The sequence below is a fragment of the Rhinolophus sinicus genome, chromosome 14 (assembly GCF_057876585.1).
Source record: "Rhinolophus sinicus isolate RSI-liver-muscle chromosome 14, RSI-T2T, whole genome shotgun sequence".
NCBI classification, from domain to species: domain Eukaryota; kingdom Metazoa; phylum Chordata; class Mammalia; order Chiroptera; family Rhinolophidae; genus Rhinolophus; species Rhinolophus sinicus.
Window position 1 is genome coordinate 43627828 of NC_142514.1, and position 121896 is coordinate 43749723.

The 121896-nt window shown below is 37.7% G+C and overlaps 1 protein-coding gene across 1 annotated transcript; it reads right to left on the minus strand.

Moving 5' to 3' along the window:
- Positions 1 to 18930: 18930 nt before the first annotated feature.
- LOC148755687 (uncharacterized) lies at positions 18931 to 115983 on the minus strand. The gene is given in 6 exon segments (XM_088789776.1): positions 18931 to 20235; positions 111307 to 111535; positions 113140 to 113234; positions 115141 to 115181; positions 115183 to 115294; positions 115757 to 115983. Coding segments are annotated over 6 exon segments (867 nt in total). The 3' UTR covers positions 18931 to 20072.
- Between the last annotated feature and the right edge of the window lie 5913 nt (positions 115984 to 121896).

A 121896-nucleotide genomic window follows, 5' to 3' on the forward strand; every position in this document is an offset into this window, starting at 1 on the left:
TAAGGACAAAGAAAAGAAAGAGATGGCAAGGGACTGCAGAGGAAGGATTGGTATTACATTGATAGAAAAACTAGAATATTCTGTTATATCTATGATATTGTGAAAGTACACAAGGAGAAGTACTAGAAAGTGGCATGGAGAAATTAAAGCATAGATTTGAAAATGGCATGTACCTATGGGCAACTTTCTTATAATACTTTTGTCATTTTAAAGAAAACTGTTGAGGTAGTTATAAAACTCCCTTTTAGTATATATTCTTTTAAAGAAGGGGAATAAGAGGTTCCAATTTCCAGGCATAAACAAACTAATCATCGGGATGTAATGTACAGCATAAGGAATATAGTCCATAATATTGTGATAGCGTGGTACAGTGACAGATAGTTGCTGGACTTATGGTGATCACACTTTAGGTATATAAATATTGTATAACTATTGTGTACATCTGAAACTACTATAATATTGTATGCTAGCTACATTTTAATAAAAATCTTTAAAAAAAGAATCAAAGGAATGAACTTTAATTAAACAAAAAAAGGAAAAAAACATATACACACATATCCTTTGTATTGAAAAGTAAGAGCTATAGCCACAGGTACCATGCCACACAGAAAGGTGTCTTTAATTTGGATACTGTTTTTCTCCTGCACCACTCCACACTTACACTCTACAGTGACCCTAAGAGCAATATCTCGTTCGGTCCTCTAAGCTGTAAGCTCCTTGAAGACAAACACTTGGTCTCTTCATCTTGGGAATCATCACACCTGTCAAATATATGATGAATTGTATTAAAAGGGAAGAAATAGAATTGAATGTATACCATTAGAAGAATCTAAATGGGAAACATATTTTTTTGGGAAAAAAAAAAAAAGGACATATGGCCCAACATAAATAGTCATTTGTTACTTGACAGGGAAAAATTATGCATTAAATTTGTATTTTTTATTGGGGGCAGAACTCGAATATCCAAGACATATGAAAATAAAGATATAGATCACCTTAATGAATGTACATAATTGTACTGAGTCAATTACAAAAAACAAAAAACTGCGTTCCAGAAATGCAAAACAGTAACAACTATTTTATTATTAGTAAACCAGAGCATCCAAGGTCACAACATAAATTAAAATCGGGTCTTTCATATAATAATAATGTAAATATAATTCACTTCCATTTAATCCCATCCTTCCAGAAATGTGAAATGCTCTCTAGAACTGCTGTTTTTCTACTTTAATGAGAAAGTGTGTGATTTGTTCTGCTGCTCTCTCTCCATCCCCACCCCCAGCACTGTGTCACCCAACCCCTTCTCTCAGCTGGCAAGCACAGGCCCCAGATGCTAAGCTGTGGAAGATATTTTATCTACTGCATCTGGTTCCTTAGCAGATTCGACAGGCCTCTGTGCTGGCAGCTTTAGAAATGCCTTTGGGCTTGTCACATGGTGAAAACTCCCAACTGGCTGTCTGAATTGCCAACCATGCTTTGGCTCACTGGACAGAAGGAAGAAATAGCACTTTTTGTTCCCCTACTGATAACTTCTCATGTATGTAATCAATGGATTCTGATCTGAAAAATATATTCCCATAGGGCAGCCTAGACTTGGGGTTGAATTTCATCTTCTTGATACAGACTTGTAAGTTGTAAATGACTGACTTTTGTTTCCTTGGCCAGAGAGGAAATCCCCAGCAATTTGGGTGTCAGCATCCCTATTCTGAAATTAAATTAAGAAACATCAGCATTTTAGAATTGGAAGAAAAATCAAGAGTCAGCTAATCCATCCCCTTAATTTATCTGATGAAGGAACTCAGGCTCTGAAAGCAGAAAAGGTTTGGCCAAGGTACATAGCAAGCAGGACAAAGTGAAAGCTGGGGGTAGAGAAGCATGAAAGCAAATGAGAGCAGGAAGTTTGCTTGTAGATGGAAGACTAGAGAAAACCCTTGGAGATGATGTGACAGTGTGTAGCAGAGGAATGAGCCTAGCAAACAGGGGGATCCAATCCCTGTCACAATGCAGGTCCTGCCGCGTCCAAGCTATGTGACCTTAAGCAAGCTATCTAACCTCTAGGCCCAAGCTCCTTCATCTGAAAATAAAGAGTTATTCACAGATCCTAACTTGTTTGGTTGTTTTCAGTATTAAATGAGATAATGTGTAATGTATCTGACAAGGATTAGGCATATGCTCACTTTTTTAAATAAATTATTATTGAGAGTTTGCCATGTGATCGACATTATACTAAATATTTGATATCTAGTGATTATTATTAGTGGAACATGTAGCCAGTAAATGAGGACAGGCTTGTAAAACTAGGACAAGAGACCGAATCTTCTGAGTGGTTTCCTGTTGAGATGCAGGTAGGCAGTGAGCATTCTCACACATCCACGCTGTGGACTGCTGCCACGTTGTTCCAATTCTCTCAGCTGCAGTGAGCTCTGGCTTCCAGCAGGGGACATCCACAGCCCAGACAAGGGAAAGTGGGACTGCTCAGCCTTACAGATGATGAATGAAAATGATAAAGCACAGAGACATAAGCCTGAGATTGGCCTGTAAGGATACTCATCCCATAAAGACAAAAGTTCTGAAAGGGATGACTCCCACATTGCTCTTGAGCACTGAGTTTATGGAAATATCTGAATTTCAACTTCTCTTAATCTTTTATTTACAAACTGAGGCCCGGAGAAAGTTCCGTTTATGCGAATAGGGCATAATTCCCTTTTGCCCAGAAGATCCAAAAAGTCAGGTCTTAACGACTCAGTTCACACAAGGTCATCCAGGAAAGACAGGTCCCGAGAAATACTATAGGGCCTAAGATACATATTGGCTGGTGTCTAGACCATAGAGTTTGTTTATGATCTGCTCAGGAGCCAGAGGGATGATGACTAGAAGGTAATTGTGTGTTGGGGCAGTGGTGTGCTGATACGTATTTAACAATCAGCTCTCTGGAAAAAAATGTGTACATGTGCATATATACCAGGGGTGCCAAAAAAATGTACACAAGTGGACACTTTGGTCAACGTTGCTCAAGCAGTAGCTCGCTGTAATCAGAGGTGTCTGGATGCTGATGGTAACCACTTTGAGCACCTCTTGTAATTGCAGAAGTCAATCATGACTTGTATTCATCTTTTGTTATCAGTATATATTAAGTATTACAATTTTAATAGTTTTTTCCTTTCTTAAAATGTGTATACATTTTTGACACCATATATATGTGTGTGTGTGTGTATGTTTTGTATACATTTTACTGATATACAGGATGTGTAGCACATATTTACATATCATAAAATATATAATAATTTTTATTATAAATCTTATAGCCATTTGATTCTCACAGAATACTTTAGTTGATTTTTGTTGAATGCTTTTATTCACAGCCAACCTATTTTTGCAATTCAATCATGATTGGGCAAAATCAGACTGCAAATAAATGCTTGATAACTATCTGGTTCAGCAAAGAAGTCACCTCATTGGTGAATGAATGTGGTGGTGACATAAGTGTTGGTTGATGTTTTCATTTATGTTAACAAAGAGAACAAAAGTGAGACAAAGATGTAAACTTTATTTGTTTGTTAATGGCATGAGCTAAATCTTTGCTAAATCCTCTAATAGTGTTTGAATATTCAAAAAAATATCCCCTCAGTTATTTGCGTTGTTTACAATGCAATAGACACAGAACACTTTTAAGTTTAATCTGCCCCATTAACCTATTAATGCAAGTCTAGAAAAATCAATAAAACAATAAATCAAGCCTTGACTTATAGAATTTGCCAATTTCCATGGTATAAATACTCTCACAGTGAATTATTTCAAGCTATCAAACTAATGCCACTGAACACAGAGTTAGGAAGAGATGCACATCTGTATACCATTATATAGGGTGTCTATCATACATTGTAATATATATATATATATATATATATATATATCCTTAATTGAGGATATAAAATATAGTAAAATAATTAGGAAGTGATGAATTTTAAGTTTTTATCTTTTTATTCATATAATGCAGAAAATAACATCTATTTTGTATAAACTTATTTTTAACAGTGAGTCTGTTTTATATAGTATTTAGTGCATAATAGCACTTAACAAATAAATAATCATTATACAGGAAAGAGAAAGCCAAGAGCCAGAGAGGCATTTTGAAAACTACTAGCTCTAACATGTTTTAAAATTTTTTGAATAATTATCAAATGTAAGGCTCCATGCTAAAAGCTTTACGTGGATTAAATCATATAATCCTCACAATGATTATAAAGGGTGTGTATTACTTTCCTGAAGATGAGAGTCTCTGTTTAACAGAGAAGACTCAGAGAAGTAAAGGGACTTGCTCAAGTTCACCCAGCTAGCAAAAGGTAGGGATAGAGTGAAAAAACAGTCTAGCTTTTTAAGAATTGTGCAATAAAGTAGCGGCAGCACCAAAATGTTAGCCTGAAAAAATAATTTAAAAAGGCAGGTAAGTGGTCTTAGAAGAAGCCTGAACTTGAAAGTGAAATCTAGGCTTGGCTATGCTGTGTGAATTTTAACAAATATTTTACACTTCTGTAAATTTGCTACATAATAGAGGCTGTGGAATGTGCTTCATTCCATTTTGAATCTGGGAGACTAGAGGCAGAATGGGTTGCTAAAGAAAATGGTGTGATCTGGTTTTGCCAAACTCTGGCTTCCAGAAATAATGCTTTGGAATCAACCACTGTGTCCAATCCTCACTCATCCTACCTCCCACCCACTGTCTTTGTATTCTTCATCCTAGGGGGAAGTTCTCAAATTAGAACAAAAAGACAAAGATGCTAAATTCTTCGTTGTTCAATTTAAAGATCTATGGCCCAGGTGTAAGATCAAGAAAATCAATCCATTTCCCTTGACTACTTGAAGGTTCCTCAGTTAGAGAGACATGTGGGCAGGAGTTCACTTAGGGAGAATGCTCCATCTTTGGGAGCAAATATCCTATGGCTGCCGGTGCTAGGGAGTAGCACAAAGCCATGTAAGGGCCTTCTGGGGTAGCTCTTTCTGTTTGAGAAAGTACTGTGTATCAGATAGAAGATAAATGGTTCTTCCCATTGTGGTTTGATGAAGATGGCCTGCTTACAATATCTAGATCATTGCTTATTGTCTAGGAGAATGTCAACCTCCCAGTCTGTCCATCCCATGGGTACAACCTTCTCCATCCATTTTCAATGGTCAAGAGTATTCATAAACCTCTGGACTATTGTGCGGGACCCTGAACATAGAAGGATGACCTTTCCCAAGGCCAAGTAGGACTAGACATGAGCAACTCGAGCTCTACTAGGAGCTTAGATGTTGGTAGCACATGTCTCCCACACCGCGGTCTAGCCCTACCTCTACCTTTTATCTAGCAGTCTATTCACTGATACCATATGTATCCCTTCAGATGTCTTCAATCCCATGAGCACTCTGAACATACTTCTATACAGCACTTCTTTCTTTATGTGATTTCTTCCCCAATAGATTGTGGGCTACTTCAGAGGATTATCTGTGTCTTACTTCATATTATATCGGTAGGACTCAGCACAGTCCCTGGAATATAGAAGATGCTTTAAAAATATGTGTAGAATGCATGAGTAAACTTTATAGCATAGGGATTATTAATAGTATACTCTTAACAAATGAAGTTGAAGCCTCAAGAAGATGTGAATTGACAAAGAGTGGCTAGTCAGAGTTTTAAAATGTTACAAATGGTAAAACATATGATTCTCATTCCAGTACTCATGTTTCTATATTCTGTTAACTTGTTGAGGTTGGTTAAATTGCTCTTATTAATACTCTTATTTTTACATCACAAGTTTCTCAACACTGAAATATCACAGATTATTATTTTTATTAAAATATAGTTGACATACAATATTACATTAGTTTCAGGGGTACAGCATAGTGATTCTACATGTATATACCTTACAATGTGATCACCATAACTGTAGAAACCATTTGTTACCGTACAAAGTTATCACAATATTATTGAGTATATTCCCTGTGCTGTACATTACATCCCTGTAACTTATTTATTTTATAACTAGAAGTTTGTACCTCCTATTTCCCTTCACCTTTTTCACCTATACATCTGCTCACTCCCCTCTGGAAACCATCAGTTTTTTTTTTCTCTGTATCTATGGGTCCATTTTTTTTTTTTTTTTGGTTTGGCTTTTATTTGTTTTGTTTTTTAGATTCCACATATAAATGAAATCATATAGTATTTATCTTGCTCTGACTTATTTCACTTAGCATAATATCCCCTAAGTATTGATGTTGTTGCAAATGGAAAGATTTCATTGTATTTTTTATTGCTGAGTAATATTCCATTTTATGTGTATACTACATAAGAATTCATACAACTAAACATCAAAAAACAAACAATATGATTAAAAATTGGGTAGTAAACCTAAATAGACATTTTTCTCCAAAGAGGACAAACAGCTGGCCCACAAACAAATGAAAAGCTGCTCAACATCACTAATCACCAGGGAAATGCAAATTGAAACTACAATTAAATATTGCCTTGTACCTGTCAGAATGGCTATTATGATAGGATTTTTTTTTAAATGTTTAGGCTGAACCCCAGAATTTTTAGACAAAAATTCTGTAAACCAGATGGAGAAAGCTACTCAGTGAAACGGGATACAAAGATTTCAACTGGGTTTTCATCCTCTGCCAAAACCATGTGTGGGTTGTTTGAGGATAAATGGAGTTGGGGTGGGTAGGCAGGGCTTGTGCACACACACATTTGTGTGTGTGTTTGTGCACCTTGGGTTATTAGGAAAAGAATGTACAGGGTGTGGTAGTTGGTGCTTCCATTCTTCTAACCCTGTGAAAAAATATTTTCATAAAGATAAAATGCTTTAGTTATAGGCCTTGATGTTCAACAAACAGGCCCATCCATTTCGGTTTTAATCAATTCATGTGTATGGTGAATCTAGGCTCATGTTCCTAGAGTTACAGATGAACTTGAGAGTTCATTTACCATGTCTTTATGTGTCCAAAATGGTTGACATTTAAATTCTTCTGGACAGAGCAGAAGAACTATTATGTTATAGTACTTCCAAGGATGAGTTCATGAAAAATAATGGTTTCCCCAAATTTCTTGCAGCTCAGTATTTATACCATGCCAGGTAACTCTTTTATTTGTTAAGATGCCAGCTGAAGGGCCTATACAGCAGAAAGTGGCATGGAAGAGAAATTGGAATTTGTCTAGTGTTTAGAGATACTGCTGCATAACCCAGGTTAGTGCTTTAGTCAGCTATATTATGACTTTGACCAAGACGTTTCCAGTCTTTGAGCCAAAAAATTAATACTTAGATGAAAATGATAAGAATAATAGCTAACATTTACTGAGTACCTATTTGATCTTGGCATTATGCTAGACATTCTACATTTTATTTAATCCTCATCCCACGCCTATGAAGTGATTACTATTCTCACTATTTTGTAGGTGAAGGAACTGAAGTGTATAGAGCTTAAACTACTTACCCAAAGTCACACAATAATTTACAAAGATGGGCTTTGTCTCCAGACTTCTCTGACTGCACATCTCCAGTGCTCTTACCACATTTCCATAATAGTGTAGAAAGTTAGACTTCAGATTCTAGACAACATGTTGAAGTGTATTGAAGAGGAAATCCATAGACATTGAAACAGGAAACCTGGAATTAACTATATGCGTGGCTTAGAAAATTAAATCAATTAGAGTCTTAATTTTCTTATGTATAGAAAGTTTAATGATGTACATCTCATAAGGATGCAGGAGTAAATGAGAAGGGTGAATGTCTAGCATATAATTTTCCATAATATATAATTTCTTTTTATAATGTAAGTTCCAAATATTGCATTTAAGCATATTTCTTCTGGTTCTTTTTTAAATAGAACTAGGGAACAAAAGGTATTCGAAAACTATGATTATTCTCCCTACAGCCTCTGGTCTTTGCCTTTTGTCCCCTCTTTGGTTGTGTATACACGTACCTCTGTAATCTAGTTCCTGGGCCTTCACATATTTTTTGTCCTTATCTGTATATGATGTTGTGGAATTTCTCTAAGGAAGAAATTCTGTGTGTCATTTTGATTGTGAGACTATAAGCTCCAGGGTAATGGTCTAGAAAGTAGAGATACAAGGGTAGGGAAAAACAGTTGCTCTCCTCAATAACCTAAGAATTTTGGGGTACTCCAGATGAGAAAGGTGAACAGAAAAAGAAGGGATACAGAAGTGCATGTGAAAAAAATGGTGAAGATATGGAGAAAGCCAAAATTTTAGAAGCAGAGCTTAAGGGTAAAATATAGCCATTGAAAAATTCTCAGTCATTGGGTCAGGCTGAACGACCGTAAAAATAGATATATCTTCTTCTATTTCAGGATGATGGAGTAGGCAAACATTTGGTTTTATCTCTCTTGAAACATCCCACTGAGATTAAAATACAAACGTCCAAAAAGAAACACACCCAGTTTAGCAAAGCAAAATGGGACATGATATTTCAATAAATTTCTGAAAAGAGAAAACTTGGGAGAAGTTTGGTGAATACAGAAAATGGAGATGCTGCTGCTTAGAATTTAGTATGCTGGGACTATCAATGAAGCGTGTAGCTAGACTGGCCAGGTGATCAACGATCATATTTTTACTTTCTGGCATATCAGGAGATTTTGTTTCTCCATTGTGGTTAAATTTGGGTCACTGACAGGGTTCTGACCCAGAGAATGTGAGCAAAAGTAATGTTTGCATTTCCAGCCTGGCCCTGTAGTGCCTTGATCAATCCCTATGGACACTTTTTGCTTGCCCACTGTCTGAGTTCAGACAATTCCCCAGAGGATTCCAGATCTAGTTGTACAATACAAAGGAAACCTATATGTGTTACCCAGACCCTCCTGTTTATATATCAGTGGGCAACCAAGGGCCAAAAGATAAGAAGAACCAGTGACATAATAAAAGGCCAATCAGAATGAGTAATGTGCTAATTAACATATTAAGGTAAATTTGACGATGATATTTATTTAACATTGATTTAACAAATATTTAATGAATACCTACTACGTGCCAGGCACTTCTAGATGGTGAGGATACATTGGTGGAAAACACAAAGTACCCATCCTTATGGAGCATAATTTTCAATAGCTCAGGTAAAAGAAAGAAAAAAAAAATAAATATGATCATTTCCTATAGAGGTAAATTCTCTGAAAAACAAAACAAAACAGGGTAAGGATACAGCAATCCACTGAAAGAGGGCTACTTGTGATTAGGGAAAGTATTACTGAATAGGTGATTAATAAGATGCAAGTTTAATGATGAGAAGGAGCTAGCCACGCAAAGATCTTGGTACATGCATTTTGGGAGAGAGGTTAAAAAGTGCAAAGTTCATGGTGTAAGAAAGAGCTTGGTGTGTTCAAGAAACAGACAAAAGATCACTATAGTTGGAGCATGATAAAGGAGGAGGAGTTAGAAGAAGGACAGGATTTTTGGACATTCCTCCAAGCCCCCCACATAAGGTGCATCTTGTTTTATTAGAGCATCTCAATAAAATCAGCAATTGGCCACCGATTTAATTTCAGAAAATCTGGGGTCCAAGCCTGGGAAGTATCCTCAAAAACAAATCTTACACTTTACAGATGAAGAAACAGAGAGCCAGGAAGGGGTGAAAAATTGTGTGTGGTCGTTCAGCCTGCTAGGAACAGAATGTGGTAGTACCTTTCGAAGTAGTACTTAGGTCTCCAGCAGACAGTCGCCAGCTCTGGTTTCCACACTCAGCTAATCGTGAGTTGGAGAACTAGATAAATGACTAGATATACAAATCCCGGTCTAGCAGATGCTGATTCAAAAGCTTTGGCATGAAATCCAGGAATCTATAATTTGAAAAAAGTTTCAGATGGTTCTTCTCATGAGGTACGTTAAAATAGCAAGACACAGTTGAGAGAACCATGATCTGGCACTCAGAGAACCTAGATTCTCATTCCAACTCCTCCATTGGCTGAGCATGTGACAATGTCTCTAAGCCTATGTTTCTTCATATCAATAATAGAGATAATGCCAGCCCCACCTATCTTATGGTATTTGTAGTAGAACCATTGCCCTCTCCCATTATCTTATACATTTTATGAAGAGTTTAGCAAAAAAAAATAGTTATACCTATGGTAAGAGTTTTTATACAGTATACATGCTTTCATTTTGATCCTCACTGTTTTTCCTCACTGTTCATTATTCAGATGAACAAAGCCGACTCAGTTCCCAATGTAAACCCTGTTTCTTCTCTCTGTTTCCTATTCCCTTTGTGCCACATTTTATGGCTTCATTTCATATGACTTTATCAGCTATTTAGCTGATACTTTTAAATAAAACTTGTTCTTCAGAAGTACTTATTTGTCAATGAAGATACTACTTGAGGTACTGTTCAGGCACAGAAATGCTAGACATGGACAATTATTTCACCCTACATTAACAGAAGATTCAAAATAAAATCTCAGGTTTACAATTTGACTCTTTAAAAGGAAATTTTGTTTTCCTTAAAGGGAAATAATTTTAGAAGGGGTTGCCTTTCCTCTCCCCTGTTCTTTTCCAAATTTCCCTCCAGGATATATGAAATACTGTTTAAGAGCTAAACTTTTCCCCGTTGCATCATAGATTCCAGCAAAACTTCAGGCTGGTAAGAGTGGTGCAAAGCAAAATCAGCACAAATGATGCTGACCAATCTAGTTCTATTATCCAAACAAAGTGAAAAGTGAAAAGGGCAAAAAAGTTAACCTGGTTTTAGACTATGTAGGTCTCTTAGTTTAAGGCAAAAATGCCAATTGTTTTCATTACCTATGCCAACCCAAATTAGATGACAGCAGCTGCTTCAGGGCTCTTCTGAAAAAAATCTTGAGGCTGATACAAGCTTTGCACTAAAGAGGATCCTGAGTGGTGTGAAATATTGACCACGGAACAAGGAGGAGGGTGAGGTTGTGATATGCAAAGGATTTGCCCTGTCTGGAGTAGAAAGAGGGCTGTGTTAGACAAGAAGAAATCACATGGGTCAGGAACAAGAAAGTCTTCTCTCTCTTTTTTTTTTTTTTTTTTTGATTGAGATGTAATTGACATATAACATTACAGTAGTTTCAGATGTACATTATGATCCAACACTTGTATATATTTTGAAATGATCACAATAAGTCTAGTTAATATTCATCACCATACATAGTTATAAATTTTCTCATGAGGAAAGATTTTAAGATCTACTCAACATTCAAGTATACAATACAGTATTATTAACTATAGTCACCATGCTGTACATTATATCCCCATGACTTTTTTATTTTATACCTGGAGTTTGTACTTTTTGACCCCCTTTACTCATTTTGTCCACCCTCTACATCCTGCCCCTGGCAACCACCAATCTGTTCTCTGTATCTGTGTTTGGTTGTTTTATGATACTGAGATCATACAGTATTTGTCTGTCTCTGTCTGACTTATTTCACTTAGCATAATGCCCTCAAGTTCCACCCATGTTGTTGTAAATGGCAAGATTTTGTTCTTTTTTTTATGGCTGAATAGTATTCAACTGTATATATGTACCACAATTTCTTTATCCAGGCATCCATCATTGGATACTTAAGCTGTTTCCATATCTTGGCAATTTTCAATAATGCTGTAATGAATATGTAGATGCATATATATTTTCAAATTAGTGGATTTTTTTTCCTTTGGATAATTGCCCAAAAGTGGAATTGCTGGATTATATAGTAGATATATTTTTAATTTTTTTGAGGAACCTCCACATACTATTTTTCATAGTGGCTGCACCAATTTACATTTTCATCAACAGTGAACAAAGATTTTCTTTGCTCCACTTTGTTGTCAAAATTTATTTCTTGTCTTTTTGATAATGTAGTCATTCTAACAGGTATGAGGTAATACCTTATTGTTTTGATTTGCATGCTCATGATGATTGGTGATATTGAGCATTTTTTAATGTACCTGTTGACCATCTGTATGTCTTCTTTGAAAAAAATATCTGTTCAGATACTTTGCCCATTTTTAAATTGGATTTTTTTGTTTGTTTGCTATTGAGTGTATGAGTTCTTTATATATTTTGGAAATTAACCCCTTATCAGATATATGATTTACAAATGTTTGCTCCCATTCAGTAGGTTGTCTTTTCATTTTGTTGACGGTTTCATTGCTGCACCGAAGCTTTTTAGTTTGATGTAGTCCCACTTGTTCACCTTTGCCTCTGGAATCAGATCCAAAAACATTTTTACATTTGCTTTTGGAATCAGATCCAAAAAAAACATCGCCAAGACTAATGTCAAGGAGCTTAACACCTATGTTTTTCTAAGGAGTTTTATGATTTCAGGTCTTAAGTTTTTAATCCATTTTGAGTTAATTTTTGTGTATGGTGTAAGATAGCACTCTAGTTCCATTTTTTTGTATGTGGTTGTCCAGTTTTTCCACCACCATTTATTGAAGAGACTGTGCATATTCTTGGCTCGATTGTCATATATTAATTGATCATGTATGTGCTGATTTATATCTGGGCTCTCTATTCTGTTCCACTGAGCTATGTATCTGTTTTTATGCCAATACCATAGTGTTTTGCCTACTGTAACTTTGTAATATAGTTTGAAATCAAGGAGCATTATACCTCCAGCTTTGTTCTTTCTCAAGATTGCTTTGGCTATTCAGGGTCTTTTGTGGTCCCATACAAATTTTAGGATTATTTGTTCTATTTCTGTGAAAATGCCATTGGAATTTTGATAGGGATTACATTGAATCTGTTGTAGATTGCTTTAGATTGATAAATATGTAAACAATATTTATTCTTCCATTCCATGAGCACAGAATATCTTTCCATGTATTCGTGTCTTCTTCAATTTCTTTCATCAATATATTATAGTTTTCAGTGTACAAGTCGTTCATTTCCTTGGAAACTTTTATTCCTTGGTATTTTATTATTTTGATGTAATTGTAAATGAAATTGTTTTCTTAATTTGTCTTTTTGATAGTTTGTTATTAGTGTATAGAAACGTAACAGATTTTTGAATACTGATTTTGTATCCTGAAACTTTACTGAATTTGTTTATTAGTTCTAACAGTTTTTCGGTGAAATCTTTAGGGTTTTTATATCATCTGCAAATAGGAGCAGTTTTATTTCTCCCTTTCCAATTTATTCTTTTCCTAATTGCTCTGGCTAGGATTTCCAATACTATGTTGAGTACAAGTGGCAAAAGTGGCCATCCTTGTCCTTTTCCTGATCTTAGAGGAACAGCCTCCAGCTTTTCACCATTGGGTGTTAAATGTGGGCCTGTCATATATGGCCTTTAATATGTTAAGGTACATTTCCTTTATACCCACTTTGTTGAGACTTTTCATCATAAATGAATGTTGAATCAGAAGGTCTTAATTCTTGGCTTTTTCTGATAATTACTAACTTTATGATCCCCGTTAGATAAAAAACTTCATCTCCTCACAGCTAACAGTGAGGTATCTAGTGCTATCTCCCTGGGTAAATAAATGAACAGTGGATGTTAGATTTGCGGTGATTTTTAATATAAGATTGGCCTTTCATTTTACTTTATACTTTTATGATTATTGGTAAAAGTGAGTTTTTTCTTCAAAGGTTGTTTCTTAATTAACCTCTAAGACCTGGCCCTTTATCTACTTGAGGACAGAGACCTTAGTTAAAATGTGGGGCATGTTCTGGCTTTCTCTTCTACCACAATGTGCATCCCTATTAAATGGGGTCCAGACTTCTCTGGCCAATATTGTTCACGTTGTCTACTTTAATAACTCAGGGCGTTTTTGTTTTCCCTGATGAACACTTACATGACATACCTCTCTCGAATAATGTACTTGTCTGCCACCTTTACATTGCCACCTAAGAAAACAAATCCAAATATAATTATGTCACTATAAGGATAACCTTTAATGAACTTTAGTTTTAAGTAAATTATATATTTTCATACTTTGGAAATTTCATTCTGATTTTTCACATATTGTTGTACTACATCCTACAAATGACTGTTCACCTTACGCTCTTCCATGCTACAATATAGGACATGGTTCTCAGTTGAGCATTTGTGGTCATTCTAGTCAATCTTGCTGGTGCATTGTGCTCCTTGAGATGCACACAATGGAAGGTCTGTCTCCTGGACATCTGGAATTATCTTAAATTTGATATTTAAGTCAGAAATGCAAAAAGCTACCATAAATGACAAAAAGAAAAGTATCTCTGAAGTCACTTGTTGATATTCCTTACTTTTGAGTTTATAACTCTCAATTCCACCCCCAGCTGTATGATTATAACCATAAAAATCGTTTAGCCTTCTTTCTCAGCTTTCCATATCTACAGTACAACTCCTTAAGTATCCGGGTATCACTGCTTTACGTGAAGACCCAGGTAACTGTCATCCCATTTTGCATTTACATATACCCATCTATCCTTCTCCGTCTAATGCACAAAAAAATCAATATCTATCCTAGGGCCCAGGATAGAATAATTGTTACAACAATTTCCTCATGTAAAAGCTCCTGCAGAAATTGACATTAAAAATATACCCAGTGTGTGGCTGCTATTCTCTTGGGACTGTAACTCACTCTCAAGTCAATTAGTATGTGGCCAGGAGGAAAAGAGGTCATCTAAATCATTCGGCTACAGGCTTTAACGGGTGTAAAAAGCACTATATTCACTCAGAACAAGGCGGCATTTCCGATGGGCAGGAAAGGGAGAGTTAACACCCATCTAGTTCCACCCAACTAGTGCAGGCTAAAGATTAAGGCATCTTTTTATTGCTTTTTTGTTCTTCTTTCAATTTGTGTTCTTACTCATTTATCATACATTATTCATGTGCTTGATCAAAATGTCACTGGGAATCCTCCCTTGCTAGCATACCGTATCAATGTGGACTCTGTCTGCTTTCCAGAGTTCCTTAATGCCTTGTGGAGTCTTCTCAGATGCAAGTCTTTCTTTCAAGTTGGGCCCCCATGTGTGTAGCATTACTTTCTCTGGCCGCATGTAATTCATTCAGAGACTTACACCGGCTAAGAGCCACATATGGGAGTCCAGATTTACAAAGTTTTTTTTATTTTGTGCCTCACCAGCCCAGAGGAAACAATTTTCTGTTTGAATTTTGACTGTTTACCCTGCTTGCATAGTCCACAAGAGACGGTTGATTGAGAAACCACATTCAACAAGAGGCCCATCCGGCAGCTTACTGAGCCAGTCAACTACAGTCTTCCACAGCCTCTCCGTTGCCCTGGCTTCGAGTGCCATTCAAACGCTCCTTGTCTATTCCCTGGGAGGCCTTAGCCATTGTTTATGCATTCTGCTGCCCTGGGCTCAGCTGATGTCTGACTTCTCTACCTCGAGAGGACTTTTTCTGTCTCCCTATTTTCCCAGCTGTTCCTTCTAAATGTGTGACTTAGGAAAATAATTTTCTCTCTCTGAGCTTCCCTTCTTTTTCCAGCTGTAAAATTGAAAGATTGGATTAAATAAGGACTCTTACATCTCAAATAGAACTCAAGACCACACTCTAACCTCATAGTCATACCCTCCCCCAAGTGTTCTGAATGGCAGGAAATGACACCCAGCATTTGGACCAGAGCTGGGGTTGGACATCACTTGCAATGAGTTACCTCCTATTTCTACCCTGTTTCCCTGAAAATAAGACCTAGCCAGACAATCAGCCTTAATGCATCTTTTGGAGCAAAAATTAATATAAGACCTGGTATTATATTGTATTATATTATATTATATTATATTATATTATATTATATTATATTATATTAATTAGACCTGGTCTTATATTATAGTAAAATAAGACCGGGTCTTATATTAATTTTTGCTCCAAAAGATGCATTAGAGGGGATTGTCCGGATAGGTTCTATTTTCAGGGAAACAACGGTAGCTTCCAAATTATCTCCATCTTCATCTCTGCTCAGAACCTTGACATCCTTCTCTTTATCACAATTCCTTGCCAGGAGAGGAAAAAGAAGATGGGAATTGTTTTGAAAGGAGATGGGCAATTTAAAGCACATCTGGAATGGAATGCCTTGCCAAGGAGCTCCAAGCAGAAAGAGGTTAGCAATTCTGAGCACAAGGAAGGCACACATACTTTTTCTGTAATTGAAATCTGACCTTTCTTTCTCTGCTATATTTCCTACCTAGGCCATCCTGAAATATGTATTTCTTCTCTGTTCTATGCCCTTATGAGGCTTTTTATTCCTCCCAAAATAAGGTACCAGATTATAGGACCATCTACAAGATTACAAGTTGTCTTGGAGTTGGAATGGGAGCAACTCGTTCTGTCAAAGGTATTTACATTCATCATTTATCATGAGCGTCAGGGTAGTTACAAAACTGTGATGCACAAGACTGTGATGTCCCTGGTCTAAAATTAACAAACTAATTGAGCAAATGTGACCAAGTTGAACAGCATGGGTAAGGGGTGCAATTAAAGAAATAATAAGCTAGAGAGGTGCTTGAGAAGTAGAACATGGCCATCAAATTGCAAGGGGGTGGAGGGATTAGCAATAAATCAAGAGCTTTGGATCAAGTAAAATGGGGACAATGGAAAGCACAGGCAAACTCCTAGCTCCGCAGCAAAGGCAAGACTCACTTCAATTAGGCACCGTGAGCATTGTGAGTCCGGGCACGCCCTATTTTTCTTAAGATTCTAATTGAGACCCACATCCTAGCTCCGAAGACACTTTTACTTGAAAATCCTCATGTAGGTTAAAATAATTCATTAGACTTCAGTTAGTCATTGACCTACAAATGCATTTACATGGTAATTGTTCCTGGTCCACTTAACTTAATCATTTGGTTGTATCTCTATGCTTCAGAAGAGTGCACCCAGTGGGTTATGACTTTTGCAATCGTTTTGGGTTTTTTTTTAACCCTTTTTGCTGTATAATTGACATACAATAAACTGCACATATTTAAAGTGTATAATTGATATTGATTGATATATGTATTCAACTATGAAACCCTTGCAACAATCGAGATAGTGAATATAACCTTCACTTCCTAAAGTTTCATCTTGTCCCTTAGTAATCCTTCCCTCCTGCCCTTCCCTGATCCTTATCCCTAGCAACTCTTGATCTGCTTTCTGCCACTGTCAATTAATTTCTATTTTCTAGATGTTCATATAAATAAAATCATATGGGGTTTTTTTTGGGGGGGTCTGGGTTCTTTCAGCATAATTATTTTGAGTTACATCTATGTTGTTACATGGGTTAATTGTTTTGTGTTAGTTCCTTTTTATTGCTGAGCAGTATTTCATTATATAGATATTTATTGCCATTTATTTATCATTTTACTATTTTATGGGTATTTGGGTTATTTTCAGTTTGGGGAAATTAAAAAGATAGCTGCTACAAACATTTGTGTACAGGTCTTTGTATGGATTAATGTTTCCTTTTCTCTTAAATAATTGTCCATAAGTAAAATGGCTTGATAATATGGTGAGTATATGTTCAACTGTTTAGAAACTTTCAAACAATTTTCCAAAGTGGTTGTATGATTTGATTTTACATTCCTAGCAGCAGTGTGTGAGAGTTCTAGTTTCTCCATAGCATCACTAACACCTGGTATCCTTGCCATAGTTCTTGACAAGAGAAAAAAATGTCAAAGATGCTATCCATTCACTAATTGGCTACCTGCTATGTGACAGGCAAAGTGACTGATTGATGTGACTTCCTATAAAATAGGGAGAATCAATTTTGTGAATTGGCAAAGCAAATTTGCCTCCTGCGAACATAGGAAAAAGAAACAAAACATGGAAGGAGAACCAACTCTGTGTGGTGAACACACAATGCAATACATAGATGATGTATTATAGAAATGTACACTTGAAACCTTTATCATTTTACTAACTAATGTCACCCCAATAAATTTAATAAAAAAAAAGAAACAAAACAGTGCAGCGAGGGACAGGATTTGGGTCTTTGGACTCAAGAATCATCTTTCTATGGTACATTTGATTTTCAAAATAGCTGCAATGAGGGAAGAAAAGCAAAAACTTTTAAATAGATCACCTAGATTCACTTTAAAGTCAGTTAGGGCAGGCCTGTAATATGTCATGTATTTTAGATGCCTACATGAATATTATCTGCCTTAAAGCTCACAATAAGTTTATGAGACTAGGGCTTGCTTTATTGAATTGTTCATGTAGACAGGGAAAGAGAGGATCCCGGAGACGAAAGGACCTGTCCCCCGTCTTACACAGCTAGAAAGAAGACATGCAGGCACATAAATAATTCAAGTGTTTGAGGTATTTTTTCTGCATTACAGATTTGGGATGAGTTTACAATTCAGGTTTCCTGTATGTTTCCTTTATAACTATCTGCTTCATTTCCCCATGTATAGAATAAAAATTGATAAGCATTAAAACAACTATGAAGACTTTATAGTGTGCCTACCAAGTAGGATATGTCATGGATCCAGTGGAGGGGGAAAGGGGTTGACAACTCACTAGTCTGTTTCCTCAATGACAACTCACTAGCCTTTCCCCTGTTTCTTGCTGTCTTACAGATCCTGCTCTTTTTTAGAGAAGTTGAAAATTACAGGAACTTGATTTTCCAGGATTCCTTGCTACCGGTGCATGAAATATCACACAATATTGACCAATGGATCTAAAGAAAAAAGATGCCTCCTTAATATAATGAGATGCGGAAGAAGAAATCACTCTATTTGCTGGACATGACTATGTCTTTAAGCAACATATGTGACAATCAGTCTGCAACCCCTACCAGAGAAGTTGTGATCACATGGAGGATGGAGCAGAAAGGTACACAGTACAATGATGAGCAGTGTTGACCCATTTTATTTACCAACTTGAATGTGCCTATCATGGACTGAATGTTTATCTCCTCCAAAATTCATATGTTGAAGCCCTAATCCTCAGTGTGGTAGCATCTGGAGATGGGGCTTTTGGAAAGTAATTAGGCTTAGCTGAGGTCATGAGGGTGGGACCCCTACGATGGGATTAGTATCCTCATAAGAAGAGAGTCACCAGAGATTTTTCTTTCTCTGCCAGTGAGGACACCGTGACAAGGCAGCCATGTGTAAGCAAGGAGGGGAGACGTCACCAGAAACTGAACCTGCTGGTACCTTGGCCTTGGACTTTCCAGCCTCCAGAACTGTGAGAAATCAATGTCTGTTGTTTCACCACGTAATCTATAGTATTTTGTTATGGCAGCCAGAGCTATCCTAATGCAGACTTCTTATAATTTGAGATACATTTTCTTACTGTTTAATTCACTTTTAGTTGGCCTCTGTTCATTGTGCTAAAGCATCTTAATTGATTCAGTTTTAAAGTACAGGTCAGGCAGCAGTACCTTCAAATAAGCAATCCCATTTAATCTGCAAGACAAGGTCCATAAGATAATTATTATAATGCTCATTTTTGAAAACAAGGAAACAAGGTCAGAGAGGTTTTATGACCTACCCAACTTTACAGAGATAACAAGTGGTGAAGAGTTAAAAGCAAAACTGCTTGAATCTAGATAGAGTCCATGCCTTTTTTATTACACTATGACAACTCATTGGAGAGACTATGGTTTAAAAGCAAACTTATTTAGAAAATATATTAACTGGATTAATTATGAAGACAGCAACACGCTGGCTATTTTATTAAGGTGACACAGTTCAACTATATTTATATTTGTGTGTGTGTGTGTGTGTGTGTGTGTGTGTGTGGAGAGTGAGAGAGTGTCTTTCAAAATAGTAATATTGAAAATGTCCAGATCATGACATCTTTTTCAGTTATATTTTAAAAAACTATATCTTTAGTGCCTGGCAAATGTCAGACACACAGCTAGGCTCTGTGACATACACAAATTTGGACTACAAAGAAGTAAAAGACATGATTCTTGCCCACAATATTTGGGTTGGAGAGAGTCAGTAACAAAATATGATAGCTGCCTCAGTAACAGTATTATATTAAATGTTATCACAAGGTGTTTTGTAATTCTTTATTTTTACATTGTGTTTAAAATTTCAAAAATGTTACCACACACTATTATTTATAGTAAAATGAATAGTAAATGATAAGGTTTCATTTCTGTGTATGAGGAGGGCAAGTGTACAGCAGGAGGAGGGAGACAGCAGAGTGGATCAGCCAGAAGGATGCTCCGGGTGCTGGTCAGAATCATTCATGCTGGCACCTGTGAGTCCCTCCCCGGGGGTTTCACTGAGGACCCTGGGCCTGGCTAGAACTGATGTAGCAGGCTGTGATGTCCAGAAGTCTGGCGGAAACTTTAAAGAACAGAGGTTCACTCTGAAATAAATAGAAGAAATCAGCATGTGGTAACCTAATTCTTCCCAATATAGCAGGTTCTTGGTTGAAAATAACAAAACAAATTTTAAAAGGAAATTTTCGTACCAAACCAACCAGTTCAAAACAGTGATGTGTATCAGACCGCAAAAAATTCTTCCCCCAATGGAAGCTGTAAAAACCCTCTCCACCTGAGTCATTTAGAAGTAGCCTGCTTAAAATAATTAGAAATTTACTCCAGGGAACAATCCATTAGTGGCCAAGGATGTACAAGATGAATTTATAGGTCCCTTAAAGTCCTACTTTCCATAGCACAACTTTCCGGGCATTAGGTTTTTATTGTTGCCTTCATTTAAAAAATATTATTAGTTTTATTTTCTTCAATGCACTGTCATTCGCTGGTTGAATATTAATATAGAAACTACATTCTATAATGAAAATAGATTTCTTCAGGGCCATAATGGAACACTAATCTCTCTGGTGTGTTACAGGTCTTTTATTTCTGGGGAGGGGAGAGAAGGGGTTTCCAGCATCTTCGTTAACCCCCTTTAAGGAGTCTTAAGGGACTAGAGAGATGGCTTGCCGGCTCCAGTCACCCATTTATTGACCAGGTCTGGCTCATCTGGTTTCTCTATGTTCTAACACAGTTTTTCTCCCAGACTGAAGGAAAACATGACTTTTGTAGAGAGCGCATGCCCTTTTGCACGATGTTCAGGTAGTTTGGAATGATGCCAACTTCAGTACGCTCAAAAACTAACTACAAAAGTATTCTCCTATTAAAAAGTAAGATTCAAACCAAACCAGGGCTAGACAAACAATCTGGAACCTCTAGGGGAAGCCTGGGAAATTCCTCAACTACAAAATTCCTCTAACTCAGTATAAGTAACTGTGCGGACTCTGAGTTGTGACGATCAGCAGAGACAGATGAAAGGTCCTATGGAAATGTTCTTCTAAAAGCAACTTTAGTGTTCACCAGCTAGTAACTGTTATTTTGTTCGCCACATACAATTTCCCCACTCTGTTCTTACTGTCCTTTCCCACTTTCACTTTTATCTTTATTGAGTCATCCTTTATTGACCCACATCAGGCAGCAGGCACTGTGCTAAACTTCAGGACTACAAAGATGGGTAGTGTACATTCCCTTTCCTCACAGAACTCTTTTTTTCATGTTTGTACTTGTTAGGTACAGGTTAAGGGGCTGTATCAAAAGACTCCAAAAGACAGTGGTGTTTGTAATATAGGAGGTTTTGTTGTTTGTTTGTTTGTTTGTTTGTTTTCATTCAACAGTTTAGTCATAAGTGGTCCAGGGTTGCTGGGGACAGACTGCCCTACAAAGTCATACAGAAATACAGGTTTTCTCTAACTCTGAGTTTGCCAGGAAGTTTTCTTTCTCATTAGAGTTTGACATAACTAAGGAAAAAGCCACAAAAGGCAGGCAATCTTCTTGTAGGAGGAGATACATAAGTTACACGTTTCCCAGCCTCCTATACTAGGAAATGAGGCAGCTTCAGTAGTAGGCCATGTGACCTTAAAATTCAAAGGATTCCCTTCCCAAATGCAAAGGGGAAAGAATGAATATTGGGAGAATTAGCATCTTTGCCATAAAGACCAAGTGGAAAAGGCACTAAAAACAAACAAACAAAACAACCCAGAGGACCTGAATAATTTGCTTGGTCACAAAGGAAGGTCACTTGGTCCTTGGTTTCTTCATTTGTAAGTGGGGAGTTGAAAAAGATATCTCTGTAGTTTCTTTCTACCTCAGTGTTGAATGAATCACTTTTCCATGCCCACATCTTTACTTCTGACCTCAATTTTCATAATTCGAAAAGGAGCACTTGAACTTCAATTTGCTTAACAACCATAAGCAGTGCTAGCTTTCGTTTCTTTTCTAATTATTTACTTTTTTAAAATGGAAAATGAAGTGTTGTTGCTTTTATCTTGATAAATTGTAAAGTGCCTCTTCCACCATTCTCCTTGCCTTCAGCCTTCTCTTGTATTATCAGATGAACTGGTTGTTCCTAAAAAATGGGTCACTTCAGGGAATGTTCTTTGAGAAAAATTTGAAGAGAGGCAAATTATGGGATTTTAAAAATAATAATTAGATGTTATTTTCTTATTTTACTTGTTATAGAAGTATTAAGTAAATCCTCATGAAAAAGGAAAGGGACAAAAAGAAATGCACTAGAGATGGAGTCTCTGAGAGGATGTTCATTGACTGGATGGAAAAGGAATCAGAGAGAAATCTGGAAAAAGAAAACATAACCCTACTCAAAAAAGTCTATTGTGATTGTTACATTAAATTTAGAGAACTATTTAAATTTACATCAAACTAATCTATGTGCCATAGACCTGTTCCTTAAAAAACAAAAACATAACAAAAGAGTAGATTATTTCTTCTACTTATTTTTTATAACACCTTTACTGGGATAAAATTCACATACTATAAAATTCAACCTTTTTAAAAATTTAATTTATTTGACCAAAAACAAAAACAAAACCAGTTCACCCATTTCTCCTCCCCTCTATCCCCCACCTCTGGCAACCATCAATGTGTTCTCTATATTTATGAGCTTATTTGTTTTTTTAAAAAATTTTGTAGATCTCACATATAAGAGAGAGTGTATGGTATTTGTCTTTTTCTGTCTGATTTATTTGACTTAGTATAATGCCCTTGAGGTCCACCCATGTTGTTGCAAATGGCAATATTTTATTCTTTTTTATGGCTTTATAGTGTTCCACTGTGTGTGTGTGTGTGTCTGTACAGCAAAATTTCTTTATCCATTCATTTATGGATGGACACTTAGGTTGTTTCCACATCTTGGCTATTTTAAATAATGCTGCAATGAACATGGGGGTACATATATATTTTCAAGTTATGTTTTGCTTTCTTCAGGTAAATGCCCAGAAATGGAATTGCTGGATCAAATGGTAGTTCTCTTTTTAATTATTTAGGAATCTTCATATTATTTTCACAGTGATTGCACCAATTTACATTCCCACCAACCGTGCACAAGGGTTTCCTCTTCTCAATATCCTTGCCAACATCTGTTATGTGCTGACTTTTTGATAATAGCCATTCTGACTGGTGTGAGATGGTATGTCATTGTTGCGTTGAATTGCATCTCCCTGATGATCAGTGATGTTGAGCATCTTTTCATGTGTCTGTTGGCCATATGTATGTCTTCTTTGGAGAAATGTGTTTTCAGGTCCTCTGCCCACTTTTTGATTGGATTGTTCATTTTTTTGTTACTGAATTGTATAAGTTGAATTGTATAAATACTCAAGATATCTTAGTATTTTGAATACCAACCCCTTATTGGATATATCATTTACAAATATATTCTCCCATTCAGTAGGGTGTCTTTTTGTATTATTGATGGTTTTCTTCATTGTGCAGAAGATTTTTAGTCTGATGAAGTCTCATTTTTTTTATTTTTGCTTTCGTTTTTCTTGTGCAAGGGGACATATGCAAAGAGATATGTCAAATAGACTGATGCCAAATAGTTTACTACCTATGTTTTCTTCTAAGAGTTTTGTGGTTTCAGGCCTTACATTTAAGTCTTTAATTCATTTGAGTTTATTTTTGTATATGGTGGAAGAGTAATCCAGTTTCTTTTCTTTTCTTCTTCTTCTTTTTTCTTTTTGCATGTATCGGTCCAATTTTCCAACATCACTTTTTGAAGAGATTGCCATTTTTCCATTGTATATCCTTGCATGCTTTATCATAGATTAGTTGACCATATAAGCAAAGGTTTATTTCTGGGCCCTCTATTCTGTTCCAATGATATATGTCTGTTTTTATGCCAGTACCATGCTTGTTTTAATTACTATAGCTTTGTAGCATAGTTTGAAATTAGAGAGTGGTATACCCCCAACTTTGTTCTTCTTTCTCAGGATTGCTGTCATTATTCACAGACCTTTGTCCATTGTATTTTAGGATTATTTATTCTAGTTCTGAGAAGAATGTCATTGGCATTTTGATGGACATTGCATTGAATCTGTAAATTGCTTTGGGTAATATGGTCATTTTAATGACACAAATCCTTCCAATCCTTGAGCACAGTGTATCCTTTCATTTATTTGTGTCCTCTTCATTTTCTTCAGTGTTTTATAGTTCCACCCCTTGGTTAAATTTATTTCAAGGTATTTTATTCTTTTTGATGTAGTTGTAAATGGATTGTTTTCCTAATTTCTCCTGATTGTTCATTATTAGTGTATAAGAACGTGATGGATTTCTGTATATTAATTTTGTATCCTGCTATTTTACTGAATTTTTAAAATTAATTCTGTTAATTTTGGGTGGATTCTATGGGGTTTTCTACATGTAGTATCAGGTCATTTGCAAATAGTGACAGTTTTACTTTTTCCTTCCCATTTTGGATGCCTTTTATTTCTTTTACTTGTCTGACTGCTGTGACTAGGACTTCGAACGCTATGTTGAATGATAGTGGTGAGAGCGGGCATCCTTGTTTTCTTCCTGACCTTAGAGCAAAAGCTTTCAGCTTTCCACCATTGAGTATAATGTTAGCTGTTGGATTGTCATATATATCCTTTATTACGCTGAGGTATGTTCCCTCTATTCCCACTTTGCTGAGAGGTTTTATCACAAATAGATGTTGAATTTTGTCAAATGCTTTTGATGCGTCTTTTGAGATAACCGTATATTTTCATCTTTGTTTCATTGATGTGCTGAATCACATTGTTTTGCAGATGTTATAATAGCTGATTTATAGTCTTTAATAGCTCCAACGTCTAGGTGTTTCCAGAGATAACTTCTATTGACTTAATTTCCCCCCTATATATGGGCTATATTTTCCTGTTTTTTTCGCATATTTCATAAATTTTTGTTAAAACTGGATATTTAAGTAATGTGGCAACTCTGGAAAACAGATTTCGTCCTCCTCATCGTTGTTTTTATTGCCACTGCTGATTATTTGTTTGCTTAATGACTTTTCTAACTCTGTAAACTTGGTAAACTTTGCCATGTGTGATTACTGATGTTTCTTCTTGATTAGCTTAGTGATCAACTAATTATTAGATAGAGATTTCCTTAAATGCTTGAAACTGGTAAGTATCACAGCCTTGGCTGAGGGACTGTATGCATTCAAGGCTCTGGAGAGAAATTACGTTTCTGCCTATGCAAAGCCTTAAAGTCAGCCATAGGTGAGCAAGTATGGCCTTCTGTGGTCTTTCATGGACATGTGGGATTCGAGGTTCTCAGAAATATGTCAGAGCTTTTTAAAGAACCCAATGGATATCTCATTCTCCAATTTCTTTTTTTTGTCAGCCTCCTGTTAGCCACACCTGGTATTATCAACTTGGGCAACTACAATGTTAAGCAGTTACCACTGATTATTTTTGACAAACATCCTGGAGATAGGTCTGTTAACATAAAGCAAGCCCTGAGTCAGGTCAAATAAAAATGAACTCTGAGAAATAATCTTTTCAGGGAGTTGCCAGATAGACTAAATAGTGACTATTCACTGGAGATGGGGTTTTGAGGAAGTTTGGACTCTGCCAATGCTGGTAGACTGTCACTTTCCAAGCTACTATTGTTGCAAGGCTGTTTGTTTTGAAGGCTATTGTGGAGGTGAGGAGACTGAAATAAGATTAGGAAAGTTAAAAGTACCACAGATCTTGCTATTATCATGATACAGAGATTTTCTTGAAGTAATAGTCTTCATATTGTTAATTTCCAGAGCACAGAAAAAGTTATTTTAACAATTTTTGCAAGTGTTCTCATTGCTTATTTAAAGGAGCATATTTTGGGAAGTCTTACTCCACTATTCTATAAATGTTACTTTATCTCACTTACTTTTGAAATATATCTCTTACTTCATTGCCCTGGTATCAACTCAGTGCTTAGATTTGGACCAAGTGCCTATTTGGTTCTTTCAGGGTTGAAATACTTTGAAATAATACACTTTATACTTGAATTCAGCTTACATTTTTTTGGGCCTAAACTGGGTAATTAGTGAAACAGGAGACTCTCTGAAGACATACAAGTTCTGACAATTAAGTTCGTGAACTCATCCTAGAAAAAATGCTACATACCATACTTCCCCCAAAATAAGACCTAATCAGACAATCGGCTCTCATGCGTCTTTTGGAGCAAAAATTAATATAAGACCCAGTCTTATTCTACTATAATATAAGACCGGATCTTAATATAATATAATGTAAGACCGGGTCTTATATTAATTTTTGCTTCAAAAGACACATTTGAGCTGATTGTCCAGCTAGGTCTTATTTTTGGGGAAACACGATCTTCACCAACACCAGTGCTTAGTCCACCCTTCAAAGCAATCTTGGAACTCTTTTTCTGGAATGGCCATCAGAGCTGTTGTTGTATTACTCTTGATGTCCTGAATGTAATCAAGATGTCTTCCTTTCAATATATCCTTTGTCTTTGGGTGAAGAAAGAAGTCAGTGGGGACCAGATCAGGTGAGTAAGGAGGGTGTTCCAATACAGTTATTTGTTTACTAGCTAAAAACTCCCTCACACACCGTGTTGTGTGAGCTGGTGCATTGTCATGATGCAAGAGCCATAAATTGTTGGTAAAAAGATCAGGTCGTCTAACTTTTTCACACAGCCTTTTCAGCACTTCCAAATAGTAACCTTGGTTAACTGTTTGTCCAGTTGGTACAAATTCATAATGAATAATCCTTCTGATATCAAAAAAGGTTAGCAACATTGTTGCAACAAGTTTACAAACATAATTGTCAGACCTCACATTTAGGAGAATAGAACACTAACAGTAATTTCTTTAAATCCTGTTTTTCTTAACACTCTCTGTCATCCATAAATAACACTTGAGTCTTTTTTTAAATTAAAGTTTATTGGGGTGACAATGGATAGTAAAGCTACATGGCTTCAGATGTACAATTCTGTAATACATCATCTATATATTGTATTGTGTGTTGACCACCCAGAGTCAGTTTTCCTTACATCACCGTATATTTGATCCCATTTACTCTCATCTATCACCTCCCTTCCCTGTTACCCTCTGGTAACCACTAAACTATTGTCTGTATCTATGAGTTTTTGTTTCTTTGTTTGTCTTGATCCTTTGTTGTTTTCAGTTTTATAGTCCACGTATCAGTGAAATCATAGGGTTCTTGACTTTTTCTGTCTGACTTATTTCACTTAGCATAATAATCTCAAGATCTGTCCATGTTGTCATGAATGGCAGTATTTCATCTTTAATTATGAAAGAATAGTATTCCATTGTGTATATATACCACATCTTCTCTATCCAATCATCTTTAGAAGGACATTTTGGTTGTTGAGTCTTTTCAAAATGGCTTTTCTGCGGTCCATTGCTACTGAGTAGCCAGTTTGCAAATTTCCTGAGTTATGGTGTCTGGGATGGAATGACCTTCTCAATTGAAGAAAGTCCAAGTTCAACCCTAGTCTTCCTCCTCTTCACCATCCAGGATAGTACAACATAAACTTAAGGTATGAGGTTCCTCAAAGGACAAGGGGCTCCAGTTATTTCCAAGTTGATATCACTGTCTGTAATTGTATATCTAATTTATATTTTTTCCATATTCTAAACTTTCTATTTTTCTTTCAACAATTATTTATTCAACATTTACCACGTACTACACATTTGGGTTGGTTACTAATGATAAAAAAAATAATAATAAATTCATATTCCCTTCTCCCAACATGAGTTAGTATATATACCCTGGTCCCCTATGGTTCTGCCAGTAGCTTGTCCTATAATCTTGTGGAAACCCTTTTCCCTCTGATCCTCTTTACATTCCTCAACTTTTACATGGCAGACTTATATTTGGGTATATTTAAGATCTTTTTACCCCCTGGATATATTATTACATATTACCCTTTTATCCTCATTTCCTCCTCTACTCCAAAAGTTTAAGGGGAAAAAAAAGGAGTATATGGTCAATCTTATTTTATTTATACTACCATTTATTAAATACTACGTTCCAGAAACTAGGTCAAGCATTTTATATGGGGTATCTCATTAAACATATATATGAGATTTTACATACCTAGCCTTTATACACTAGATGATATTATTTTTCTATTTTATTAGAATAAACCAAAGATTACAATGTTTGAACTACTTATCCAAGATGACATAGCTAGTAAGTGGTTAAGCTAATATTTGAACTCACAAAGTCTAATTCCAGAGTCTGTGGCATTACTCATTATAGAATATTGCATTTCCATGAAAAAAAAAATGAAGAACACAATCATTGCAGTAGTTTTTCTTCTCAATGAATTACAACAAAGCATGCAGATCTTTAGTAGCCAAAAAGTCTATGCTTTTAGTGTTTTGTGTAACAAAGCCACTTTACCTTCAATAGATGTGAAATCCAAAATATGAGAGCAAATATCTAATATACAAGGCCTGAAATCCCTCTGGTTTTCCTGTCCTTCATATTTCAGTACACCACCTATGAAATATGATGTGCAGGTCATTATTTCTCTTCTATTTCACAAATATTGGAGGGTGGTGGGCAATCACATCTGCTCTCATTGTCTCTCCCCCAAAATGGGTTTGAACAAGAAGAGAACAGATATTAGAAGGTAAATCGTAAGTGTCATCCTTAGAAATGGAGACATTAATAACGCTTTCTTTCCATAGGTCCCTAGTAGAACTGAATTGGAGAAGTGAGGAGTTACCTGAGGCCAGAGAAAGCAACACTTACCACATTAACCCAAACCCAGATATTGAAACCCTGAAAAGAATTGATTCTGCAAAGAAGACTAAGTATGTTTATCTTACTGGAAGTACAGACATGGAGGTAAAGAATCGTGAACTGATATAAAAACCCAGTCTTAATCATCAGAATGCCAGGGAGTTCAGGAGAGAGTGAAATTGAACCATATTATCTCTTCAATGCAATGACTTCAATGTAACTCAACGGATGTCAGGCTCTCACCTGATGTGGTATCTTCACAGTCAGATCTATTTCTCCTCCTTCCTTGAAAGAATCACATAGATAGAGAGCCACAGCTTGAGAGTAGAACTAAAAGAAGAAACATCCTCCTCCAATGTGTTCGATTGCCACTAGTTTTCTAGTTTTTTAAAGTTCAGTTCAAATCCCATCTTCTCTATAAATCTTCCAATGATCAATCAAATAACATTCTCTTCTTTGAATCTGTGTAACACTGATGCTGATGGGCTATTTTAATATACTTTATTCCAGTATTAATCACAAGATCTGGTAGACAGCAAGAAAGAAAAAGGAACTAAATATATTCTGTAAAAAGTAGTCTCTTAAAATAAAGGCAACAATAAATCCATTTTAAGGCCTAAAAAATTGAAAGAATTTGTCTCCCACAGACCTGCCCTAAAAGAAATGCTAAAAGATGTTTATCAGGCTGAAACGAAATAATACTAGGTGGATGTCCTAAACTTTAGGAAGAAAAGATAAGCAAAATATTTTAAATTGCTATAAAAAAGAATTTGTTATTTATAATAATAATAATAATGTGGTTTATAGTATATGTAGAAGTGAAATATATGATAAGCATACAAATGGTAGGACAAGATTGGAAATAAGTGACATTATACTATTGAAGTTCTTAAGTTAATTAGGAGTATAATATTATTTGAACATAGGGAGAGGTAACTTAAAATTTCATAATACAATATCTAGAGCAATAACTTAAAAACATACACAAAGAAGTATAGATAAGTGGCAAAAAAAAAAAGACTCATCGCAGGAAACTGTATACATGTTCCCAGAGCATCTTTCATACAGCTTATGGGAGCCAGGCTGAGCAATATGAAGCATATCCTCCAAAAATCAGAATCTATGTACTAATTGCTGCTTCTGATCATGAAGGTTTAGACACAGAGGCAGAATGCACCCCTTTCCCCCTGTGCTCTTCAGCTGGAGGCAGAGGGATTTGCAACAAAGTTGACAGAACTTGCACTTCCTGATTTCAAAATTTACTACAAAACTGCAGTAATCAAAACAGTGTAGTATTAGCACGAAAATAGACATGTAGCCCAATGGAATAGAATAGAGAGCCCAGAAATAAACCCTTGCATATATGGTCTAATTATTTTTGACAAGGATGCCAAGACCCTTCAATGGGGAAATGACATTCTCTTTAAGACATGATGCTAGGAAAACTGAGTATTCACATGCAAAGATGAAGATGGACCATTACCTAAAATCACATACAAAATTAATGGATCAAAGACAAACGTATGAACTAAAAATATAAAACTCTTAGAAGAAAATATAGGACAAAAGCTTCATGACATTGTATTTGGCAGTGCTTTCTGGGACAGGACAACAAAGATACAGGCAACAAAAGAAAAAATAGACAAATTGGACTTCATGAAAATTTAAAATATATTGCATCAATGTACACTATCAACAGAGTGAAAAGGTAACCTGTGGAATGGGAGAAAATATTTGAAAATCATATATCTGAGAAGGGATTGATATCCACAATACATAGAGAATTTTTAAAACTCAATATCACTAACAATGACAAAAAAGTCCGATTCTAAAATGGGCAAAGGACTTGAATAGACATTTCTTCAAAAAAGATATACAAATGGTCAATAAGCACATGAAAAGATGCTCAGTATCACTAGCCATCAGGGAAACAAATAAAAACCACAATGAGGATACCACCTCACACTCATTAGGATAGCTACTATTCAAAACGAAAAACAAAACAAAACAAAAAACCCCTAAAAACAGAAACTAATATGTGTTGGTGAGGATATGGAGAAACTGGAACCCTTGCATACTTGTGGGAATGTAAAATGCAGCAGCTGCTATGAAAAACAGTATGAGGGTTCCTCAAAAAATTAGTATAATTGCCATATGATCTAGCAAGTCCACTTCTGGGTACAGATGAGCCTCAAATTACAATGGGGTTACAGCCTGATAAGCCCATTGTAAGTTGAAACTATGGTAAATCAAAAATATATTTAATACACCTAACCTACTAAATATTATAGCTTAGTGTAGCTGGTCTCTACTGAATGTGTCTTGCTTTTATACCATTATAAAGTTGAAAAATCCTAGGCAGAGCCATTGTAAATTGGAGACCATCTGTATATACCCAATAGAGTTAAAAGCAGGTTCTGAAAGAGATATTTGTACATCCTTCTTACGGATTGAATGTTTGAATCCCCCAGCATTCATATGTTGAAGTCCTACCCCCTCCTGCCCCAATGTGATGGTATTTGGAAGTGGGGTCTTTGGGATGCAGTTAGGTTTAGATGAGCTCATGGTGCCCTCATGACAGGATTAATTCATAAGAAGAGGGCGAGACAAGGGAATTCTCTCTGTACTACACCAAGGAAACTCCATGTGAACATATAGCAAGGAGGCTGTCTACCAGCTAGGAAGAGGGCTCCCACCAGGAATCAGAATCTATAAGCACCTTGACCTCAGACTTTCTAGCCTCCATACTGTAAGGAGTACATTTTTGTTGTTTCAGCCCCCCGGTGGTATTTTGTCATAGCAGCCCAAGATGACTAAGACACCATATTTATAGCAGCATTATTCACAATAGCAAAAACTTGGAAGAAACCCAAGTGTCCACTGGCAGGTGATTAGATAAGCAAAACGTATGTACATCAATAAAATATTATTCATCCGTAAAAAGGAAGGAAATTCTGACATGTTACAACATGAATGAGACTTGAGGACATTTTCTAAGTGAAATGAGCTAGTCACAAAAAGAATTAGTACCACAGATGGTTTCCAAGGGAATAGGGAAAGGGAATAGAGAGTTATTGTTTAATGAGTACAGAGTTTCAGTTTGGCAAGATGAACAGTTCTGGAGATAGAGTGGTGATTGTTGCTCAACAATATGAATGTAAATACCACTGAACTGAATTGAACACTTACAAATGGTTAAGGTGATATGTTTTATGCGATATGTATTTTACCATAATAAGAAAATTGATTGAAAAAGGTTATGTGCTATACTTAAATGGAATACTGCCCGACATCTTCCAGGACTGTCTGCTTTCTGCTTCCCCATCAGCCCTCTTCTTTCATATATGGAGGAATATAATGTGAATTTTTAGCACTGTATCTTCTCAACTTCTTTCTCAGGACTAATCTTCATGTTTGAGGGCAGGGAAGGAGCTCACCCTTCAGCCTACTTCACTGACTCTTCTCAATCTGCCTTTGGCCACCATGTTTTGATTTACAGTTTAACTTTATTATCCTTATTGTTGGGTGCTGCTGATGATTTATTTGGCTATTTTTAAATAGTTTTTTGTTTGTTTGTTTGTTTTGTAGTTATTTTTTATCCCATTAAAAAAAATTTATTCTGGGAGAAAAAAATCCTGATCTAGCTTCGTTCTACCTTCTTAATCTTGACATTTCCCTTATTATTTAGTTTAAAATGTTCTCATTGTAATGAAACCTGATTTCTCTCGGCTACATTCTTCACGTGCCTTAAAGGCATGTGTATTATGATTTTTTTTATTAATTAAGTCTTTAGATAGGCAGTTAATTAGTGAAAAAATATTGTGCTTAGATTCTTGGGTCTGAAATTTAGGGACATCACTTAAATTCTCTGGATTTTTTAAATATATAAGTAATTAAGAAATACGTGTTTCCTTTTAATATGTATATATTTTTTGAGAGAGAATCAAGTGAGATGTTGTAAATGCTTTGTAGATTCTCAAACACCCTACAGATTACAAGAATTACTATGGTGATGATAAGATGATGGTGATGCTAATGATGATGAATTAGTTTTCAGCGATTGGGAAGTGAGAAAGCTCATGGGATAACATCATGGCTTGTTGACATTTATGGTGACAGTTGTGACCCCATGGATTTCAATGGGTGGGGGTAATCTTAAGTGTTGAGGGACTTTCTCTCATTATGGTGGCAAGGTCTGGTAAGACATAAGACACCAGTAAGAAACACAAGATGCCTGTGTTTGCAAAAAGCTAACCCAAAGTCCATTTTCAATTAAATTATCCTCAGTCACATTCAATTACCAAATTCAATTGGGTTATTCGGTATGGAGAGAAGAAAAATGCAGCATCACTTGTTATTTTTAGTGACAGTTGAGAAACTGAATACAAAACATCATGTTATTTTCTCCTACTTTTTGTTTCTGTGAGTTGATTTTCACAGATGAAAAGAAACACTGCTCTCTGTCACACAGGTTATATTTTCCCAAGTTTCTAGGCTCCTACTGGAGTATGGTTCCATTCATCTTCCATGACATTCTAACTTGACTACTTCTCTGATAGCAATAACTGGAGTACTCAGTAAAATATAGAAGACAATCTTTTGGGGAAAATTAAGACTATTTTTCTAGCATTGTTGAAAATTCAAAGGAAAGTGGGTGACTGTCACCTTCTGAAATACTATAGCAGATAAAACTTTCCAGTTACACTTCCAACTTATTACTTGTCCCCTTACTTAGTATCTTTAGCAAACTTCAGTTTCCTCATCTATAAAATGGAAATATAATAGAGCTCATCACATAGGGTAATTATGACTATTCAGTGTGTCAATATTTCTAAATAACTTAACAAGAGTGTGGTGCCTAGTAAGCATTCAGCCAATATGTGGGTTAGAATTACCCACTTATTCTGCTGTATCAGAGGATATTTAGAAGTACTGATAATAATGAAATAGTAATGATGGTAATTAGGCTTCATTTGATGTTCTACTCATTCTTTCTACAAACATCATGTTGAGTGAATTCTAAGTGTCAAGCATGAGCTTAGTCCTTAAGGAAATGAAAATGGAATTATTCTTCCTCCTCTGTCCACCTGCCACTACCACTTTCAAGGTACATCAGTTCTTATGCTAAGTATTCTTAGATTCTATTCTTCTCCTTTTCAATCCCTATACCAACTTGCATTCTTTATATCTTTGTATCTTTCCTGGGGTGTTTCCAAATCTCTTAAATGGTCTCCTTGATTATTATCTAACCCCTTCTAACACACCCTACACTCTGATGCATGAGAGATCATTCTAAAAGTTGTCTTGTTCTGTCAGTCTCCTACTTTTGTTTTTGATTGCTCTACCTCATCTAGGATGAAGTACAAATTCTTAATGTGGCATCTTTATCTGTTTAGCGTCTATCTGCTGACTCTGTCTCCAGGCTAATTTCTGACAACATTTTCTTACTTACATGAATCTTCCCGTGTGAGTGCTACTGAAATCCTTAAGCCTTTTGAAGTGTGTTTCGTACTCTTATTTCCCAGTGTTTATTAGGACTAGTCCACTTGCTTGGAAAACCCTTCCTTGAGCACAGTTCATCTTCAGAATTAATTTGCTTTTTCTCCTACATGCCCTTGTCACCATAGAGTAAGCATAGATCACTTTGTATTGGGTCTTTATTTTTAAGCTTCCCAGGCTAGATTGCAAACCATTTGAAGTTTGTCACTTTGCCTAATACACAGAAGGTGGTAAGAAAAACTTTGTTAAAAGAACTAACAAGTAAACAAATGTAATCTTCAGACAATAGAGTATGCAGTGTCTGTATACGATATATTAACGTTAAATGTGAGAAAGTAAAGGAGAGTAAACTTCAAGTGCAGAACTTATTTTAGAAAAGTTAGTTTTATAAAACAAACTTGTATACAATGTTACATGTCCATTATATCTCAGTAAAATTGGAGTGGGGGTAGAAAAGCTAGTCTCAGCAATGGCAAAACTGAGAGTAAAGTTAGAAAGCCTCTGATTCTGGACTATAGTAATGGAGAATTCTTTCAACTTGGTTTCGACACTCTTTTTAGAACCCATCTTTTTTTCCTCATCTTCCCTGACTTGAGTATCACATTACTTGGATTCAAACAGTATGATAAACCTGTTACTACTAAAAAAAGAAATTGCATGTAAGACCATAATTTATAAAATTCTGTTGGACAAATATTACTAACAATAGTCAAAATAATAGAAATATGAAGCTACTCTATTTCTGGTATTAATAGTAGATAGCTACCCTAATATGAAAATATCACTAGGTGACAGATAGATTGATGTATAATAGAGAAATTGACAGATATATAATAGAAATTATTTTCTTTGGCAGATAAGTAATAGGCTTAAAATAAAATCATAATTTATTAGATAATTTTGGTAAGATTCTCTGCTCACTGCCAAGTTGTTCATAAATTCCTACCAGAATCAATTACTTAATATACTACTTTATATCAACTGCACACTTTTTCTAAATATAATCTTTCAAAAACAGGGAAGTTCAAGATCTTGTCAACTGTGGCTCACATATATAGCCAATAATAGTTTCCTAAATTTGTACCTGGGATCAACATGTGACAAAGTGCTTTAACTTTAGATATCATTTGATTTTCACAGGGGTAGGTACCTTGCCTCATCAACCTGGGAAGTCTCAATGTCTATAGTTAACTGTTGGCTGAAATGTTTTGTTAAAGTGGGTTACAATAATCCATTTGTTTTGCTGTATCAAAGGATATTTCCACCAATTACTCTACATTTCCTAATCTATATCTCCAAACTCTTATACATGCTAGATATTATCCTGATAAAATATACATATTTAACAAGTATTTGGTTGATTAATGTCTATTTCTTCTGACTCCAATTAACAGGGCTAGTGTTGTATAATTTCTCCTTTAACAAAGTCTCTGAATTATCAGCTTTGTACCAGCAGCAAGGTATATTAACCTTCTCTCACTTGTAAAATGGTTAAATATATAGTATATAATACACAGTTAGTCATGTTAAGATTTAATGAGTTAATGCATGAGAAATTCTGAGCACAGTGTTAATTAAAATTAAGTAAAAGATAAGAATTGTATTATTTATAGTAACCAAGTTATTGAAGCAACCTAAGTGTTCATTGATAGATGAATGGATAAAGAAGATGTTATGCATATATATCATGGAATATTACTCAGTCAGAAAATAAGAATGAAATCTTGCCATTTGCAAAAACATGGATGGATCTAGAGAGTATTATGCTAAGTGAAAAAAGTCAGACAGAGAAAGACGAATACCAAATAATTTTACTTGTATGTGGAATCTAAAAATAACTACATGAACAAACTAAATAAAATAGAAACAAACTAATTGATACAAAGGAAAAACTGATAGTCATCAGATAGGAAGGGGTTTGGGGGATTGGCGAAAAACGTGAAAGGGATTAAGAAATACAAATCGATAGTTAAAAAGTAGTCACAGGGATGTAAAGTACAGCATAAACCATATAGTCACTAATATGCTTTGTATGTGCCAGATGGTTTATAGGGGTGATCACTCCGTAAGGTACATAAATGTCTAGTGACTGTGTTGTAAACCTGAAACTAATAATATTGTATATCGACTATAATTAAAAAATAAGTTTATAAAAGAAAAAGAAAGAAATAGTAACTGCTGTTTTCTTTCATCAAATAGGCTAGTTCTAATCATTTTAGTAGTTTTGCTTTTTACTTAAGGAAAATTATATAAATGAAAAAAGTATATATTTCAAAGTTAAAGGTAATAGGGAGAGTCTACTGATTTTGCTACATAGCCTTTTTTTATTAGTTTCTGGGGTACAAAACAATGTAATAGTTAGACATTTATACCCCTCACAAAGTGATAACACCCTTCCCCCAATCTACTACCCCCCTGACATCGCAAACAGCCATTACTTTACCACGGTCTCTATTCCTTATGCTGTGCTCCACTTCTTGTGACTATTATATATATATAATTATAGTTGACATTCATTATTATTCAGCTTCAGCTTCAGGTGTACAGTGCAGTGATCAGGCATCTACACCGTCCCTGAAGTGGTCTCCCTAATAACACAAATGTCCATCGGATACCCTACAAAATCTTTACAACGTTTTTTATTATATTCCCCAAACTGTCATCTGTATCCCTGTGGCAATCTTGTGGTTACTAATTGTGCTTTCTAATCCCCTTACCTTCTCCGTTGTCCCCACCCCCTCCTCCCATCTAGCAACCATCAGCTTTTTAAGTTTGTCTTCAAAGGGTCTACCTATTGACCTGGCAGCTCAATCAGCAAAAGGCATAATTAGGTGTGGAGAGATCCAAAGGCCAGCACATGGGCTGTAGGGTGGTTCTCAGGAGGAAGGATGAAGTACCATCTCTATGTGTTTTGTGGTCATTTTGTCAATCACATTTTTGTCTTCAGAGCCACTTGTATAGTGTTTACTAAGAGTTGTGAAAGAGAAAAAATAAAACACAGAACTTGTAGTCAGGGTAATTTAGGTACATATATCCAAGTTTCTTACCATATTATCTGTTTTATTTCCGGCAAGATACTGAATGTTGTTGGTCTACAAAATGGAGATAATAACACAGTTGAAATTCATGAAGATTCGTTACATAAAATATACACTAAAGTATACACAGCCTCTTGCACACAGTGGCTGCCCCCCCACACACACACACACATACACTGTGTTAGTCCCTTCCCTTTCTCAAACTAATCCTCATGGATTTCCTTCCTCTCATCCTTCCACACCTATAAAATTGCCTTTTACCTCCAATAATATGACTCACGGTAGCTCAGCCTCATTACCTGGTTCCAACACCTCTATTGTGTTATTTGTGTGTAATAAAAGAGAAAACTAAATCACATGCTTAAAAAAAAAACAACTGGCAAAGATGGGGAACTTTGTAGTCAGATACATTTGTGTTCAAATCCTGGCACCACCACTACCAGCTGTGGATTCCTAAGAAAATTATTTCACATGGTAAATGTCAGTTTCATCATCTTTAAAAGGGATTTATATAAACCTACTTTCTCATGTTGTTGAAAAAATTGGAAATAATGCATGTAAAGACCTGGAATAGGGGCGGCCGGATGGCTCAGTTGGTTAGAGCGCGAGCTCTCAACAACAATGTTGCTGGTTCAATTCCCTCCATGGGATGATGGGCTGTGCCCCCTACAACTAAGATTGAAAACGGAGACAGGACTTGGAGCTGAGCTGCACCCTCCACAACTAGATTGAAGGACAATGACTTGGAGCTGACGGGCCCTGAAGAAACACACTGTTCCCCAAAATTCCCCAGTCAAATCTTTAAAAAAAGAACCAGGAATAAAGCAGACCCTGTAACAGCTGTCTCTGACCTTCTTACTTGCTCTGTTTCCCTATGATTGATAGATTTATAGATAGATATCAAAATAGTACATGCTTGAGTCGCAAAATAGATGTGAAGATCGACTCAGGAGTGGAGGGCAGCTTGGACTCGTTGATGAAGGGATCAAAGCAGGATGGAGTTTTGACTTAAAGCCGTGTGCAGTGATGGATCAAGTCTGTTGGTGTAGTGGGGTAGTCTGGAGCTTTGGTGATGTATTAAAACAGCTATAAAAGTGCAGTTTTTCAACATGGAATTGTTTAGCCAGTGTTCACATTAACCAAAAAGTAGTGGTGCGTACATAGCTACTATTAATTGGATTAGATGCAATGTAGCCATCAAGTCTTGATTCATTATACAGGTAAGACAAATGGCTTAGAAAGACAGACAGACAGATGTGATACAAAATGAGTAGATGTCGACCAACAAATATTTTAACCCCAAAATGTGGATGTCTTGTTTGTAAGCCATTCATTCATACATTAAACAAATATTTCTAGGATGCTTGTTTTGTGTTAAACTCTAAAATGGGCTATGAGGCCCCCAAAATGATGAAGATAAAAGTCCTTTCCCTAAAGGATCCCAAAGCCATGTCATGGTGTGAGGTTGTAAACAGATAGGTCTAGGACAAAGAGGGGAGTATAATGCTTGAGTCATGTCCGGGTGTTTTTGGAAGTACAGTGGAATTCCTGATTTATCCTTGGAGGGTTGTAGAGGATTTCAGAACTAAATGTTGAATATTAGTAGAGCTAAGGACCACAGTTAAGAGTTAAGGAAGCCAAACAGAGAGAAATCATTCTAGGCAGAGATACCATGAGCAAAATCAAAGTAGCATGTAATATGTGTGCATAGAAAATGTTTGTTGTGAGAATATAAATGTAAAGAGTCATAGGTACAGAAGTAGATATACTGGGCAATCTTGGAGTGGTTTATAGATCAGGTAAAGGATCTTGGGAACTATAGGAATACTCAGAGGTTTTCAAGCTAGTTTTCCATTTTAGAAAGATCCTTTTGGTGATGGATATGTAAGAAATGCATTTGAGGAAGAATACAATATTGGTGCAGGTTAGACATGATAAAAGAAGACTTTGGCAGCGAAAGTTGGAATGCATAGAAAGATTCTGCTCCATGAGAGATTTAGATAACATAATATGGGGAAATTTAGTGATTTATTAGATTTTAGGATTAAGAGCAACACAGAAATGTACACTAGTAGTTTCTAGCTTTAGTGACCAACCACTTTTATAAATGCTTATTCTATGTCTGTCTATTCTACTATGTCATCAGCTTCATGACAGCAGGAACTCAATCTGCTCATCCCTCCCGATATTTACACAATTTTGCACTGTTCCTAGTACATATGGATGCTCAATAAATATTTGTTGAATATTTGTTGAGTAATAGAAAATGCTGGATAATGAGATGGTGTAAAGAGAGGAAGTTGATAAACTCCATACTGGACATGTTGAGTTGGAAATTCCTATGGAACATGTAGGTGGAGATAAATAGCAGGTGTGTTCACGTGTGTGCGATCAGCAAGGAGAATCAGGTCAGGAATCACTGAGATTCTCTAATGAGTAGGTACCTTTTAAACAGGTGGATCTCTGGTTTACTGATGATCAGTTGAATGTATTTCCTGGTTGGTCAATTGATTTTTTTCACTTGATTCATTTCTGAACAGAAACATTCCTTAAGTACTTGTGCTAACTAAGATTTTCAACTGTATTGCATTAGAGTCCTGCTCTATAACAACAACAATAAAAACTACACAATCTGAGCAATAAGTCTGAGTTCCAAAGGTTTGGAGATGAATTTTAATTTACCTTAGGAAGGCTCTAAGTTAATATTGAAAGAGAAGAAAAACAATATCCTCCCCATGTAGGTATGGAATAACACGTTGATAAGCAAAATAACTGAAGTGGAAACTGACCAAGACTGATGATTTCATGGTAAATCTTAATTTCAGTTGTACCCAGGAAATCTTGGAAGTAGAGGTATTCAAAGCCTCAGCAACCTGACAAATAATACCCGACCGTATTGCCAAATCCTGACATTAGGACAATGAGCACGCAGAATCAGAGGTGAGCTAAGTCTAAGGTCACCATCCAAGAAGTTTCATCTGCAGCACTAACTCCACTCTACTGGCAGTGGCTGTAATTGATTGGTGATATCTGCCATGGGCGTAGGAAAGGGATTGTTTGTACTTGGTTCCTGTATTTGCCATCACTGATGTAGACAAAAGCCATATGAATAAAGAAAGAAGAAAATAAATCACTAAACTTCAGAAAGGATCTTAAAAGTCATTTGATGGTGGAATTTACAATATACAAGCCAGGTGAACGCCCCCTGAGTCCTCCACAGCTGGATGTACTACTCTTAAATAGTGATGTCAGCTTTGGAGATTTACACCATTAGAAAGTTCTTCTTTGAACTGAGGGGAAAGCAGGCCTATATTGTCTCGAGTTCTGTTTTTGATGATACAGAGTAAGCTTAATCTTTAATATGAAGTAATATCCATAAGAATCAGCCTAGAGTTGACTGAATTATCTGTCTTTTCCCTCTTTAAAAAAAGAAGGAAAATAATTATTTAATCAAAATGATGCTATGTTGACTAAGTAATCAGGTGCCAGAGAGTCTTATGTCCTACTTCCTAGTTGGTCAATGTGTGTATTTTCTGGGACAGTTCCCTGTTTTCAGAGACCTCTATTTAAAGCAGTCCTGGGGTTTCCTTTGGTTGTTCATTTAAAGGGTGTTTACCAGTTCACATTCATTGAGACCTGCTATGAGCTCAGTATTGGACTTAGTTGTTAAAGACCTGTATTTTATTGTCCCTTACTTCATGAAGCTTTTCATGTACCAAGCAATGGCACCACCTGCTCTTCCTTTATTTAGTACTTTTCTAATCAAAAGCCCAGTTTTTACAGGTAGAAGTTTCCCATATTACAAGGCTTAAGAGAGCTGTCCTCAAACAAGAGCCAGAAGAATTGTCTTATTCCTACTTACAGTCAATGAATTCATTCAAGTGTATAGCCAGGTTCTCTTTTCCTACTCATTTTCCTTTAGTTTCAAAAAGAAATCCATAGAACTCTTGATAAGGTAGCAACCATAGGCATTTCCTTATTGAAGAGAAGCCACATTCTACATCACATGTCCCAACTCTCTCCTGACCGCTCCTAATGGGCTGAGGGGTGGCCATCTAACCCAGAGAAAGACAACAGATAAGCTGCACCATAGCCTATAACATACACTGGTACAAAAGCTCTGACCAAAAGAGAATGGTGATTTCATACACCAAATTGATGCCTTTGGGAATGTGAACTATAGATATGAAGAGACGGTTGTTCAGTTGATTCTGATAGAAGAGAAAAAATAGACACAGGGGAAGAACTGCGTCATATCAGTGGCAAGGAGCCTCAAAGTAAGAATGAATTGATGCCTGCCTTTAAAGGGAGAACTACTGAAGAGCCTCTTGAGTTACTAGAGGTGTCATCTGACTACTGGAGTTATTCTGTCTTAAAGATGGCCCATCTTTACAAGGCTCGGACATATGATTGATATACCTATTATATATATTCCATTTGTATACTTACACACAAAATGCATCTACATTTACACCAACTTTTGAAACAAGTGAGTGAGTCTATTTCCCATTTGGCCACAGAAAAATTTATCTAAGGCACGTTTACGCTCAGTTTGTCTAAGGCAGGTTTACTCAAGCATGATGGGGAGTAACTCATCATGCAGTGTATTGTGAAATTCCAGTAAAAGAAGATCCACACATGCAGCACCATGCCCTAAGGAGTGACAGTGACAAATTTCTGTGCCCAAAGGAGAAGAATAAAAACTGTGATCCATCTCATATAAAGAACATCTGAAGGCTCTTGACATGATAAGCTTAAGAAAATAAAAAGCGTATGAACTATGGCAGCTAAGTTCAAATATGTGAAGAGTAAATTATAAAAAAGGGGCCTCAGACTTGTTCTATATGTGCAAAAATTGCAGAACTAAGATTAATGTGTGGAGGCAGACAAAGATGGATTTTGTTTAAATATAAGTATTGTGACATTACAACCTATTCCAGTATAGTGACCTACCACAATCTGCCCCCCAAATCTCCCCAAAAAGAAATGGACTAGACGTTTGAGTTAGTAAGTTCTCCACCACCACCAGGCTTTTAAAGCGTCTGGGTGCCTATTTCTCTCTCATACAGCTGAAGTTTTTTCTGCACAAATGAAAATTTGAAAGAGATAAGTGACAAGGTTGCTTCCAATCCATCACTCTGTATCAAATGGCTTCTAGTTTTTAAAACTGAGAATTGAGCTCAGGAAGAGATCTTCAGTTTCAAAGCTCAGGTAAAATAAAAGCAGTGATTCTATCAGAAAAGTTGGACACCAACAGTAATCAATAGACAAGAAAAACAAGTACCACCTAAAATAATAATAATAATAATAATAATAACTCACAATTTGTCTCTAAGGCTATGATCTGTGCAGCTGTTTATAATTTTAACAAATCTCCAGAGATTAAGAGGTCTACCTTAGGGTCAAGAAATTGCCAAAAACAAAAAAGCTTTCTTGATTGTCACCTTTAGTAGAGATGGAAGGGTACTGGGTTTTAGCTATAAAATTTGTTTGTTTTTTTCCTAATTCATAATAGTAATATTCCAAACACCAGTATGTTCAATAGATTAAAAACAATCCAGCTGGTAGCTTTATGAAACAAGAAAGCATTAGATTAGAAAAAAACAACTTTAGTTGTAGAAGTTGTGGGCTGATTTTAATGTAATCATTCTGTTAATGATTAAAAACTATTAACTCTATTAAGAAAAATGGTTATTGAAAATATAGAACTCAAGAATTTTTATTTGGGTAGAACGTAGTAAAGAATAGAAAAAAAAAGAGATTAGCAGGACCTATGCAATAAAGGTCCTTATTGGCTACTTAAAGATGTTTAGAACTTACCCTGTGGATTTCCACCCCCTCTTCATCTCCCAGTGGACACAATAAGTCTGTATTCTAGTAGCAAGATAGATATTTGGCTCTGCCTCTTTCCATGTTTTGTGGCAGCCATTGAAGGGTCTTGGTAACAGAGAAAAATACCAATATTTAAGGACCATAAGTAAATTCTCAGCATTCACTAGCACTCATTCCTTTCCCCCACCTCCTGTACATTCTCCCCCTCCTTCTTCCCCAGTCAATCCACTGTCTTCAAGAGATATTGTAATTTAAATGTCGTAATAGTGGTCTTTAGGACTATGAATGCATATTGTGGCTTTCTTTCCCTTTCACTCCACTTGTAATTAGACGTGGCCATGTGACTTTCTTTGACCAATGAATTTGAACGCAAGTAATGTATGTATCACTTTTGGGTTAGAATATTTGTTTGCTACTACTAAACCCGCAGAACTCTCTTTTCTTTCTGTCACAGTAACATCAAGTTTCCCATTCAGCCTGGGTAGTGAATAAGAACAATGAGGACACAGAGGGAAACCTCTAGCTGACCCACATTGCACATGCAGCATGAGTAAGGGGAATGAAAAACCAAAAAACTGTCTTGTTGTATCCAACAGAAAGTTTGGAGGGTTTTGTTTGTTTGTTTGTTTGTTTCCATGGAAGCATGATGCAAAAATCCTGGCTGATAAACAATTGTAGATGTTAAAACTTGTTTCATTGGTGAACATTGTCAAGTGTGAAAAACATTTAGGTAGGCTAATGAGGGAAGGGATCTCCCTCCCAACCACCAATGCATCACCCGGATAATTGAAAACTGTGGACTTAGAAGGAAAATTGGATAAAATCTTATGGCGGTGTTTGTCTCAGATGAAAAGAGAGTGTTTGAACCCCACGTAAATGTAAACATTAAAAAGGGACCTTCAGCAAGTTGGTGACAACAACACTAGTCCACTGGGCTGGAAAAACACTTGTTTGGATGAGTGACATGGGATGTGGTTGTTTCTGGATTCTAAAGCTAAAAGAAACTGAGACAGAGTTTCAACAGCTTACAATGACAGGAAATTTCCCAAGTACTTATTGGTAGAGAAGTATTTTTTTTAATGATAAAAATCTAGACTGTTCCATCTAAGTGTAGTAATGGAGAAGCAAGCTTTCAGTGTCCAACACCCTCTCCAATGTGAATGCTGGCAAGTTAATTTTGAGAGGAACAAAATATTATATTAAAAAATTAGTTTGGAGTACTTTTTGTGTAAAGCAACTGATTTCAACAAAGATGAAGAAAATGTTTATGGATTTATAGTTAAATGTTTGTGGATTTATGATTTGATAGAGCTCCCACAGAGATCAAGGCAAGGCAGAGGATTCAACAAGCCAATTACATAGATTATTGAACCTCCTCAAGTATTGACACATTAATGTCAATAATTCCCATCACTTTAAAAAGGAACTGACAAGGCAGAAGCTGTTCAAAGCTATGGAAATAGCACTAGAGAGGGATTTAAAAAGTTTAAGTGTTTGTTCTAGGTCTGACACAGATTAACTGTGACCGTGGGCATATCACTAACCCTCATCGATGCTGTTTCCTCAATTATAAAAAGAATGGGTTGGATCCAGACAATCTCATAAATTCTTTTAACTTCTGAGTGCTGTGGTTCTCTGACCCTTTGATTTGGGGTTTATTCCCCAATCTGACATTAACTAGCCTGAACAAGTCATTTAGTATTTCTGGACTTCATTTGTCTCCTGAGAATAATAATAGCTTATCTGCCTGAAGGAAGGGGCTGGAACACATTATCTCTCAAACTCCCTTCCAGCCCTAACATATTTTTATATGAAATAAATATTTCGGGAGCTCATTATTATGTCTGTTAATGTTCCTACTAGTAGTGTTGATAGGAGCCATATGAATTTTAGAAGACTGAAAGGGAAGAGAAGTAAGAAAGAGAAGGGAAGAAAGAAGAGTAACAGAAGAAGAAAGACAAGATTATGGACAAATGAGTATGGTCAATGAGAGGAACTGGCACTGACCTTTGCTTTGTCTGTTGTTTCAGATACTTTTAGTTACAAATCAAAATAAAACAACAGTAAAAACAGTAATGACCAAAATAAACTGGTTAAAAATAAAGAGAACGTATTGCCTTGTGAATCCTACAAGTTTAGAAATATGGCAGCTTCAGGCATGGTTTGAACCAGAGGTTAATGATGTGATTGGAACTCCAATCATTTCTCTAAAATTCTTTTGGTTCTCCCTCTCCATGGGTTGAATTTATTTTCACACTAGTTTCCCTCATGCAGGCAAAAATGGCTGCCGTTGTTTCAGGCTTTATGTACACATATTATGCTATTCACAGGAAGAGAGAATACTTTTGTCCCTGCAGTCCAAGGAAAGGGGTACCATAATTACTCTGACCAGCTTAGCTCTCATTTCCAGCCATGACCCAATCTCTACAGTTTGAAGAGTTAAAGGAGTAGATTGTTTCTTTTACACAAATTCATATAATCCTTGGAGCTACGATAGAATCAACTTCCTCAAAATGCCAGGGCTGTACAAACAGGAAATGGAGAATACTGGGAAGGGAAAAGGAGGAAATAGAAACTGGAAGAAAACCAAAAAGTCTCAATGGCTCATTGAAAAAGTGCCATTGCATGGGATTTAGAATCTAATTGCCTTGGGTCTTGTTGCTACATCTGCCCCTGGTGTACAAGACTCAGATACCTTCTTAAAATGGGGGCAGCAAAAGTTACTAGAATGGAGGCTTCATGAAGGCAAGAACTTTGTTTTGCTCACCACTAATATTTTCAGTGCCTAGAACATTAACATGCACAGGGAAGCCCTGAATAAATATGAATTAAATGAATGGATAGTACTTACCTCTTAAGGTTTTCTAAATGTATAAAGTAGATAGTGTGTATGAAGCACTTGGCACAATGCCTAAAATATAGTAAGTTCCCAAGAAATGGTGGCCAGTGGCAGCAACAGGGGTTGTGACAGAAGAAATAGTAGTAGTAGAGCAAGGAGCAGTCTTAGAAGAATTGATTATACTCTCAAAGAAGGTTAAAATGTAGAAAAGATGCAAAGCTCAAAAAATACAAGAAAACTTTCTATCATAGACATGAAGATTTACTCGAAGACTTTTCTTTAAAATAAATCTATATTATTCTTGAGTTTAAAAATAATTCACGTGTCAGAAAGAAATGGCAATTTCTAGAAATGACTAGCATTAATTAATAGAAGTTTTGGCTTGGACATAGAGTACTAGGCAAGGCATTTGGAGTTACTACAGAAGAAAAAAAATAAGAGCTGACGTTTATTGAATTTTAACTATGTCAGGCACTGCCCTAAGACATTAAATATAAAAAGACTTTTTTTATGTGTATACATAAGAAACCTAATGCAGTGGTACTATTACTTTTCCCATTATACTGGTAAGGAAAGTGAGATGCAAAGAGATCATGTGACTTGGCCAAGGTTACACCACAGGGAACTGGCAGAGCCCAGAATTTGTTCTTAACCGCTGAGATCTACTTTCTCTCTATTCTATGGGTCATCCATGAGGAGCAATGCCACTCTAAGGGATTTACACATCATTGTCTGAAAACAATGGCTGGCCTTGGGAAGTTTTAGAAAAGAGGAAAAATATAAAATTTCCATTAAAGTAAGTAAATCTTCAATATTCACAAGCATTCTTTCTTTCTTTCTTTTTTTGTAAAGTAAAAGAAAATAGCTTATTCTCTTCACTGAAGGCACAAAGGTAAATTGAACTCAGCATAACTGAACTCAAAAATTGATAGCTGACAGTCACATGAAAGTGATATTCTTTCACAACAAACATAGCAAGTCCCAGAAGAATACACACAACATGGATGGATCTTCAGATTATCATGCTAAGCAAAATAAGTCAGTCATTAAAAGTCAAGAGCCATATGACTTCACTCATACGTTGGATATGAAACTGAAAGCAACAAAGGAACAAGACAAACAAAGAAACAAAAGCTCATAGACACAGGCCACAATTTAGTAGTTATCAGAGGGTAAGAGGAAGGTGGAAAGGGGTGAAATATATGGTGATAGAAGGAGAACTGACTCTGGGTGGTGAACATACGATGCAACACTCGTAGATGGCTGATGTATTATAGAAGTGTACACTTGAAACCTATATAATTTTACTAATCAATGTTACCAAAATAAGTAAATAAATAAATAAATACACATATCTCCACATCATCATGGATTTCTCAACCAATATATCATGTATTTGGAGACAATCATGTGTTTTACATCTAAGCTTAACCTGTATTAGAAATACTATAGTAGAATATAGGATTCTGTACCTTTCAAGGATGGTGACAAATTTTGGTTTCTTTACTCCTTGGTCTACAGACTGTCTTCTCACTACCCCCTCTCTCTATGGCACCTATTGGTAGAGACAATTGGGAGGTAATATAATTAACTTGATTAATTAAGTTTGCTTATCCTGAACTCTACAAATGTCAGTGGTATGAAAAGAACATGGATTTGGGAGGTGGATAGACTTCAGTTTAAATATCAGTTCTACCACTTTTTCACTGTGTGGGTACATGGATCAGTGCAATACGTTCTGGGAGGTGATCCTAACATTTCCTCCTTTCGTCCCTCCAGCCCTTATCTTATACAAAAATTCATCGTGTGGTAACTCATCAAACTATATGATCTTGAATTGAAAATGTTTTTCTTTCTTGACCGAGGCTAGCCATGGACTGAAGGGCCATCACTTCTATTGACAATATAAGGGGATGCATTGTCCTTTTGAAGGAATGGTTTGCTCCTTTGGAATAATGCCCTGACTTGGTGTATCTTAATCTAAGACCCTGCATAGAGGTAGTGATATAAAGGGCCTGTAAATATCAACAGTAGCAATTTCCTCTAATGCAGCATATTGCTGCTTGCCAAGTGACTCTGTCCAAAGGCTCATTACAGATAGACCAACTGATTTAAACAAAACAGGCAGGTCTCCCTCAACTCAAACTTATTTCAAAACCTGAAGCAAAAGTATAACAGCAAAGGTTCTGAATGAGTCTAGCTGAGTATGAGAGATTTAGTTTTCTTCGATTATTTGGTCTGTCTCCAGGAATAATTTTATAGTACAATATCGTAAGATACTAGAGAGATAATTTTCCTGCTATAGCAATAATTATCCCCAAGCTCAGCACCATTATCTCAAAAACCTAACATAATATCTTGCACATAGTATGTCCTCAATAAATACTTATCAATGATTGAATGAATAAATGAATATCCTTGGTTGCCTGGTTTATGTAAGTCAGAAACTTTGGGTTAAAAAGAGCTAGTTGTGAAAAATGTTACAGTACTTCGAACAAATACTTAAGTCCTACCTCATTACTTCATTTCTTCTTCCATATCAAGTGGTTCACCAAGCCCCAAAATTCTTGTTTTCCTAACTATTTACATTTTCCCCTGAATTCTGGACCTTATCATCTCGTGCCTACTCTCCTCAACTTATTCTCCTTCACCCATGTCTTTCCTCCTCGGTACACACCCGCCATAGGGCTGCCAGAGTCATCTGATCACATTTCTTTCTCCACTTCAAAACTTTCAGTGGCTCCCAAAAAGGAAGTTTAGACACTTGATGGATTCAAATACAAAGAGGTCTGCCTTTCACACGATGTTACTTCTTCTAAGAGCCACCCCATTATATAAGCTCACTCTGCTCAGTGGTGCAAGGAAGGGAATATCCCCCTTCACCACCTCCCACCCTCTCCCAACACATACTCCTGTTTTTCATCATTGTATCAGGTATGACCAGGATCTTTCTCTCAACTTAGACTGTAGTTCTATCAATTACTGTGCTTCCCTGAAAATAAGGCCTAGCCGGACCATCAGCTCTAATGCATATTTTGGAGCAAAAATTAATATAAACCCAGTATTGTATCATATCGTATCATATCATATCATATCATATCATATCATATCATATCATATCATATCATATCATATTACATTATATTATGACTCGGTCTTATAGTAAATAAGGCTGGGTCTTATATTAATTTTTGCTTCAAAAGACGCAGTAGAGCTTATGGTCTGGCTGGGTCTTATTTTCAGGGAAACATGGTGAAAGGGAAACCCAAATATCATTTCAAATTTGCCCCAGAAACTTCACATATGGAGCAGAGCTGAGGTGACTGATTCCACTTTATATTTTGCTTTCAGCAAAATGGTACACTCTGAGCTTTAAGCACTGAGGACCCATCAAGACCCCAAATGCATTTTCTCGGGCACCTTTTCCCTTACATTTTTCTAACCTCTTACTATCATGGGGGAAATTTAATCCATATGTTTCTGGTTCATTTATATTTAACTCATCAAAATATTGTGCTGTAAGAGTGATTTGATGTCAAAGAAATCTTGTGGGCCTCATTTATACACGTCTTTTCTTTGAACCAGGAAGTTAAGCTTTGCCAAAAAAAGCAGAAATCAACTCTTTAAAGGCTCCTTCTTTTTCTAAAGTGAAACTTTATAACTTCTTACAATGTGAGAACCTCTGAACCCAAAACATCAGGGTTTTATTGCTTAGACATCAGTGTGACCTCTAATCCTTTCTTTCTTTTTCTCTTCACCCTTGCCAGACTATGTGCCGCCATTCGTAAAGAAATATTTGAGAAACAAAGAGTTAATTAGGGAAATGGGAGTAGAGCAGGGAAAAAAAATAAAAAAGCGACATGAAATTTCAGAATCCTGAAATTCAAATCAAGTAATTGACTATGGAAGACCACATATCACCTGGGATAAACGCATTTCCTTCCGACTTACTGAGCTCACAGGAATAAGTGAAAAATATGTGGCTTACCCTGAAGACTTCAATTCAGTCTGTTGTAATTGGGATCTCTTTACTGGTTGCCCTATGTCAGTGGTATCCGGTAGCACATACAGCATTAATGGGAACATGCTCCATATGTGCTATCCAATGCACTGGGTATGCATAGCTATAGGGCACTTAAAATGTGACTACTGTAATCGAAAAACTGAATTTTTGATTTTATTGAGTTTAACCAAATTAAATTTAAGTAGCTACTTTTGGCAAGTGGCTACCATATTGGATTGTGCAGCTCTAGAGTCCACAGTGATGAAAGAGCCATAGCATCCCCTGTGTTCTAGCTAACTCTTAATATGTATAGGGTCTTTATGACTCAGCATGAATAAATTCTTAGTATTAAATAATTAACCAATAGGACTTTATTAATAAGGGTGGAGCAACCCATTGAATCAATAATATATATCAAAATCCAATAACAGTAACCAATCTATAGTTTGAACAGTTTTTGTTCAACAATAGAATATTATTTTAGAAAATATTTCTATCTATTGTATAGTAAACAATTAGACCTAGATAGCTTTACGATAACAGTGACTAGCATGGAAAGAAAATATGCTTCTTTGGGAGTCAGTGCCCATGAAATGGCCTGTATTGCAGTTCTGTGTTGTGTTCCTTTAATCAGTTTCAAAGTATTGATGAGAGATAGATGACACTTTGGTAGAATGTGAACTTTAAGATGTAATAGTCCATGTTCTCACAGATGCTTGAAGATAACTTGAAAGGTTCATGACCATTTCTAATAGCTGAAAGAATACCATGTCTTAAAGATGGCTAAGGTCTGTATTGTTAAGCTTCAATTTTCAAAACAGCTTAAAGCTAAAAAGGGGAATAATAAAGCAAAATATTGGTGGCCTATTTCAGATAACAAAACTTTTCTTAGGGATCTACAAGCAGGAGAGAATGGGGCATATTGCTGTGGCCAGTAGCAAGAGTGAAAACCGAAAATAAAAAAAAAGTCTTTATTTTCAACTTCAAAATTTTTTTACACCTATCACTGAGTTAAGAACTCTTGGGCAATTTAATCCTCCACAGGGAACCTCTCATACTCCATTTAAAAAATTAGCCTGCTTTTCTCTCAACACATTATAATTCTGGCCAAATTGTAGAAAATATGCTGACTGTTTTTGGCTCATAAATATTTGGAAAGATCTCAGAATTATTCATTAGGAAAAGTAAAAGTTATTTGAAATGCTTTGAGATGTTGAAGAAAAATTATAATTACGTCTGAGTCACTGGGGTTCATGAGTCACCCACCTTCTGACTAGATCCCAATTAATTAACTAATTAATTAAATAACTCTGTCTCGAGCTCTTGTCTTATGCAAAGCATGTGATAGAAGCAGCTTTTGTTAAATATCTCCCAACTTTATTCATTCATCCATCTATCAATGCAACAGCAAATTTTGAGACTTTGAGCCTTGTGTTCTGCGATGCTATGCCAAAGAAGAGATCCTCTGTGTACTCAAGGGACTCAATCACTCGTCTCACTAGATTAAAAAATCTGGACTACTCACTCTAAATGTTACTACTTGGTTCTGTCAAAAACGTCAATTAGGCAACGTTCTTTATGGCATATGCTTTGGCAATACCTCCTGTCAATTACCACGATTCAGTTTTTATTCCTTTCTCAGTCAACAATGGCAATGGAGGTGAGATCATGGCAGTGCTCGGCTGTGCTGTTTCGCTTTCCCCCTGGGTGTCACCATGAGGGAGGCTTTGAATGAACAAAGTTTCAAAGAGGTCATATATGTATTGTACTCTGCGTACGGTTTGCTGGATGTTTTCCAAATGGCATGTCTCATGACACTGTTTGGTAAACAGAAATTCTTTGAAATTATACTAGAAAATAATAGTGACTACTTCCTGTAGATCCCTACTTGTTGATAAGAATGTTTTAGTTTCTATTTTGTCTATCTCTCTAGGTAGTAGATTTTGGACATTTTCTGGTCAAGTCTGCTATTGGATAGGAGCTTGCTTTCATGAAGTGTTAATAACGTGCCAGACACAGTTCTAAGTGTTTTACCTGTGTTTGTTTTCTTCATTCAGTCTCATAAAATTCCTATGAATTTTGTTATTCACATTGATACATGTTGTTATTCTCATTTTACAGAAAAAGGAAACCGAGTCTAAGAGAGGTTAACTGGCCCAAATTCACACAGCACGCAACGAAGGGAGCCAGAGCATATTCTCGATGCATGTCCTGCTGTATCCTAAACTCATGCTTTCGACCTCTCCTCTCTCCTGTTATATCTTAAGCTCAATAGAAAGTCTTTTCAGTAGAAAATTATTAAGGTAATATACTTTTTCAGACAACTTATCCAGAGAAGCCATTTCAAGGAAATCTGTATTTCTGGAAAAAAATACTAAGTTGTATCAGAATATGATAAATATTTTGCTAAAATGCCAGCATGAATGTTTTGGAGAACTGTAAATAAGATGACTTTTGGAGAACTCTTACGTTGTTATAATGCTAAAGCAGAAACATACACTGAGGATTAATATATTATTATTAATGATCACCAGAGAAGGTGGGCATTGATAAAGTGACTAGCTAAAAAAAAGTTAATAAAAATAACTAATATTTACTAGCTGTTTTACATATATATGGTACTTTGTCACCGTTATCTGGGGAGCACAGAAAGGAACTCAAGGCCAGTCACTTAGAATGGCAGCATCAGGAATCAAACACAGTTCTGTCTAGCTTTAGAATACGTGTTCCCAACATTCTGCTGGACCACCGTGAGATCACATATGGGAATGCCTTATAGGCGGACAAGAACTGTAGGAAAATCAGAGTTGTTGGGCTGCAAACCTATGTGCCTCATTTCCTGAGTAATAGCCAACTGGGTACTTCAGAATGCAATGTGGATGTGTCCTCAGCAGAATTCATCACCTAACTGGTGCCTACGATCACTGCTCCTAGATGGAAAAGGAATAAAAAATATGCAGCCAAAGAGTGAGTTCCTGACTCAGCAAAGAATAAATACCTGTTTGACAGACCCTTAACTTCTTTACAGCACCGAAACATGATACTGGAGAGAAGGAAAAAAAAAAAAAAAAACTTAAGGAGATTAGGAGAAAGATCAACCTGATTTAGCATCACCATTTGTATTCCCAGTAAAGATCTTAAGGCCTGAGCCACACATCAGAAGGTCCAAGGGTCCTCATCATCTATGGCTTGAAGTTTAATGCGATTGCCAAGAACCAACTGGCATCAGTAACTGTTATCTACAAAACCGATGGAAAGTGCGTACTAAGGGGCATTCATCCATTCAGCAGGACCATAATTTTATGAAAAGTAGTTAGCATTGGCAGGTGAGCCATAATATATCTGACCTTCAATCATGAATCAAACAGCAGGTAGAAAAACCACTGGACAATATATCTCCTGCCACCAGGTTGCCCATAAACTACAGCACACTTCCCCGGGCAATCACAGATGGATAAAACAGCGTGCTGTTTATATCATCTCTGAATCTCTGGGTTGGACTGAAAAAAAGCTTTGGTAATCTTTCCACCCAAAAAAAGCTTTGCTCCTTGGGCTTCCTGACATGTCAGCAGCTGTATTAATGCCACAGCTGCAGACCAACATCTGAAACCACGGAGTGCCTTAAAATATAGAAGGCAGCATTGAACAGAAACAGCTTCTCCAAAGCTTTATATAAAATGGTCCAAGTTTAATGATCCAAAGAGAGAGACTGATTTGTTTCTTACTATATCAAAGGCAAAGAGATGGTTTATAACTTTTAAGTTCTGTGCCCTCATTCATCAAAGCTACACATCGCCGTACCAGAGTTCATAATTTCAAAAGACAGGCTTCATTTCTTTATCAAAAGTTTGTTGGCTAGGTACTATGTGCAGGGGCTGATGATACAAAGACAAATAAGACTACTCAGATCCAGCCATTTAAATGTTTCCCGGCAAGAAAATGAATATATGTATTAAAGAGTTGTCCATTTGAGTTTTAAGTGTGGGTAGCATATTGGGAGACCTAAAATGAGTGCTTTTTTGGGAGTGTGATGACAGAAAAAAATCTTCACAGAGGAGGTAGAGTTTATCTGAGTGTTGCAAAATGTGTATCGGATTATCTAGTAGAAAAGCGAGACATGAAAGTCATCCCATCGGAGGAAGCTATGTGAGCAAGGGCAGACACATAGCATGTTAGAAAAGCTGTCAGCAGTTGGTATAGCTGTAAAGACACGGTAACATGGGGGAATGTGAGATAATACTGAAAGGAGGCTGGAGTTGGATCATGGAGAGGTTAGGCTAATGAATGTAACTATGATTCTCAGGAGAGCCACATGAAATTACCGATAACTGGCCTCACGCTAGGAGATTATGATTTGCTAAATCTAGGGTGTGAGCAGATAACCTGTAGTTTGAACAACATCCCCCCACTGCACCACCACCCACTACTACTGATACAGCCAGTGTTTGAAGAGTTGTTTCAGTAAGGAAGAAACATGATATTATACGTACTTTAGAAAGATCATTCCAGTAGTACACTCGAATATGAATTTGAAGGGTAAGGATTAATACCAAAGAGAGCCTCTGAAATAGTCATTATATTGCCACGCTTGAGGCATGTGAAACTGATGCTCAGAGATGTTAAGTGACTTCTCCAGATCAGTATAGCTGGTAATGGAGGCAGAATTTGCAACCAGATCTTTCTGATTTTAAAATCTGAGCTCTTTCATTATACTATGATGTGCTTTATTCTACTGTTGCAGGAATGGTGTTTAAAATGGCTAAGTCTTAGCTCAAGGGATTAGAAGCAAAAGAAATCAACTCTGTCCAGATGATGCTCCCGAGAACAAGTACCTGTGAACACAGGGCACAGACACACACGCCAGTTGGAAGGCCTTTGCTGATTAGAATTCCATTCCCCAACCTTCCTGGTATTCAAGTGCAGCATACCTGAAAATCATTTAATTGGCATCATATACCAGCAGATAATAGAAAAGTGGCACATACGTTAAGTATATTGTCCTCTTCTGGTTACACTATGATATAAAATATGAATCAAGTAAACAATAGCTACCACTAGAAATAACTAACAGTTTAGCCTTTTATCACACTAGGCTCTCAGTTTGGATGATCTCGTGTAACTATCAAAAGAAATGAAGTATATAATATTAACCCTATTTTTTGTTTTTTACTCTTATTTTTAATTTTTCCAGCTTTATTGAGATATAAATGACAAATAGAAATTGTATATATTTAAAGTGTATACTGTGATGATTTGATGTACATATATATACACTGTGAAATGATTGCTACAATCAAGCCAATTAATACATCCATCACCTCACATAGTTACCATTTTTAGTGCGTGGTGAAAACACTTAAAATCTACTGTCTTAGCAAATTCCAAGTCCACAACACAGTATTATTAACTATAGTCACCATGCTGTAGATTAGATTCCCCAGAACTTATTCATCTTGTAACTGAAAGTTTGTACTCTTTGAACACCATCTCCACATTTCCTGACCCCCGCAGCCCTTGGCAATCACTTTTGTAGTCTCTTCTGAGCGTTTGACTTTTTTAGATTCTACGTATAAGTGAGATTATACAGTATTTGTCTGTGTATGCCTCATTTCACTTAGCATAATGTCTTCCAGATTCATCTGTGTTGTAACAAATGACAGGATGTACTTTAATATATACAATATATGTAATATATACATATCACATTTTTTAACCTATTCATCTGTCAGTGGACACTTAGGTTGTTTTCAGATATTGCCAGTTGTGAATAATGCTTTAACAAATATGGGAGTGCAGATATCTCTTTGAGATACTGATTTTATTTCGTTTGGCTATATACCCAGAAGTGGTATTGCTAAATCATACAGCTATTTTTCAGTTCAAGAAAGTGAAGCCCAGGAAGGTTCAGCAACTTGCTCAAGACAACATAGCAACAGTTAGAAGCAAACCTTAGCCTGTCTGTCTCTAAAGCCTCTTCTCTTTCCATTTTCTCCAATCATTCCATTTTACAGCAGTCTAGTTGTGGGCCATTGCCTACCTAGCCCAGATTGTAGAGTCTCTGCCATTTGCATGACCGCTTCATGACTATAAGTGTCAGATTATTTATATTCAAATATTATTTGTAGGTTTTACATTTGTCACACATTGGGACACTTTTCTGTTAATTCTACCTTATTTTTCTACTAATACTAAGAGTGAAGTAAGGGCAGCAGCACACACACCTATAACACTATATAACAGATAGAGCCCTAGCAGCATGTGGGGACGAAACTAACTACATGAAGGTCTTTATTGGAAGGGTTTACCTTTTGCAAATCCAGACCAGTTTTCCTTGGCCAATAATTCCTAGAATCAAAATTATAACTTCCCCAAAGTCAGAGACATCTAACATATTTTGCCATTGGTGTCAACTGTGTCTGATTCCTTCATTCAACAAGTATTGAACACCTGTCATGACCACACTCTGGAAGTGACACAGTGAACAAATCACAGAAGCTGCTGCTAAGGAGTTTCAGTCTAGTAACTGCATGGCCCAGGTTTAACTGCAAGAAGGCAACCAGTCATACCATATTGTGGGTAAAGTTAAGAAGGGCATGGGGAACAGATATTTGCCATCTGTATCCCAGGTTACAGGCTCGTTGAGGAGAGAGAACTAATGTGGCTTGATTTTATATCCCTAGCTCAACAGAGCCAGGCACACAGAAGTTACTCAGTAAATGCTTGTGGAATGAATGAATAGCCCAGAGAGATCCATGTATGTTTTAGTCCAGATAATTCTGTGCTACCAACCAACATACCACTTTTCATGAGATCTGGCTCAAGAGGAACTTTGAGTCAGTGTGTGGGGCCTCCTAGAAGGAAAGTAACCCGAGCTATGTATGCAATTGGTTCATCTTTACGTGAAAGCCCCTATACTTTCAACATCCCAGTGGCCTTGTTCTCAAAGACAGACACAAAACCCTCCCTGGGACAGGAGACACATATTCAGAAGCTTGTGAGTACCCTTCAAAACAGAAATGTTCTTTTCTTTACTCAATCTGCCTCTATAGATCATCTGCCAAACACGTGCTGTGCACTGAGCAACCCAGTAGTGACCAGGACTATTTGCCCTTGATTCTTTAGAAAGCTAGTGGGGGAAAAAAATCATAATAGTTAATACCACATTTCCCTGAAAAGAAGACTGGGTTTTATATTAATTTTTGCTCCAAAAGACACATTAGGGCTATGTTCAGGGAATGTCATCCTGAAAAATCATGCTAAGGCTTATTTTCGGGCTAGGTCTTGTTTTCGGGGAAACACAGTATGCATTGAGTGCTGAGCTTCTGTACTCCATTAAACCTCTAAGGAACCCCATCAGATAGATGGTATTACCTTACTAAAACCCAAAGTCGAACCAAGTAAATTTAAAGATCTAATGGTCTTTAGTAAGTGACTCATGAATCAGTCAGCACCCCATCTACCAACTAGACTAGACCACTGGCGGGGTTGTAGAAAATTGATTTTATAGGAAGAAAGGTGGGGCAAGGGAACTATTAACAAAAGAAATATTTTTTTCTATTAAATTCTGGTTTTAGACTGGGGTATCTTCCTTTAGGGGGAAGGAAATGGCAAGGGTTTTTATCATACAGATTTCCTCTTCTCTCTACAAGGGATGGAGAGGGCCTACTTGACAGATTACCTTACTGGTGCTTGACCAGAAAATTCCAGACTGGTTGACTAAGATTGCATTTTGGGGAGAGGTTGAAACTGCAATTAGATCAGATATTAAATCTAGGTTTATTGTCATGGGCTTTTAGCACCAGTGACACCATTTTGGACCTGTGGTTCTCTCTTTAACAATATATACAATGTTAGTGGTGAGAAACCCCAATAAGATTGAAAAATTTGTTCAAGGTCATACAGAGCCTCTATATAGCAAACCCAGGATCAAAATTTATAGAAATTTAACACCATAATCCATGTGCTTAACCAGAATCATATAGCCTCTCACTAATAATTCCATGATACCTCTGGGCACATGAGTTTGAGGCCAGCAGAGCCACATTGTCAAAAGCCAGGCTGCTTGGATTCAAATCAAGCCTTGCCTCTGTTACTTGACCACATATTTAGTCCATATCTCTGTTTCTTTATTCATAAACACAGATAATAATAGTAACTACTTGAGACCATTGTTGAGGATATTTTTGAGTTAAATGAGATACTCAAAATATAAAGATGTTCACTTAATAAGTGCTGTATAAATGCTAATCCTGGTCATTAGGGCAATTATTTTTTACTCCTCTGAAACTTTAGTTGCTGGCTCTGTTTGTTGGAGTGAAAATCAGAAGATAAAGGGTTTTGTTTTTTTCTTGCACATTTAGTGGACTGAATTATCAATCTTCCTAAATCTGACAGTTACATCAGACTCAGTCATGGGCTCATGCATAGAAGTAGCTAGGGAAGAGAGGAAATTGAGTGTTATCACCACCATTTATGCCTTAAACCTGCCTTTCCCACCCTGGAACCAGTTAAAAACAAATCTCTGACTAAATCTACTCCACCTTTGGTTTTCTCTCTCAGTAACATGGACATAAAGCAGAGAGTATACCCAGGCAGATACATATGTTCAGAGGAAAGGTCAAAGTTTATTAAGCATGTCACCAGCTCAAGTATTTTTACAGAAAACCTGAGCATATTCAATTCATACTAGGGCTTCTAAAATTCCCAGAAACATCCTATCATTCTTTTAAAAATTCTAATTTAGCTTATTTATAGATCACTGCTCAAGATGATTTTTTTAAATTCTTGGCCTTTTTTTCGTTTCATGATGTGATACACTAAGTTTTCACATATCGGTGGAAATAAATGATAGTAGTAAACAACCTGAAGCAGGTACCAGCAAAACAAATGGACAAATTTCATTCAGCTGAGTAGAGACTTTTGAGTGTAGGTAAAACTAGTAGAATCTTTAGAACCTTCAGACTGAGGTTTTAAATCATGAATACTGACAAGAAAAATGTATAAAAGTACACATGTGCCCATGCATGTGTGTGTATTCATGCTTCTGCATTCATGTGTAGGCATACATATGCAATCATGTATACATGTGTAGATACATCCACAGACTGGTCCAGACTTGGTGAGAGCCATCTGTGTATGTGGAAGAGGATGAGGAGTCAAACCATATAGTAGTGCTTGTCAGGTCCTCAGATCATCTGAATTAGTGAATTAGATGAGATTTCTTGGGAACAATAATCACACCTGCTTTTGTTGGGCATTTATGAGGCTACTATTGACTGTAGGTATATAAATGGCTTACAATCCTCTTTAAAGCTCTATGAGATAGTCATTAAACTTCCCATTTTACAGATGAAGAAAATAAATCTGAGAAAAGTTGAAGACAGAATTTATGGAGGTTTCCATGGTTTTAAAGCCTCACTCTTTCTACAGAATCCCACGACTGGGGGCCGTCTCTTTTTCCTTCACAATGATATCAGTTGTGGTGCTTAGAAATTTCTCTGGCAATAGGCTTTTGCAGGTCTAACATGTAGGAGAAAAAATATTTGTCTTTAAATTAGGTGTATGATATCTTACAAACAACAGCTAAAGACTTAAAACGTGTATACATTTTGAAAAGTCAGCAGGTTTCCATGGAAGTTCACAAAACGGAAGTTGAAAAACACAGTGTGTGATGGGGCAGCTGCCTCCCAACAACGACTTTCTGGTAAACTTCGCCATTCCTGCTTTCCTTACATATGCCAAGTGCCTAGACACCCAACAGGGGATAGGACTTATCACCTATTCCAGAATTGTATTAGATTCTTCTCATATATTATCTCACTTAATCTTTCTAAAAGCTCTGTGAATTCTTACCCTGACTAATCAGAAAAAGAAAGTGAGACTGTAAGAAGGGATATGACTCGCCCAAGGTGCTGTAGCTGATTGGTGTTAGATCATGGATTTAAGTCTGGCACAGTCAGATTCCAAGGCACATCTTCTATCCACTGAATCAATGGAGGATTCACATTACCAAGGATTTGCATGTTTCTTCAATATAATTGGGTTTTAGCTGAATTGGCACTTTCCATTACTGGATTGGACAAGATTTAAAAAATACTGGACAGTTTTTTCCTCCTGATGAGTGAGTAAAAGTATAAGGAGGAGGTTTAAATTAGTTGTAGACAAAATCACCTTATCTGCACATCTGAGTTGAATGTGTTAATCTTCTGCTCTGCAAAGCAAGCCAAGAGAGGTTTGAAAAACAAAATTATAGAACAAACAAGAATGTAACTGGATTTTAGAACTGAAATCCAGGATTCAAGTACTTCTAAGATTCTCTCTCTCTCTCTCTCCTTCTCTCTCTCTCTCTCTCTCATATAAATAGGTAGAAAATACACACACACACACACACACACAAGTACACATACACAAGTATATATGTATATATATTCTTACTTGCCTTCTAATGTGTCAGCTGTAGTAACTTCTACTAAAGAAGCCTTTCTCATATGATTCCATTTATATTAAATGTCTAGAAGAGATCAAATCATAGAGACAGAAAGTAGATTGGTGGTTTATAGGGGCTGGGGGAATGTGGGAAAGAGAAGGGCCTGCTAATGAGGACAGGGTTGCATTTGGGGGTGATAAAAATATGATAGAATTAGTGATGATGATTGCATAACTCTGAATATACTAAAACCCACTGAATTATACACTGTCAAATAGTGAAATTTATGGTATATGAGTTATATTTCAAACAAACAAACACTGGCTTTCTTCCCAGATTAAGGTAATGGCCTCTGGCAAATTCCAGGTACCCTATATTGTAGCTCTCACCACCAGAGGCTGACTTTTTCCCATATCCAGTTCAAACACACAGAACAAAGCACATCCAAAGGGAGGAAAAGTTATTACTGGTCAAGTTTAGATCAGGAACCCGTTCCTAGAACTGTCAGCTTGGAGCAGAGGGACAGAATCATATAATGCAGAGCTGACGGTGGGGTCTCACTTCTGTGGATGGAACTACTCTAGGAGAACAGGGAATCATTGCAGACCAATCAGCTACCAAAGAGATGTCTAATGTATTAGACTTTGCTGAAGATGTTTATCTATGATAATATACATATAGGTTTAAATGTGCACAAGATCTTAGACCATAATCCCATGTACCCATATGTTAGAGAATCAGCCTATGGATACTGTCTGAGCACTGTACTAGACACATCAGTTTGAGAATTCCACCTCTGATGAATTCTGTGTCACCAGACAAGTCACATCGATCCACACGGTCGATTTTTTTTCTGTATCTTTATTTCTCTTATTAAAAATTATTCCAGATTTATTTTTCTGATTTTTATTTCTGCAAATGTAATAACACTGTCTTTACCATTGGGTCATTACTTATCATTGGGTAAGTAAAAAGATGTATGCGAAGTGCTTAGCACAGAGCCTAAACATAGAGCCTATGCACATAGTAGGTGCCTTATAAATGTTAGGGAAGCAATGGTGCAATCAATTGGTGCAAACAATGGTGAAGCAATTGGTATAGCCAATTCCAAAATAGTGATTATATATGGACACTCAGTGGAGAAGAAAAAAGAATAACAGGAGTTAGTTTTTCTCACTTGTGTTCCTGACCAGTTGGTTAATTCAGACAGACTTACAGCCACTGCCATTTGTAGCATCTGCAGCAGCACACTCTAAGGGTGTTACAAATAGCCATAATCTGTCACAATTTCACAGTTTGCAAAATATTTCTACATAGACTCTCTGTTTTGCTCGAATCCCTTCTCCATCTAGAGAAATTCTGTTTATGCTTCAAGACCAAACTCATGTGGCACTCCCTCCCTGAGATCTTTGGTGACTTTGCCACTACCCCAAGCAGAATTAACCATCCCCTCCGCTGCTTTCCTATAGGAATATAGTCATACCATCTTGCATAGTGTTGAACACATCAATAGATTTTGTGCATCATTCCCCATGAGACTGTAGCTTCTATGACAGTAGGCAGAACCCAGCACAGCCTCTAATAAATGGTGGATGTTTAGGAACTATTTGGTTGAATGTAACAATAAGAAATGCATGAAGGAACAAGGCCTGGCACCCGGTAACAGCACACAAATATTTGTTAGGTTCAATTAAATTGGGCTATCACAAAGGACATATGAATTAGCTAGGGCTGGAAATTTATTCTCATTTACAAATAATAAAAAAGTCAGAGAGAGATTAAATGACTTGCACAAATAAACATATTAATAAAATAATAAATCTGAGTACAGCAAGGAAATGTGCCTTCTGATTTTTTGTTTAGTGCCTTTTCCATTCCACCATGCTGTATCAAAAAAGAGAGAAGAGTTCAACAACAAAATGAAAACATAGAATCAGATTAAATAAATGTTGATTGATTTGGTCCTTTCCTTGTGTCATTTATCATCAAATGAGCCCAACTGGCTGCTTTTAGAATTACCACTCCTTTCATAGCCTTGACTCTTCTGGCCTGTCCACCTTAAAGACGGTAGAATATATTAGGTGAGGATGGGTATTTCTTGTACAAAACCTCACAGCTTTAAGGAGAAAGGCTGTCCTGGATTCATGCTGGTCATTCTGTGGATATTGTAACTTGACCAAGGTGAGCGGCAAATCAGAACAGGCCAAGGAAAAGAGCCCTTATCTCCATTCTCCTAAGACAGTGCTCTCTCTGATGAACATACAACAATAGCCACTGTGAGCTGACAGATGCATATGTATAACTACATGGCTTTTGTAAGGATTAAAGAAGAAATAGTCTGAAATGTAAACACAACTTCAAATGCAATAAATTCCATTTTACTTCTTACCTATATGATTGGTACAGATGTCTACACATATACTGATCTTAAAATACTTTGTTTCAAGTTGCAGTCCTCCAGGTTTGATCAAGTTTGCACATACTCTTTGGCCTATAGATTTATAATATAGTTGAGGGCTAACTTCCAACTATTTGTCCAGATTTCTAATATTTTGGAAAATGCTTTCTGATCTTGGCATCCATTTTCTATCATAAAGCTGACATTTTTCACTTGGAATTGTTTTTATTAAATATTTTCAGAGAATTAACAAAGAACATGTCCCACCATGTTGCTTGTAACTACACTGTCTCACTAATCATTACCATTCCCGTGTGACAATGAGAAACTGACAAATATGAAAACTATGTCCCCATTTGACTGATGACTAACTGAAGGAAAAGAAATGAAAACCATTACAGACACCACTATGCATAGGTGTTTCAATATAACTATGTTATCTAATTTGCATACTACAATAAGATAAATATAATTATCCTTATTTGACTAATGAGAAACTCAGTTTCACAGAATCTAAATGACTTCCATACCTCATACATCCAAAAAGTTACAGCCTGTGGATTTTTCAACTATATCACAATGAGAACTTGTTTTATAATGTAAGACAAGCAACAGAGATGATCACAACATAAGAATCCCACCATAATGAATCTATTCTCTAGTCTCCAGTTAATCTCTTGGTACAATTTTCCAGTATTTTACTATCAGAGAACTTTATGAACAATAATAATTCATCAAATTGTTTGCCCTATGCCATTTATTCACTCACTCAACATTCATTGAGTGCCTCTCTATGCGAGAGCATTATAGGAAAAGACAGTTTTTTTTAAATGAAAAGTCAACGTGCAATGAAAAGGAAATCTTTTGATATGACTACATTGTCAGCAGCTGTCAGAAATGCTAGGCAAAAACTGTATCCTAGCCCATTCCCTCTTAAAAATGTATGCCAGAATATTTACTCTGACAGAGCCCATATTATCATTGTTGACAAGACAAACTTGATAGTAAAGCAAAAATGAACCATTTTAAAGACAAATGTATAATGTATTTCTAAAAGAAAAAAATATGCCTCAAACTTCATTAGTGATACTAACTTGGCAACTTATTGCCAAATGTCAACTTAAAATGTATTCACTCATTCATCCCTTCCTCCAAATAACCATCATTCAGTTATTTAACTGCTAATAACAATAATTGCTAACCATTTCTGAAGTTTTCCATGCACCAGACATTGTTCTAAATGCTTAAATATATTACCTCGTGGAATTCTCACCAGTCTCTCAGATAATTACTAATATAATTCGCATTTTAGAGATAATATAAGGGCTAAGTAACTTATCTAAGATCACACATTGGCAAAAAGGAGGCAGTTTGGCTCCAGAGTGCTCTAAACCACTATACTACCCTGTCTTTGGAAGGTTTATTAATATCTGCTTTACATCAGACACTATGCTAAATTAAATGGAAACCACAATGAAGAGGACAGCCACATGGTTCCTGTCTTCAGGAAGCTGCTGTTCAGCAGGGAAGAATCTACAAGCATTCGCACAATGCGACAATTGTTACAACAGAGGAAATACAAGATATAGTACCGGTACATATATCAGGGAAATTGCTGTGAGAGAAGATCTAGGGGAGCACAGGTGATTGTTATACCAGTAATATGCTAGTCTTCAACATGACATAAATACAGGTAGATACTAGCTGAGCGAAACAAGTCAGACAGAAAAAGCAGAGAACCATGTGATTTCACTGATATGTGGTATATAAACCAAAAACAACAAAAGAACAAGACAAATGAGAAACAGAAACTCATAGACACAGACAATAGTTTAGTGGTTACCAGAGGGTAAGGGGGGAAGGGGGTGGGAGATGAGGGTAAGGGGGATTGAATATATGGTGATGGAAGGAGAACTGACTCTGGGTGATGAGCACACAATGGGATTAATAGATGATGTAATACAGAATTGTACACCTGAAATCTATGTAATTTTACTAACAATTGTCACCCCAATAAATTTAATAAAATAAATAATAATAATAAAAAAAGAAACAACAAACAAACAAAAAAGAAAATTACTTAAGCCCATACTCAGTGGTACTTAAGTACCACTGTCTGTCTTCCATAGCAGGTGGAAAGAGTGTTTTCTAACATTAGCAAGACCCAGTGATGGATTATTGTTCCTCTTAACCTTGATGTGGTTTGGTTGGACCACCAGGCTTGAGAACTCTCTGAAATATGGTGGCTTTTTTATACTATAGATTTGTGGTCTTTGCTGGAGTCCATAAAGGAGGGTAGTGTCAGTGTTCCTTTGATGATTTCAAAGATCGAATTCTTTACCAGGAGTGTTGGTCCTTCTTCTTTGGGAAAGAAGGTGATAGTATATGTATGCCAAGCACTGTGATTCTCATCAGAGATGCCAATACAGCTCCACACTAGGTCACTCATGTGTCTCCATCTTTAATGCTTCTAACTGTGAACATGAAGCCTGCCTCCTGTACATAAATCCATGATGAAAAAGACCATATGCTGTTATATATCAACATAAATTTTCCAAACAAATGTTCATATTTTTTCCGACACAAGGCTTCTGTTCCTCCATCCAAGTAAGGAAATAATATTTTTATACAGGCATACGGTAATAAGACCTAGTTACCTTCAAAATCTTACACTTGTAGTTCACTGCCAACTGTTTCCTGCTCTACCACCAACAGGTGCTCCAGCATAAACCATTTGGGTAAGGAGACATGCACCTAAAATGCTGTGAGCTGCTGATCTCAAAAAACAACTCTTCTTTTAGAAGAAATAACAGCTTCTCATAAATATCCAGCCCTTTAATGATATGCTGGAAAGGTTGTGACAGAAGACCTGTGTACTTGATGAATTATGTAAAATAGCAAATAGCTTCAAACTCAGTTTATTGCTCAGCTCTGTCTCAAGTTGGACCTAACTGAAACACATGGAAGCAAATGTAGCCAAATTTGAAACATAACATCAGAGTCATACCCTGTTTCCCCGAAAATAAGACCTAGCTGGACAATCAGCTCTAATGCATCTTTTGGAGCAAAAATTAATATAAGACCCAGTATTATATTATATTATATTATATTATATTATATTATATTATATTATATTATATTATACCTGGTCTTATAGTAAAATAAGACTGGGTCGTATATTAATTTTTGCTCCAAAAGACGCATTAGAACGGATTGTCCAACTAGGTCTTATTTTCGGGGAAACACGGTATTCTCATGACTCTCAGATTATTCCATGAATTCAAGGGGAAGCTACAGAGGTAGCAAAAGCAATCTTGCTGACTTTAGAAGCCATGAGTTCTAGACATTTACCAGTCATGTGAGCCTTGAGTAAATCAGTTAGCCTTTTTGATCCTCAATTTTTTCATCTTTAGAATGGGAATGGTAATAGTGCCTCAACTGGTTTTATGAGTCCTAAGTAATTTCTTCTTTATGTAATATCTCATCTCAGAAGTTAACTCTTAGAAATAACAGCTTCTTATTATCATCTTAAATAGATGATATTTGATGAGGGTTTAAGGACAAAGGACTCTCATCCATTGTAGGTACAAGAGTTTTTTTAATTTATTTTATATGTATGAAAGTACTTCTATACATGTCTAAGTGCTCTGGAAGGAGTGTGTCAAGTTTTGATGGACAGAATGGAGTTTAAAAATTTTAAATTGTATATCTTTTGCATATGCGTTCCTTTTCAATGAGCGAAATGTCAGTCTTATTGTGCTGTAATGGAGATAATGCTGTAATGGAGAAAATGTTTTGAACCTGTGTACAAAACAGGGTTGGGAAAAGAAAGGCACAAGATGGTTTCCCAATATTTACGAGAGGGAAGAGATTCCTATTTTATGGGCTGAAGCATGAAAAAAGAAAGAAGAATATTGTTTCCTATAATTGCTTACCTAGATGTTCATTGTAGCATTATTTATAGTGGCTGAGACATGGAAACAACCAAAATATCCTTCGATAGGTGATTGGATAAAGAAGATGTGGTCTATATACACAGTGGAATACTACTCAGAATACTACTTGGAAAAGACAAAATACTACCATTTACGACAACGTGGATGGATCTTGAAATTATTATGCTTAGCGAAACAAGTCAGACAGAAGAAGTCAAGAACCATATGACTTCACTCACATATGGGTTACAAAACTTAAAGCAACAAAGGAACAAGACAAACAAACAAAGAAACAAAAATCATAGACACCGACAACAGTTAATGGTTACCAGAAGGAAAGGGGAGGGCAGGAAAAGGGTGGCAGAAGAGGGAAAAGGGAATCAAATACAAGGTGATGGAAGGAAAATTGACTCTGGGTGGTGAATATACAATGCAATATATAGATGATGTATTACAGAAATGTACACTTGAAACCTATATAATTTTATAAACAAATGTCACCCCAATAAATTTAATTAAAAAAAAAGAAAGCCTATTTTCTTAACCACTTCGTTACCCCTGGACTATAATAGCTGAGGTGTGACACCAAAATTTCTGCCATTTCTAAAATGTAACTATGCCTCTCAGGTCATATACTATACATGTTAATTATGCTTAACTATATTTATATAGTGCTTCACATGTAAAATGAAAAAGGGTGCCTTTCAGTTTCTGGAAATATGGTGGAATAAAAAAGCCAAAACCACTGTCTCTACAGAATACGTCATTACTCCCTGAGAGAGGGAGCAGAGAGTGCTTTGAGTTGCTTAGTCTGGCAATAATGTGTAGAAAGAATTGGAGTAGGGTAAAACAGGTTACTCTGAAAAATATTTAAAAGAAAAATAAACTGCTTCTAACTGCTTACTAGCAAAATATACAATACTCTACTTTAGATCCTTTAGTGAGAGAGTCATGTGGGTCAGTCTACATATTGGCTGGTGAGTGTATTATTCCTGCCAAGTCATCCAGTCGAGATGGGAACACTAATGTATTTGAGCAGAAGTGTGTCTATATGCCTTTAATGAAACAGCCACATGCTGCTCCAATAAGTAACATAACAAAGAAAGCATAATTAATGCCAAGACCTACTTTAGAACTTTTGAAAAGGACCACGGAGTATGTTCTTCAACTTTCTTTTTCGGTGGTATTTCATTTGTTCTGATGATCTTCTATATGATTCTAGTACAACACATGTTCTTCCGATTAAGTGTGAATTCTGTGATGTTTTATATTAGCCTGGTAGTCTCGGGTTTCCTTCTTCTCTGTAATGGATTTTGACTAGAGGTTTTAGAGCATACCTATAGTCCCTTGTACATAGATTCCCCTTCTCTACATAAGACATTCTGCGGAGGGGTCTCTTATCAAAGGGCTGAGGGAACCAGGTATAACTGACATTCCCTGGCCAAATACCATGTTTAATAAATCACTATCATTTTAAGGCTAACTTTCAGCTTTGTAAACCTGATTTTCCCAGAGTTGGTAACACTATTTTTGTGAAATAAAATATATTGTACTATAAATGTAACACATACAGAACATTCAGAAATATATAAAAGTAGGAAGACGGAAATCTTTTAATCGACTACCCCAAAATCACTACTGTTAACATTTTTGTACTTTCTTTACGGTAGTGATTTTATGTATACTTTTTCAATATAATACAGCCATGAATATATTACATGTGCTATTTTGTGTTAATATGATAATGTAAGCATATTCCTACACTATTATGAACTTGTTTAAACAAAATAAAATTCAGTGACTACAATAATGGGGCCTATTATAACCCAAATATTTTCAGAGTTAGGTTGTTTCTAACATTTTGCTATGATAATAAATGCAAATGTTACCAATATAGAACTTAGATATACCTGCTGTTATTAGTTGCTTATGTATCTTTTGAAAAATGTCTATCGACATAGAAGCATATATGTATGTGTATTTAATATAAATGGGCTGATGATAGCCATATTCTGCACCCAGTTATAAAAAAATAAAAGTGAGCATTATAATTTTCATAGGAAGCCTATTTTGTGGGTAGGAGCACAGATCCTAGAGCCAGGTTGCCTGAACTGAATTCTGACTGCAACACATAATAGGTTTTGCAACGTTAACATATTATTTAATCTATCTGCACCTCGGTTTTCTTATCTATAAAATAAGGATAATAATAGGATCTACTGCATAAAATTGTTATGAATAAAAATGGCTTACAGGAAGCATTATTCAGGTCTCTGTTAACTATTTAATTTCATTTTTTAAACATTAGTAGTATATTACATAATATGGTATCACAGTTTTTTTATTCATGGACATTTACATTGCTATCAGTCATAGTCTATTTCATATAAAAAGTGAAATAAACATCCTTGTAAATATACCTTTTACACATATGCGGACATATCCATTGCATCTGTATTTAAAATTTCTAAAAATGAAATTGCTGAGTCAAAAGGCATGCATGTATTTTAAAATTGGATGGGGATTGCCACCTGTCCTCCACTATAATCACATGAATTTTAGTTTTACATAACTGAGTAACTGTCTCCCTACTCTGGCCAACACTGGTTTACTCGAGCTTTTCATTCCTCGTTAATTCAATAGGTGAAATAAGTTATCTTGCTTTAATTTTCATGCCCCTAATAATGACTGTGATTAAACATCTACTCATAGATTTTTAAGGCCATTTTTTTTTAATCTAGGAACTGCAGAATCATGTCTTTGATCATTTTAAAAATTTTAACTGTTCTGTTTTTATTTGTGAGAGTAGGCTATAGAGCTATTAGTGCATTGTCTTATGTGTTCAAAAACTTCATCATTTAATAATTGTATTTTAATTTGTTTATAATAGTTATTTCTATGCATAATTTATTTTTTTATCTACATGGAGTCAGAGTCATCTCTCATTTTTTAATAATTGGAATATCAAAATAGCCTTCTCCATGCTAAGGTTACTGTATGTTACTGAGTCACCTAAGATTATTAAATAAAAATGTTACCCATTTTATCTTCTAGTACTTTTATGTTTTTGTATGTATATATATTATATATATATATATATATATATATATATATATATATATATATCAAGAATTCATTTTCGTAAAATAATTAATGTAGAAATTTAAATATATATTTTCCCAAAATTCTTTTTTATTAGGGTGTTGAATTGCTAACCTTATCAATTTTAAAAAAATCACATTTGGAATCTTTCTGAATTCACTATTATTTTTCATTATTCTGTTACTGTTCCTGACTAAAGTGTTTTCAAGATTAGAAAGCCTTCTACCTCTGACAAGATTTTTAAAAATCACTTCTGTTTTCTTTTGCACTTATTATTTTATTTTTAAAAATTACATTCAGCTCTTTAACCCAAAGGAAATTTATTTTGAAAGATGTGAGCTTTCCAAGGCCTTCCTCTTATTAATGTGCTGGTCTTATTTTTACTCCTCTAGAGACAAAGGGTACCAAACCTATCAAATATTTTTCTTCCTCAGACTTCTTAACATATTTATTAGGGATTCTTAAGTTTCTTGTGCAAGATCAATTCTTAGTCTTTATTCCCAAACTTGACACAATATCTTTTCTACCTGTTATAAGACATGTTATAATCATAGGTCATCTAAATAAGGAAGGTATTTGGGTAACCAAGATGGAGAGGCAAGTCTCCAGAGCATCTGTGCTTATAGAGCTATTCTGCTTAGAATCCTGGTTGAGGACATTGTGAGAAAATTATTCTTTCTACATGCACCAAAAATTTTAATATAAAACAATCAATTAATATATATTTAAATAAACATTAATGTTGATTGAGATGTAAAATGTCTTACTATTCTATTGCATTAATTTTTAATTTTATAAATATACAAATATCCTTTGTTTATATTTACTTATATTGTTTTATTACATTCCAATAAAATTATATTAATACACGGATCAAGCCTCAGGGTTACTCATCTACAAAGGACGCATTTATTCCACAAAGCATGATTGTTGTGCTCCAGAAATATTGCTCAAGAAATACTGCTTTTCAATCAAAGGAATAATCAAATCCTAGATTCTAGGACTACAATCTTTTTTACGTCTCTTTAAATAAGAGATTCCATTCCCAAGAGAGGGGATGGGGGGATGGAATAACACAGGTATATTTTTACTCTTTGTCTCTGTTTTCCTTGGCTTTATGCAATCCAATTCCCTTTAATTATATCACTGTCCTTGAGGGAGTCAATTTACAGTTCAAGTGACTATATGTGTGAACTCCTTTGGTGGTAATCTAGTTGGATGGGCCTTGCAAAGAAATGTACCTAACACCTGGCCTGCAGAAGTCACCCATTCACTCACTGGTTCACTTAATCATTCATTCATTCAAGAAGTTCTTGTTAAATATCAACTGTATCAGAAACTGTGCTCAGTGTTGGAGATGATCCCAGCCTAGGGAAGGAAGCAGCAAATAAGCAGGCAATTACAATACAAAATGTTAAAAGGCAAATCAGGATGAAGCAAGTGAAGAGGGCAGAGGGAGGGATATCAATGCTAAGACCAGAGGAATGAGTGAGACTTAGTGAGGTAACTGTGTGTGGTGGGAAGTGAGGATATTGTGATAATAGTCTTCCAAGCACCAGTGGAGGCCAAAGAACAATAAATATTTATCTCTTTATTTTTCAAGCTAACCATTCAACTATCATAGATCCTCACAACTATTTGCAATTCATGTTTCAGTCTGCCTTACGTCTAGAAATTATTATTCTGTACTCATTACGTATTTGTTTGCTTTACCAAAATCACTCTCAGGAGAAGAAAGAGGACCTAAAGGAAGTGCTGGATGCTAAAAGAGCATTTACTCCTTACAGAACTTCTGATATAAAGACAGCATTATTATCCTTACTTTACAGCTGACTAAATAACACCCAGAAAGCCAAAGACCAAACAGTTAGTAAATGACAAAGCCAACATATGAATACAGGTCTGTCTGGTCAATTACAAAATCCCATGATTTTCTTGCATGCCATAATGATTTTTTGTGATTTTAGATTGTGACCTGGTGCCTTATCCCAGATTCTAGGGACACTTATTATAATCTCCTTTATTTCATTTGGTAGATAAATGAAGATAAGAAACTAAGGAACAGTGTTCTTTTATGTTACAGCTTAGCAGCTCAATTTATACAGAATGAAATGTTGTTGAGAAAATGGGAAAAGAAAAGTTTTCCTAAAATTTACAATAATTCTTTAAAATTTTTTAAAAAGACTTCGTATGTGTCTTCTGTGGAATTTATCATTTTTTCCTGACAAATTATTCCCTAAAAGTGATTCAAACATGAGGTAAACCTTCTGTAAGTCTGAATTTCTGCCTTCATCAATTTGAGTTGGATTTAGCTTCTGTGAAAGAAACCCGACTACAGTAACTTATTTCAATGGTAGGAGGTTTTCTTTTTTTCTACTAATAAGATATCTGGAGGCAGTCCAAGGGTGATACAGTGGTCAAGGAAGTCAGTGAGAACTAAGAATCTTTCTAGCTTCCATGATTGCAAGACAGCTACTGAACTGTTGGACATTGAAGCTAAATTCCAGGCAGAAGTACAGCGCCACCTGAATCTTTCCCCTCTTATCAGGAGAATAATAACTTTACCAGAAAACCCACTTTAAGGACTTCCATGCATGTCACAATGGCCATCAAAAGCTACAAGACAGCCTGGGAAGTCCAGCTTTTCAACTGAGCAAAGTGTAATTAGATTCTCATGATTAGGAAGAGAGAATAGGTGTGACAAACTCTGAAATCAGCACTGAGAACATCAGCTCTACAATTCCAGGAATGTAATGATCTAAAAACAAATCTCAGTGATAAAAAATTTGCTGCCCTTATCCAAACAGGCATTATGAAATCTATTAGAAGTGAAGAAGAAAAGACATTTACCTGAAGAAGGAACAGCAGGGTTAATTAAGAGTGTAAGTTATTATAACACTGTTAGAGTTTGTTTGTTTTTAATGAAGTCATAAAAGACATTCTAATTAGAGGGAAGAGCCTGGATCCACACTCTGTTTCTTCCTAGCTATGTGATACTGGAACATTCATGTAATCTCCCCTCTCAGGCAAGGGCAGTTTCATTGCCTATAAAATAATACTAAATCAGTACAAGTTGATTTAAGTATCATTTAAGCCAGCATTTATTATTGATTTAAGCCAGCATTTCATGGAAACATGGAAAGGAAACGTGATAGGCCAATAAACCAATGAAGGATGTTCATTCTCATCAGTGAGCAAGTTAATGCAAATTGAAACCACAGTGAAACATAACTTTGTACCTATAAACTGGCTAAAATTAAAATCTGACAATATCAATTGTTGACGATGATGTAGAGTAGGACTTGGCAAACTCCAGCCCATGGGCCAAATCTAGCCTGCCACTTGCTTTTGTACAGCTCATGAACCAAGAATGCTTTTTACATTTTGTAATGAAAAGTATAAAAAAAAAAAGACTATGTTTTATGGAGAACAGTTGTTCAAGTTTATCACTTCATGCTAAATCCTTAAATATCTACTACTTGGCACTTTACATAAAAAGTTTGCTGACCCCTGATATGGAGCGTGGGAACTGTCCTACACTGCTGGTAGGAGTGAAAATGGCACAACCAGCTCAGAAAACAACTTGTTTATCTAATAAGACGAACAGTAGAAACTCTAGGACTTAGCTGTACCCTAAAGAAACTCTTGCGCACTGGAACAGCTTTGTTTATAACTGGGGAAAAAATGGAACAAACCCAACCAGCCACCAACAATAGTATGGAAGAATAAAGCAGCATAGAATCAATCCACAATGCATACTGCTACTGACAGCACCATGTTTGAATCTCATAATGTACTACCTCAAAATACAAGTTCTAGAGTAGCTCCATCCAACAGAAATATAATGTAAGACACATATTGAATTTTAAAATTTCTAGTAGTCATATTAAAAACATAGAAAAACAGATGAAATTTATTTTAATACTACATTTCATTCAACCTAATGTATCCAGTTATTATTTCAACAGGTAGTTAGTATAAAAAAATATTGATATTTATGACATTATTTTTAGTACTAAATCCTCAAAATGTGGTGTGCATATTTTATGGACAGAACATCTCAATTTGGACTAGCCACTTTTCCAGGGGTCAGTAGCCATGTGTGGCCAGGGGCTGTCATATCGAACAGCACAGTATGAGAAAATGCAAACAGTATAATTTTACATTCTATCTTCAAAGTAAACACAACTCAATGTCATGTTACTTATGGATACATAATATCTGGTAAAACTACAAAGAAAAATAAGGAAGTGATAAACCTAAGGTCCAGATGGCTGTGACGTGTGGGGGAGGGTGGAAGAGGGGTTCTGAGATGCTCAGAGGTGCTGATAATGTTCTATTTTGCAAGAAGGTAGTTGCATAGATGCTTGCTTTTTTGTTAATTAAATATATGTTATAATTATTATTTTGAAACTCTTTGATCTTTTGTTAAAAATTTAAAAATAAACCCCTGCATCAGTTGCCTCCTTCACAGAGAAGTTGTAGTATGACTGCTTGTGCAAAAACTTTTTGAACAGTAGAAGAGAATGTAAATAGAGACAAGTTAGTATCTATTATTGTTTCTTATAACTTTATAATTGGAAAGTCCATATGTGCAGAATTTGCCACAAGGTAGGGACTTTAAATAGAGAGAACTGAGCAATACAAGAGAATGTAAACTGTTAGTCGATACCCACAAAACAGAAGAGGAGAAATGGAAAAAATCAATGAGGAAGAAAGAAATCTGCATAAGTGGCAACAGAGACATGTGGAAGTCTTGAAGGGTGACCAGCTGTTGCATCTCTAAGATTTGTCAGAAAAGACTTGTGGGGGAAAATCAATTGACAGGAAGCTGTCACGGAGGGCTGGGGAGATTTGGGGATGTGATATCCTCAGGGGTGGGATGGCAAGCAGTAAACTATACTGGGAAAGAGCCCCGGGCAGATGCGGTGCTTGAAGTGGGTCCTAGTCTGCTGCACAGACTGTCTACACACGAGTTGCGATTGGCAGCAGGAGCTCGGGCTTGGCAGAGTCAAGGCGGCTTCTTTTTCTGGCTCTGCCACTCTCCCATCTTACCATCTTCAGTAACTGGCTTGAGGCAGAAGAGATGAGCTCTCTGCAATGTGTTTCTTTCTCTTCTAAGTTGAGGTAACAAGAAATCCAGATCGTGCATGGCCCTGTGACAGGAGCAGAGAGCTGTACGGATACCAGGAGGGCCCCTTTCATGACCTGTCTCTCATAATCTGTGTGGGAAAGGTGGAGGAGCACTAGTCAGGAACTAGGACCTGCCCAGGTCTTCCCAAACAATCTGCCAAAGAAGTATTCACAAGTGGTAGAAAATGCTGTGCCGTTGGAAGATCACATATTCATATAGCTACTAACCCTGCAGAAACTGTGTTCTATTTCATTCAGGCTGCAGTCTGAGGGAACACTAGCAGCCACGCTAAAAAGAAAAGAAATAAAAATACTTGATGCTCACTAATTAAATGCACATGATAAAGAGTTCTTGAAAATCTGTGCAAAGGTGCGTGCAGATAGGGGTTAAGGATTCCTTGGGGATATTCAGTCAGGTCATCTGCAAAGCAACTGACACCGCAGTTTCGCACTAAGCCCTCCTTCTCCGAGCTCGTATCTGCCATGTCTTGGTGTCCTTCACAGAGGCTAGGAAAGTGAGGAGATTGAGGTAGTCACTCAGCAAAAGAGAGTTGATAAAATCCCTACATAAGCGTAAGTAAATGTACACTGTCACCTGTCATATTTGATAAGCCTCACTGTGTGACACCAGGAAGTTGCTTTGGATGCATGATTTCACTCACACTTTAGAACATGTCTCAGAGAGAGAAACCTCTTTCTCCATTTCATAGATGAGGAGACTGAGGCTCAGAGAGGAGTGGCTTGCCCCCAATAAGATGCTGAGCTAGACCTGAACTCTTTTTAAACTATCAGATTTCAAAGTTCATGTTTGTCCCACTGCATCATGCTATCTACTAAATTTATTGAATATGAACTTAGTACAGATGCTTTACATGGACTGAATTAAATCCTTACAGCCACCCTGAAAGAAATGTACTTGTTATCTTGTCCTTATTTTATTAGAAAGATAATGAGAATGAGGGGGTTTGTTTTTAAAAGCTAGTTCTCCGTAGAGAAAAAGACAATTATTTAATATTAATGCACTTATTGAAGCTTTACAACATGGCAGGAAATATTCTAAGCACTTTAACATGCATTTATGCATTTACCCTCAGAACAACTTTTTAAATAGGTACGGTTATTATTTCCACTTTTCAATTGGTGAATGAGGAACACAGGGAGGTTAAGTAACTTATCCAACATCATTTAACTACTGAAGAATAGAACAGGAAATCACATTTGAAGAGTTTAACTCTATTAGCCGAAGTCCAAACTATGACACCACACCCAATATGTGCCAAACACTTCCAAGTGAGGAAATGACCCCTGATGCCTGAACTGGAGAAACAGACCCTAATTAATTGATCCTGTCTTTACCTACTTCCATACATACTGTCATTCCTAATCCCACCTATGGATGGTAAAAAGATGCAGGGGAATTGAGAGAGAAGAATGGTAAACGAGGACCATGAGTTTGATTTCTCTGTGTCTTTTCTTCCCAGATGACTGATCTAAGACACACATGGCAATGCTAATTCTGATGAATGAAATGTAAGAGAAGGTCTGTTGGGATTGCTTCTGGCAAAGGATTCTGCACTCTCTATAGAAAGTCACTTTTCCTCTGTATGTTGTTATATCTGGATGTGATGTATGGGACCATAGTAGACATCACATTACCAGCCCTCAGGATGGTAGAGCCAAGAGATAGAAAGAATCTGGATATTGATGACATGGTTGAACAGCTGAAATGAGAAATGGGGGCAGGGGGCGGGGCTGTCATACCTCAGGACATCTCTTATGGGAAATAATAATTGTCATTATTGTCTAAGCTATATTGAGAAGGGTTGCCTTACAGCCCAAAACATCCTGACTAAAACACAGACCATTCGCAAATGGTAGAATCTGGAATGATAAATTAGGTAGCAAGCTCATGATTAATGTATAGTTGGAGCAATTGCCTTGGGCAATAGGCATCTCCCTATCATGGAAGTGTGTGAGCAGGGACCAGGTTACTACTTGCAGAGGAAACAATCAATACAGGAGATTTAACTAAATTATTTTCAAGGCTTCTTCCAACTCTGTTATCATTCTTCCATAAGCAACATCAATAAAATTCCCAAGTTTTTCTTTGTTTGTTTGTTTTTTAGGTGTACAATTCTGTATTACATCATCTATAAATCCCATTGTGTGTTCACCACCCAGAGTCAGTTCTCCTTCCATCACCATATAGTTGATCCCCCTTTACCCTCATCTCCCACCCCCCACCCCCCTTACCCTCCGGTAACCACTAAACTATTGTCTGTGTCTATGAGTTTTTGTTTCTCATTTGTTTGTCTTATAATTTTGTTGTTTTTGGTTTATATACCACATGTCAGTGAAATCATATGGTTCTCTGCTTTTTCTTTTTCTTTTTTTTTCAGTTTTTTTTTTTAATTATTATTTTATTAGTTTCAGGTTTTTCTGTCTGACTTATTTCGCTTAGCATTATACTCTCAAGATCCATCCACGTTGTCACAAATGTTCCTATATCATCCTTTCTTACTGCCGACTAGTATTCCATTGCATATATATACAACTTCTTTATCCATTCATCTATTGAAGGACATTTTGGTTGTTTCCATGTCTTGGCCACTGTAAACAAAGCTGCAATGAACATTGGAGCACATGCGTCTTTATGTATAAATGTTTTCAGATTTTTAGGGTAGATACCCAGGAGAGGGATTGCTGGGTCATATGGTAATTCTATTCGTAATTTTATGAGGAAACTCCAGACTGCCTTCCATAACGGCTGCACCAGTCTGCATTCCCACCAACAGTGTATGAGGGTTCCTTTTTCTCCACAGCCTCTCCAACACTTGTTACTATTTGTCTTGTTGGTGATAGCCATTCTGACTGGGGTGAAGTGATATCTCATTGTGGTTTTTATTTGCATTTCTCTGATGATTAGTGATGTTGAGCATTTTTTCATATGTCTATTTGCCATTCGTATGTCCTCTTTGGAGAAATGTCTCTTCAGGTCCTCTGCCCATTTTTCAATTGGGTTGTTTTTTTGTTGTTGAGTTTCATGAGTTCCTTGTATATTTTGGAGATTAGCCCCTTATCAGAGGCACTGTTTGCAAAAATCTTCTCCCAGTCAGTTGGTTGCCTCTTTATTTTGTTGATGGTTTCTTTTGCTGTGCAGAAGTTTTAAGTTTCATATAGTCCCATTGGTTTATTTTAGCTTTTACTTCCATTGCCTTTGGAGTCAAATTCATAAAATGCTCTTTGAACCCAAGGTCCCTAAGTTTAGTACCTATGTTTTCTTCTATGCAGTTTATTGTGTCAGGTCTTATGCTTAAGTCTTTGATCCATTTTGAATTAATTTTGGTACATGGTAACAGATAGCAGTCCAGTTTCATTCTTTTGCACATAGCTATCCAATTCTCCCAGCACCATTTATTGAAGAGGCTGTCTTTTCTCCATTATATGTTTTTAGCTTCTTTGTCAAAAATTGTCTGTCCGTATTTATGTGGTTTTATTTCTGTGTTCTCAATTCTATTCCATTGGTCTATGTGTCTGTTTTTCTGCCAATACCATTCTGTTTTTCTGCCAATACCACGCAGGGCTTGTCATATATGACCTTTAATTACTGTAGCCCTGTAGTACAAGCTAACGTCAGGGAGTGTGATACCTCCAGTATTGTTTTTTGCTTAAGATTGCTTTGGCCATTCGGGGACTTTTGTGGTTCCAAACAAATCTGATGATTTTTTAATTCTACTTCTTTTAAAAATGCCATTGGAATTTTGATGGGGATTGCATTAAATCTGTATATTGCTTTGGGTAATATGGCCATTTTAACTATGTTGATTCTTCCAATCCATGAGCTCGGAATGTCTTTTCATTTCTTTGTGTCTTCTTCAATTTCTTTCAAAAATGTCTTATAGTTTTCAGCATATAGGTCCTTCACATCCTTGGTTAAGTTTATTCCTAGGTATTTTATTTTTTTTTGCTGCAATTGCAAAAGGAGTTGTTTTTTGTATTTCTTTTTCTGAGATTTCATTGTTAGTATATAGGAATGCAATGGACTTTTGTACGTTTATTTTGTAGCCAGCAACTTTACTGTATTCGTTGATTATTTCTAATAGCTTTTTGGTGGAGTCTTTAGGGTTTTCTATATATAGCATCATGTCATCTGCAAAGAGTGATAATTTAACTTCTTCATTTCCAATTTGGATGCCTTTTATTTCTTTCTCTTGCCTGATTTTCAACTATGTTGAAAAGCAGAGGTGATAGGGGACAGCCCTGTGATGTTCCTGAACATAGAGCAAAGGGCTTCACTTTTTCACCATTAATTATGAGATTAGCTGAGGGCTTGTCATAGATGGCCTTTATTATGTTAAGGTATTTTCCTTCTATACCTATTTTATTAAGTATTTTAATCATAAATGGATGTTGTATCTTGTCAAATGCTTTTTCTGCATCAATTGATATAATCATATGATTTTTGTCCTTTATTTTGTTTATGTGATGTATCACATTGATGGGTTTCCGGATGTTGAACCATCCTAGTGCCCCAGGGATGAACCCCACTTGGTTGTGATGAATAATCTTTTTAATGCATTGTTGTATTCGATTTGCTAGAATTGTGTTTAGGATTTTTGCATTTGTATTCATCAGAGATATTGGTCTGCAGTGTTCTTTTTTTGTGTTGTCCTTACTAGGTTTTGGTATCAGGGTAGTGTTAGCCTCATAAAATGAGTTAGGGAGTACTGTCTCTTCTTCAATTTTTTGGAAGAGTTTGAGCAGGATTGGTATTAGATTCTCATTGAAGGTTTGGTAGAATTCACTAGTGAAGCCATCTGGTCCCGGACTTTTTCTTTTTGGAAGGTTTTAGATGACTGATTCAATTTCGTTACCGGTGATCAGTCTGTTTAGATTTTCCAGTTCTTCATGGTTCAGCCTTGGAAGGCTATATGTTTCTAAGAACTTGTCCATTTCTTCTAGGTTATTAAATTTAGTGGCATATAGTCCTTCATAGTATTCTTGGATGATCCTTTGTATTTCTGTGGTGTCTGTGATAACTTCCCCTTTTTCATCTCTGATTTTGTTAATTACTGTCTTCTCTCTTTCTATCTTAGTGAGTCTAGCCAAGGGTTTGTCAATTTTGTTAATCTTTTCAAAGAACCAGCTCTTTGTCACATTAATTTTTCTATTGTCTTTTTGTTCTCTATTTCATTAAGTTCTGCTCTGATTTTTGTTATTTCCTTTCTTCTGCTGACCTTGAGTTTCATTTGTTCTTCTTTTTCTAGTTCTTTAAGGTATAACATGAGGTTATTTATTTGGGATTTTTCTTGTTTCTTGAGATAGGCCTGTAATGAGATAAATTTCCCTCTTAAAACTAGGGTCTGATTAAGGTTATTCTCTTAAAACTGCTTTCGCTGCATCCCAAAAATTTTGGTAGGATGTATTTTCATTGTCATTTGTTTCTATGTATCTTTTGATCTCTCTTCTAACTTCTTCTTTGACCCAGTTGTTCTTTAAAAGTATGTTGTTTAATCTCCATATATTTGTGTTTTTTCCCACTTTCTTTTTGCAGTTGATATCCAATTTCAAAGCCTTGTGATCAGAGAATATGCTTGGTATGATTTCAATCTTCTTAAATTTGTTGAGACTGATTTTATGTCCCAATATATGGTCTATCCTTGAGAATGTTCCGTGTACACTAGAAAAGAATGTATAGTCTGATGTTTTAGGATGAAGTGCTCTATAAATGTCAATTATGTCCATTTCATCTAATGTGTCATTTAGGGCTGCTATTTCTTTATTTATTTTCTGTTTGGATGATCTATCCATAGCTGTCAATGATGTATTTAAGTCCCCTAGTATAATTGTGTTTTGGTCAATTTCTCCCTTTAGTTCTGTTAGTAGTTGCTTGGTATATTTTGGTGCTCCTTGATTGGGGGCATAAATATTGATGACTGTTATGTCTTCTTGTTGTACAGTCCCCTTCATCATTATGAAATGTCCATCTTTGTCTCTTGTTATCTTTTCCACCTTGAAGTCTGTTTCATATGATATCATTATGGCTACACCTGATTTTCTCTGGGTACCATTTGCTTGGAGTGTCAATTTCTACCCTTTCACTTTGAGTCTATGCTTGTCCTTGTAGCTGAGATGTGTCTCTTGGAGACAGCATATGGTTGGGTTTAGTTTTTTGATCCAATCTGCTACTCTGTGCCTTTTTCTTGGTGAGTTCAGTCCAGTTACATTTAGGGTGATTATTGATATGTGAGGATTTCCTGTCATTCTATCTTTAGTTTTCTGATAAAGCTGTGTCTCCATTGTTTCTTTGCCTTTTTGTTGTTGTCTATTATTTCTATGTGGTTGTGTTCTATGATGTTTCCCTCTGTTTCTTCTTTTATTACAGTATATTTATATATATATATATATATATATATATATATATATATATATATATATATATATGCTGTAATAAAATTTTGAGAATCAGAAAACAAAATTGCTTGCCACTACATTTTTAATTTAAAAAGCTTTGTTAGACGTGATTTGAAAAAATAATGGGCAATAATGATAGTAAATGAAAAGCCTCAGAGCGTAAAAAATATTCCTGTAAAATTCAAATGTGCATAGTCATAACATCACCCAGGTGTACAGTTGGAGGAAGGCTGCATTTTGACAAGAGAAATTTAATTAAGTGTTTTTGTCTGGAAAATATCCTGCAAAATAATACTTGTACTATGCCATTCCACCTTGCATTTTTGGGAAGTACATGATAAATAAATGTTTAAAGTTTTGCATGATTTATGTCATAATATCGATAAACACTTTTCACTCTTATTTAAGTTTAAGTCCAGAAACACTCATTCCATTCAATTAAACAAACGTGCATGCATAATGCAATGGTGAATCTAAACTGAATTGAGCTCCTTTAATCTGAAAACATGCCTCTTATTTTCCCAGTTAATGCTGTAGTATTTTTCTGAAATAAAAAATCGAGACTAATTTATAAATTTTAATGTAAAACCATATCTGGAAGCTTTTTGTTTATGTTTTCCCTAAACATCCATTTTCATTTTTCAGAGAAGTATGATTCTCCCAACGCATTATCTTGCCTAAGGATGTAATTTATAAGTTTATCAGTAATTGTTCTAATTTTCCGTTATAGTTTCCTCCTCAGGATGCAGCTGTATGCAATGGCATCAATTCTTCCATGACCTCAAAGCGTCCTTCCAAACTTTCAGACTACCCCTCCTACAAAATGGTAGCTAGAAAAGCAGAAATCGCTCTCTGAAGAAAATTGAAGCTATTATTATCAAATCATACAGTGACGTGAAAATGGATACAGAACTGTTTATTCTTCCTTCATACACAGCTACATTAAATGGATTTTAGGCACGGCCGTGCACTATGACTGAGTCACAGAATATGAGTAGAAGCGCTGGGCACTATTTCTAGGCTTGACCCATGAACCTTCCTGTACACAATTCTCCATATTTGTTTTCCTTTCTTTGGACATGATCTAATGTACATGAAGCCCAAGGGCCAAAAATGAGAGACTGAAAAAGGAAAGAAACGCTGATTTGTTAACCACTACTAGGAAGAAAGACACAGGCCATTCTAGAACACTGTTTTTGGAATTTACCTGAACAAAAAATAAACTTTGCTCACATTTTGAGCGTCTGCACATTTATTTATAAGAGCGGCTAGCATTACATGAGCTTGTACCGAAACTGGTAACTGGAAACGGCTTGCTGCCTTTACAGGCACCTAGAATATGTGACATTGGATTGGTGCTTGGATGAAGGAGATTGCAAATTGTAAAGCTGAAGATCTGTGTTACATAATGGCAAAATACTTGGTAAAACGATTGCTCTGAATTGTTGGAAATTTTGAAAACAGGCTATGTGCCAACTAACCCTGACTTCAGGGAAATATAGTTCAAACAAATATACTGTGTATTAGCTATAATTGGTAGTTTTTAGCAAGGCATTATGAGATAAGAGATCAAGCAAGGATTAACTGGCTTTCAACTGTACATTTGAGTAGAGAAATAAAACAAAGTTATGGGTTTTAAGAAGGCTTAGTAATCGAGGTGCAATAAGATTCCTTCGTTGGACAAGGGTCTTAGTCCTGAGATAAAGATAACTCAAGATAACACTGCCCCAGCTGAATATTTTCCTTCAGTTTACCTCAAATTAGCAATTAAGTGGGAAAAGAAACATAACAGTAATGAAACAAATAAATAAAGCAGTCCTGAGAATTATACACTGAGACAACTTTTTTATGAATTTACTGGCACATTTGAAATGCCTGCAAGCATACAGATCAGAAACATACCATATTTTGAGGGAATTGTCACTGAAACAACAAATCCAGAATAAAAAAACCCTTTGACTTTTTCACTTCAAATTGATTCTTGATGTTCAGTGTTGCACAAGTAAGAAGAACACTGTAAAAACTGGACACTATCACATAGGTCATTTTCTCCAAATTACACCCACTTCAGATGTAGCTTTGGAGAGGAACAAACAAGGAAGAATTTGCCAGAAAGAAAGCAGGGAGAGAGAGAGAGAAAGAGAGAGAGAGAGATCAATAAGCATGAAAAACAATATACAAAGAGGAAAATTAGGGTCTGATTAAGGTAATTCTCTAATAGTAAAAGCAGAAATTCTTACACTGCCTGGACTGTAGGATTTTATTATTTCATTGCTCCAGAAAAGTGATTTCAATGTGTCTCTCATTCTCTACTGATCCAGATGAGAATTTCTATTATGGTTATCCAACCCCTGCTCCTTAGTTATGTAAACTGAGACATGTAAAAATCAGATATCTTTTGGTTTACAGGTTGTCAGATAATTAGGAACTCACCAAGGCCAAACAGATAGCCTAGATATCGTGAACTTTGAATTGGGTGCAATAATTGGATGTTTTTGCTTATCTTCTTTGAAAAGGGATTGATTTTGTTCTCTATTTGGGAACAAGGGTGAATCTGTTTTGTGACCAGTTCGGTTGTCTGGTGGCAGAGACAAGATACGTGTTTACTAAACCCATTTCCTCCTCTTGGAGAACCCATTACAGAATACCTGCTGGACTCCTTTGCATTTGGATGTAATTGGAGTATAGCCAATGTAATATACACAGCACTAATGTGAATCAACTTTAGGACTGGACTATAGAAACCTCCTGTGTGCATTCTCCATAGTTTTTCTCTTCTTCTGTCAGGTTAAGTAAGAAAAGCATGACAACCTTGAAAACCACAGGTTGAAAATGGTGGGCCTAAAAAATAGAAACACTTTGCTCCTTGAATTATTACTTTAAGAAATACCCATTGTAGTCTTTACACACATAAAAACAAATAATAAAAATAAAATATAAATGCATAATTAAACAAATTATAATTTAAAAAACTATAGTTCTGTGTTCTTACCTGTGATTCTATGTTCTTATACATGTTTAAGTGTACTTACAATCTTCTTGCTTTACCTTAGCTAGTTTATATACATAACTGCCAGACATATGAAACATAAAAATGTAATATGTGATGTGTAGTTATGTCAAAATTGCCTCCTGATAAATGTATAGATTTAATCTAGTTTGTTTTCCATAGATTATCTCACATTAACACATGCAATTAAACAAATGACTGAGTTGCTGTTTATGTCTGATGCCAGGATAGTACTGGAGATAAAGCACTGAATAAGACAGAAATCTTGTCTTGAAGAAGCTTAGAGACCAATGGAATTCAGAAAAATAAAAAATAATAATAAAATCTGAAAAATGCTACTGTGAAGTGAGTAGGAACAACATCAGAATAAGTGCGAGATGGTAGAAGAGCTTCAGAGGGAAATGACTACACCTGAGCATCAAGAATGAGTAGAACGGGGGCGGCCAGAAGGCTTGTTGGTTAGAGCGGGAGCTCTTAACGACAAGGTTGCCAGTTCAATCGCCGCATGGAGTGGTGGGCTGCGCCCCCTGCAACTGAAGATTGAAAACAGCGACTGGACTTGGAGCTGAGCTGCGCCCTCCAATATTCCCCAATTAAAAACAACAAACAAAAAAAGAGTTTAGAAGAGAAAAAAAATGAGTAGGAGTTATCCAAGCAAGGTTAATGGAGAGTAGGAGGGAGACAGTAGGTGTAAACACCTGTAAATATAACAGAAAATTAGATCATGACATATTTTATGCCTTATTAAAGAGTTGTGATAATTTCTAAAGACAGAAAGACACCATTTATAGGTTAAAATCAGAAAAGTAACAATATTGAATTTGTACTTTAGGGAAAAAAATCACTTAAACTTTTTGGATTAAAATGTTAAGTCTGAATTCTGGATACAAGAGGATGTTAAAAATTCCATGTGGGAGAATATGCATCTAAACTAACATAAGAGTAGAGGGTAAAAAGGAAAGCAGCGATATTCAAGAGTTGTAAGGAAGAACTATCAATGGGACAAGGTTGTTGTGTGTATAACTGATGGGTATGCTCAGGGTGGAAAGTAATTAAGCTATTCTTTCTGGCATGATGTGACTCATTGAGTTAGAGAAAACAAGAAGTGGAAATGTTTTTGGGATAAAGACAAGCTAAGTTTGGGGTATACTATGGAAGTATGTATTAGCACTCTGGAAGAGCTTCTGGAATTATTTTACAGTTGCTCTGTGTGGGGACAGAGCCCCAAAGCGCAATTTCCAGGCTCTCGGCCTCATATGGAGCTGTGCTGGCTCGGGTGGTAGATGGCCGTCAGCTGTGGCTGGTTGGCTGTCAGCTGTAGCCATTGAGCCATTGCCAACTAATATAACTTCCGCGGCTACAGAGGAGGAGAGTTGAGGAGAGCCGAGGAGAGTGGAGGAGAGTCGTCGGTCGGTTGGCAGAAAAACGGACAGCAGGTCGCACGTCCGGTGAACTCAGCCTCCAGTGAGACCATAGTGGTATGACTCCCCTACCTATGGTCCATGGGTGTTCCTTTTTGGCCTCACCATATCCTGTATTCTTGTGTGGGGAGCAGGAGCAGGGACCCCGCAGGCCTCCCTGCATGACACTATGGAACTTAGAAATTGATCTTGATTGAAAATAACTATGAACCAGAATTGAGTACACCAAGGGTATAGAAAACAACAAAAACTTTCACAGTATATTATCCTGTAATGTAATATCTGTGACATCCTCAAAATCAATGTTACAAATGATGCAACTAAGATGATGTACTGTTAAATTTAATACTTTAATTCTCATTCCTCTGAGCTTAATTCCATGAAAATGTCAAAGTTGAAAAAATACATTTTTTTTAAAAAGGAACGATATGCATTTCTAACAGTTTACAGTTGTGGACCACTTGAGGCATTAAATATTCTCAGTAAGCAAATTTACTGTTATCACTCCTGAAATTTCTGTGTTTCAAGTCCACACTGTTTTCTCTCAACTTGGTACTTCGTGTTCTCTTGAACTCAAGTTCTAGATGATCTGTTAAAACTGTGATGCAGAGTTGTTTATTTTTATGTATAATAACCTCAAAGGAAAATCCATGGAAGTGAAAGAATTACTAAAATTAACAAAGTCACTGATTACATGTAGTAACTGTGGTAGTGGCACAGTATGTCTGTTTACAAAAGGTTCATATTAAATGACAATAAGGGAAAGGAGAAAATTGTGAAGTTTTCATTGTACAAATGCTAACAAGTCTACTTTGATTTGAAATCCAGTAATAAAAATATGTAGATATAGTTCAACATATTTTTAAATTAGATATCATTAAAGTAACTGTCCATGCACAGCGCAAGTATTACTTATACAAAAAGCCTAATGCATTAATCAATTTCTGATATAACACACAAATCTATTTAATGTAATTTTGAAGCCATGTAATAGTCTAAAGACAAATTAGACTAGGGCTAATATAACATTTGTGACTGCGTTCAAACCGTCAGAGAGTTCAGATAGATCTATGCTGACTCCCCCATTGTCTGGTTTCTCTTCCCAAACCAGGGGAAAGATTTCACCATTAAGATTTATTTTATGTGGCTCTAAAGTATTTCACTACATATTTACTGCTGTGGTTCTCATTATTATACGTTTATTATTATCAACATATGCTTTTGCAAGTACTGCATTTTTATGTTTGGGAATTCTCTATGTACATAACTAATGACGTTTCTCAGGTATATTATTCACAGGAATTTCTGTCCTTACTGAATGGCAAGAGATACCTATAGGAAAGATAGAAACATGTTTATTGGTATCATTCGTAGAGTTGCCTCCAAAGAATGTCAGAGTAAGGTTAGTCCATGTTGTATAGGCTACAGGAAAGCCTTTGACTGCATAGATCATGGAAAACTATCAGTTGCTCTGAAAGAAACGGACGGCCCTCAGCATTTCATCGTCCTGACGCGTAACCTGGACTGTGGGCGGGAAGCCACTGTCAGGACAGAATATGGAAACAGAATGGTTTCCGACAGGTAAAAGTGTCAGACAAGGGTGCATTTTATCTCCCTGTTTGTTTAATCTGTACACAGAACATATTGTATGAAAAAGCAGGCTAGACTCAGAGGAAGGAGGAGGGCAAATTGATAGAAGAAATATCAATAACTTAAGACTGGCAGAAAGTAGCAATGATTTGAAACAACTTCTGATGAAAGTGGAAAAAAAAGAAAAAAATGCCAAAGCAGGACTGCATTTAAACATGAAGAAGACAAAAAAATCATGATTACAGAAGAAATACACAACTTTAACATAGACACGAAGACATTGAAATTATTAAAGGTTTTGCTTGCCTGGTTTCATTTATCAATTCAAATGGAGACTGCAGCTAAGAAATCAAGAGAAGTCTGAGGCTTGGAGGAGAGCAATGGAAGAATTGAGCGAGACCACTAAGAGCAAGGAGGTGCCATTAGAAACCAAAGCTAAGATCATCCACACCCTTGTATTCCCAACTAGTATGTATGGACGCAGAAGCGGGACTGTGAAGACAGGAAAATAAATAATTCACTCTAAATACGGTGTAGGAGAAGAGCTCAATGGATATCCTGAACCACCAGGAAGATGAACAAGTGAGTCCTACAGAAAACTAGGCCCGAAACATCACTGAGGCAAAAATGACAAAACTGCAGGCGTCCTACATGGAGCACATCATGAGAAGGCAGGGTTCTTTGGAAAAGACAGCCATGCTGGGAAAAATAGAAGGCAGCAGGAAAAGAGGAGGACCAAATATGAGATGGATTGACTCCATGAAAAAAGCCAGAGGAGTGCGTCTCCAGGAGCCCAGCAGGGCTGTTGAGGAGAGAACACGCATTCACAGGGATGCCAGCAGTCAGAGCTGACTCAATGGCATTTAACACACACAGAGTTGCTGGGAAATTGCGATTTTCAGTAAGTCCAATTTTTCAAAATAATAGAATGTAAGCTCACACTGTATTTGTGCAATTGCAGGATTCTAGAAAATTCCTGAAATAATGTATACTTTTAGAAACAAGTATACATTATATTAGAAACAAGTATATAATGAAAATTATAAATATTTAAAGAGTTTTAAATTAAAAATAAAAGTTAGAAAGCTGTATGTCAGACTCTGTACTTTGTTTATATCTGATTTCACTTTTAGGTACATTAACTGAAATGTATTATTTTTCAAAGCTACAATCATCAATATTGTTTCATTATTATTTTAGACTACTCAATTTGTTTCCAGTTTTTTCCATGTTTGTGTGATCCAACCTGAACTATACCATAAGGTTTCTAAATGACCACATTAAATGTAGAACAATAGCTCATCAGTTTTTGTGTCGTAACTATACATTTTGCATTTTTGAGATAGCTTGATCTCCTGTGATGATGTTAAACTCAGAAGTTAGAATAATGTTCAAATAGCCCTATAATAAATTCATAAATTACTATTGGACATTTCCCTAATAATGTTTCTCTTACCAATGTTACAAACATGCATATTATTTTGTGTATCCATCATTATTTGCTACTTAAGCTATAAACTGATAGTTTCTACAGGTCTTCTCTCAAACTTGAATCTGTATAATAAAAATGTAAGAAATCAATACAGAATCAAAAGACAGGGCCAAGTGCTAACCATGTTGGCTGATTTGGTTGTGAATGTTCTTATTTGCTGAGCCTCATTTGTCTGGACTTAGTGAAATAGAATATCAGCATGAAGATTTCTTCCAATTCTAAAGTCTCTATTTTTTTTTCAGCTGGAACTCTCCATACATTTTTTTTAATCTGTTAATTTATGGACACATTCATTATTTTTATAATTATGATTGTTATTCTTTATTTTCTCAGTTTTATCTTTCATGAGATGATGCATATCAATATTATTTTAGATGAGAATACATACCATGTTTCCCTGAAAATAAGATCGAGTCTTATATTAATTTTTGCTCCAAAAGACGCATTAGTTCTTATGATCAGGGGATGTCATCCTGAAAAATCATGCTAGGGCTTGTTTTCTGGTTAGGTCTTATTTTCGGGGAAACACGATATTATTCTATACTGTATAAGTTATGTAATTATTTTACTTCTATATAAATTTACCTGTATGAGAAGCTGTATGAGAGAGAGGGAATCTCCAACCAAATTAGACATGTGCTAAAGGAGCTTCCACAGTAGCAAAAATAGATATGGAAACACAGCACACGGAATAAAATATATTTATGTTGAGTATGATGCTAGTCTACAGCATCCACTATAATTGTACTGATAACACAGAAAACTGAGTTCAAATATGACTGAAATTGCTGAAACTGTTTTACAGAGGAGAAGGTAACTTTTGAGCTGCAACTTGTTGATAAACTTCTAACATGCAGGATTCTTTGGGACAGTATTTTAATGAGAGAAAATGACTATGTTCAACCTTCACTTGGTCTTCCATTGCCAAAAATATTGTGACAAACCTCCTAAGTGCAAAGTCACTAATGACTTTATATATTTTTGATAATGTCAAAACATTGATAAGTGTGCGATTGTTTATTAAGATCTGACAAGCCACACCTAAGTGAACTAAGTTGTCACAATTTTCAATGTAGGCAAATACAATGAATTTACCTGGGAAAGGTAAGCATGAATGGTTAGAATTGTAAGAAACCAGAGAAATCACCAGGTTTAAAATTCTATTCTTTACTAAGTAAATCTCCACACCCTTGACACTTCAGTCTTGTATCCTTACTCTTCTCACCTTGAATATTTTTTCCACTAAACGTAATTGTTCGAGGTCACCATGCAGTTTTCTGACAATTTCATGCTGCTTTATGACTCCGTATCTCTAACAAACTAACTCTTTAGAATATAGTAGTAACATGGAGGCAGAGGCTCTCAGGAAAAATCATAAAATTTTACCAGGCATATTTTGAGCATCATACCCATAAATGTCACCCAATGGACTAAATTTGTCACAGAGAGTGTGATTGTCTTCTCTAACTTCCTCTTAAATACTGTTCTCACCCATCATGGCAAACGTTTATGAAAAGTGGGGGGAAATTTCTTTTACTGACCACTATATTAAATAGTAGAGAGCTTTGTTTATTTTATTTATTTATTTTTTTCCAGGAACCATTCCAGGAAAGTAATGTCTCCTTCTCCTCCCTAGAGAAGATTTGTTTTCCTTCCAGCATAAATATAAGGCCTCTTTTTCTCATTTGCAGGGAGAACAGATAAGTCAGCAGCAGGTCTAGGTAAGACCAGCATTGCCTAATTCCTGAGTTCTTCTGTGACGCACCCCACTTCATGTGCAGGTACCATCAGTCTCTCACTGTGTCTCTGTGCGGAGATCCAGGCTTTAAAAAACAATGTCAGATATTGCTCTGGCTACTGCTTTTATCAGAGTTATAACTGGTCTTTGTCTCTGACACAGGGTTCCCATATTTTCTCAGTACAGTTGACCCTTAAACAACACAGGTTTGAACTGTGCATGTCCACCTATATGCAGATTTTTTTTTCAGTAAATATACTGGAAACTTTTTTAGAGATTTCCTTACTACCATGAAGCTATCACATCAATTACACTAGGCAATCATTAAGCAATCATATTGCTGCTTTTTTGTTATTGGTTCATGAATTGCTATACTTGTAAATAAATATGAATTTCTTTTTCACAATTGTTTTTATTTTTCATGTCTTGTGTTTGTAATAGTTATAACATATATAGTGTTTTGTGTCATATAAGACAATATTGATGTAGGTATTGGCAGACAATTCCTCCTCTAAACAGGTGATGTAGACCTGTAGTATCAATAAATATATACTGTACATAAATGAATTTTCTCTTCCTTATGATTTTCTTAATATTTTCTTCTTTGGAGGGGTCATATTGGGGAACAGGGTGTTTTTCCAGGATGTCAAATCATTGTTTTGTGTGTTTTTTATTTTTCAATCTAGTTGTGGAGGGCACAGCTCACTGGCCCATGTGGTAATCAAACTGGAGAACTTGGTGTTAGGAGCACCGCACTCTAACCATGGAGCAAGCCAGCATTTTATTTTCTTCTGCTTACTTTATTGTAATACAGTGTATAATACATGTAACAAATAAAATATGTGTTAATTGACTGTTTATGCTATCAGTAAAGCTACTAGTTAACAGGAGGCTATAAGTGGTAAACTTCTAGAGGAGTCAACAGTTATACATGGATTTTTGGCTGCACGGGGGATCGGCACTCCCACTCCCCACATTGGTCGAGAGTCAATTGTATACATATATATCATTCAGACAGCCTCACATGTTAACTTGCAAGTAAGACAAAATCTCAGACCCTTCAGTTTTTGAGTTGATACCTCCCTTCAGGATGCTTTCCAGATCCTTCCAGGTGTGATCTTTAAACCCTCTGGGATTGTCTCTCTTCATTCTCTCATCTATTTTAGTTGTTGTTGTTAGTATACTCACACTGAACCTCTTTCCCAATAGTAAGCTGCTGGAAGACAGAATTATATTGATGTTGAGCAACGCATCCTTTCTCTTGTCCTGTACACATTTTCTGGCCCTTAGGAAACATTCAATAAATGTTGAGTTTTCTTAATATAAATTGAACTTGACTTCAAAGTGTTTTTAGAAGTCTGAAATTTTCTCCTACTATGTTTTTTCCTTATTTTCACTTTTCTTTGAGTTCTAAGCATTTCAATGTTATATTTCTTTACATCGAGTACTTTTTCCCCAATACATTAAAAACTGGAAGAGCAAGGAGTTTTGCATTTAGTAACATTTGTTTCGGAAGATGAATGTCTGGCACATATGTTCTTGTTTTAAATAAAAGTTAATGGTTTTTCATCCTAATCAATGTTTTCTGATATGTAGCTGTAATGTGGACCTGACTTTTATCATTTTTTAAATTATCTAAACAGGTTATATTTTCTAATTTTTGTATTGTATGCATTGTTTACATAGTTTTAAACAATCTGAATAAAAATCCTCTTATAAACCAATCTGTTTGTATGAAAGGGATTGAATTCAATCATTTATGACAATTCTTACTGACTTCAAATGCAAGTTGCATTTACTTCCCCAAAGTAAGCATATGTCCCTATTTAAACAATGCCATCCACTTTTGTAATTGTAAAATGAGAAATCTTTAAAGCCAATTCCAAAAAGTTCCTCTAGCCATTTTGAACTTGCTCCCAAAAATGAGAAAGCCAATTCTCTTCTTCTCCCCTTTTCCTGCCTCCGTAGAGCCATGCTCCCTGGCCCATTATGAGCCCAGTGGGCCATTTGCTCTCACAGACCACGCTGCTGCCGCCCAATGGGGGCCCAGGTAGCACAGCAGCCGCCCAGCACAAGATGGCTGCCGGGCCACTCAGGGCAGCACACGGCAGCCCCGGAAACACACAGTAGCACAATGATGGCTGTGGCCGCACGGGTTGCCGGCCACTCATGGCTGGCGCACGGTAGCACTCAGCAGCCGCTCAGCTGCATTACGCAGCGACACACACTGGCTGCTGGGCCACTCGTGGCAGCACATGGTAGCTCACAGCTCCCCGGCAGCTCACGCAGCTCACTGGCCCTGTGGGAATCGAACCGGCGGCCTCCTCATTAGGAGCCGGAGCTCCAACCACTGAGCCACAGGCCCGCCCGGATACTTGGGTACTTTTTTTTTAACTTTTATCACAATAGAACAAGTAGAAAATGAGAACATAGGGCGCATATTTAAATGAGCGACCTCTGTTGTCTTTATATCCTCTACTGTTGTGAATCTAATGATAAAACAGGATCACTGAGATGATTGTGAAAGCATTCTGTAAATGTAAATCATTATGGAAATATGTTTACTGAGAGCAACAATAATAAATTGGTACAAACTCACATAGCTTACTGGCCACTGTGGGAATCGAACCGGCAACCTCAACATTAGGAGCACAGAGCTCCAACCAGCTGAGCCACAGGCCAGCCCGGATAGTTGGGCTTTTGTATTTGGGCCCTTGTATTTAACTTTTATCAGGAAAGAACAAGTGAAAATGAGTACATAAGGTGCATATTTAAGTGTGCAACCTCTGTTGTCTTTATGTCCTCTACTGGTTATGAATCTAATGATAAAATAAGATCACTGAGAAATGATCACTTGGTACATTCCTAAGCAAAGAGTCAAGCGATCCATCAAATTAGGGATGGAAGGCAATTCCCCATAGTCCACAGTCATTCGCCAGGGCTGTCCTTGGGGTGAGGGACGACCTTGACCTCACCCCATCTCCCATGGAGGACTCAGCAAGCGTTTCCTCCTGGGACAAGTCCCGCATCCAGGCTGCCTGAGCAAGCACTTCCCAGCCCACAGGGCCGCAATGACCTTCGCTTTCTCTGGCCTATGCTGATTGGGGTACCATCCACATCTTTCCACCCCTCCACAGGGGTCCAGCTCTCCGGCAGCTGCTCCTCCTGGTCTTCCTGAGACTGAGTGTTCATACGCACAAACTGCTCCACTGCCTTCGGAGAGCTTTGGCTGGCACCATACCCTGCTCGCTACACCCTGTGTCACGCCGGGGTGTCATGCGGGTTCTCTAGTCCCGCACCCCCGCACAAGAACGCAGGACATGGTGAGGCCAAAAAGAAACACCCACAGAGCCATAGATAGGGGAGTCATACCACTATCTTCTCGCTGGTGGCTGGGTTGGAGGCACAGGAAGCAGGAGCCACACTATCCGCAACCTGCTGTCCACCTCTCTGTAATCTGCAACCCGCACTCCGCCCTGCTAACTGCAGTTGGCGCTTGCCAGCCACCATCTTCTTGCTAGCGCCCATTTTCTGTTAGCATAGCCAATGGCTCACTGCTTACAGTTGACGGTCAACTAGCCACAGCTGATGGCCATCCAATCACAGTTGATGGCCATTTACTATCTGAGCCAGCTCCTTTCCATGTGAGGCCAAGAGCCTGGAAACTACTCTCCTGGCTCTGTCCCCACAGAGGGTCTCTTTCATTTTGGGGTGAGCTGGTCCTGAGGACTCCCTGTTTTCCATGTCTTGAGATATACCCAGTCTCCAGGATGGAAGGGATGAAAGGTTACATCTGTGGGAGCTGGTAGTCCCTGATTTCCATAGGCCATGAAGGCCTTCATGGCCGTTATTTGGAGGACACATTTAACTTGCTCTAGCTCATGGAGGTTGAGTGGTCCCTGTTCCAGGGTCTAGGAAATTGGCAATCTATACATTAACTTGAATGCACTCAATTTTAACTTCTCTTTTGGAACTAGGCATATATACAGTAAAGCTACTGGAAGGAGCCTTACCCAATACTTTAGAGTTTCCTGACATTAATTGAGTAAAGTTCTCTGAAGGGTCTGATTAGCCCTTTCCACCTTCCCTGATGCTTGAAATCTCCAAGCTGAGTACAATACCCATTTGACTCTTGAGGCTTTGGTAACACCTTTTGTAATCTGAGAGAGAAATGCTGGGCCACTGTTCACTCTGTAAAGATTTTGGGAGCCCAAACTAGGAATCATTTCCTTCAATAGGGCCTTTGTCACTTCTATTGGTGTCTCATTCCTGGTGAGGAAGGCTTCTACACAACCAGAGAGGTGTCAACTAGTGCTAGGAGGTATCTGAAGTTACCTGGTGCTCTAGGCATGACAGTGAAGTTCACTTGCCAGTCCTCCCCAGGCTATGTTCCCCTCATTTGATTGTGCCTCATCCCTGAAATTGTGGGGCCAAGTGTTGGCCTATTGGCATTACAGGCTGGGCAAGCTTTTATAACCTGGTCAATTAGAGCTCATAAACCTGCAATTGCCATGGTGTGTATTAGCCAATTATATAAAGCTTCCTTCCCCTAATGGGGTCTCTGTATGCAGCCCTGATTGCATATAGAGCTGTAGTTTTAGCAAAGAAGTATTGCCCATATTGGTTGGTTAGCCACCCACAACTGATAAGGTCCCATTTGAAGCCCCATCTTTTTACCTTATTGAATTCCACCTCTGTATGTATTGGGGAATAATTTGATGGGTTAGGCTTTCCAGGTAAAAGGGGCAATTACTGAATAACTTGGTTTTGAGCAGCTCTTTTGACCGCCTTATTATTTCCTTTTATTACTTTAGCATTTCTCTTTTGGTGTCCCTTACAGTGGCTAACAGTGACCTGTTGGGGAAGCTGAACAGCTTGTAAGAGTTTGAGTATAATAAGACCATGTCTAACCTGTCCCCCCTGCCCCTGCAGTTAACATGCCTTTCTCCTTCCAGATGGTCCCATGGGCATGTAGAACGGAGAAAAGCATACCGGGATGTCCAGGGTCTTTCCTTTTCCCAATTCTAGGGCCTAGTGAAGGCTATTAACTCAGCCTTTTGCGTGGCGGTCCCAGGGGGCAGGGCCTCTGCTTTTATCATTTCATTTAAGGTGACAGTTGCTAGTCTTTCATCTGTTTAGTTTGGCAAACCTTTCTTCTTCCATATTTGGGAGGGGTTCACTTTTTAGGTCTGCCCTGATGAAGTATGTTGCATTTGTATTTTCTATGCAGTTATGTTCCAGATCCCCCAGCTCAATTGGGAATAGAGTGGCTGGGTTTAAAATGTGGCGTGTTTTTATGGTGACAACTGGGTTGTTTAGGAGCATGGCCTGGATTGATCTCCCAGGCGACAACCATTCTGTCCCCTTGGAGTTTATCAGAGATTGAACCTGGTGTGAGGCCCAGATGGCTACAGGTTGTCCAAAAGTCAAATTTTCTCTCTAAGAGAGTGACTGTAGTAGCAACCACTCTAAGGCAAGGAGGCCATCCTTTGGCTCTTTGATCTAATTGTTTAGAAAAATAAGCAATTACCCAGATCAGAGGTCTAAGCTTTGGAGTTAAGACCCCAAGTGCTATCTCTCATGTACATACAATAGAAATCAAGTCCTTGTTAAATCCAGGGGACCCAAGGCTGGGATTGAGTCAGCTGTCACTTGAGTCCCTGAAAAGCCCTTTCACATTCTGAGCTCCATTCAAATGAGTCATCATTCTTCCCTTTCAGGCCTTCATTGAGAGACTTGGCTATGAACCCAAAATTAGGGATCCAAATAGAATCTGGGCATCCCCAAGAACCGTCTAAGTTACCTTCTTACGGGGGGAGAATCGCGGCTTGCAGATAGCCTCTCAAGATACTTTTTATTCTGTTTCATTTTTAAAGGAACCATTCTTTATATGTCATCAAAAATTTAAACCACTATATGTATTTTTTAAACCACTATTTAAAGGGAACAGGACTTTATTGGGGAACAGTATTTCCAGGACTTTTTTATTGGGGAACAGTGGTGTGTTTTTCCCAGGACTCATCAGCTCCACCCAAGTCAAGTTGTTGTCCTTTCAACCTTAGTTGTGGAGGGCGCAGCTCAGCTACAGGTCCAGTCACCGGGAGTGGAACCCAGCACCCTGGTGGCTGAGAGCCCGAGCTCCAACCAATGGAGCCATCCGGGACCTCAGTGGCAGCTCAGCTCAAAAATGTAAGTCTTTGGTTTATATATCCATGAAACTTAAAATCTAGCTAAGAAGAGGATACTGACATCTAAGAAACAATTTGCAAACAACAAAAGACATAATTGTATATAAATAAGGGGTAAATGAGAGAAAGTGATGGAAGAATGTACGTACTGTATGTTTGACATTCCTCCTTTGGTGTTTGTCTGTCAAATTATCCCTCCTTTGCCAAGCATAAAGATGTGGGCAGGAAATGATCCAGAATGGACTATCCACGTTCTCATTGTATTCATTTTGAATGATGTCAGCTGAAGCAGTCATTCTCTGGATCTGTGTATTGACGAGCCATAACACCAAGTTTATCTGTTGAGGTTTGGTTCAGAAATAGCTATTGTGCTCTCACTAGAAGAACTGTTCAGTAACATCTCTGATCCCAGTCAATCTCTGTGGAAGCCACTTAGTCATAGAAGGGATCCTCTGTTCCTATATGTATCAGCAAAGCACACTCAAGGTAAAATAATTTAAGGAGGACTCAATAGAGAGACTGTTTTCAAATGGTGTAGGGACATCACAAAGAATAGTGAAATCCCCTGCAGCTGTTATCTGCTCTTGGGCCAACAGGATGAGAGGAAAGTAACAACCAAACACTGAAAGTCACAGAGCAAGGGCCACCTAGGAGGAACTGTGACCTTGAATCAAGAGCGTCAGCCTTCCCTAGAAAACCTGCTAAAAGAGAACCTGGAGAATAAACCTCCTGATTTCACTGTTCTCCCTAATTCCTTGAAGAAGCCAATGAGAAGCCAGAGAGCAGGAAAGGCTGATAGCATCGTCCATTTCAGATCAGCCTCCAAAGGCAGAGGGCAGGGTAGAGAAAGGCGAGGAATTAATTAGGAGGGGAAAAGAAACATTATCTAGGACACTACAGAACAGTGGTTTTCAAAGTGGAAGAACTTTATCTAAATTAGGGGACACAAGAAGATTTCCGAGAGGTATCTAGAAAGGACAGCTTCAAGACAATCAAGTTCTAGATCCTGGAGTTACATTTGTGTTCTTTCCTAACATTGATCTGCCTGAGAAATGTGCCTTTGGTTGAGGCTACTTCTTTAGGCCCTCCCCTTTCACAAATGCCCTATGAACCATTTAAAAAATGGGGAGGACATATCTTACCCATCTTGAAAGATATACCTCATATCCATATTGATGCATTATCATGAACTATGAAAACCTTTGAAGAGAAAAACAAAGGTATGACTTGAAATGTTGATGTCTGTGAACCCTCATCAAAATTTACAATGTATTTAATTTATTGTGATCAATTCTGTATTAGTAAATTTGCAATGGTTACTCAATCCAGAGCCTTTTTTTTTTTAATTAACATTTAGAGCAATAGTTGCCAACAGTGGCTGCACGTCATAACTGCTTAGAGAGATTTTAAAATATCTTAATGCCAATGCTTCACTAAAAACTAATTAAGAAAGAATCTCTAGGGGTAGGAACTATACATAAGCAATCTTTAAAGCTCCCTGGGTGATTCAAAATGCAGAAAAAAGTGAGAACCATTGAATTAGAGACTTACGCATAGAGAACTAGAAACCATTGATCACAGGAAATTGCATTTTTAAAAAGTTATGTGCCCATTTCATTTAAGAAAAATATTGCATGGTGTTCAACAGACACTTAAATCTAAAAGTATAGTGCACAGGAATCCTCTATTACATAAGATACCTATAGAGAAAGTAGAATGAAAAAATCTAAATAAACAAGTTCAAGGAACAATGTAAAATTTCCAACATTACAGAACTTTTTAAAAAATGGATAATGGCATTTATCAAACCTTTGTTGTGTTGGGCTAAGGTGGCCTCACTTTCAGCAGACTATGCTTCTGATGAAGCCAATAGGAAAGCTGGATAAAACACAAACGGAAATTCTCTTGAGTATCATCAGAAAACTAAGGTAATACCTAAATGTGCGTGCTAAACCAATAAAGCTCTAGAACAAAATTTGCAAGAATATATTCATGATGTTGGTGGGCAAAACTTCCTTATGCAAGATACAAAAGGTACTAATCATAAAGGGAAATAATTAGAAATTGGCTACATTCAAATTAATAACTTTTATATAAAAAAGATACCACTAATAGAGTAAAATGAAAGCCAAAGAGTGAAAGAGGATATTTGCGGTACGCATATCAAACAAAGCACTTAAACAGAGAACATATTAAGAACACCTCCAAATCAGTCAGAAAAAGACAAACTCAATAGAAAAATGGGTAGAAACTTGAATACATACTTCACAAAAAAAGGATATCTAAATGACCAAAATATTTGTAAAAGTGCTCAAACTTCATACCCATCAGAATAGGTGAAATGAAAAAGACAGACTACCACATGATGTGAAGCAACTAAAATCATCATGCACTTCTAGTAAAAATATAATTTGATACAAACACCATGGAAAAATGTTTAGCGGTACCCAATACATCTGACTACATGATCCTATGACCCAATGATTCCAGTGTTAGGTATATACCCAACATAAATGTTTACATACTTCACAAAAAAGGCATGCACGAAAATATTTATAGCAGCACTGCTTGTAGTAGCCAAAAATTGGAAAGAATCCAAATGTTCATCAAGAGCATCATAAATAAATAAATTGTGGTATATTCCTGCCATGGAATAAAGTACGAGAATGAAGTTTTGCTACACCCAACATTAAGTCTCACAAAGATAATGCTGAGTGAAAGCCATACTTAAAAAGAATACCTACTGAATAATTCCATTTATATAAAGTTCTAAAATAAGAAAACTAATCTAGGATGCTAAAATCCCAGTAATGGTTACCTTTGGGGCGGGGCAATGACTTTGGAAGGAGCAAAGGAGAACTTCTTGATCTGTTTGTCTGTTTGCTCGTTACATGGGTGGCTTAACTCTGAAAACCAGTGAGATGTACACTTAAAATTTGTGTGCATTTTTGAATGGATGCAGATTCTTCACTAAAAAGTGGTTTTTAAAAAAATCAGTATGATATTTTGATGTTATTAGTATCTTTAAAAGATAAAATAATTGCTTTATTTTAAATAGTATTTATTTATAGCACATTGTAAATAAATAACCTTTGCAACTATTTACACTTTTGGTGAAAATTTTAGATGTTAACTTAAAAAATCTGTATGGGAATATATCATTTTTTCTTCAAAGTCTTCTAGTAGATATCTGAGAATAAATTTTGATGACCTCTACTATAATGTGTGAAACTCAGTAGACGAGGGAGACTATTACTCTGGTGCTGTTTCAATAAGGGATTATGGACCTGTATATCTTTCCCAATATAGGGCTCAAGTTAGCCAAATATTGCAGCATATTTACAAAGTAGGTGAAATTCTCTAGGTGATGAAAAGTTTTTAGCTAATGTAATGGTTGTGTCACGTCAACAGGGCTCTGGGTTGTCAAACATCTACCATCAGAGCCGTGGGTCAGACAGAGGCAAAAATCTATCCTTGGATCAGCAGTCTTGTTCTCCCAGTTCCTCCAATGTGTTAGCAGTAGAAAAAGGGGCTATGGCAATAAGAAGTCAAGGAATCAACTTTTACACCAATCATTTCTTGCTTTCTAGGAAATTGTTCCCTGTTAGGTAGGTGAGGCAATATCTTCAGTCCCAGCGTTGGGTATATTTGGAGGTAGGGCTAATGACTTTTCATTTTTCCGCTTCTAGAATTTTCCAAGTGTACCTCTTGGATCAAGCCTCTCTGCTTCTTCTCCCCTCTTCCTGTGTTTCAAAATCTTCAAGGAACTCTCCACATAAAATATCAGTTACTGTCCAGTTTTATATATGTCTCTGTGCTGACATCATGCATTCCTTCAACCTCAAAATCTCTTCAACTTCCTTTCCCTACTTCCTTCAACTGCTATTATGATCTCATCAACCTCTCCTGCTTCTTGCTTCATCCATTGTACCTTTTACATATGTTCAGTGCCCTTGCTCCCGTGAATTCTTCCCTTTTAACTACAAATCATGTCTTCATTCTTCCTCAAAATATCTCCCCTATCTCTCTTACCCCTGAGTACCAAATTTTGTTGTCAATCTATCTGAAAGAATAGTTTGGTCTTAGAAACATCTCTTCCACTCCGATCATTCACTATGTAAACTCATACTCTCTGAATCCTGCCCTTAATTCCATGGATACGCTCATGAGAAAGTGGATAATGATCTTCTAATGGGCAAATCCAATAATCTATTTCAGTCCTCATCTTCTTTGACTCACTCATGCCATTTTCCTCTGCAGACCAGTCTCTTATCAGGACTATGTTTTCTTTGATACTGTGGAACTTTACTGGCCCATTTCTCTCTCTCATCAACTCTTTGTGTCTTTGTTGCTTCCTCTTGTTATCCAGCCTTGTAAAAGGAATCTTCCTTAGGCACTGTGATGAGAATGCCTCTCACTGTATGCTGAATTCTTTCTGCTTGTCATCTCATTCATTCCCATGGTGTTGGCCTTACATGAACTCCAAATATATGCCGCCAATGAGAACTTAAAGGGGGCCCTTGGGTAGTATCTGTTGACTCCTAAATAATTTATTTATTCACTCAACAAGATGATGTTTCCATGGTGTTTTGTGTGTTTACATGTTTGGCATTAAGCTGGAATGTTTTCAATTTAAGGTACCAAAGGGCAGAGGCCATGCATATCTAGCTAACTTTCCATTCTTTAGTAATGATAATGTTAGCGATTTGAAACCTTTATTTTTCTTAGCTCTTTAAGTCTCACCATCACATCTCAGGTGGTCATTTTCCATGATTATCTCAGCTTTTCACCAGTGACCCAGTTGCTGGATGTAATGGTGACATATGTGAGACCAGTCAGAAAGAAACGATGCACCTCAAGCAGTGTATGAATCAGTAAGTTCACATTTTAGAAATAGTTTTAGCAGTTGGGGGAATTATCCTGAGCTAGTTGGGATTGTTATCTCTCAGTGGAAAGAAGGAGTCATATGAGGGTGAGGTGGGGCAGAATGAAATCAGTGGAGAAGAGGCAGCAATTAGGCTAACTCAACAGCAACATGGGAAAGGTTGAAACTGAATGTGGTTAAGAGCCAGGAAATTCCTGGGAAACCACATAAGCCAAACCTCTCATTTCATAGATAAGGGGCCCAGAGAGGTTATTATTTAGTCAGAGTTACACAAGTAAGTCAACAGCAGAACCACACCAGGACTCCATACTTCCAGTTCCAAGTCCATGCTGCCTCCAGATGCTTCCAGGACACCATCTGATGGTCTCTCGCTCTTGGCACTTTTTGACTCAGGATTCCCTAAATGCACGATCAACCAACATTTTAGCTACACTTTCACAGAAAATCAAAGGGCAACAACTTTTCAAGAGCTAAGTTGCTCATATAGTATGTAGATTTTTTTCTTCAGCCAGAGTCTTAACATCATCCTACATGACATGATACACGTGTTGACTCAGCTATCTTCCCAGCCTTGTGGTTCCTTGACCTTATCTTCCAGTCTACACATCAGTCCACTCTCTGGACCACAGTCTAGATATTGCCACTACCAGTAACTGTTGTGTCAGTAAAATTCCACTCTCTAATTTCTATCTCCAATGCTTCCACATCTCACACTAGTTACGTCTGTTCTATAGAATTTCCAGTCCCATCATACCTCCCTACCCTCCCAAACTTCTCATGGCTTTGATTTTCTCACCCAGCTTGAACCCCATAGTTAGTAATTCCAACTATATCCTTGCCAACATCTTTGAGTCCCTCACCCCCATGATCTTTGAGTGTTGGGTACAATAATTCTTAATACTCACTTCACCCCATCACACCCATTTTCTCTGTACCTGACCTGCTGAGCTCAGTTGAAGAAAATAAAGTTTTAACAATTAGCCACTGGTGATTTGTCATTTCTACCTTCACTTGGGCCTTCATTACAGCTCATCAATCTTTTTATTCTCCATCTTTCTTACTTTCCATATCAGTGACATCAGAGTTCTCAAATTTGCTATTTCATTGGACTTGCATGACTCTCAAAGATGACCGTATCTCCCAGGACACCAAAAAATGACCCATGACATAAACTCCATCAACTGTCACCTTCCTACACCCTAAATACATCGTCATCTACCTTATCTTTTTTAACCTTCTCTCAAAACATATGGAGGTATTTAGATACAAGTGCTTATACTTTCTTCATTCCATCCACATCCTCTTTCCCTACTTATTGCATGGAGACACTACAAATAACTATTTTACTGGGAGAACCTAAGCCTTCCTCTTTCCCTCTTTTTATTTTCTAATTGAATGTCTTGGTCTAGCCTTCTCTAAGTTTTAGACACACACTCAAACACAGATACACACACACACATGAATTTAAGACATTTGTGTAAGCCAGTAAAATTACTGTCTTTATTTAGTGATGGATCATTTTTATAGAGCTCAGGGAAAAATAAATGTTGGTGCATGTTAGGTTTGTGCACTGCATTTCCTATACAATCTCCTAGGGGGCAATTCATACAGCTCCACCAGTAATAAAATGCTGATTCTCAGCTGTTAACAGCACATAGTTAACCTACTGACATCATATGAAGTGGGAGTTTTCCAAAATCCCAATCACTTTTATTTCCAAAATTTCTAAATCAACAAGTCAGCTTTGGGGTCACATTTTAAGGCATGTCTGATACCTATGAGGTCCAGGTATGTTTCCCAGAACTTATTTTAAGTAAGCAGCAACTGCATGCATGAAATTTCCCTCATGAACACCATTTCCACTGGGAGAAATTACTTAGCCATCTGCACATCAGAAAAATGGACACTTTGATGGCCCAGGATCCTGGCAGGAAACATACTCTATATTTCACATAGGAAAGTTGAGAGAAAATACAAAGGTATGGTCTATCTCAGTATTTGTCCCTCCTTATCAAATATACATAAGTGTTCATTTGAGTGCTTCTTGACTATATTTAGGTTGCACCTCTAATGTCATTAAACAATAGACCCATAAAATAGTGGAAGGAGATATTACCTACTTTGGCTAAATCTCAGCATTTTCAGTTTAGATAGTTCCAAACCCCAGGCTGATGGCCATTGCAATATTCTTTCATAAATCTGGAGAAGACACACACTCAGATTTTCTAACGGAGTGGCGTCATCAAAATGGCAGTGTGAGGTGAGCCTCTGTAAATCTCCCCTGCAATTTACAACAAATCGAACAACTATAACTCCACAAAGGACTCCATGCATAGCAGACAGGCAAGACGAAGAGCCCCACTACTGAATTCACCTAAAGGCGGGCAAATCGCGTGAGCGGGGGGAGGAGGGAAGGGAGAAGTGCGGAGATAGCCCCTCGGGCGCAGGACGCAGACCTAGCTCAGTGCTCCAGGCTCGCTGCATCCCGGAACTACCGCAGCTGCGGGAGAGGGAAGAACTCGGACTGCTAGGGCTCTGCTTATGGCCCACAGGGCTGAGGGGGCAGCATATAACACGGCTGAACCCAACGCTCACGGCAGAGACCTCCGAGAAAAGACTGAGGGAAGAAGGCTGAAAACGGTGGTTTAAGCCCTCACTGCCGAACAGAGAACGGAGCCTTAGGCACTGAGACTAGCCGCCCACCCCTACCCTCCTAGAGCTCGCCCCGCCCCTAACTGCCCGGTGCTAGAAGCAGAACAGTAGTGGTGTCAGATCAAAAGAACAGATAACTGTGGTCCTCAGACACAGATTCGCAGCCCAACAGGTTCTGCCAAAAGGGGAGGGAGCTGTGAAAGCAGGACCGGCTGTGGTGGTGGTCACTGCCATTGCTCTGGACCACCTCTCACAACTCACCCCGCCCCTATCCCCACCTATCTGGGTGGATCCCTGCAGGAGTAAATAGAACTGCTGAAACACTCGGGCTATGAATCTAGTGCAGGAAGAGCTTTGGAACTTCAAAAGCTCCCCGCATACCCACACGGACATTGCTCCCTGTAACCAAGGCAAACTGTTAACAGAGGAGAAGCCCATTTCCCAGGGAATCTCCCCATTGTGTGAGAAGCTAGAATAGTGCAGAGAAAACATAGCACTACCGTGTGAGAGAAAAAAAAAAAAAAGGCTGCAGTCGGAGAAAAAATAAAATATTCTACCAAGTACTGGAAAACAAAAGAAAGACCTCTTCCTATCAACCTGTTGCAGAAACCATTCCTGTAGATGTCTAGGAAGAGAAATAGTAAATCAGTAATTGCCATGAATAACCAAGGCAACAAGACAGCTCAGAAAGAAAGTGAAAAGTCTCCAGAAAAGGAACTTAAAGATATGGAAATATGTGACTTAAATGACAGAGAATTCAAGATTGCAGTTCTGAAAAAACTCAACGAGATGCAAGAAAACACAGATAGGCAGTTAAATGCACTCAGAAACACAATCAAAGAACAGCATGAGCATTTTACAAAAGAGATTGAAATTTTAAAAAAGAACCAAATAGAATTTCTGGAGATTAAGAACTCAACAGAAGAAATTAAGAATGAAATAACCAGCTTAGGTAGTAGAGTTGGCCAGATGGAGGAAAGAATCAGTGACATCGAAGATAGAAACCTGGAAATGACACAGATGGAAGAAGAAAGAGACTTGAGACTTAAAAGAAATGAAAGAATCTACAAGAACTTTCTGACTCCATCAGAAAGAGCAATATAAGAATAATGAGCATACCAGAAGGAGCAGAAAGAGAGAAGGGAACAGAGAATATATTCAAACAAATTGTCAATGTGAACTTCCCAAACTTGTGGACAGAACTTGACCCTCGAATCCAAGAAGCAAATAGAACACCTAATTACCTGAATCCCAACAGGCCTTCTCCAAGGCACATTGTATTGAAGCTGTCTAAAACCAACGACGAAGAAACAATCTGAAATAAAAGAAGAAACAGAGGGAAACATCAAAGAATACCACCACACAGAAATAATAAACAACAACAAAAAGGCAAAGAAACAATGGAGACACAGCCTTACCAGAAAACTAAAGACAGAATGACAGGAAATCCTCACATATCGATAATCACCCTAAATGTAAATGGACTGAACTCACCAAGAAAAAGTCACAGAGTAGCAGATTGGATCAAAATACTAAACCCAACCATATGCTGTCTCCAAGAGACACATCTCAGCTACAAGGACAAGCATAGACTCAAAGTGAAAGGGTGGAAATTGACACTCTAAGCAAATGGTACCCAGAGAAAATCAGGTGTAGCCATAATGATATCAGATGAAACAGACTTCAGGGTGAAAAAGATAGCAAGAGACAAAGATGGACATTTCACAATGGTAAAGGGGACTATACAACAAGAAGACATAACAGTCATCAATATTTATGCCCCCAATCAGGGAGCACGGAAATATTCCAAGCAACTACTAATAGAACTAAAGGGAGAAATTGACCAAAACACAATTATATTAGGGGACTTAAATACATTGTTGACAGCTATGGATAGATCATCCAAACAGAAAATAAATAAAGAAACAGCAGCCCTAAATGGCACATTAGATGAAATGGACATAATTAACATTTATAGAGCACTTCATCCTAAAACATCAGACTATACATTCTTTTCTAGTGTACATGGAACATTTTCAAGGATAGACCATATATTGGGACATAAAATCAGCCTCAGCAAATTCAAGAAGATTGAAATCATACCAAGCATATTCTCTGATCACAAGGCTTTGAAATTGGATATCAACTGCAAAAAGAAAGTGGGAAAAAACACAAATACACGGAGACTAAACAACATACTTTTAAAGAATGACTGGGTCAAAGAAGAAATTAGAGGAGAGATCAATAGATACATAGAAACAAATGACAGTGAAAACACATCCTACCAAAATTTTTGGGATGCAGCGAAAGCAGTTTTAAAGGGAAATTTATATCATTACAGGCCTATCTCAAGAAACAAGAAAAATCCCAAATAAATAACCTCATGTTACACCTTAAAGAACTAGAAAAAGAAGAACAAATGAAACCCAAGGTCAGCAGAAGAAAGGAAATAACAAAAATCAGAGCAGAACTAAATGAAATAGAGAACAAAAAGACAATAGAAAAAATTAATGTGACAAACAGCTGGTTCTTTGAAAAGATTAACAAAATTGACAAACCCTTGGCTAGACTCACTAACATAAAAAGAGAGAAGACACTAATTAACAAAATCAGAAATGAAAAAGGGGAAGTTATCACGGACACCACAGAAATACAAAGAATCATCCAAGAATACTGTGAAGGACTATATGCCACCAAATTCAATAACCTAGAAGAAATGGACAAGTTCTTAGAAACATATAGCCTTCCAAGGCTGAACCATGAAGAACTGGAAAATCTAAACAGACCGATCACCAGTAACGAAATTGAATCAGTCATCCAAAACCTTCCCAAAAGCAAAAGTCCAGGACCAGATGGCTTCACTAGTGAATTCTACCAAACCTTCAAAAAGGATCTAATACCAATCCTGCTCAAACTCTTCCAAAAAATTGAAGAAGAGACAGTACTCCCTAACTCATTTTATAAAGCCAACATTACCCTGATAACAAAACCTGGTAAGGACAGCACAAAAAAAGAAAACTACAGACCAATATCTCTGATGAATACCGATGCAAAAATCCTAAATAAAATTCTAGCACATCAAATACAACAATGCATTAAAAAGATTATTCATCACAACCAAGTGGGGATCATCCCCGGGACACAAGGATGGTTCAACATCTGGAAACCCATCAATGTGATACATCACATAAACAAAATAAGGACAAAAATCATATGATTATATCAATTGATGCAGAAAAAGCATTTGACAAGATACAACATCCATTTATGATTAAAATACTTAATAAAATAGGTATAGAAGGAAAATACCTTAACATAATAAAGGCCATATATGACAAGCCCTCAGCTAATCTCATAATTAATGGAGAAAAACTGAAGCCCTTTGCTCTACGTTCAGGAACACGACAGGGCTGTCCCCTATCACCTCTGCTTTTCAACATAGTGTTGGAAGTCCTCGCCAGAGCAATCAGGGAAGAGAAAGAAATAAAAGGCATCCAAATTGAAGAAGTTAAATTATCACTCTTTGCAGATGACATGATGCTATATATAGAAAACCCTAAAGACTCCACCAAAAGCTATTAGAAACAATCAATGAATACAGTAAAGTTGCTGGCTACAAAATCAACGTACAAAAGTCCATTGCTTTCCTATATACTAACAATGAAATCTCAGAAAAAGAAATACAAAAAACAATTCCTTTTGTTATTGCAGCAAAAAGAATAAAATACCTAGGAATAAACTTAACCAAGGACGTGAAAGACCTATATGCTGAGAACTATAAGACATTTTTGAAAGAAATTGAAGAAGACACAAAGAAATGGAAAGACATTCCGTGCTCATGGATTGGAAGAATCAACATAGTTAAAATGGCCATATTACCAAAGCAATATACAGATTTGATGCAATCCCCATCAAAACCCCAATGACATATTTTAAAGAAATAGAACAAAAAATCATCAGATTTGTTTGGAACCACAAAAGACCCCGATAGCCAAAGCAATCTTAAGGAAAAAGAACAATAATGGAGGTATCACACTTCCTGACTTTGGCTTGTACTACAGGGCTACAATAATCAAAACAGCATGGTATTGGCAGAAAAACAGACACATAGACCAATGGAATAGAATTGAGAACCTAGAAATAAAACCACATAAATATGGACAGATAATTTTTGACAAAGAAGCTAAAAACACAATGGAGCAAAGACAGCCTCTTCAATAAATGGTGCTGGGAGAATTGGATAGCCACGTGCAAAAGAATGAAACTGGACTGCTATTTGTCACCATGTACCAAAGTTAATTAAAAATGGATCAAAGACTTAAGCATAAGACCTGACACAATAAACTGCATAGAAGAAAACATAGGTACTAAACTTATGGACCTTGGGTTCAAAGAGCATTTTATGAACTTGACTCCAAAGGAAATGGAAGTAAAAGCTAAAATAAACGAATGGGACTATATGAAACTTCTGCACAGCAAAAGAAACCATTGACAAAATAAAGAGGCCACCAACTGAATGAGAGAAGATTTTTGCAAACAGTGCCTCCGATAAGGGGCTAGTATCCAGAATATACAAGGAACTCATGCAACTCAACAACAAAGAAACAAACAACCCAATTGAAAAATGGGCAGAGGACTTGAAGAGACATTTCTCCAAAGAGGACATACAAATGGCAAATAGACATATGAAAAAATGCTCAACATCACTAATCGTCAGAGAAATGCAAATCAAAACCACAATGAGATATCACCTCACCCCAGTCAGAATGGCTTTCATCAACAAGACAAATAGTAACAAATGTTGGAGAGGCTGTGGAGAAAAAGGAACCCTCATACACTGTTGGTGGGAATGCAGACTGGTGCAGCCATTATGGAAGGCGGTGTGGAGGTTTCTCAAAGAATTACGAATAGAATTGCCATATGACCCAGCAATCCCTCTCCTGGGTAACTACCCCAAAAATCTGAAAACATTTAGAGATAAAGACACGTGTGCTCCAATGTTCATTGCAGCTTTGTTTATGGTGGCCAAGACATGGAAACAACCAAAATGTCCTTCGATAGATGAATGGATAAAGAAGTTGTGGTATATATACACAATGGAATACTCTTCGGCGGTAAGAAAAGATGATATAGGAACATTTGTGACATGGATGGATCTTGAGAGAGTAATGCTGAGCGAAACAAGTCAGACAGAAAAAGCAGAGAACCATGTGATTTCACTGATATGTGGTATATAAACCAAAAACAACAAAAGAACAAGACAAACAAATGAGAAACAGAAACTCATAGACACAGACAATAGTTTAGTGGTTGCCAGAGGGTAAGGGGGGCAGGGGTGGGGGGTGGGAGATGAGGGTAAGGGGGATCGAATATATGGTGATGGAAGGAGAACTGACTCTGGGTGATGAACACACATTGGGATTTATAGATGATGTAATACAGAATTGTACACCTGAAATCTATGTAATTTTACTAACAATTGTCACCCCAATAAATTTAATAAAATAAAATTTAAAAAAAAAAAAGAGAGAAGCCCACTTAAGCCTCCTGGCAAAAAATGACGTTTTCTTCACCAGGCTGGACGCCATACATACTCGGGGAGCTGTGGGAGCCCTCACCCTCCAGGACTGTGTGAACCAGCCCTTCTTGCCACAGGAACAGGCAGTGCGGGCCTTACCTCTGGGGGTAAAAACACACCCCAAATGGGCATCTTCACTACTATTCTGTTCCTAACTTCCTCTTAAGCACAGCTATTGTTTTCAGAGTGAATGTCAACCTGTCTTCTGTTGTTTTCCTTGCTGACCCCCTTTTTACAGACCCACCTGTACAGCAGGTATCTGTCAGGCTACAGGAAAGGCCTTGGGAAGCCCCAGGCACAGACGTAAGCCCAGCAGCGCTGCAGCTTCTCAGGACTGGCTTCACGGCCTGGCCCACTCCTAGACACTAACAGGCGAAACTGCGGGGACGAGATCGCAGGGGCCACAGCTGTGCTGAGAGAATCGCCACTTCCTGTTAACTGTCCGCCTTATGCCCATTGCTCCCCTGACTCCAGGGGACCCCGCCTCCCTCCCCCTCAACCCTCTGCCCAGCCACGCTGATGTCTTGACGCTGTGCCCGCGTGGGGTTCCTCGAGCTTGGACGTACGCCCTGTGTCCCTTCCAGATGTCCAAGTTCACTCCCACTGCTGCCAACGATCTGCTACCCAGGGCTCACCACACGCCACTCTGACACTGACTACCGTCTTTACTGTATGGCTTTTCTGTCTTTGGGATCGCAGAGAAATGGCTTTCTAAACTCGCATACACGTCACCCCGCATTTCCTCAGGCACAAGCTGTGCATCTAGGTGTGCAACAGCACGTGTGTAATGACTGTAGGAGCACTCGCAGCTGAGGTACAGTAACAGAGATGCTTGAGTGCCTGCCACTTGCATTTGAAGTGCTGTTTTGGTACCTTTTTCTGGCTGTAGCCGAGGCCTGGGAGATAATCCATGAAAGGGAGCTCCGCTATCATACTGCCATCTTAGAACCCCCTGTCTGCCTGTTGTGACAGTGAAGTCACATGTGCTTTGCCTTATTCCACGGAGCCCCCCTGATTTAACCCTACAAGACCCTGGCCTGGCTAGTCCCTATGTGACACTGCCGTGTGCTGCGGGACAGGTGTCAGCCTGCACGTGGCCGCTCAGGTGGATCCTTCCAGAGATTACAGACTGCTTCTCATGAGACATCTCTTCCCGCCAGTGTTAAATGACACATGGCACACCATTACCAGAGGGTAAGTGACCGATGCTGAGCCTGGACACACTTACTTGATGGGGACAGTTGGCAACCCCGAGCGATGAAAGTGGACGTTCTGCCACTTGCCGTCCCGGCGGTGCCACACGCCTGTCTCTTCTGATTGCATGGTCTTTGGCATCCTGCTGCCATCCATATACTGCGTGAGCCGGATGTATGCGATGCAGGCAGCATCGTCACCCACCAGGTGGACGTGGGGATTCAGGATGATGGTGTGTATCGGCTTACTGCTCTTGGACAAAGCTGAGAGGGAGCAGCAATGCAAACGGAGCTTAGTTTCAATGTCAAGAAACCATCCATCCCTCCATCCATCCATCCATGCACCTACTAATTATTCGCAGTAACTGGGTACCTGGCACTGTGCAAAGTACAAAGGAAAAGAGAACGGGCAAAAGTAGATACAGCCATTATTTTCTTTGGTTCCCTTTGTAGACAAGCTGCTCTAAAAACGGGAAAAGCTGGACAGATGTATTTATTTATAACGTGGGGTGGTTGGAAACAGAAGTGTAACACGAATGGAGGTAGAGTAGACCTGGCCCAGGTGCAGGGACCAGTTCCTGAACGAAGCACTGGGCAGCTGACAGGCTATCCTGGGGTCTTGTCTTTGTGAGTTGGTGACATACATGGGACAAGGGGCATATACTGAGCATCAGGCACGGAACCTGCAGTCTCCAGCATGGGACCAGCACGACTCTAGCCCGTCTCACTCTGGGGCTCCTTCACTTAGCAGAGTCCCCTCCCTGGTAGCCCGGCTGTGGCCAGCCAGTCAGAAGCCACAATTCTGTGCTGGCCATACAGCCGGGTGTGTCCTACAGTCCTTTGTTCTCACTGGGCAGCCCGGGCCAGGCTCTGGCCTTTGGTGTTCGGATAGCAGCTGCCCATTGTGGTTCTCCCAGGACTAAGAGACACGGAGATGCCCATTCTGAGGTCACCAAGACAGGCAGGCTGTCTGGCCTCCTAAGTGGACATGCTTCCTGTTCTCTGAAGGGGTCTCAGGACCCCTGTGCTGCCGTCACAGAAGAAAGAACGCCCACCACTAGGAGCACACATCAGGGATGTCACAGGGGGCAGAGCGCATCAGCTCTCTCAGGGGACAGGAGATGCCGCCAGTGGCCGAGAGGTCACTTATGGAAGCTCTCAAGGCCCATTTCCTGCCCAGTTACCTGTTGGTTTGCAAATGCCCGTGCGTATGAGAAAAGTAATTCCTGGGACACACTTTGACAATCCATGCCAGCAGACTGCCCTGTCACAGCCTGGGGACCTGACCATTACTGCACTCTTTACGCCTCGAGCCCCCGTCATGCACCAAGCAGACAGGGGGAGTGGGGACTGCAGGGGTTTCCGTCCACACTTTCCACGTGGCCTGAAGGATTCCACACGAGTTTCTGTGTCACTTTCTCTGAAATGAGGCCTGTCCTCTGAGACCACTAGACTCCTGTAGCTGGACCTGAAATACTTCAGTCATCTCTTTGAAAATGAGCATGAAGCAGGCTGAGGAGCACTCCCGTCTGTGGAATGTTCTGGCACGCTGTGTCCTTTTGTATTTTTTCATGTATAAACAATGTTTTATGGGAACTTGAAATAAATATTTTGGTAACTCATTTTGCACCTTGTATCGTGTGTTTACTGGGACTTATGTGGGGTGTATTCAGTTAACATTACTTTATGCAAAGTCAGATATTTTTCAAAACACACCAACACTTTTAATCCTGTCATCCCGCCACCACCCACCCAATTTCAAATACTAAAAATTCTCATTGCATAAAAAGAGCCAAAGAATTTGCTGGTTTGACAGACATTCCAAGGGAAGCTGAAAAGGCATATTATTCAATTTAAAATAACTGTACCATTTTCAAAGTAGAATCGATGAAAGTCCATCCCTTCCACTAGGTTGCCCAAAGCTTCAGGTTCAAAAGCAGTTAGGCCTGGGTCACAGATTTTTCTGTAGGAAAAGAAAAATCATGAAAATAATAAATGAGTTAATGTTTTTTGTTGTTTCACATGTATCCATTTTGATTTACCCAACAGTCACTGAAGGAGTCTCTAAAAACACGAAAAAGACCCCATGTCTATCGTAGGCTCTGGGAAGGCAGTTTGAGGAGGAGACTCTATGAACGCTCCCTGCAGAGAACTGACGGGACAAAGGGCAAATAACGCAGCCAGCCCAGTGGACAGCAAGGTGCAAACCGTAGGTGTTTCCTCCTAAAAATTTTGACCTTTTCCTTTCCAAGATGAATTCGCTAGGCTTTCCCAGTCTTTTAAATGCTGTTCAAGTCTAGGTTACTCTCCAGATCTGCAAAGCGAACTTTGGCTCGACAATTAAATCCTTTGGCAATAATTTCTGACACCTCCTACGTTCATGACAAGAATCCATTATGATCGATTGGAAAGCAGGTGTCGCGTCCTACACTTCCTGGCAACGTTCATAAGACTTAATTGAACTTGTGTTTAAAGTTTACTTAACTTTTAAACTAAAATTAATAAAAGGTTCAAATGCAGAGATTTGTTCTTTTTAATCCTAGTTTTGATTCACCAAAGAGACACATTGTTTTAAATGCGTTCAGATAACAGCAATGGGTTTTCTTTGCATAAACTTATTTGTTCAACAAAGGATTGTTCAACACCCATTATGCAGTAGAAATTCTTTGAAAGAAACAATATGACACCAAATTAATTCCGGGATAGAAATATTTACGAAGTGCTCGATAAGCAGGTAACAAACGTGCACGCGGGGCAGGAGAGATCTAAGAGAAAGATTTGTGCAGGGCTCTAGTGACGACAGGGAGTCCTTCCAGAGGGTGTAAGGTGCTGGGTGGGACCCGGCTCAGGGCTGTGCAGTATGGCGTGCATGCGTGTGTGTGTGTGTGTGTGTGTGTGAGAGAGACACAATGGCTCCTGTTGACACCTGAGCTCGCGGGGACACGTGCGAGTCCCATAGCAACACGGGGTGAACAGCTCCCTGGGCCTGCGGAGGTCAGGGTGAGGATTCTCAGAGATGGTGAGGTAAAGTCTTGATTTGGAGAATTAGTGGAAGTTCACAAAGGACATAAAAGGAGCCCAAATGGAAGGAGTTTGGACTGTTTATCGATGGGATGGGGCGACACCTAAATTTCATATGGAAATTCCCTGTTTGGGAAGGAAAACATTTTAACTGTTCAACCGAAATACAAGTTTCAAAAGCTTAACTCACTGCAGTTCTTGAAAGGCCTGTTCACAGAATGTGGAACTGATGTTGTTAAGAATACTTTGAAAGTAGAAAATGCTTTGAAAATAATCACCATGGTTACCCTTTGTGATCAAGAAAGCCTTAATGGGGGAAAAGGCCGGGGCCTGGAACTTCGCCTCAGACTTCCTGGTGGGCAGGTGTTTCCAAGCTCCACGTCAGGCCTACACAACGTCTTTCTAAGGAGGAAGTGGCAGAACAGGTCCCTATGGTGACAGGAACTCGTTCTGCCAGGGGCTGTCACTGCCTCTGTAAACGGAACAGCGCTGGCACTGGGGCTGCCAGTGTTTAGTCCCAGCTGGGCACTGACGCCACCTGAGATCGCGGAAGCACAGTCTTTCCCCAAACCGTTAGTCTGTTTTTTCTCACGTGTGCACGTGTGTCACACACGTGCACCTCTCTCCTGAAACAGGATTTGGGTTGATAACAGACTCACAAGCTGCACTGGCGTGTGCACTCTGGACAGTGTGGCAGAGCCATCCCAGGACCTTTTCTCCCAGAAGGCTCTACCCGGCAGGTCCTGAGAGGCTGTCCCGGCCCGATGCACAAAACAGGGACAGGCCAGGGCCTGCGCAGGCGAGGACTCGCGAGGGCCGAGACCAGGCGCCAGCTGTGCCGTACTCACGTGTAGGCCTCGAAGTCCCCGCTGTTGATAGCTTCGATCAGCTAGCTGCTCAGTGACTTTGATGATCTCCTGCTTCCGCGCTAAGGGCAAGGACACAGAGGCGGGTGAGAGCACAGGACGAAGCCACACAGACGCCAGCCCAACAGGGGTGCGGCTTCCCGCAACAGGGGACAGCCATTGAGACTCGCCTCATGGGGCCTGGCCCACCCCCTGCCACGCGCTGCTCGAGCGCGAGGACCCACGTGGTCTGGCTCTGCGGGCTGCGTGGGGGGAGCCTGCCGCACGCCAGGCCAGACTCAGGCCCACAGGAGCATGAGCACCTTTGGGGCGCACGGCCACCTGCTGCTTGCTGGATAGTGACAGCGGCCTGGAAGGCCCAGGCTGTATTTTTAATTCATTCTCATTACCTTTAGCATTTCATTTTCTGTAAGTATTTGCATTGTTTTACCGTTTAGTTCAACCTCGTCTACAAGAGGACGCCATCAGCCCAGGGAGGTGGCCCCACGGACGAGTGGCGTGCGTGTGGGCAGCTGCTCAGATGGCGTCCCTGTAGCTGTTGCCTGGCACCCCCACAGGACTCGCTTCCAGGCCCGGACGCGACCGGCACAGCTGTTACCAGCTGCCTCGGCTCACACTGCCCCCTGGGCATGCCTTTTCCCATCTCGCCCTCTTCTGTGTGCCCCCGTGTGTCCCTCCCTTCACGAGTGAGTGCATGCTGTGTGCCAGTGGCATCACACCGCTGCTGGCTGTAAGTCGCAAGCACACGTTTCTCGACGTGGCCGGTCCTCCTGCTAAAATTAGAAGGTCCAGGGCCAGGAGCACGTCTGCACCTGTGTAGCCCATGTGTGCAGCGAGACAGAGCGCACGTTTGTGAGTCTGAGCACTTGATGTGGGCGGCCTCTTCTTGGTTTCAGAACACTGTTCTCTTACGCATGAAACATGGATGAAATACTTTTAAAATTAAATGTCACTGAAGTTTGTGTTAAGAGCGTTGTGACGCATGGCACAGTGGTCTCCGCCCTCCTCACTGAGGCTGCTGTCTGCACGGAAGCAGCTCAGGGCTGCGCCCAGCTGGTCACTGATCAGAGGCCGCCGCTCTGCATTTTTAATGAACCTGATCTTCACTGAGCGGAGTTTCCCACGAACCTAAACATTCACGTTCACTTTCAAAACCCCAGGTTTTCCAGGTTACTGTTGTCCTTATTCAAAATAAATGCTCTGCAAATGTAACTTGACTTCACTGAGATGACCTTGTAAAAACATGAGCTGTCCATCAAATGGTTACTAAACTGTGAAGGTCAGTGATATTCAAACCCCCCATAGGTTAGATCAGGAAAACAAAACAGGGTTTCTTAGCTCCTACACACATCAGACGTTTCCTACCTCGTTCACTGACGGACACGATAACATATGTGACCCCAACTCACACTGCCAGCGTGTGGCGGGGACAGTTCTGGAACAAGGGTGTGCTAGTGGCACATTCTGGCAGGAAAGGATTCAGGTGTGTGTGGCCTCCAGGCAGCGTGTGGCAGAAGACGTGCCAGCTGACCCCACTGCAGAACACAGCGGACCACGGCGTGGGCGCTCAGAGACCACAAAGTGTGACACCCACGCCTGCTCCCTACCTTAAAGCTCCGTTGAAAACGAATGGCTCCTCAGTTTGCTGTGTGGCCCAGGAACGAGCCATGGTTTAGAAAACAAACATTCAGAACTAAGAAGAAGGAAGGAAGCGACGAGCATCAAGTTGCTCCCAGAGCCTCACGGGCGGCCACTGGGTGTGGAAGGGAAATGTGCAGGGAAATTTTGATGGGGATTGCATTAAATCTGTATATTGCTTTGGGTAATATGGCCATCTTAACTATGTTGATTCTTCCAATCCATGAGCTCGTAATGTCTTTTCATTTCTTTGTGTCTTCTTCAATTTCTTTCAAAAATGTCTTATAGTTTTCAGCATATAGGTCCTTCACATCCCTGGTTAAGTTTATTCCTAGGTATTTTATTTTATTTTTTTTTGCTGCAATTGCAAAAGGAGTTATTTTTTGTATTTCTTTTTCTGAGATTTCATTGTTAGTATATAGGAATGCAATGGACTTTTGTACGTTGATTTTGTAGCCAGCAACTTGACTGTATTCGTTGATTATTTCTAATAGCTTTTTGGTGGAGTCTTTAGGGTTTTCTATATATAGCATCATGTCATCTGCAAAGAGTGATAATTTAACTTCTTCATTTCCAATTTGGATGCCTTTTATTTCTTTCTCTTGCCTGATTTTCAACTATGTTGAAAAGCAGAGGTGATAGGGGACAGCCCTGTGATGTTCCTCAACGTAGAGCAAAGGGCTTCAGTTTTTCACCATTAATTATGAGATTAGCTGAGGGCTTGTCATATATGGCCTTTATTATGTTTAGGTATTTTCCTTCTATACCTATTTTATTAAGTGTTTTAATCATAAATGGATGTTGTGTCTTGTCAAATGCTTTTTCTGCATCAATTGATATAATCATATGATTTTTGTCCTTTATTCTGTTTATGTGATTTATCACATTGATGGATTTCCGGATGTTGAACCATCCTAGTGCCCCAGGGATGAACCCCACTTGGTTGTGATGAATAATCTTTTTAATGCATTGTTGTATTCGATTTGCTAGAATTTTGTTTAGGATTTTTGCATTTGTATTCATCAGAGATATTGGTCTGCAGTGTTCTTTTTTTGTGTTGTCCTTACCAGGTTTTTGTATCAGGGTAATGTTAGCCTCATAAAATGAGTTAGGGAGTACTGTCTCTTCTTCAATTTTTTGGAAGAGTTTGAGCAGGATTGGTATTAGATCCTCTTTGAAGGTTTGGTAGAATTCACTAGTGAAGCCATCTGGTCCCGGACTTTTTCTTTTTGGAAGGTTTTAGATGACTGATTCAATTTCGTTACCGGTGATCAGTCTGTTTAGATTTTCCAGTTCTTCATGGTTCAGCCTTGGAAGGCTATATGTTTCTAAGAACTTGTCCATTTCTTCTAGGTTATTGAATTTAGTGGCATATAGTCCTTCATAGTATTCTTGGATGATCCTTTGTATTTCTGTGGTGTCCGTGATAACTTCCCCTTTTTCATTTCTGATTTTGTTAATTACTGTCTTCTCTCTTTCTATCTTAGTAAGTCTAGCCAAGGGTTTGTCAATTTTGTTAATCTTTTCAAAGAACGAGCTGTTTGTCACATTAATTTTTTCTGTTGTCTTTTTGTTCTCTGTTTCATTTAGTTCTGCTCTGATTTTTGTTATTTCCTTTCTTCTGCTGACCTTGAGTTTCACTTGTTCTTCTTTTTCTAGTTCTTTAAAGTGTAACATGAGGTTATTTATTTGGGATTTTTCTTGTTTCTTGAGATAGGCCTATAATGATATAAATTTCCCTCTTAAAACTACTTTCGATGCATCCCAAAAATTTTGGTAGGATGTATTTTCATTGTCATTTGTTTCTATGTATCTTTTGATCTCTCCTCTAATTTCTTCTTTGACCCAATCGTTCTTTAAAAGTATGTTGGTTAATCTCCATGTATTTGTGTGTTTTCCTGCTTTCTTTTTGCAGTTGATACTCAATTTCAAAGCCTTGTGATCAGAGAATATGCTTGGTATGATTTCAATCTTCTTGAATTTGCTGAGGCTGATTTTATGTCCCAGTATATGGCCTATACTTGAGAATGTTCCATGTACACTGGAAAAGAATGTATAGTCTTTTGTTTTAGGATGAAGTGCTCTATATATGTCAATTATGTCCATTTCACCTAATATGTCATTTAGGGCTGCTATTTCGTCATTTATTTTCTGTTTGGATGCTCTATCCATAGCTGTCAATGATGTATTTAAGTCCCCTAGTATAATTGTGTTTTGGTCAATTTCTCCCTTTAGTTCTGTTAGTAGTTGCTTGGTATATTTTGGTGCTCCCTGATTGGGGGCATAAATATTGATGACTGTTATGTCTTCTTGTTGTACAGTCCCCTTCACCATTATGAAATGTCCATCTTTGTCTCTTGTTATCTTTTTCACCCTGAAGTCTGTTTCACCTGATATCATTATGGCTACACCTGATTTTCTCTGGGTACCATTTGCTTGGAGTGTCAATTTCCACCCTTTCACTTTGAGTCTATGCTTGTCCTTGTAGCTGAGATATGTCTCTTGGAGACAGCATATGGTTGGGTTTAGTTTTTTGATCCAATCTGCTACTCTGTGACTTTTTCTTGGTGAGTTCAGTCCATTTACATTTAGGGTGATTATCGATACGTGAGGATTTCCTGTCATTCTATCTTTAGTTTTCTGGTAAGGCTGTGTCTCCATTGTTTCTTTGCCTTTTTGTTCTCTATTATTTCTATGTGGTGGTATTCTATGATGTTGCCCCCTGTTTCTTTTATTTCAGTATATATTTCAGTTCTGGGGTTTTTTTGAGTGGTTACCCTTAAGTTTATGTAAAAGAAAGTTTGATATTTAGAGTATTCCATTTTCTTCAGCACGCTTACTTTCTCCATTCCCATATTCAGGTTCAGGCCTTTACTCTCCCCTTTTTATGGTTTGGTTGCCACAAATTGTCCCTGTTGATGGTGGACGAACAGCCTCCTTTAGTATTTTTTGTAGTGCAGGTCATGTATTAGAAAATTCCCTCAGCTTCTGTATGTCTGGAAAGGTCTTTATTCCTCCTTCATATCTAAAGGATACCTTTGCTGGATATATTATTCTTGGCTTATAATTTCTCTCTTTCAATAGTTTGAATATTTGGTTCCACTCCCTCCTGGCTTGTAGAGTTTCTGCTGAAAAATCTGATGATAATCTAATGGGCTTTCCTTTGTAGGTTACCGTCTTCTTTTCCCTGGCTGCCTTGAGGATTCTTTCTTTGTCGTTGATTTTAAACAGCTTCAATACAATGTGCCTTGGAGAAGGCCTGTTGGGATTGAGGTAATTAGGTGTTCTATTTGCTTCTTGGATTCAAGGGTTCAGTTCTGTCCACAAGTTTGGGAAGTTCTCATCGACATTTTTTGAATATATTATCTGTTCCCTGCTCTGTTTCTTCTTCTTCTGGTGTGCCCTTTATTCTTATATTGCTCTTTCTGATGGAGTCAGAAAGTTCTTGTAGAGTTCTTTCATTTCTTTTAAGTCTCAAGTCTCTTTCTTCTTCCATCTCTGTAATTTCCAGGTTTCTATTTTCGATGTCACTGATTCTTTCCTCCATCTGGTCAACTCTACTACCTAAGCTGGTTATTTCATTCTTAATTTCTTCTATTGAGTTCTTAATCTCCAGAAATTCTATTTGGTTCTTTTTTAAAATTTCAATCTCTTTTGTAAAATGTTCATGTTGTTCTTTGATTGTGTTTCTGAGTTCATGAAACTGCCTTTCTGTGTTTTCTTGCATCTCATTGAGCTTTTTCAGAACTGCAATCTTGAATTCTCTGTCATTTAAGTCACATATTTCCATATCTTTAAGTTCCTTTTCTGGAGACTTTTCACTTTCTTTCTGAGCTGTCTTATTGCCTTAGTTATTCATGGCAATTACTGATTTATTATTTTTCTTCCTAGACATCTACAGGAGTGGCTTCTGCAACAGGTTGATAGGAAGAGGTCTTTCTTTTGTTTTCCAGTACTTGTTGGTAGAATGTTTTATTTTTTCTCCGACTGCAGCCTCTTTATTTTTTTCTCTCTCACACGGTAGTGCTATGTTTTCTCTACACTATTCCAGCTTCTCACACAATGAGGGGATTCCCTCGGAGACGGGCTTCTCCTCTGTTAACAGTTCACCTGGGTCACAGGGCGCAGTGTCCGTGTGGATATGCGGGGAGCTTTTCAAAGTTCCAAAGCTCTTCCTGCATCAGATTCAGAGCCCGTATGTTTCAGCAGTTCTGTTTACTCCTGCAGGGATCTGCCCAGATAGGTGGGAACAGGGGCAGGGTGAGTTGTGAGAGGTGGCCCAGAGCAATGGTGGCGACCACCACCACAGCTGGTCTTGCTTCCACAGCTCCCTCCCCTTTGCTGGAACTAGTTGGGCTGCGAATCTTTGTCTGTGGTCCACAGTTCTCAGAACAACAATTATTCTGTTCTTTTGATCTGACACTGCTCCTGTTCTGCCTTAGCACTGGGCAGGTGGGGGCGGGGCGAGCTCTGGGAGGGCAGGGAGGGGGCGGCTAGTCTCAGTGCCTAAGGCTTCCATTCTCTGCTCGGCAGTGAGGGCTTCAACCACCGTTTTCAGCCTTCTTCCCTCAGTCTTTTCTCCGAGGTCTCTGCCATGAGCGTTGGGTTCAGCCGTGTTATATGCTGCCCCCTCAGCCCTTGGGCCATAAGCGGAGCCCTAGCAGTCCGAGTTCTTCCCTCTCCCGCAGCTGCAGTAGTTCCGGGAAGCAGCGAACTCAGAGCGCTGAGCTCGCGCAGCTCCCTCTCCACGCTTCTCCCTTCCCTCCTCCCCGCCCCCCCACCCCCCCCTCGCGTGATCGCCCACCTTTAGGTGACTTCGGTAGTGGGCCTCTTCATCTTGCCTGTCTGCTGTGCAGGAAGTCGTTTGTGGAGTTATTGTTGTTCGATTAGTTGTAAATTCCAGGGGAGCGTTACAGAGGCTTACCTCACACCACCATTTTAATGACGTCAGATTTTTCCCAAGTTTTTATAATTTAGAGTTGCCAGAAACAATGATAAGTTTTTAAGAATTAGTGAAAGTCGTATGTCATAATTTTAAGACAACTAGTATTTACATTCATATTTTGACAAACAGTCTAAATAAATAAGCTATGGGCCCTG